The 144,179-nt window shown below is 40.9% G+C and overlaps 6 protein-coding genes across 8 annotated transcripts in view; 1 reads left to right on the top strand and 5 right to left on the bottom strand.

Moving 5' to 3' along the window:
- Nucleotides 1-6,874, bottom strand: part of LOC134875647 (cornifelin homolog B-like) — a 7,016-nt gene extending 142 nt beyond the window's left edge. The window contains exons 1-4 of one of the 2 annotated variants that reach the window (XM_063900232.1): nucleotides 6,534-6,874; nucleotides 5,076-5,188; nucleotides 4,784-4,938; nucleotides 1-481 (exon numbers count right to left, since the gene is read on the bottom strand). The exon at nucleotides 1-481 is cut by the window's left edge and continues 142 nt beyond it. In XM_063900232.1, coding sequence (XP_063756302.1) covers nucleotides 278-481; nucleotides 4,784-4,938; nucleotides 5,076-5,175 — 459 coding nt within the window. In that variant the 5' untranslated portion in view covers nucleotides 5,176-5,188; nucleotides 6,534-6,874 and the 3' untranslated portion in view covers nucleotides 1-277. Of the gene's footprint in view, nucleotides 482-4,783; nucleotides 4,939-5,075; nucleotides 5,189-5,535; nucleotides 6,457-6,533 lie in introns of those variants that run through there. The other variant, XM_063900233.1, reaches the window with a different exon arrangement.
- A 3,459-nt stretch (nucleotides 6,875-10,333) lies between these two features.
- On the top strand, nucleotides 10,334-13,886 carry si:dkey-112a7.4 (uncharacterized). 2 transcript variants are annotated; one of them, XM_063900509.1, is made up of 3 exons: nucleotides 10,334-10,653; nucleotides 10,965-11,307; nucleotides 12,394-13,886. In XM_063900509.1, the coding sequence occupies exons 2-3, from the start codon at nucleotides 11,127-11,129 to the stop codon at nucleotides 12,471-12,473; spliced, it is 261 nt and encodes an 86-aa protein (XP_063756579.1). In that variant the 5' UTR covers nucleotides 10,334-10,653; nucleotides 10,965-11,126; the 3' UTR covers nucleotides 12,474-13,886. The 2 variants fall into 2 exon arrangements, with proteins under 2 accessions (XP_063756579.1, XP_063756578.1); XM_063900508.1 differs by having other exon boundaries at nucleotides 10,337-10,648.
- An 806-nt stretch (nucleotides 13,887-14,692) lies between these two features.
- Nucleotides 14,693-20,472, bottom strand: cldn7a (claudin 7a). The gene is made up of 4 exons (XM_063900506.1): nucleotides 20,061-20,472; nucleotides 17,723-17,887; nucleotides 16,411-16,495; nucleotides 14,693-15,840 (listed from the first exon to the last, which is right to left on the bottom strand). Exons 1-4 carry the CDS (start codon nucleotides 20,281-20,283, stop codon nucleotides 15,672-15,674), a joined length of 642 nt encoding a protein of 213 aa, XP_063756576.1. The 5' UTR covers nucleotides 20,284-20,472; the 3' UTR covers nucleotides 14,693-15,671.
- A 4,700-nt stretch (nucleotides 20,473-25,172) lies between these two features.
- chrnb1l (cholinergic receptor, nicotinic, beta 1 (muscle) like) lies at nucleotides 25,173-42,519 on the bottom strand. Its single transcript, XM_063900205.1, has 11 exons — nucleotides 42,266-42,519; nucleotides 39,961-40,094; nucleotides 39,830-39,874; nucleotides 39,380-39,489; nucleotides 37,626-37,734; nucleotides 37,391-37,538; nucleotides 37,091-37,276; nucleotides 36,373-36,596; nucleotides 36,101-36,279; nucleotides 25,689-25,827; nucleotides 25,173-25,534 (listed from the first exon to the last, which is right to left on the bottom strand). Exons 1-11 carry the CDS (start codon nucleotides 42,354-42,356, stop codon nucleotides 25,394-25,396), a joined length of 1,506 nt encoding a protein of 501 aa, XP_063756275.1. The 5' UTR covers nucleotides 42,357-42,519; the 3' UTR covers nucleotides 25,173-25,393.
- A 2,699-nt stretch (nucleotides 42,520-45,218) lies between these two features.
- On the bottom strand, nucleotides 45,219-61,440 carry chrnb1 (cholinergic receptor, nicotinic, beta 1 (muscle)). The gene is made up of 11 exons (XM_063900706.1): nucleotides 61,208-61,440; nucleotides 58,963-59,096; nucleotides 56,918-56,962; nucleotides 56,428-56,537; nucleotides 53,272-53,380; nucleotides 53,047-53,191; nucleotides 52,515-52,700; nucleotides 51,053-51,276; nucleotides 48,678-48,853; nucleotides 45,856-46,003; nucleotides 45,219-45,640 (listed from the first exon to the last, which is right to left on the bottom strand). Exons 1-11 carry the CDS (start codon nucleotides 61,266-61,268, stop codon nucleotides 45,494-45,496), a joined length of 1,485 nt encoding a protein of 494 aa, XP_063756776.1. The 5' UTR covers nucleotides 61,269-61,440; the 3' UTR covers nucleotides 45,219-45,493.
- Nucleotides 61,441-70,320: 8,880 nt separating this feature from the next.
- fgf11a (fibroblast growth factor 11a) lies at nucleotides 70,321-143,313 on the bottom strand. The gene is made up of 5 exons (XM_063900760.1): nucleotides 143,121-143,313; nucleotides 108,728-108,838; nucleotides 95,430-95,533; nucleotides 72,265-72,463; nucleotides 70,321-70,536 (listed from the first exon to the last, which is right to left on the bottom strand). The coding sequence occupies exons 1-5, from the start codon at nucleotides 143,311-143,313 to the stop codon at nucleotides 70,394-70,396; spliced, it is 750 nt and encodes a 249-aa protein (XP_063756830.1). The 3' UTR covers nucleotides 70,321-70,393.
- Between the last annotated feature and the right edge of the window lie 866 nt (nucleotides 143,314-144,179).

Raw genomic sequence — 144,179 nt, 5'->3', positions numbered from 1 at the left:
TATAATAAGTGAGAAATAAAACAACATGATCAAGATAACAAATTACAATATATCACAAGTTGAATCTGCTTTCCAAAATAAAATGCAGCAATTACTTCTTCACACTAAAAAAAATAAAAAGGTTTTATTATCTTGGGAAATTCTAAACGTTCCTCTCTGCACGACAGATTGTGTCCCTGCTGAATTCTGTGAAGGTACCAGGGAGTGGCTGCAGATCAGGGGAAGTGTGATTAAATCTACTCCTGTACCCTGGAGACCAGGCTGTAGCTGAGAAAGTCTAGACCAAGTGCGCCCCCTGCAGGCAGCGCAGAGCACTGTATCTGGCTGAGGCGGAGGAGGAGGAGGAGGAGGAGGAGGAGGAGGAGGAGGAGGAGGAGGAGGAGGCGTGGGACGCTGCTCTTCTCTTCAGCTCTCTGGAGATCTGGAGCCAAGACAGCGGATAGCAGCAGCATCCGTATAGGCAGTCGCTCCACACACTCCCCTGTAAGACACACGGAGAGATGCCTGAACACAGGTGGGAGGCTCGGACAAAAGGTTAACATTAGCAATCAGGAGCAAGAATGACATTTTACTGATATATAACGCAGTGCCTGTTGTACTCTGGAATAGGCTTATACTCAATTTTATTGTAATTAAAACCATCACTCAAAGAATAATGTACAAATAACATTTGGCATAGTTTTACCACCTTTATTCTTGTTTTGCGAAAAGACCAAATTAGGTACTAAGCAGATATAAGGGATCAAATCTAATGATCTAACTGCTCTTAATCAATAGATGGCCATGTATTTGTCAGTGTAGCAGTAATAATCCTGCTCTTGTGTTTCATAGAATCCTCCCTCTGAGGACAGTGTGTTTCTTGCAGCCAATTCTTAGCTCTTAGCAACCAGAGCCGTGAGTAGAGTTGGAAATGTGGTGGGTGAGATTTGATAAATCAATAAAGTCTGAGAAACATCACGAAGGCAGATCCTATCATTCTATCGGCAGCATGTGCATCCTTTATGACACTGAGTCAGCACTTTTACGTAATGCCAGAACACAAGTTTATGTTTCTTTGATTCAATACTTTTACTTTTTTCATTTTTTCATGATCCTGGATTTTAGTTTATCGTTTCCTGTTTTATTTTGAAATGTCTCTGGCATGTCTGGTTTTACTTCCTGTCTTTGTTCTTCTGTGCTGCCTTTGATCCCCTACACACCTGCTCTGAATTAGCCTCGTTAGTATTCCCAGCCAATCAGCTCCTTTGCTGTTCCCAGAGTTTTCCCGCCTTTTTTGATTGGCCTCATTACTGTCACCTGTGACCCATTAGAGCTGCTGCCACCTGACCTCCTGCGCACCTGCACTTCATCCCCTCCTCTGAACAGTTTGTACGTAAGTCCTGCATTCCTGTTCAGTTGCGTTTGATCCCTGTGTGTGTTGGAACATGAATTTCTTTTTAGCCCTGCCTCGAACAAACCTGTTCTTTTAAATGTCCCTTTTGTCTTGCAGCGTTTGTGTCCACCAAGTCCACTTCCCTCGATCATTTCTACCACTGCAAATACACTCAACAGTTGCATTTCAAACTGTAAATGTAATCTTAAAGTAACAATACCGACAAATAATGAATCCAACCATAAGAATCCTTACAGATGTCAGGATCTGAATGCATCTTTTTACTTATACACATATAGAAGCCAAAATATATATGTATATAATGAAGATTTACACAGTTTTGCAGCCAACCTGGTTCTGTTCAGTAGCACAATTTCTCCAAGCTGCTCTGCCTCTACGTGTATTGAATGTGGGAGGGTGACATTTACAACCAAACTGATCGCTACGCACTTTACACATTCGTGGATACCGAGTATGCAAACACAACCATACCACACATAAACATGTTTATGTATCATCTTAACAAAAGTTTGGCTGAGGAAGGATTTGATGCCTTGATACTGTATGTCTTCACCCCCATCCTCTTCAAACTGCACTGGCTCCCTATACAAACGGATGCTCATAAACAAAGCCCTCCTCAACCTGGCCCCCACCCATCTGGCTGACCTCATTCAGGAGTACACCCCATCTGACTCTCACCACTCCTGGTCTGCGAACTCACCATCCCCACCCCAGGTCTTGTCACCATGGGGTCTCGGGCTTTTAGCTGCACTGCTCCCAGACTCTGGAACTCCCTCCCCCAACACATCCGACAGTCTGACACAATCACCATATTCAAATCCCTCCTGAAAACCCACCTGTTCAGATCAGCCTACTCACTGTAGTGACACATGTCCCCTGTTTCACTACATACTTTTGGGTTTCCTTGGGTGCTTTTAAAGGCGCACAATTAAAAACATTACTTCTTAGCATTGCAACAAATTGAATATTAACTGAAAAAGCTGTGAAAGCATAAACATGACAAACATAATTAGCAAGGGATAAAATAATTAAGTAAGTTTTGGAGTTAAAACAGCTACGCAGTGAGGCTGTGCTCGTTGCGCAGGTTTGATTGTGGTTGATGTGACAGTGATTTAGTTTTACTTTACCAAATGTCACTTTTCACTCAACACCAGCCTATAAACGTAAACCGGCACAAGTCCTTTGGGGAACATACATGTGATTATTGGGTAACTCATCTTGAGATATTTCAGTCCGTACCGAAGTGGTAGACCAACCAACACTGCCACCCCTGCATACATGCATGGCTACAAATACCAACATCAAGATCAAGAAATAAAGACTTAAAAAGAAGATCCATAACTTCTAATTCAAATGCAAATGATGGGCACAATCTACCGTTTTACTCTCATGATGCTCACTGTTACAGCATCGTGTCCTTTCACCCATGAGAGCGTTGTTGCCTACATGCTGGGACTTGTTTGCATAAGAACTTCTGGCACCTTCCTTGCTCTGCAGCATCGACAGCGATCCACGGCCCACTCCACCTCCAAAAAAGCCAACATTTCCAACCGCCCCCTTCTCTCCGATGGCATTGCTCCAGCTTCTGCCTGCTTGGCCTCCAACCACTCCCACCTTCCAGTCTTATCTCTCTTTCTCTGCACTGTCCCAGAAACCAACTGCTCCACTTATCCAACATCACAGTCCTAAGTTGGCCCCGGCATGTTGCTGTTTGCATGCCCAACATCTGTTTTGAATGTGCACTGATGTCTGTTGAGATCTGAGGTCATGCACGCGGTTTTGTGGCGTGTTAAGTGCGGACAAACAGCCGTGAAACCGTGTGGGCAGTGTGAGCAGCCTGCTCTATCTTAGAGGCACTAACAGTTAGTTGTTTATTCATTAGGTTTATTTATAACTCTAGTGCAGAGCTATTGATTTAGCAAACGTATCCTGATTTCACTGCATTCTCATCATATCTGGATGTCACGATATTGCTCGAAGCATTGTTTGGATTGCTAAAGTAATAACCCTTGTCATTAAGTGTTGTTGCAGATATTTCCCCGGAGTGCTGCTATTGTGTTTTATAACTTAAAAATCTCCATCTTCTCAGCAGCAAGCACAATTATTCCAAGCTCCAGCAGCTCAGGTGTAATTGAATTAGGGATATGGTGAGGTACGTGAGGCATCAGCTGCATTGTTCAAGTTGATCACAACATCCGAACCAGGAACATTCCCGTCAACGTAAATAATTCCAAGCTGGGGTAGACAGTTTATCTTGGCGTCAATGGGAAAATATTCCATAATAGCCTTTTAGCAGTTAGTCTGAGAGAAAACAAGATATCTGCAAAGAATTTGGGTATTTTTCCATTGGAAGCTTAATCCTGGTAAACCGTTTGGCTTTGTTGGTGCTGAAAGTTTGGGGGTTTTTGTGATATCTTAGTGCAGGAGGCTACTTTAGTTCTGGTTGGAAGTCAGTACATGCTAAAGTGGTAATATGCTGTGAGTGTCTGCAAGTGGTCAGTTAGGTCTGTAAGCTTTGGGAACATAAGCGCTGCAGCTCATGTCTTTGTTGGGAGAACTTTGCATTGTTCGGTTGCCTCGGTGCTGTGCGTCTTAGGACAACTTACTTGGCTAGTGAGCCGTTTGTTTCGGATGAATGTTTGGTTGTTGCTTCGGTTTGGCGCCTATGTTGAGTCTAGTTTATGGGAGCTGGAATGATGGTGGATGCAAGCTTTGTCTAGCTGTAGGTAATTTGTTGGATGCTGGTGAATGTTTATCTGTCATGTCTTTGTTTGTTGCACATTTTCACTCACCCATACATGCAAACATTACTGATAATTGACTTCCATGTTTGCTTAGGTTTGTTAAGTCCTTTGGTTTTGTTACATTTTAATAAATATGCTTTTCTGGCCTCCCATCTTTGTTGCAGCCTATGAGCCGGGCAGTAACAGCTCTTTTTAAATTTTCAGATTTAAAAAATGTAGTTTAGCCCGGCTCTAGCTACTTTGCCTTCTAAATTTCCTGTCAATCGAGAACTAATTGAATTGCAATATGCTTTAAGGTAGTTGAGCATTTTTTCCAAACAGTAAAGGCATGCACTAGCTGTATTTCAGTCAATTCTTCTTTATCTCAAAATTAAACTAAGCTATGAGTTTTCAAGATAGCTATCAGATGTTAGGTAGCTGTAATTACTGGATTGTTAAAATGATATAGGTTTACATTTTCAGTCTTTGTGTAAGCACCTGTTAAAATTCCCATTTAAAATTACCCATTGGAGTGTCTTAATGGCAATGTGACAATAATGGAAGTCAATGGGAGACAACTTAAATGAACAAAGACAATCAGGGGAAAATATATCAAAAGTATAGTAAATATTTATTAAATGATGTATTTCAAAGGTAAATCTATTACCTTTATGCCGTATCGTTGCCTGACAGATGCCCTCATGGCGAGAGAGGCAGGGGGGACGCAGCCGATACAGTCGAGCAGAGGCAGGCAGGCACAGGCGCCCACTGCTCTGGTCACCTTGCAGGTAAACACTGGGAGGCAGCACAGGGCAAAACAGCCTGCACACACACACATCAGAACAGTATACAAGGCATGATAGACATTCGTCATATCAGGATAGGTTTTTTGCTTCAAGAGTTGTCAGAAATGTCATAAAATTCTGAATCAGGGTATTTACTCATGTTTGGACACTTACAGTCTCCCACGTCTTTATGGCACTCACACAGGCCAGTACTCCATTGACCTTCCACATGAACCCTGCTCTCCGGCTGGACCTCGACCACCTGTCGATACATAGCTAGGCTGACCCTACAAAACCACAGAGGAGTCAGGGTTAAATTATGGTTGTAATGCTTTTAATATGGAACTAATAATTAAGATAGAAATCCTATTCCTCAGCTAACCAATAGTGCCTCCTTATAATTTCTACTTCCAATATAAAACAGTGCTCGCTTTAGACTGTAGAAAGACCTTACAAAATGAAGTATCAGCTCTAAATATGATACACTGCCACAGTTCTTCCTCTTTGACACCTGTCTGCCTGTGTTGTTTACTATTGTTCTGCTGTTTAGTACGAGTTTTGTATGCTTGGTGCAAGTTTTATCTTTTCTTGTTTCCTTTCCCCGGTTGACCTGTCTCTCCGTCTCACTACTCACCTAGCCTGAATCAGCAATCAGCAAACCTGCCTATCAATCAAGCCGGCCCTTCACTTCTTCAACCCAGCTCTAATGGCCATCTTTGCTGCCAGCATGCTTTATCTAACTCTTCAGGAAAACCAGAGCATCTCTGCATCCTTCCAGCCTTACATTCCTTTAACCCCACTTTCCCCCCATCACAGACACCAGTTTGCTGGGTTCCTCTAAAATAAAATAAAAAAGAATTCCGGTCCTGTTTCATACATTTAGTATTAAAGTGTGAGGATTCAGAGCATATTAAAACCTAGAGCTCAACTTAAAAATAAAGAGTTGTCTAAATCTCAAACAGCTCCTTTAATCATTTATATTCATTTTTATGAATACTTTTTTCTATTTGTGCTAATATATTAATTCTAATTTAAAGAAAAATAATGATGAAGGCTTTTTGTGTCATTTTACAACCTACTGTATATGGACTACATTAGCAAATATGTTTAGTCCGTAGTGGTGTACCCTTTATTGGGGTATATTGTATTGTGCTGCTGCAACACAAACATTTCTCAGTTTGGGATTAGTAAAGTAATTCTTATCTTATCTTAACAGCAACCATATTTCTACAGATATAAAGTAATGTAAAAACATATTGTGCTAGAAGTATAAAGTGGCATCTAATGAAACACTGCCTGTTCTGATCAGCTGTACACATTAACACCAGGCAGATAAGAGAATACAAAGCAGCAAACTTGGTATCCGTGACCTATAATCCTGGGTTTTAAACAACATCCACAGGTAGCTATTAACTCTTTCAAAGAATAAGCTCACCAGTGAGGAGCTGGCTCTGAACAGAGTCCACGCCCCTCACTCACTCAGGATTAAACCAACTGTCTCCTGACCTGAGTTACTCTTTAGCTCTGCTCCTCAGTGAACGGAGAGGAAGATTTCAGCAGTTTTCCAACTTTTGTTAAACAATGATTTACGTCCCTTTGACAAACAATGTGTAACCAAGCATAATGACTTACCTGTCTGAGTTTAGTTATCAAAAATCCCCGGACAGGAATGTACTGGCCACAGTTTTCTTATCTACTGAGAGACTTTTTCTCACAGTGAGTGCTCTTTGCTTCACTGCAGTGTTTTGGTGTAAACACCAAACTGCCAGATAAGGTGGGTAAACAAGTCCCCGTGTTCCCTATCTGCTGACCTGCATTCCAAAAAAATGTTATTTAGAGATAAGTTGAAGTTTATCTTCACGGTGGAAAAGAGTTACTCAGGACAAAAAGTCATCATAGAGCAAATTGAGAGTATTCGTTTTGTTATGATCTGGCTCAAAAGGCCCCATTAAAGGGGAGACACACCGTATCAATGGTAACAAAAGATGTTTGTTTAAGTCAGTCAAATCAACCAAATTAAAGAAATGCACAAGTTTTACTTTTTCTGAAGTGAGCTATGACGATTGTTAGAATTGAGCTTTTACAAAGATTCTGCTCAGCGAAAAACACATCAAATCAAACGGGATTATTCTCACAAGCAATGGGAAAATTAACATATTAAAATGCAACATATTTGCTGTACTGTTATATCTGATTTTACTGTCAGGAGTGAAACAGGAGTAAATCCTACCCCTATCAAGAAAAAACCTGTCCCCTCTTCCTTAAGGGTAGCAGCTGACACAGTTAATCACACACAGGTTTAAAGGTGACATTCATGGTGGGTAGAAAAGATCCATCCACATTTAGAACATGATCATTCAGAATCAAAACTGACCAGAAATGGAAGAAGTACTCAGATCTTGTACTTGAGTAAACGTAGAAGTACCAGAATGTAGGAATACTCCGTTACAGTAAAAGTAGAAAGGTATTAGCATCAAAACAAAAATAAAAGTACTTACTATGCAGATTGGTCCATTTCAGAATAATATCTCTGATATGTTTTATAATTATTGATCATTAAAGTGTTCTCAGAGCTGGTAAAGGTGCAGCTAGTTTGAATGGCTTTGTATACTGCAGGGTAGCTGCTGAATTTACTCCAGGTGAACTAAAGTCTGATTTAAGGGCTGATTATATTTACCATCATTAATCCAGATCTGTAAAGTCACTAAAGGGATTAAATACATGTAGTGGAGTAGAAGTACAAAGTAGCATAACATGGAAATACTCAAGTTAAGAACAAGTAACTCAAAATAAGTACAGTACTTTAATCTACTTTACTACAACCTATTTTATACAGCGAATTGAAAAGTAAAAGAATATTTGAATAATAAGGAAGGGATTTGGTTTAGGAAAACCATTGCCATTCCATGCTCATACCTGACACTGTTTTAAACTTTGTATAGGTGACATATCATTTAAATGTTCTTCTATTTTCGGCTTCCATTAGATCACGTTAAAAGATTCATTGTTAGAAAAAACACAATATCATTCTCACACTGTCTATTTGAATATACCTTTTTTTACCCTGTGCCTGAAACGCTCCGTTTTAGCGCCTGTCTTTTTAAGGCCCTCTTTCAAAACATTGCCCAGTCTCCTCTGATTAGTTTGCAATAAAAATAACGCAAAGGCGATAGGTAAACATTCCAGGGAATACATATTTGTGTGATCCATAGATCTTCTCATATAACGCTTAGCAAGAATGAGTAAGCATATTTCCCAAAATGTCAAACTATTGCTCTGCTCCACTTACACCGTACAAGCATGCACAAACAAAGAAGCAAAACAAAGTATCTTTATTTACAATTTATTAAAAATCACAGTTGAGTAGAGGAGGATGTGATAATGGTTAACACCAAGTGATTATAATGAGATCTTGAGTGCAATTTGATTGATCATGACTATCTCCGCGTAATTCCACTGATTCATATCATGGAGATTGGCAATCCGGGACGCCTTGTGGTGCAGGCTGCCTTTAAGTCTGGAAACTCTACAAATAAGGAGAAAAACATGGCAATAAATGAAACATCTTTACTGAATATTAGCACGGAAAAGAGAAATTCCTCTCACTCAATATTTCACACCCACATACAAAATCACTCACGGTGTTGTTGTTTTTTGCTGCAAAGGCATTTAGACAGATTCAGTTTTTCTCTGCGGTTTATTGGAAACAGTGGGCTGTGACACATTGTTTTTCCATTAGTTAAAACTGCAATGAAAACAAAGGTGTTCATCGAAAATGCACACCATAACAACTTAGGTCATAACCACTTAAAATGCTTTTTGGCTGCTTTACCTGCAGACTGCACTATTGTTTTTGCTGGAGACATTTGTAAAAAAATTCCATCTTTAAAGGCTATAGAAGACCCCGATGCAGTATCATGACAGCTAGCATGGTAAGGTACTTTTCTTTGCAGACTTTTAACAAATCTTTAACCAACATGTATGAAAGACCAATGCACACTCACCTCTGCACCTGCACTTGCGGATGTGACCTTTGGACACATGAAATCCTGCGTGTGAGGCTGCACACAGTGGAAAAATAAATCACTTATGTGGAACAATATTCCATTACCAAACGACCGTCTGCTGTCAAGATAAGATTGGTTATGCAGGAATAATTCAAATCCAATTTCATTTGAATTTACCTGTGCTGCTGAAGTTATCAGCCAGAATGATGAGCAGGAGCGTTACACCTATGATCCTGGACATGACGGCAGGGTGTTCGATCCGTTCCGAAACAGTGTTTCATTGTTCTAAAGGAGAAGAAAAAACTCTCAATTATATACCAACTACCCACCATGTACGTGTGCAACATTTGATCAGATCACAGTTGGCATGCCTAGCAAGGGGATTTTTGGTGGTGGGTAATCTCTCAACTGTGCCTGGATTCATTCCTACAATGCTATGATAATAGAGATTACACATCCAACATACAGGTAGAGAAACAAAAACACAAGCAATCAGTCAAACTTGTTCTTAAAACTCGTTTGGTGGTCATAGGGACAATAAAATGTACTCAAATAAGCCTTATCCAAATGTGTAATAGTATTCAGCTGTGTGTTTAAAACATCATAATATATAATGTTTATTTTTTATATATATCTTTTAATTAATACGTTTAAACATGCTTTTTTGGGGTTTTCTCTTTCCTGTAGTGTGTTTGTATAGGTTTTGGTGCATATAAATGGTCTGCAAAGGCCCCCTGTGTTCCTTCCAGAGGAAACTTCTCTCCCACCCCGTTTTTTTTAGTAGTATCACCTTTACCACATTTTCACAAAGTGTTATGCATTCAGGCAAAGTTTTACATTGTAATGTGTGTACATTTGCCCATCTATAACTTGGAATGTTTGGAATATTTGAAAGTGTTTGGATCTCTAATAAAAGTTTGAAAAATGTTAGGCCGCACAGTGGAGGTTTGTAGAGACAGCATGACTGGTGTTTTGATTTGGTTTAAGGACTTGCTATTATGGCTTCGACATGCTAAGTCATTCCAAAGTTGATGAATTGTGATAATTATGCATCATATTTATAACAATTCAAGCCAGAAACATTAGAAAACTGTTATTCATAACTAGGGATTATCCTTTGTGGGACAGGTCATGGTTATGTGATGCAGAGATTATTGGTAGGGCTGTTAGGTAAGAGTTAGACTGTAAGGGAAAACTCAAATCAATGTATAAACGGACTTTGACAAATATGTTAGGTCCATTCAACAAACTGCAGTTGAAATTAACAACCAAGCAAATAATACAGTCAATAAATCACTGACCAACGGAAACAGTTTGGAAATGTTGGACTATATAACTTCAGTTAAGTGAGTTAACTGCTGCCTCTGACATAACACAATAATGGGTTTACTGAGCAGCTCTGTTATTGGCTGGCGCCTGAGTCACTCTCACAACCGAAGGTGCGTAATTACGCACTGCACCCTCAAAACTTTGGCACACCTCCAACGTACAATCCGAAGAGTCAGCATTGTCGCTTCAATCAACCGCACGGCGTGACGTCCCCACGCCGCTATGAGTCAAGGCACAATACGAGGAAATCCCCAAGGCAGAGAAAAGGGAGAGAGGCCCCTTTAAATCGACGCTTCCTCCGTGTTATGCCAAGAGAGAGAGGGAGCGAGCTCTGATAAACAACAACAGTGTTCTCAGTTAGGAGCCGCTTTCACTGGATCCAGCTCATACTGCGGCCTCAGTGAACAAGAGGTGAGGTAATATCAATCATATTTACTAGTATTCCTAAAGGGTTGTGAGAGAGCTCTGTTTATTTCAGAAGCGGGCGGAAAAGCAATTTATAATAGCGAGTAGCTCAAACCGAACACACGTTATTGTGCTGTTCAGCTATTATTCGGACCAGGGAGGCATTTACTACACATGTTAGTTAAATAAGAGTGGAAACATGTTAGAAAAACATCGTTTATTTGAGTATAAACAGCGTAGAAGTGTTGCGCACTTGTCCAGAGCCGGCCGCTCTCTGACGCAGGAGATCTATTTTTGACAAACGTATGTATTTCTTTCACAGGCTACGAGGACTTTCCCTCTGTCATTTCCAGCATTCTGTCGGGCGTCGTTCATACATTCATTGTTGAATGCCATTGCGGAAGTGAGAAGCCTTTCGACACGACACAAAGCCTGGGCAGTGTGGACATCTAGCGGCCAATCAGGAGAAGGCGCACCCGGAGACATGTACGGAGCTTCAGGGATCCCGGAGCTCATCCCCCCCAGCGGGCCCCCACGGCAGCCAGGTCCGGCGGGCCAGTACAACCCGGGACACCCCCAGGTCAACGGGGACGGCGGGGGAGCCAACCCTCAGAGACTCGGACAGAGGGCCCCCAAACTCGGCCAGATTGGTCGAACTAAGAAAGGTGCGTGACTGCTGCTTTGCATAGATCAGAAACATGACCGTGACACGCACATCATACAATAGATTCAGTTAGACCACACAACGCATCTCACCATAAGAGCAAGAGAAGCAGTAAAGTGAAATGCACTGTATAGGAATAATATAACTATATAATTATGACTGAAAAAGAAGCTATAAACAGTATTATAGGTAAACACTATAGTATAAATATTAAATACACTACATAATAGACCAGTATATACATTCTTATAGATACTATGAATAAAAATGAGTATGTTATAGGAGATTTAACCACTTTGGACAGATCATTTAAAACATGACATGCAAAATAATGTTACTTTTATATAGCAACTTTCAAAACAAGGTTTAAAAGGTTGTATACCAATAATACAAAAATAATGCACTTGCACTCGACCCTCATAATAAAAAACATATGAAACAAAGGGAATTAAAGGCAGGAACTTCATTAAATGAGTTTTCAACAAGGTTGCAAGTTGAAGTCCAGATGAAGGACTGCTTGGATATATTTTTATTTTAGGATCTGATATACGTAAAGATATATAGAAGTAAGTCAACAGATGTATGCTGGGGCTATATTCTGCAGTGCTAGAACAAATGAGTGTGTCCTAAAAATCAATCCTGGGGTTAATTTGAAGCAAATGCAGGGAGGATAAATGAGGCTATGTGATCTCTTCTGAAAAGCTAGACACAGACAAACTGTAGGACATCAGAATAATTATGATTCTAAAGACTGCACTGCATAACTCATTGAATTCTCTTTTTCAGTAATATCTTCAAACTAAGAAACTCATGTCTTAAACGAGGGAATGAAATCCATTTTTCTTTTTTTAGAAGAGGCTTTATGTCGTTATGATATTTCTGAAGAAAAAGTGTAGTGAATACAGATCTGCTTTTATCGCATCATGCTGTTGTGTGCTTTAGTTTAAGAAAGCCTCTTCAGAGCAACCATGAAATATATTTTGGCAGGTGAAAACAATTGTAATAAATCATGCAGGCTGTTTTATTCACAGAAAATTAGAGTTTCTTGACCTTCCCACATTTCTGACCTTTGCCATTTCCTCCTCAGTGGACTTGGATGATGAAGACTTGGATGATATCATGAACAACAACGGCCAGTGTCCTGTAACCATGTCGCCTATCTCCTAAACTTCACCAAGAAGTGCCATGTGAAAAAATAATCTCTTAATCTCCCAGGATGCCAAATCTCAACGCGGGTGATTTTGGCCTTGATCTGTCGTGTGTCCTCCTGAAGCCCCCGATTGGCTCAGGCAAAAGGCACCAAAAACGGCTGATTTAGCGGCAGCTGAAGCCTAGGCCCTGATTGTACATAGTGTTTATTTAAGTCAGACTGTGAATGAATTGTATTGCATCGCTCTCTACTCTATCTACTCTAGGTGGTAGATTATCAGGAACGGTTTGGAGAAAGTGTCTATAATTTTCAGAGGTTCTTTAAGGAAAAAAAAAGGGCTACATTTCTAAAGTTGCACTGAGTTTCGAAGAGAAGCGGCTTCTCACCTGCCTGTTTTCCGGTGAGTTTGTCCGCGGTTTTGGTCGTGTGGCGGAACACTGTAACACACAGGTGAAATGTTAAGCTTTGGTTGTGCAATGACTATCACTCTGTCCTCTCACACTGATGCAAGCGGTGTCCTAATATCCGGTGGATGAACGCTTGTATTATACAGGAAAGAGAAAAAAAACTACTGCTAATTATTTATTGTTTGAAAACACATTGTTGTGTGGTTATGGCTTCTACATGTTTTTTACTCGTTTCTGAATGGAAATCGCTTCGGTCCTCTATTACTGAGATTTATTATGTTTTTCAAAATGGTGCACTTTTGTGGGAATGCCTGTTATGTACAGTGACATGTTCTATGCATGGAGTCTGTTGAAGAAGCATCAACACTGGTATCCTCTTGTTAAGGGCTATGTAGTTCAAACCACAGCGCTGTAATGCTCTTTAGATAATGCTGAGTCGACATTTTCCTAAGGTTGTTGTTGGCTGACTCAGCAGCAACATATCTGAAACAACGATTATTTATGGAGGTTTCGTTCCTTTTAAAGGCAGGGTTTTCCAAGACATGTACAGTTCTACTTATTTAAATTGCCAAATGATATTTATCAGATTGATTATTGGAAGGAATTGACATGTCAAACACTAACTTTGTATTCATATTTACAGCAGTACTCTGCTCGATGGCGTCAAAGTGTCTTACAGGTTCAGGTGAACTTTACAATTACAGTATGAGGTAACGAAAACACGCAGCACTCTATAGTTAGCTCTCACTGCTGAGACAATCTTAACACTGAGGTTTTTTGAGTTGTTTTTCTTAAAGATTGCAGTGGACCTTGAGATGACATGCTATTGTCTGTAGAGGCTCATGCTGATGTTACTTTGTTGGCTGTGAAATTGTTCCTAGATCACTTTTACTCTTTTGCCTCACTGCATTTCCGGGCACGGTCTTTGAGATTAGTGTTTGGGGTTGTGGCTTCTACCATTTGCATGGAAATGGTCGATTTTTCATAATGCATCTTTGGAAATAAAAGACAAATCTTTGTGGAGCCTGTTGTTTGGATGCATTTGTGCCTAACTTTTAACATTGGTGTATTTCATGCAGTTCTCTTAACTTAAATTGAACACATAGAAAGACTTAGCACTTTTTAAACAAAAGGTAAATATTGACTAATTCTTTAAAAAAAATAAGCTTTACTAAACATCTGACTCCAAAACCAGAATACTGTCATGTGAAAAGGGACTTTACTTTACTCTACATGCTGTATTACCCCTAAAATAACAGGACAATAGAACATGCATTAAGCTGTAGGTATGATGCAAATGAAAAGTGGGAAAAATAAGTTACGGAAAAGCTCCAAACACATCCAAAAACACCAATTGTCTTTTCTTCTGAGTTTTTCATCTAGTCGATTATGTCATCTTTAACTGTGATGTGATCACCACTGTCATGCCAAGGCTGGACTTATTACGTAAGGCTTTTTAAAGCTAAATAACAGTAGTGTGATCTGGCGTAATGCTAATTATAGGCATTGCGTAAGGTTACATATTGTGATTCTCAAAGATCTACTTCAGACCTTTATTTTTTATTTTTAAATAAGGTCTGAGAAAACAAGTGTCTTTATGGCTTTTAAAACTTGTTGAAATTGTATATTATTTCCACATTTAAGAATCTGGAAAAGGGACATGTTTTTCATTTCAAAAATCTACTACAATCCCTCTATGGGCTCAATGTTGTCTAGTTGTTAACAGCACATTTAATAGTATGTATAGTATTGTTATAAGAAAAACATGGTGTCAGTCTCATGTCAGGCTCTAACATGCATGTAAAGTAACAATAAGCCGAACACATATATGTTTGCTACTAAATCATCTGCTATGAGCACCACACAATTAACAATGTTGCAATATCTTTATTATTTAAGTACTGTTGGACATGTTAAAAATGTTCTTTCACTCATTTCTCAATATTTTCTAAATGAGCCAAGTGTATAAAACTATGCCATATAAAAAAAACAGGTGACACTGTTCAGAGCATAAAACATCATAATAAAAAAATGACTTCATAATATCCAAAAGCTAGGATCTACCTTTAGAAGGGCCACAACTTCATCCTACATTTGTCAAAAATAAATAGAGGCAGTTTATTGTCATCGTGGCTGATACGGAAGCTATTAAGAGTAAAGACAGCACGGTGACTAGATAATAAAATATTTCATACGTGAGCAGGGTTTGTAGCAGACTGGTATGAAGAGGCCTGTAGTGAGTGTTGTAGTAAAAGGCCTGTGTGTGAAGTCACACCCTGCTCATCATAATGTCTATTTTAAAACCATCAACAGTCAATATAAAACACTGTTTTGTCACCGCGGGTCTCTGTTGTACGGAGCCCCTGATTCGCAGCCTCGACACCAAACTTGAATTGATTACTTTCAATTACATGGCAAACGCTAATAGACGCTGGTGCTAACACTGAGATGCTATCGTTGGCTACAATCCACTCTTTAGGCTACAATTCAACAGGTTACACCCCCAGGTCCTGTCTATTAATCAGGGGGATCCAATTATAATGTGTTTGTGAAGGTCACTTGTAAACAATTGTCGAATGTGTCGACGGGGTGCGAGACATCATTCATGAAACAATTGAGTGCTGCATCATAATCAAGGGGTTATCAAAGGTCAGCCTGACAAAAAAGAAAAACAAAGTCAGTAATTCTTTGCCTCTATGTTTCACAACTTCCCGTACACCTTCAGTTTTCTTCGCTGGTGCTGCAGAAAAAGGAAGGAGGAGCTTCTTTGACAGCTTCTGTTGGAGTCCCAAGCTGTAGGGGGCGCTCTCACACATATTCTTTAGTGCTGCTCGGCGGACCGGTGCGGGAGCTGGCCATGGACGGGTACTTGGCCACTTGTTTCTTTTGCGTACAGGAAGCGGCCAACATGGCTCCGCCCAGGACGTCCAGCAGGGAGCCGCCCCAGGCGATGAAGATGGCCGCGCCAAACTCAAACCTGGGACACGAGAAATGGTATAAGTAATGATGCCACCATTATGAGTTTGGATTTCCAATGACCTCGCAAGGATTGGCAACATTTCCAACATGTCTCTTTCATCAGTGCAGTGTTAAAGAGGGTTTCTAAACCTTAAACACATTCAAACCTGCAGTGGTGAAGGATGAATATTGGTATTTGCAAAATAGTAATTTATTGAAACATACCACTGCTTTATTGGTCCATTACATATAAATTTACAGCCATTCACTAGTTAGCTTAGCATAAAAACTGGACTCATAGTGACAAGAAATAGTCCAGCACATTACTGTACCACAACAATGTTCTCGTAATTGTGTACGAGTAGTGAGCTTTAGAAGTATTGTAGGCATTTTAACCAATTACCTTTGGATGGAGCCAGGGTGATTTTTTCCCCCTGTTCCATTCTTCATGCTATGCTAAGCTAAGCTGTCTGTTTAGCCTGACTTTTCATATCTGAAGGGAATCAACTGTGTCTTTTCACTCTTGGAAAGAATAGGTGAATTATTCCTTTAAAATAACCTGAACACACTGTGTGGTTGGGTTGCTTACTTGGTGTTGACTGGAGTGTAGGGATTGTAGAAAGCCCGGATCACATTATGAGCAAACCAGGAGCACGCCACGATGGCACACAGCCCTGAGAGGACAGAAAGCCAACAACAAAGATCAATCAGTCCATCGGCACACCATCAAACCCTGAGAGGCGAGACATGGGTTCATAGTCACCAGGCGGTGAGCTATTGACTCCAGCACAATTAGCTTTTAGTGTTTCTGTTCTCTTCGGAGCCAGTTAGACCTCTTATGTCAGAATCAGTGCCAGGAGTAATGGACTTCATTCAGGGCTGCAGCGGAGGAGTGGGTGGAAAGCTGGACAATGGATCAAACATCCTCCTACTTATTGTTTGATGGACACAAGATCTAAGCAAATATGTGATAATGAGCTCTGCTTGGATGTAACATTATGAAACTGGGTCTGTGGTTATGCTCATAGTTTCAATAAAAAATTATATGGATTAGCTTAAGTCCCAATTCTATACTGTACAGTGGTGTGTATTCAGCAGAGAGTCAGCTGGTCTTCAGATTTGTTTGTGGAGTTGATTCACCAGAAACAACCAGCAGAAACATGTAGACTGAAAAATGACATGGTTGCCAGTTGCCACCCTTTTCTCATGTATTACATCACCATTCCAGCTGCTCATTTGTGAATATATTTAGTTGTATTTTACTTGGTGGAAGATTTATAAGCTTTTTAGCTACACTAGCAGTGCACTCCTAGGGATTGCCATATCAGATGGTCCAAACTGGAATACCACTTCAAAGAGAGGTTGGCTTAACATGGTATTTTGAAATATCTCCATTAGTTTTAAAAGTTGGATTGCCTAAACTTGTGAAATGATTGTATGTACCATAAAGTTTAAATGTGGTTGTCATTTATTTTGTGAATTTGTGAGACGTTCCTGGTAACACTTAGTCCCCCATTTTAGCATTTGCAAGCAGTACAGTACATAATATATACTGTGTAATAATATGGTGTTGTGCTCAAAATTATTTGATTAAGGAACCCTAACTAGAGATGCTATCATGGACTCGTAGTCTAGTTTAAAGGTTGGCAGTGTTTCAGACATGCAGACAAAATTAATGAATTGTGGTATAATTAAATATTTAGAAAAACATCACGTGATTCACATGCTGAAGCCCAGCCACATTCTCAACCCAATTGCAAATCTATACGAGATGTAGAGACATTTGTAGTTCCACACACAGAAGCAGTCCTCACAGCCAGTGCTGGAACAACACCTTCATGTTGTTTTTCCCTTTCATTTTCATCCATCTGCATGTAATCAAATCATTATGGCTTCCTCACCTCCCACTAGCAGGATGATGCCTCCTGTCATGGCAACGCGGGACTTGCGCAGTTTGTTGTTCCCTCCACAGGTGGTGCACTTCATTCCCATACAGGCCACACCTAGGCCTGCGATGGACACAATGATGCCAACTATCATCAGGGCACGAGTGGCCTGAAGCGAACCTGGGGCAGAGAGAGAGAAGGGGAATATGTTGGTTCCATTAGGGAAGGCAGGGAAGAGAGGGCTTTTAGATGATCGTGGGAGTGCACGGTATCTTGGAAATACATCATAAAAATAACAATTCAGATCTTAAAAAGTCACAAACTGGTCAATAATGAGGAATTAACAGACCTCAGCCTTTCAGTCTTTATGTGTGTGTCCAGGGGTTGTGAAATATGCTCACATTAGCCTGTCAGGACATCTGAATGTGAGCTGTTCCTGGAAGCGAAACCATGGGATACACATGGACGCACAAACAGAAAGAAAAAAACACATCCCACACTCTTTCTTCTCCCACTGTCTCTGCCCGTTTGTTGCCGTTTAATTAGAGGTGGAGGCCTGCTGAAACACTGTTGGACCCCTTATCTGTCAGTGCCCCTCCTCGGGCTATAAACCTATCACAGGGTGAGTCCCCCCTTTGTCTGTCCCCCTCGGTCCACCTCGAACCAGTCTGTGCCAGTCTAGGCCATCCCTGCCCAGCCCAAACAAACAAACCCCTCCACCAGAGAGGGAGGAGAGGGACACGGGGGAGGAGGATGCAAAGGAGAGGGGTAACTCTATGAAGTAGTGAGACATGGCGAACAATAGACTGGATTATATGGTAAATGCAGAGAGAGAGCAGGATGCGCAGTATCCTGGCTTGGAGCTGCAACACTGCCCTCATTATTGTTGCTGCACTGTCTATGGAAGCTCTGTAGTGTCCAAACAAATGTTGCACATCTGCTGCCATTCACCGAGAGAAAGAAACACCGAAGACACTAGATTGGTTTTGATTACTTCGTACATACAGTATTCACTGCTGGGTACCAAACATAAATACTTTGCATGCCTACAGTGACAAAAACAATTTATATTTATATATGATTTTATCTTACTAAACCGAGATTATATTAAAACAATATTATATAGGCTACTGTGGCTTTCCTCAAAATTAATACCATTAGGCCACAGCCCACTAGAAGGCCCCAGGAAAAAATAGGCTGTCTCTATTAGCGTGTAATTTGGTAAAACTCAAACTTATTCAGCAATCTGCACAACATATAGTTAAATTGACACTGTCAGACAAACCTTGATGTGTATATATATATATATATATATATATATATATATATACATGGATATTACTGTAGGTCCAGCTCCTTCCAAAACACATCTGCATATTATCACAGACTGATGGAAATATGGACTTTTGGGGGTCTCAGGTCCAATTCCTGACTAATCTAGCTCAGCATCAAGCTTGCTACAGGCAGTGCACACAATACAGTAGGTAGTGTGTGAATTACATGTGCAAACAAAAGAAAAAACATTCTATTAGATGTATCAGCAGAAAAAGCATCAGTTTGAAATCTAAATCTTCTAAAAAAGTAGCAAAGTGTTGAAATCTACAGCTCCCAGTTTTGGAATAGAGAAGAGTTTTTTATGGGTGATGTGCAGCAGATAGTTGTCATGCAGAAGTGCAGTTACCATGGTCACCCTTTCCATGAATGTTTGAAACTTATTGTTAAGTCCGCTTTTTTAGGAATAAGCAACAACTGTTGAGGTGTTTGCATTGTAGGTGAGAAAAGTGTCGACAAAGTTCTCAGATCATAGGCTAACCTGAGAAAACCACGCAGAAGCCTTTTATCTCTGGGGGTGACGAAAGAGAATCTTCATATATGCTCATGCAAACATCTGCATATTTTAAAGATAAATCACAGAATGAGCTCTTGAATCTGGATAAGGCTAGTGTGTATGTAAGTTAATAGAAATGCTAGCAGGTGAGGTGGGAGGGTCTCCCAGAATGTGTGGGAGAGTACTCAAAGGAATGCTTTCAGGAATAAAGATACATCTATCCTTCCAAACTTTCTTCTCATGGAATCGGTCACTTGCGAGGAAGACATTGTCCCCCTGTAGTGACAGATCACAGTGCACTGTTACTGCTGATAATAGTGTGGTTAGTAATGATGGAGTAGTGAGGAGGTGGTACCCTGAGGTGGTAAACTATATCAGAGATAACAGTGTGCTCCATTGAGGTCTTACTCAGGTGTGTTGCCATGGATAAGTCACTGTGTGAAGATCTACCACACAATCCAACCTGCTGCATTACAACCCATTGATTGACATGTTATAATGTGGACCCAAAGTCATATAACTTACTGTCGAGCTGCAGAATGGAGTCGTAGATTTTACACTGGAGCTGTCCGGTACTTTGGAACGCGCAGGACATCCACAGTCCCTGGTACATGGCCACCGCTGTGATGATGTTGTCCCCGATGTACGCAGACATCTTCCACTGCGGCAGGATAGTCCCGATGATCAGTCCGGCAATGCCAAGTAAAGACATGAAAAATCCCAACAGCTGGATACCGGAGTTTGCCATGGTTCGCAAAGAAAGTCCGCTTCTCTAAGATACACTTTTCAAGGACGCAGGATCCCTCTCCTGCAGGAAAGCTCCGGAAAAGTGTCTCGCAAAACGCAGCTGGTTTTACAGTCCGCAGAACTCCTGAGCTGGGGGTCTTCAGTCGGGGATGGGCACTCGAGATGTGGGTGATGGTGTAAAGTGGGTGTGTTGTTATCATGCTTGCTGATGCATGGAGTCGCAATGCTCTGTGGTCGCAGGGAGAATCTGCTGCTGGGAAATGTCCCCTCCGCTTCAAGCAAACAACAGGTTGCCTTTGCACTCAACACTTTCAAAACGCTTCAGTGGCTTCGTAATAACACTCAACTAAGTATCAAATATATATTGCTGTTAATATGTATCTTTAAACATGTATCTTGCCTGAATATTTCCCCAATTTACGCACGTGCCATATGAACAGTGTTGGAAGGAGTACCCTGATACTTTATTTAAGCAAAGGTACGAATAATTGGTCTTAAAATATTCCATTATAAGTCCAAAATGTGAATTAAAGATTCTACTTAAATAAAAGTAATTGCACCAAAGCATACTTGGAGTACAAAAAGTGAAAGTACTCATTCTGCACAATGGCAGTACACAAGTATGTTCAGATAAATGTACCTCAAGTACCATAAGCAGAATGATCTTCTCATAGTGTTTTATTATTATGGTTATTATGTTTTCCCAATTGTATACAAGAGTTTTTAGTATTGTAGTACACACTAAAATGTAGGTACTTGAAATACTTAAGGAGAAATTAAGGTCAATGATGCTTAGTCATATATTTTCCCTTCTACGCTGCCAGAAAAACAACAATGAATGTGAATCAAACTTTCTCAAGCAATACTCAATTCTGATTTTAAGTTATTTTTTCTGTTCTACCTAAGCCTAGAAAAGATTTGTGTGTGTGCAAAAAGAAAGTTAATACAGTCTACCTACTGACTGAGATGTATGCCACAACTCAGCTCTCTGTCAGTGTACCAGACTTAACTCCCAACCGTCAATTACTACAGATCACCAATCACTGGCTCAGAGCAGATTCATCACCTACTAATGTCTACAAAGACTCACTTTAAAAACTCAGCAACTCACAGATAAGTCACAGAAAACGTCAGTACGATGCTTTAGTTAATGTCTAGAAAGTGACCAGACAGATGTTTTTATAAAGCGAAATATAACCACCGTATCAGAAATATGCAGTATACATTTATGTTAAATTATTTGTATTCAAACAGCTCACATTGTTGGGTTGGATCTACGGTGGCCGACAGGTGCAAACAGCTACAATGGCCAAACACACTTCCAGAGGGAAAACGCGCTGCATACTTGTGGGGAAGTAGTAAGATGAGTAAGATGATGACGAAGAAGAAGAAAATCTGTTTCTTTCAATCATTATATTCCTACTGAAGATTGAGAGCTTGAGATCAATGCTATATGTGTCACAGTCTCTGCACTCTCCGCCCCTCACCTGATCTCTGACACGCCCCTCTCATCAGCCTGACTCACACACTTGTTCACACACCTGCATCACATCCAATTAGCCTGGTATTTAAGCTCCCGCCTCACCTCTTTGCCAGATCTGGCAAGCTTCTCGCTGCCTACATGCCAGACCTTCCAGCACTTGTTTCCAGACTGCTGTAAATAACGTGTAAAACTGCACATTTTCATAATAATAGATTTTAAAAATTGGGATTCCCAATTGAACGCCTTCTGTCCCTGACCTTCCAGCCCGTGTGTTTCCTGGTTCCTGTTTTACAAACTGGTATTCTGGTCTAGCGTGCTGCATTTGGGTTCTAACTACCCCGTTAGATTTGGGCCATTTGAAGCACTTTTAAACCTGTGGGCCATTGTATAGACTACATAAAAAGAGCAAGAAGAAGAAGTGGGTTGAGCCTGTATCACTTTGAGTTCTGGTTTTCAAAAGAAAAGTGCGCTTGTAAATAAAAGGTATTATTATAAGAACAAGAAGAGCTGCACTTTTCAATCATGATATCCCTACGAAAGATTGAGAGCAATGCTTTATGTGTGCTGACTTTTTGAAATCAATTAATTTATGTTTGAATTTTTTTTAAAATATGTTTTCCATTAGGTGCTAAATACGGAGACACAATAGCAAGCGTTGTCGATACCAGAGGTCAGGCTTTTGGCACTGCAGTGTTTTTGACTTCACACTGAGGCTGAACAATAGTAGCTTCAGCAATGGGAGAGGAAGTAATAACCCATAAGCCTGCAGGAAGTAATCCCACTGTAGGTTAATGGGAATGTGCTCACCTACTGGCTGGATTACCAATTTAAAAGGTAATGAGTCCTTGCTGTTATTCCTTTTTTTCCTCAGTACTTTCATTTTCACACATTCTTGCCCCCCCCCCCCCTTCACCCACGTTTTCTCCCACTATAACTCTTTCTCTTATACTGTATCCAGGCCGGGGTAATAAGCCTCAAGTCGTAGCTTTTGTAGCCAAACAAATGCCTCATTGTTGCCGGGGAGGAATGAACCCATAGCTCAAGGAATCACTTTGATACAGGCGGAGGAGGAAGAAGAGGAGGCGGGGGTGTTTTGGGTGATGGAGAGAGTTGAAAAAGATGAAGAAGGAAAAGTGTAAAGAAAAACATATGAAGGTAAGAAAGGTGAGCAGAAAGCGCTGGGTGAGCTGTGCAACAGGAAGAGGATCCCAGGCCTGCCAATGCTGTTGCTATGGGTTACCTGATTTATCTGATGTCCTCTTGGCTGCTTTTTCCATGCAGGACCTAGGTAGCTAAGAACAAAAGCAAGAACATTGCTCTTTCCCCCCCCCCCCCTTTCTGTTTAACTACTTTCCTTTTTCACAGTTGTCTTGCTTAATGTTGCTCAATGGAAACTGAAAAAGAAAACACCTAAATCAGCCCGAAGAAGGGCACATTCTCTCGGGGGCCTCTCCCTCCCATTCCTGAGGCCTCCTCTGGGTCTGAAGTGAACAAGTGGAGTGCAAGTGCAATGATTGAGGTCCTTTAAGTGCCCTTGGAAGTCACTGAGGCATTAGCAATAAAACACACCGGGCCCGCTGCTTTTCCCTGAAAAGCTCCCGAGAGCACAAATGAGGGGGATGGCGCCCCTCGCTACATGTCTCACGTCTTTATCACCTTCAGTCTTCTTATGCAACAAGACTTTGCCTTTGTGCAGCAGCAGCAGGACAGGGCCAATAGATTGTGTTCTTAGTGTTGTAGACACTCTTCTCCTCAGAGGATTGGCAAGTGCTACATGCAGGGTGGAGACATATTTGGAGACAATGGATACAATCACAGGCTCTGTGGCTTTGTGCTGCACCTCAGTGAGCGGGAACATGACTACAGTGTAGCAGGAATGCACTTTACTGTAAGACTAACTTAATAACAACACAGTATGCTTCTACTTCAAATCACTGAGTCAGGTTTTACCCAGTTTGGGTCAAGCAAGCGTTGATGCAATATCGGGTTTCGACCAGTTCTACAAACTTTAAATGGGAAGGTGAGATTAGGGCCAATACGTTAAGCTTCATTGTTTTTGGTAAAATACAAAAACACTGGCTTTTTAAACACTTATTGCGTTGCATTTGACTGGAGACTCATTTTGGACAGTCGAGCCAGTATTGCCTCAGTACACATGATTGATTCGGTACAACAACATTGCTGACCTCAAGGCGTCTACAATCATCTGATCAAATCACTATTTCTCAAACAGTCACAAGAATGCATGACAACGTGTATCTGAGGCCTCAAAGCATGACGAGTTTCCCTCACTGTGTCAGAAATGCTTGATTGTAGAAATACAGAGGTGAAAGAAGTACTCAGATCTTGTACTTGAGTAAAGTAGAAGTACTCAGATCTTGTTCTTGAGTAAAAGTAGAAGTACCAGAGTGTAGGAATACTCTGTCACAGTAAAAGTATTCTAAATGTTCCTCCAGTGAAAGTAGAAAGTACTCTCATCTAAATGTACTTAAAGTAGCGACAGTAAAAGTAGTCATTGTTTGATTGGTCCATTTCAGAATAATATCTCTGATATGTTTTATAATTATTGATCATTAAAGTGTTCTCAGAGCTGGTAAAGGTGCAGCTAGTTTGAATGGCTTTGTATACTGCAGGGTAGCTGCTGGATTTACTGCAGGTGAACTACAGTCTGATTTAAGGGCTGATTATATTTACCATCATTAATCCAGATCTGTAAAGTCACTAAAGGTATTAAATACATGTAGGTGTGGAAAAGTACCTCTGAATTGTAGTGGAGTAGAAATACAAAGCAGCATAACATGGAAATACTCAAGTAAAGTAGTAGTATCTCAAAATTGTACTCAAGTAAATGTACTTAGTTACTGTAGAAATATCAGTATTAAAAGACTCACCGTTAAAGTATTTAGTCACATACAGTACTTCTATTTTAATTTCTTCATGTATATTATGAGTTCCAACTTCCTGTAAAGCCTTTCAAAATGTTTGAATAGATATAAAAATAAATATTGTTCCACAGCATGTCAGTAAAGTATTAATTCTAAAGTTAGGCTAGTAACCTATAGCTGTCTAACTTTGTTATCTTTACATATTTTTAAAACCAATGTCTGAGAGGGGTTATATCGGTGAATGTAAGGGGTGGAACCTATATCGATATGAAATTGGAGACCATTCTCCTTATAATAACTGTAGAGATATGAACATTGTGCTGCCCTTTGAACTGCAGTGTTCTAAATGAACACCATGATACTGCCCTCTATTGGCCACAGGCGAACATAACGATCACTGTGTAAGTACAGAAGGAACAGACAATGTCCCTGTTGAGAAAAATGTATTGCAAGACTCAATTAACCATTGTGTTAAATACTTCATTTAGACAAAAAAAAGAAAAGAATGAAAAACCAGTGAGTGTTACTACAATTACCAATAAATCTACACAGAATCCTTAAACATGTCGGCTACTTTATGCAAATATGACATCTTCTCTAACAATTGACCTAACAAAATCTCTCAGGGTGACATCATAAATATGGAATAAGTATTAAGGTATTAATGGAAAGTCAGGTCTCAGAAATCACCAATAAAAAGAGGTGACATCCGAAAAATGTATCAAGCTTGTGTTTTTGGACTTCTATGGGAAGGGGTTGTCGGGGGTGTAGTTGAAACTGGCGTCCAAGAACATGGCCAGGGTTCCCAGCGTTGTGATGATCACAAACAGCCACAGGAAGAGGCGGTCCACCACGAGGGCGATGAACTGCCAGTCTCCTGTCATCTGCAGGGAACACACACTTACTGTAAGCAGTGACTCAGCATAGTGCTGTGTGCATGCAATGACACAGGAACATTTGTCTGTGGGACACAGTGTGTCCAGGAGCTGCAGACAGACTGAATAACAAGCTGCCTGACAGAGTGTGTGTTGCACTCACCGTGTCATCCGTGTCCTGCTTCTTTAGCTGCTCTGCCATGTATGTCACCGCAGCGATGGCCGACTTCAGGTGGGGAGGGAGGATCAGACAAAAGCTGTCAGTGTTCGGGAGCCGCTGGAGCTGCACCGGGCTCTCAGACCTTGGAAAGTAGGGAAAGAATATGCATTGAAACACATTTTTGGTCTCACTCCTTCCAAAACATCTATTCCAATATGTTTTCCACACTTGTGTCCTGTTGCTTTTACATACACTGTATAACATCTGTTGGTTTTATCTTGTTTTACAATGGTTTCTGTGCACTGATTTTGACGTTTGTATTTTCTATTTTGAGTTGTTTATATTTTATAATTGTTGATTTTCGAAACTTTTTTATTTCTAATTATGTTTGAGATTGGCAGAGAATATTTGGTACATTTTTCATGGGCGCAACCCACATACTCAGCTCTGCTGCTCATCCCACAAAGGCATCTTCCTCACAAATGTGGCACGATTTAAAAGAGAAATAAACAGGCTTTCCAACGGTATAAGATTTACTGCCAAGAAGCATTGTTACAACAAAGAAATAATCTACCAAACTCAAATTTCCCTACTTTTTGTGCTGTGTTTACTTTTATTCCTGTCCTCTGGTGGAGCTTCCCCCTTCACAAATGCTCAATAAGCTCAGATTTATGTGTGAGTGTCAGCAGCACAGCATGGTTCTGCGACAACAACCCATCAGTGACATTAGCTGCCAGGTGAAGGACGCTCAGATATACGTAGATGTCAGTGTTGTCGCTTCATAACGTACAGTATGTGCCCTTGTCTGCCCTCTGGCTGCTGACAAATCAACTGCTGCGGGCCCTTCATGTGGCTCCTTGAACGGTGAGTGACAGCAGCAGCACACTGACACAACGCTGGGTCAACATTTTTGTGATACCGTGACCTTTGACCTCCTTCATTCTTCCCTTTAAACAGCTGTTCCATAAACCAAAACATATGAGCTGTGAGGGAGTCTTACTGACAGTGTTTTTGTAGTGCCGTCATGCCTAGAAATTCAGCTCTGAATTCACTTTTGAAATGATTTCAGGCATTAGAAGAAAAAAAAACTACTTTGGATCAGCATTTCCCTTTGACATGATGATACACTATTTTATGTAATTACATATACGAATACAATTTGAAATATAACAATACATATTCAAATTAACGCTATAATAAAGATATTGTTAACAATGACAACAATAATAATAACAATTTAAATCAACAATAATAAGTTAAGGACTAACTTTGTTTATATATTTAATAAGTCAGTATTTTTGTTATTTTTGTATTCAATAAATGAATGTACTTTTATAATTCATGTTTTTTTCTTATTTTTCTTGTAATTCTTTTACATGAATTTGTTTTATTCAGATTTTTTTAAACTTTATTTTTAAGTTGATTTATTTTTCTTGTGCTTTCTGACATTGTGTTTTTGTTTAAATATGCTAAATTAAATGCATGATTGACCACATTAATTCATTTGAAATGGCAAGATTATACATGTAGATTCACACCCTCATTATTCATCCATTTATTCATGCATACTTGACCCAACATGTTTTTTTCACAGCAGGTGAGGTCACGGAGACACGTGTCCCACCACAGTCCCACAGGTTGGTGCGAACACTTAAAGAAGGCGCTAACTGTTTGTTGGAGATTCAAATCCTCCTGCTGCCCCGTGCTTCCCATCACCCCGTTCACCCTTCACCTCTTATAAGACTTAGATATCTTTAGCGATCCCTTATTGTTAGCTGAAACTCAACATCCTCTTTGATTTATTTTATTCAAGCTCCTTTAGTTTGTGTATTTAAAAATGAGTTAATGCAAACAGCCATTTCATTAAAGCTTCCTGATCACAATGAAACTAGATTGGATTCTGTTTGTTTGCAAGGAACCACATTGCTTCATCGCTTCGGGTTGGATCAACCCTATGTCAAGTATTTGAGTTAAGCTCATTGAGACCCTCAGACACCATATTTTAGCTGCAATCAGCAGCTTAATGTTGGTTGTTGTACACCATGGGTGTCCAAAAGGCCGGATACAGAAAAACAGGGCCCCTCATTAGAGGTCAGGTATATTGCCTTCATCACAGCTTTCCATAGGTTGTATTTATTGTGTTACAAAAAGTGTTGGCGGGTCATTCCTTAGAATGAGACAGAAGCCTCAGATTGCTTATACAGTAGTAAGGGGAAATAGGAAGGGTCTATTTCAAGCTTGTTATGTAAATAAGTAATGGGTTTTTCTTTTAAATCAGCTAAGATTTGTTAAAAAATGCTTTCAACTTTAATTGACTGAATTTGTTTGAAAAGTAAGCTTATTAACACATGTATAGTTAAGAACTACAATATAAGAAAAGCACAAGTTTCAGATGTATATGTATTCCATTATACATTTAGAATTATCTGAGGGCCAATTCAAAGTGGTTAATGGGCCGCAGCTGGCCCCCCGGGCCGTAGTTTGGACAGCCACTGCTTTTGCTCTTGGAAGCTAAAACTTTGTCATCAAATAATATTTCTCAAAAACTACTGATAAAAAAGTATTTATACATTATTTGATGACAAACATTGTTCATCTACCTTATTGTTCTTTATTGATTGTATTTATAATTAGTGTTTCAAATATATTCAATTTGTAAAACATGTTTATTTTTTGGAGGAAGGGACTTTTTTTCTCATGATGAAATATTGAATGTAGTGTATTCAATAGCCCACTCATTCAGTAAAAATGTAATTATACAAAAAAGGAAGCTTAAACTTTACATGAGAGTCCATATGAGGTTGTGTTTGTTTAAATGCATGGATAAATGTAAACGTGGACGCAGCTTTTACAAATTTACGGTTGTATTCTCTCAGGGTTAGTTGGCTTCTCTGTTAAGGATTACCTATTGGTCCCTGTTTTTGCAAAGGTTATTTAAACTTCCCGTGTTACCTGTCCCCTAGACACTGAGTTAAGGTCGTGCTGCACCTCCGGCAACAGAGAGGGGAAGGCGTCAGTGAGCGAGCGGGACAAGTTATCACAGTCCCAGAGAGACAGCGTGACAACAGATGGACTGCGGGACAATAAAAACGAGGGACCAAGAGATCCTGCAGGAATGGTGTTGTGTGTGTCTGTTTGGCCACAGCTCATGGCTGAGCGGCGCTGCTCTGCACGCTGCGTGCCATTCACATTCCACAGCTTCCCACTGCTGATGCATGGAGCCTCTCTCCCTGTGACACACACAAACACACCCTTACACAAGCACATGTACGGTGTTAGTTTCAGATCAGATACTTAGGTAAAAGTATAAGAATCTCTGTTACTGTAAAGTTTTACTCCAAGTAAAAGTAAAAAAGTATTGGCCTCTCCAGCGTGAAAATGATTCTCATAAATGTGTACAACAACCAGCCCTCTGACTGAATACAAAGATAAACCAAACAACACAGACGGGATGATTGGGGTCTGACCACCGTCTCCGCCACATCAAAAACGACAAAATCCGTCCCTCCCCCGATCACTCAACACCGGCTTTCCCTTCCACTCATCTATCCCTATCTATTCCTCGCAATCTCTCCACCTCCTTTCTGTGGGATTAACCCCTAATGTCCAACCTAAACAGAGGCTTAGAGGCTGGCGACTGTGGCCCCGGGTGTGGGGCTTAGACGGGAATGAATATGATGCCTTTGGAACGGGATGAGAGATGTCCAGCAAAGGGTCTGTTTCAGAGGGCTAGAGCTGTTTATAATGCCAATGTTGGTCTTAGGTGGCAAGGCTGAGCCCTACTGGTTGATTAGCCAGAGTGAAGACATTGGTACAGACGTGGACAAAATTGTTTGTACCCTCCCGTTAAAGAAAGAAAAACCCACAATGGTCACTGAGATAACTTGAAACTGACAAAAGCAATAATAAATAAAAATGTACTGAAAAATAATGAATAAAAATCAGACATTGCTTTTGAATTGTGGTTCAACAGAAGCATTTAAAAAACAAAATAATGAAACTGATGATGGTACCCCTAAAAAAGACTGAAAATAATTTGACCACAGTGTCATGTTAAACTAACAGCATCACAGGTGTCTTCAGACTTGTAATCAGTCAGTCTGTCTATTTAAAGGGTGAAAAGTAGTCACTGTGCTGTTTAGTATCATGGTGTGGACCACACTGAACATGGAGCACAGAAAGCTAAGGAGAGAGTTGTCTCGATATTAGAAAGAAAATTATAGACAAGCATGTTAAAGGTAAAGGCTATAAGACCATTTCCAAGCAGCTTGATGCTCCTGTGACTACAGTTGCTCATATTATTCAGAAGTTTAAGGTCCATGGGACTGTAGCCAACCTCCCTGGACGTGGCCGCAAGAGGAAAATTGATGACAAATTGAAGAGACGGATAATACGAATGGGAACCAAAACCCTGAACAAATTCCAAAGAGATTCGAGGTGAACTCCAAGGTCAAAGTACGTCAGTGTCAGATCGCACCATCGGCCACTGTTTGAGCCGAAGTGGACTTAATGGAAGATGACCGAGGAGGACACCACTGTTGAAAGCAAATCATAAAAAAGCAAGACTGGAATTTGCCACAATACATGTTGACAAGCCACAAAGCTTCTGGGAGAATGTCCTTTGGACAGATGAGACAAAACTGGAACTTTTTGGCAAGTCACATCAGCTCTATGTTTACAGACGCAAAAATGAAGCACGCAACGAAGAGAACACTATACCTACTGTGAAACATGGAGGAGGCTCGGTTATGTTCTGGGGCTGCTTTGCTGCATCTGGCACAGGGTGTGTTGAATCTGTGCAGGGTTTCATTCCGAAAGGTGCTGCCCAGTGTCAGAAAGCTTGGTCTTAGTCGCAGGTCATGGGTCCTCCCACAGGATAATGACCCAAAACACACAGCTAAAAACACCCAAGAATGGCTCAGAACAAAACGCTGGACTATGCTGAAGTGGCCTTCTATGAGCCCTGATCTAAACCTGCTGTCTGGAGAAGGCACCCTTCAAACCTGAGACAGCTGGAGCAGTTTGTTAACGAAGAGTGGGTCAAAATACCTGTCAACAGGTGCAGAAGTCTCATTAAGAGTTACAAAAATCGCTTGATTGCAGTGATTCACTCTAAAGGTTGTGCAACAAAATATTAACTTAAAGGTACCATCATTTTTGTCCAGTTTCATTATTTTGTTTTTTTAAATGATTCTGTTGAACCACAATTCAAAAGCAATGTCTGATTTTCATTCATTATTTTTATTTATTATTACTTTTGCTAGTTTCAAGTTATCTCAGTGACCATTGGGGGTTTTTCTTTGTTTAACGGGAGGGTACCAACAATTTTGTCCACGTCTGCATATAATGCATATACGGTATACCCTGAAAAAAAACTGAAGTATAACAATATTACATTCAGCTAACCTAAAGTGTCATTTGTTGACAAAATACATTTAATTAAAGACAAGAGTTTTTTTCTGTAAGGACTCATCCTATGCTCAGCTCGATCAAATGTCCAATGTTGTGATGATCCATTGGATTGTTGAGGCATTTCGCGCCCAACAGCAAATGTCAAAAGTTACAATCATTATTCATGGTAATCCATCTAATAGTTGAGATAACTCACTCTGGAACCAAGCTTCTGTCTCTTTACGTTACAGAGTGGCGTTTTTAAACAACATTTAAGCATCTACAAAATAAAATGTACAACGGGAACCTGGTACTGTCCAAATGACGATTGAGACCATCAACTCATGTGTTGATTATTTATCTTGGTAATAAATTCAGTGAGAAGTACAGTAATGTTCTGATAGACTTCTATACAATTGTCCTTTCTTTTAACCAGAGGGGTCCCCCCCTTGTTGGCTATTAAAAAAATGCATGTTTTAAAGGCTTTTGCAGACCTGGGGTACGGTCGAATAGTCTGTTTAGCTTAGGAAGGTTCCTAACGGAGCGAAATGACCCAGAAGTACCTCTGTGGCAGCCATGATAAGAGCTGTTCCAACTCTCTAGGTGCAGCACAGCAGACGCACATTAATAACGTCCGCTGGCGCATCTTAAATATGTGGGATAGTGTAAGCGCAGTCGGATTCTCAAAGCACCGCAGTCTCTTTTCCTAAATCCTTTTGAATTCTCCTATCCACTTTTCATTAACCCTGTGACGTTTCACACAAAGTTTAAGGAATAGTAGATAGGAATAGACGATAGGAGCTGATTTTTTGGCAGTTCCACCGTACCCCGGGAGGTTGCCGCTTGCTTCCTTCAAGACACAATAAAGCAAAATATCATAGTATACCAAATCATATTAATTATAACTGTAAATGCTAGTCTACTTCATTTGGTGATATGTATCTGACTCATTAATCTTTCCAATTGATCCAGGCTGAATAAAGGGCACACACTGTTACAGATTCTCTGAGCTGCTGTGGAGGAGGCTGTTATCCTGCCAAGTCTAGCACATGGCATCACATCCAACTTTCCCACTTTGGCACTTCCTTAAAAGAAGATTCATGACTGTACTTGGTTTTATTAACATTAATAGGAAGGTCTCTGTGCTGTACTGCCAGGATCAGCATATCATACCCTGGAAAAAGGATGTATTACACTGAGAGTGATTCCTTCAGGTCTGTGGTGTTTAACAGTCTTGACAGGTATTAGATGTTTGGCACTTTATTTCTTAAAAACTCAACCCCAGAAAGAGCTTGGTTTAGCTTTGGAGTCACAGCATTTGCACACAAGTAAGGGAAAATAATAAATAATAAATGCATTTTTTGCAGCCCAATACATTTTACCTCCATGTCACAACTCCACTGAGTTGATTAGAGGGTAATTCAGATCACCTGTTGCTCAGGGTGTGAGGACTGGCTCCTAATTAAGAATTGAGAACAGCTTGGTGCTTTTCCCTCTCAGCCAATCAGAGTGTTAGGATGCCTTTTGTTTAGGACTTTCGGCCCTGTTTACATGACAACGCTCGTGGGTGAAAAACAACTAAATATTTTAATCGGATGGGCCTTTCGTTTAGACAGCGACAGCGTTTTTGGGGCTTAAAAATGCAAAAAAGTGAAACCAACTCCGCGCTCCCGTCTGAAGGGTAAAGACGGAATACCCCTTGTTATTTGGTAATTGTCATTTCACTTTCCCCATTTATTTGAGCTGAATGTCACAGTTCCCCTGAGTTGATTGCAGTTCAATTGAGATCACCTGTCGAGCAGGGGGTGGGGACTGACTCCTACTTAAGAACTGGAAGCAGCTTAGCTTCATTGAAATTTGTTTTCACTTCGTCTCATGGTTCTTTCCAATTAGATGAAATATGTGGAATTGCCACTCTTCAGATAATGTGGTTTTTTTGTTGTCCACATTGAGAGTGATCCTCAGGAGATCTGTATCAGATTGTAGTTCAGTCAGTCCTACTACAGTATAACCCATTATATTATGGACCTGTTGGTTAAAAAAATGTGTTCCTTGTACATTGTCAAGAATAAGCAATAATCTAATCCAGTGATACTCACTATTTTTTTCTCAAGAGCCACATAGGAAGAAAAAAGACAGGAGGAGAGCCGCACATGTACATTAACATACCACGCCTTTGCAAATGTGCACAAACGTCCACAAAAAAGACAAAAGCAATATCATTTCAATTAAGATATTTATTACCTTAGTACTGGGATGAGCGGAACATTGCTTGCATGGCCTTGACCTTCTTGATGTTGTATTTGTAATTTGTTGTTGCAATCACAGTGAGACATTCAAGATGAGCATTTGTCAGTCGGTTTCTCTGTTTCCTCTTGATAATGTTCATAGTTGAAAATGTTGACTCGCAGGTGTATGTGCTCACAAAAAAAGACATCACTTTCTGCACAAGGGGTTTCAAAGTGGGAAAACTTTCTTCAGAAACCAAACTCCAGAAGTGACCAACACCTTCTTTGAGTTCAGCTTGGAGAATGGCATTTGTTTGCAGCTCAACTATTTCACACTCCAGAGCAGCACGATCACCAGGGCAGAGCTGAGTGATGGATGGAGTGAGAGAGGTTACATCCATGTTGAAGGGGTTCTCGATAAAATTGAAAATGTTCTGTTGCTCAATCACGTCACTGAACCTGGACTCAAACTCAAGCTTCAGTTCCTCCCAAACTTTAACAAATCCAGTATAGCTGAAATGCTGCAGCAGTGATGGGTCTCGTGTGGTTGTTTCTCTCAGTTTGGGGAAGTGAATGAGTACTCTGTCAGGTATCCACAGAGCAGTTATTTTGCTTTTGAATGCTATGACTGCTCTCAGCATGTCACTTGGGAGCTTGTCTCTTCCTTGGAGTTGCAGGTTGAGAGAATTCAGGTGACATGTAATGTCAGTAAGGAGGGCCAGCTGCACAATCCACTGTGGATCTTTCAACTCTAGCTGTTGCTTCCCCTTGCTGTCCAAGAAGGTGCTGATCTCAGGAAGGAGGCTCAGGAACCGCTCCAGCACTCTCCCACGAGACAGCCATCTCACTGCATTGTGCAACACTAAGTCGCTGTATTCTGTTTCATAGTCTTCGATTAATTGTCGGAACTGTCTGTGGTTTAGTGGTCTTGACACTATATAGTTGACCACATGCACAACAACTTGCATGACGTTTTGAAATGCATGGTTTCTCAGTTTTGACACCAAGGCCTCCTGGTGGATGATACAGTGGAAGCTGGTGAAATTTGGCATTTCATCCCTTTTTTTCATGAGGCCAACAAGACCCTTCTCTTTGCCTTGCATGCTTGGGGCACCATCAGTACAGACACTTGCGAGTTTGGACCAGCTGAGATTATTTTCCTCAAAAAATGCCAAAAGTGCATTCAGGACATCCTCGCCTCTTGTTTGGCCCTGGAGTGGTAGTAAACAGAGCATTTCTTCTCGAAAAGCGTTTTCTTTTGGGAACCTCACCCAAACGCACAGCTGAGCTATATCTGTGACGTCAGTGCTTTCGTCCACTGCGATGCTGAAAGAAGGTGCGGCGGGCAGATCAGCAAGCAGCTGGTCACGGATGTCCTTTCCTATATTTTCCATCCGCCTTATTATCGTGGAATCAGAGAGCTGTAGTGCTTTTAATCTTTTGATTATCTCTTGCTTGTTGGCGAAGTCTCTGAACACTATTTCAGCGGAAGCCAAGAAACAGTGTTTAACCGTTTCGGAGTCCGAGAAAGGTTTTTTGTCCCGGGCCAAAATCCACGCTATCTCAAAAGATGCCTCTGTTAGAAGCTCGGCAGCGGAGCTTGTCTTGTGGATAAGTCGTTGCTGCTCCCCAACTGAAGTAATGAGCTGTGTAATTTTATTCTTTCTTACTTCACTGCCAGGTGGATATTTTTCATTAAACTGTGGATGCGCTGTTCTGTAATGCCTCTCCAAGTTACTCCTTTTAAAGCAGGCACGAGTTTCATTGCACAATAAGCACAGCGGGGTGTTATTATGGAGAAGAAACAAAAACTCATCCGTCCATTTATCTTGAAATTTCCTGTGCTCATCTTTTATGCTTCGTACCTTCCTTTTTTTACACTGACTTTCCGTCTGGCTGCTTGTCCCCTCGTCGGGGTCTGCATGCTGATCCTCACACTCTCTCCCCTCTCTGTTTCTTGCATCTGTCTGTGTCTCTCGATCTCCTGCATCTATTCTTGCAACTCTTCCATCTCCTGCATCAGCTAATTTCGGTCCCTTCCTAATTAAAAAACGATCCATTTTGTGATCACTGATTTTTGCATATCACATCCGACGTAGCATTGGCACGTGCGAAGTTCAAACGTTTAAGTATCTATAAACAAATGTTTGGTGGGATGCGTTGCCAGGTACGGCGGCCCCTTTAGAACAAAAGTTAGTTCGGCTTTTTTTTGTTGCATAGGCTACTTATCGGAATGCAGATGATTATGTTGTAGCATTCACTATATGGTTCGGGAGCACATTTGAAAGGTTTTGTTTTTTTTTAAAATTATTATTAATATTTTTTAGGCTTGCGCGAGCCGCCAAGTAAAGCTTCACGAGCCGCATGTGGCTCGCGAGCCGCGCAATGAGTAACAGTGATCTAATCTATAAATTGCCACAAGGCCACATTTTGAAAAAGTTACAATGCTTATTTTTTTTAGGTTTCAAGTCAGTTTTTAAATACCAACACGGTTGAAACAAAAGAACAAACGCCCTCATGACAACTAGAGCTGGTAGAATTGACTAATGGTTTAGAACATGTGCAAGGAGAACCTCATCTGTTGTAGCCTGTTGTTGTTTGGACATCTTTCACATATTTTTAAGGTCTTTAAACAAAATTCTAGTTTTTTTGGCTACTTTCTTTGAATAACCAGATTCACTTTATTCCAGTTTGAGTTATTGGAAAACGCCCTACCTAATGAGCAAATTGCAAGTTTCCAGATTTATATGTACTTTTTCATTTGGAATAATTGGCATGATGTACATGTATCCTTACCTGCCTCTCCACGGCAGGACGAGATCAGGGTTGATCTTGCGAAAGAAGTACTCTCCTCCTGGCTGCCTACCATTGAAGCCTGGGTTGGGAGAGTCATCACTGGACTCTTCTTTCAACATAGGCTCCTCAGGGTTTGGCCTTGCCATGCCGATGTACTTAGGCAGGATGTGAATGAATACCTTGGCAATGAAAATAAATGAATCAGTGAGATCAGGGTTCTCAAAGGTATTAAAAGAGCCTAGATGGTTGCTCAAGAAATTTGTTAGCCTCACCTTTCGAACCCAGTTGGGCATAATGTGTGTGCTGGGCGTTCGGTGGTGTAAATTGAGTACAACAACACTGAGGATGACGGAGAAAGTAACCAGGATCATGGTGAACATGACATAGTTGACAATTATTGGGATTCCAAGGGAAGTCTCGGGGACCCTGTCAGCCAGCAAGAGCATGAAGACAGTCAGAGCGATGAGAACCGAAATGGAAAGAGTCATCTTCTCACCTGCAAACAACAGGCAGATAGATTTTAACAGCAAACCTAACGGCACGGTAAAATGACATTTTGCTGTGGAGAAACATGCACTCAATTAATCAGCTTCCTCTTTAAAGACGCTTGACAAAAGCAAGTGTTAACATCTGTTGTAAGGAGACAACTGCTCGAAAACTCGATGACCTAAATCAAGTTCATGCTAAAACTTGTCATCAATCCTTTAGCTTCCTGGTAAATCAATATTTTCCGCTATGTCAGTAAAACATCGCTTTGCAATCTGACTGTACAAGGCCAAAGATTGTCAAAGTACATTCCTGGCCAAGGTTACTTTCCTTCAATCTGTAATTTATCAACATATTCCTTCAAGGGTTTTTCTGCCTTCTGATATAGTATTGGACACATGCTTCTTGTCATCATGTAAGACACTGCATCAAGACTGAGTCTCCTTTCCAACATCCTGTCTTAGTGATGTGTAGTCACTGTCAAAACATGTCAGATGTTCTGACCTGCTCCAGGAGGCAGGTAGAAGACAAATATAGCCAACACGCTGGTGAGGATGCAGGGCATGATGATGTTGATGATGTAGAAAAGAGGCTTCCTCTCTATGATGAGGTAGAAAGTGATGTCCTCGTACAAGTCCTCCTTAACGTGCTTTCTGGAGGGTTTGTGACAGATGGCCCATTCTCCGTTTTCTGGAATGAAAGAGACGTACAAGGTGGAAGGAATATGTATAATAAAGTATATATGGAGTAAATATTATTGGTTCTCAAAGAATGGGTCTCTATGAAATCAACGTAGGCACCCACCAGTGAAAGCGTTCTCATCAATAACAATCTCCTGAATCTCTTTGTTTTCATCGTCCAGAAAGTACTGCAGTTCCACCTCAGAGGCGTCATAGGTGTACGAGCGGAAAATCATGCTGCAATTCTGCCAGTCAAATGGAAAGTAGGATACCTGTGGGAGTCGATTTAATTATCGTTATTTGTAAAAACACAAGGTATTGCTTTTTGAACAATAGTCAAATAGTTTGCGATGGAGTACCTCTATAGAGCAGGAGCTGCGGTAGATGGCTGGGGGAAGCCAGTTGACTGTCCCATCACTGTAAACCAAGACGTTGACGTACAGAGCCACGTCAAACTGGCCATCATTACTGGAGGGAGAAAAAATAGGGTCAGGGTTAGCAGCGCTTTGAGCTAAATGCTAACGTCAGCATGCTTACACTCTCACAATGACAACTTAAACATGATGATGTTTAGCCGGTTTGTGTACAGGTAACATGTAAGCTTTTTAGCATGCTAACAAGCAGAACAGAACATCTGCATATCTTCCGTCGTAAACTGAAAAAGCGTCTGTTTTGGTTTGCAATTTGATTCTTGGTTCATAACAGGAACTGATGCTGATAGGAATGTTATTGTGGGCATTTGAAGTTCACCAATTGTTTATATTTCATTAAAAACAATAATGTAATCTCATGGTGGCATTTGGAGAATCCTGTACGCACCATAACGTGTGCAAACAAAAAACCATAATGCAATAGTTGTTTGATTTTATCTGTCTTTACTAAAACAAGCGGTGGACCAAGAAGACCAACATAGCTACGTCGCTAATTTTTTTTTCAGTGTTGCCAAATCCTCTGTTAGTTACTGTATGGTGGATGATATAGATCAGCCTTTCTCAAACTTTTTTCAGGGCACCTTTCAAAAGTGCATAAAATCTCAAGGCACCCCAATGTAAAATATGATTAAAAACGACACTGCATAACTGCATAGCCTAAACATAAATGCAAATGTCCTGTTTATTTAGACGGGACAGTAAAGTGCAACACGAACTGTGAATAATAATAATGATAATAACAACTTTATAGGGACTTTATCTAGCAGCACCTTTAAAAACACAGAAGTGCTTCACAAAACAATAAACCAGTCACAAATGTCATAAAACCACAAGGAGTAGGCTAAGCAAGAACTCAACAACAAATTGAGACCAGGAGAACTCAAATGAAGTGCAGGATGCAGTTAAAATAAAATAAAGGGGGTAGACATGACAAAAAATAAATAAAATGAGATACAATGAATAAGATAAGAAAAAGATGCAGGTTTAAAAATGTCATCATAGTCCTTGTTTCCATCCGTGCCATCCGCGCACCTACACACACACACACACACACACACACACACACACACACACACACACACACACACACACACACACACACACACACACACACACAATAATCCACAATGAGAGAGGAAGAGAGAGAGAGGTCGACGTGCACGCAGAGCGCAGGCACGCTCTCACACTTACACAAACAAGCCATGATGCAGACTCAGGGCTGGTAGACGAAGGCTCGCATGCAGGCTGAGGCTCCATTTTACAGTCAATCTTGTGGGGCTTTTCTTTTTAAAAAACGATCCATGCTGTTGTTGCTTGTTCCTTGCTCTTTTTGAAATTAAATGTATTTTCGCAGTTAAATCAAACAATGCGCTGCGCTGGCATCTGACCCCGGTGGGCGGGTCCGCGAGTCAGATTTTTACATTTGAATTTTTTAAAATAAAAATTATATATATTATCAACATTAATTTACAATGTTAGTAATCCATTAGTAGGTAAAATAATGTATTTATGTATTCAAATTTAAATGTTTTTTTGGGGGGGGGATTTTTTTTTTTTATTATGTCAGAATACGTAATTTTTTTGGCGGCACCCATGACACAGTCAGGGGGCGCCCCAGTGTGCCGCGGCACCCACTTTGAGAAAGGCTGATATAGACATTTGCCTGAAGATGAGACACTCACTTGTTAATGAGGTAGATGTCAGGCCGCCACACCTTGTTCGGAGGAATCCTTAAAACTGTAATGTCGTCATATTCCTCTGGGTTCCATGACAACCTGTAGTCTGTCCATGCCTGGGAAGGAAGTAAGACCAAAAAGGAGAAAGTAGAAAGGGAGTTAATAACAGGGATAGTGGAGCAGACAGTAGATGTATCAGTCAGACTCTTGTGTCTTTTCGGGTAATTTCAATCTCACTGACCCAGACACACACTGTCACAAACACTCAAGCTGTTCGGAGTTCCAAAAAGAAAGGGCGAAGGACAGAAATGAAAGAGCGAGTCAGATAATAAGAGGGACAAAGCAAGAAATCATTTTTAGTTATAAGAAGTGACAAGTCCTTTTTAAGAAGTAGAGCAGTTGGAGAGGGAGAGCCGGCAGAGCATGGCTCAGTGATGATGATGAATGTTTTCATACCATATTCATGAACACGTTGGTCGTCATTTCTTCGTTCTTTTCGTTCTGAAAACGAAACACAAATAGTAAAAAAAAAAAGAAAAGAAGAATTCACACTAATTTGTTTGAATGTGTGTGTGTTTGTAATTTACCAAGCTGACAAGCTGGGACAGCGTCATTCCTACTCGAACCATCACCTTATCCTCCCAGTACCGAGCCGGTCTGACTTTCATGTTGTAATTCTTAAAGAGCTTCTGATGGAGCAACCTTTCTGTCTCCGAGGCTCCTGGAGGAAAGGGTGGATGCAAAGAGACAGAAAGCATTACGGGGAAAGCCATACCTAATGAATGAAGAGCCAAAACCACTGGGAACGAAGACACAGTAACAAAAGTCTTGGTTAAAGTATTGGAAGAATAGCGTCATATTTTTCATCGATTTAAAGTCCTTTGAGAAGAGGATTACTGGCTTGAAAAACCATAGGAGACTTAATAGTGCCACATGTAATGCAAAATTGACATGCTTTATATAGGAAGCATGAAACCAGGTACACTATGTCCAGAACCCGAGTGTATCTCATTACAGCCATTTGAACTGGTCGCTTGTCAGTTTTTAAATTTGAGTCTAAACTGGTTTCATACATTTATAAAGGACTATGTTGTTTTGCAAGAATCTGATATCTATAATATATTTGTTCTCTTAAAATTGTACTTTTGGTGTGGAAGAGTCACATTTGTTTGTCTGAATTATTTCCAATTGTTTTGTTATTGCTGTACAAAAATAACATTTGATGAAGAATATACAGGAGAAAAGCAGGGCTAAAGAGTAGATCAGTGAAGAAGACCACAGCTGTTGCTATTACACAGGGTACAATACAACCAAAGCACATGACTGCCCAAGACCACAGTGTGTTTGTTCTCAGTGGATCAGTGAGTCAGGGGTTAATTTCCCACAGGGATGACCCATGCTAAAAATATTGTATATGTTCAAGTATATTTACCATGTGGTGGGCTGTTTTCTGATTCAGATTGTAATAGTATTAATTAGCACATTATTACTCTTTGATCAGGAAATATATGCGGCACAGATATTGTGTGATCCTTGCAGAGGAATCTCAGCCATATAAATTAGGTTTAACTAATACCTTCATTGACTTCGAGGAAAGTTGGGACATTTAATGATGTGTTTTCACACTGATGATGGACTGACCTTCCTTCAAGATATGTAACAAAAGGTGTATTGACAAGACAGAAGGACAGAGAGGACATACAACAGAAGCAGGGCAGGTGCGGCTGCTGTACGATGGGTAGCAAAGGAGACTGAGCTAATGTAATTGATATGCAGCAGGGGGATGGAATCAAAGGGGTGTCTTGGATACCAGTTCCATCAGGGCCAAAAATAGACTGATTAACAAACAACGATGTGTTAATATGATTCATTAAACTTTCCAGCACAGGAACGGTATTGGGTTTTCTAGCTTTTCATGAACATCTGACCAGACACAAGTTCCTCTTTCGACTGTGATTTATCCTTTATGTGTTGTTTCTTTCTTTTGTTTACTCGCTGTTGGCCTTTCTCTTTGGGGAAATAAAATTGCCATAGGTGTAGGACTTGAGAGGGGAAAGGAACAATGCACCACAACCCCTTCGGAGGTCTAAAAGCATCTTTTTACTCTCTACTCCCATTGAGGGATCATAAGGTCAAATCCTTTCAGCTGGGCTCTGATAAGAACTAGGCATTGCTAGTTATGATTTTATCCACAAAAATAAGTGTTGGAGTGTTCTTCTTATTTGATGTAGCTTATCTGAGTAGAAAACTGCTTAACTTTTGAATGTGTTCACAAATGGAAGTGGAAAGGTCTATCTTCTAGGCTAGGGAACAAGTAAAAAGGTAGACCTGGTGTGTTGATGAGAAACAGAAATGGGACGACTGCACCACAGGATGCCAACAAACACAGGGCATGTGTTTGTTTTCCCATGCCTGATATTGGGTTAAAGGTCGAAGTCTGTGAAACATTTGTGTTTCTCTTTCGAACCTTTATCTACATCTGACCATGTTTCTGTACAGTTGTCCGTTAAACGTAACACACTCAATATTAAAGCCAACAAATGCTAAACCTCTTTTGTACAAAGATTCAGATTAAGGAACATACATTCAGTTTGATCAAATATAATGAAAACTAAATAATAAAAAAGATAATAAAACACAAGATAAAATGGACCATTATTGATCTCTTCTGTAAATTCAGGTCTAACAGCAGCAACATAATAAGAGAGAAACACTGACAGTAGATCTGACAACCCACAGGGATATTAGGATATAAAAACATAAAACAAATACAAAAATAAACAGGTATTAACAGGATGGAGGACAAAAATATCACGATTCAAACTCTGATCGGGTAATGTACAAACAGATATGACCGAACACTGCAACAAGCACTCCATAAAACGTCCTTACCGCTAAAAGTGAGACAAAGGCAGCCGCATGCGATGATAAACGCGTTCATCTTCGCAGGAATGATCCTCCTCATCTTCATTGGTCCAATCATGACATCTTACACATTTTATATGCAATCAAAGGCCCCAATATATAGGCTCTTTGACCCAACTGCGCCTTCCTCTTGAATCTGAATATAGCGTCCTGAAAAGACACACCTTTCCAGCTCTTAGCTTCATGCACACCTTCAGCTGGATTGCAACTCGTTTGCACCTTCAGCAGCACACACTGTCAGCTCTCTGTCTCCCTTCGTGTGTCATGGTGAAACCACGGCCTGATTGGGTGCGCACGCTGGGAGTGACAAGAGGGCGGAATGTGTTTGTACTGGGGCAGGCACCTGTTGGTGCTCGCCAATGTGTGGGTTTCACTGCTTGGGCGGCGGATGCGTGGAAGAGGAAGTGGAGGGGGTGGGATGGGGTAAAGGAATGGGTGTGGGTTATGACAAAGGAGATATTTTAGGGGGGGAGAACAAATGGGCATGGAGTTCATTGAGTGGTAGACTTTCTCTTTGGATGAAGAATGATTGTTAGTGGTTCGGAGCTGAAGTTGTTAATAGGTGGCATCCCTTTATAATTTCACTTTTATTTATTTAAGTCTCCCCTTCTCTTCTGTTAAATCACACTTTCGGGTCACAATGTGGAATCAAAGCTGTGCATTGTATCACATGGTGGAATTAGTTCTGAAAAATTCCATAGCTTTTTAAAAAAGAAATGTCAAAATGAATCAAATTGGTTGTTGGTTTTTATGACCTTTTCCAAAATCAATGTTTATCTTTTAACGTAAAATGGTCTAATCCACACAACGAATTAAAGCCATAATTTATAAAATGTTCTGCTTCCCAGCATTCAAACCCAAACCCTAACCATAACCCAATTGCACATAGATTCTAAATTGCTGTAATTTGCTTACTAAATAATTAATCAGTATTGAGATGAAACTTGGAATAACTGTTCAAAAAAGATTGTATCCACAACGTTTATATTACTGTAGTTATGATAGTTTGAAGAAAAGATGCAGGTAGTAGAGCAGAAAGGACATCAGCCAGCAACGCAAAGCGAACATAGGGTGATTAAATGTCTCTGAGCACAAAAAAGCAAATTTATAAACGGGATAAGGGAAGCTGAAAGGCTCAACTCTACTGATGCTGGGGAATGAAAAACCTGCAGGGCGAAGTAAAGGAAACAGATTCCAGAACTTCAAAACTTCTTGGCAGCAGCAGTGCAGTGTTGTTGAGAACAATGAGTTTGAGCAGAGAAAGAGCATCTCAGTCTTGCTGATATTGAGTGAGCAAGAAGCAAGAGCACATAAGCGTTTCCAATAATATGTAAAAATAGAGATAGACGTTGTTGCCATAGAGATGGTGAGGAGGAGAAGTGTCAGTGTTACGATCAATCAGGCGAAGGCTTGCAATGAACTCTTGGATCATTGTATGTCGTTTTTATCATGGTTATGTATTTCAAGGCTCGTAAAGTTGAAGTTAAAATCAATTACACATGATAGGAAAATCCTCACCTTCATCCCAGTACCTACTCTCTGTCTCTACTTTGTGTTACCTCCTCTGAGGTCATACAATCCTCCCTCCCACATGCTGGTCAGGGTTCCAGTGCAGGAGCACAAACAGGACATAAATCAGAGCCAGGTTGAGAAAATACCTCCAACTTGCCCTCCTGCATGCCGTCACTTAGTCAGAATAACCAATGTGTGTTTTTGTGCATCGGTTGAATTGCTTGCCACAGTTTTATGCAAGGTCAACGATTAGAAGCTGCAACTCAAATGTAACCAGCTCTGTAGTATTTAAGTTCTATCAGTACTCTTGACACAATGATGCTTCAAATATGACTGCAAATCCTACATCTCACACTGCATACGGTATATGCATGTCCACTAACCATTGCCAATGCGTGTGTGTGATTATAAATAGCACAGCAGGCAAGTGACAAGCGTTGGTCGCAAGTCTCACGGCAGCATTCTGACAACAGATGGAGCCTTTGATAACTTCCCTTTTGGATCTTTATTTTTTATTTTTTAAACCACAAGATTAAAACGAGAGGTTTGTTTATGTCACGTGAAAGAACAGGTATGTATGTAGCCTATTGTGTTTACTAGACATTGAGAGGCACAGGTCTTCTATATAATGGGAATTCCACAGGCTATTGGTGCAGCTGGTGACTTGAGTTGGCCGGCTGCTCCCGCACTCTGACATAGAAATAGTCTCCATGCACACATACACTAGCGCCGAAAATACAAAGCGGATTACTACGGTTGCATAAATATCCACGGAGCATGTGCCACACTCCAGCACATTCTGACACAGGCAAATGAAAGGCATAGAGCGTGCTCATTATAGCATCTGGTTTGTCCTGGTGTTTATGTGTGAACACCACGTATGAATATCCAACTTTGGATCCATTCCACACCCTTCACACCTTGAGTCCTAGAGCTAATACACCAAAAACACACTTTTATGCAGAGGTCATCGGTCCTGTAATATCAAAGCCCTTTAAATGATCTATTTTGAAAACATAATAGTTGTTGGCAGCAAGACAGTTCCCTCTGATAAAGGCTGAGAACTTGAACACTGTAGGTCATTCAGCCGTGGAAACTCCAGATGTTCATTTATTTGCGTTCACATGCAAGTAGAGGTTTACAATTGAGACAAAACCTTAAAGGTCCCCTATTATGCAAAATGCACTTTTTGCTGTCTTTTATACATAAATGTGTCCCCGGTGTGTAAGGAGACTCACAAAGTCTCAGAAAATACAACCCTCTCTCTTTTCCTCTTTACCCACATCTCTAAACACGGGGGTACACCCGAGCTGATTCAGATTTGACGTCATAACCAAACCCCCCCCCCTACGTAAAACCTTGCCTTCCCTATGGCCAAAAATAAAGATGATGTAGTAGAAATACCAAATTGTTTATATATGTAAGGGTTTAATTCAACATTTGACATAATTTCACTCTCTACACTAAAGGCAAATGAACATCTTGAGGTAATTTCTGATAGCAAGTCAAACGAAAGAAAGGAAATTGACAGTGCTTTGATGAGGTGTGGTTGCTAGTTCAGCTAGTTTCATGCACATGTACTTATGAGTGTCTAAATTGTTCGCAAACTTTATGACATTTGTTTCTTCTGTATTTGTTGAGGTGGTTAATCAGGAGCTCAAGAACACCAAATGTGCTGCAGCCTTATGGGGCTTTGAAGGGGTCAGTGGGCGTGCGGTTAAAGCTTGCGACAGCGAAGATAGCCAAAGTCCCAATGGTGGTGATGATGACGAAGATCCAGAGGAACATGCGGTCCACCACCATGGCCACGTACTGCCAGTCCTCCTTCAGCTGCACCAGGAGGAAGGATCGGTGAAATGGAGGACATACAAAAGAGGAGAAAAGAGTCAAATGGGAAATTCACGAGTGGATATGAGGTAGGAGAAGTGGAAGGTGTGCGGGAAAAGACATGGCTCTTTTGACATCCAACAAACAAAATGGTCTACAAACCAAAACAACAGTACGATTTTAAAAAATCATTAAAGAACTCAATCAGGGAAACTTACAGCTTCATAGTCCTTTTCCGCTTGCAGGGCCTCAGCGATATAAGTGATGGCGTCCATGGCCGTCTTGAGCTCCTCGGGTAGTGACAGGTAGGTACTGGGGCCATCAATGAACTTTCTCATATCTGTAACCATCCCCTCTGGATTATACCTTAACGACAACACACAGAACAACAACCATATCCATGAATCAGCATTTTATAGGTTGACATCTAAGAGAACAAAGGCACACAGGCTCGCAGAATGTAGCAATGTGCGAGCAGATGTCAGGCCAGACTAATTAAAAGCTGCAAAATAGTAAAGCGTTTACGAGGCGGGCTGCACGTCTCCTTCGCACTCCGCTGTTGTTCCGAGAGGAATAAAGAGAAGGTCAGAGGAGCTCCCTGGGCCTGCTGGGCCAGTGAGGGAGTCACCGCTCTGCATCTGCTGACTGTGCCGCTGTGGCTTGGAAACCCTCTGTGTGTGTGTGTGTGTGTGTGTGTGTGTGTGTGTGTGTGTGTGTGTGTGTGTGTGTGTGTGTGTGTGTGTGTGTGTGTGTGTACATGTTTCTGTGTTTACTCGTTGCCTTTAGTTACCAACCATCAGCTCCGATGGCATGCCAGCGGTTGCAGAGTGTCTCTTTATAACTCTGCTTGTCACTCATAACTTTTCACAGGACATCTCCAAGAGTTGGTCAAAGTTGTTTTTATTCACCAATTCTGGTCATACTATAGAAAAGTGAAATCCCTTTAATGTGTTGAACTTGGAAAGGGCGTTTGATTGCTTTTTAATTCAATTTTACATCATTTAAAAGACGGATTTACTTATTTAACATCTACAATTAACACACAGCTGCCCAAGAAACTCAAAGTGTTACTCATTAACCTTTTCTGCTCTGATTTTCCCTGCTGGATTTCAAAGTATAATAATTTTACAGAGTGTCCTTGAGCAATGACGCATGGATATCTATTGGCTGCTTCCAGTAGAGCGTCAGACTCGCAGCTTCTAATAGTCTCAAGTACGATACAGCACTACTCTCTCCGCAGGACGTCACAGATGGAGTGCATTGGTTGAGAAATGACATTCTAGCTTATTATGTATTTGTAGTTTAGTTTCACCATGTTTTCTCTATACTGTGATGGTTAAATGTTAAATGCAAAGTCACTGAAACTAATCAACTTTAAGCCCTTGCCAAGACCTACTCCAACACTCAAACAGATTAAATCCCCTTGCAGAACAGCTGCCATTTTCAAACATCTGTTTTCTTATGAAACACCTCAAATATTAAACACCCTTAATTATATTTGATCCTATGAAAAGATTGATCCCAGATATAATTAGTTGCAGGTCAGATAGCCAACCACCAGAGGGCAGTATGGCACTATAAGGAACATTAAAATGGAGTCTAACCTCACAGTCAGGTGAGAGTATAGAGCAGCTTTGTATTCAGTGCAGCAATTTTGGGGTTTACGATGCAGCGCTGCTCCTGCGAGCGTGGCAGGTGAAGAGGCTGCGACCTAGGAGAGGTGCAGCCTCATCACATAGAGAGCAAGAAATGAAAGAAGGAGGAAGAGAGAGCCAGGGAGACACAATTTGGCCTCCTAACCTCTCGTCCCTTTTCCCTCCAGCGTGACTCAAAGTAGCACTTCATCAGCGAGAAGTAAATGACTATTCAGGAGACTAATTCAACTAAAACTGACTGGTGCCAAGACACGCACTAAACCCAATTAAGAAGGCGTGTGTGAATGTGTGTGTAATACGGGTTCAAGAGAGATGCTGCTGTCTCATCAAATTGCTCTAATAGAGCCTCCCCCCCCTCTTCCCCTTCATTTTTGTCACCCGTTCTTTCACCTAGACACGCGGCGTCCCGCTCTAATGTGTCAGAGTCAATTTGTGCAGGTCATTATTATTTTAGTAACGATTCACCCGCCTCAAGACTTTCCCGCTTCACATATTTCAGATCTCACAGGAGGGGAAATATAAAAAGGAAGCGACAGACTGTGAGGCAGATTTTTGGTATTAATAGAGCGGCAGGGAGGCTGAATGGATGAGGATGTCACCTAGTAGCTAATTCCTTGCACGGGCAGTACCCAATTCACCTGAGCAAGGTCATCCAATACCTGTATACCAACTTCAAGACTGATAGAAAGGTTTGCCATGTATCAGTGTGCCCACAACAGCAAGCACTCATCAGTCTGGGTTTCAGAAGAAGTCTTTGTATTCTAACATCTAAATACATTTTTTGAAGGCAAGCACATCTGTCCATATTTAATTTTGAATATGGAGCACATGTGGCCAGGTGAAAATCACCTTAAAGTCTAGACTAAAGGTTAGAAAGTAAAGGGCTTAACAGCAAATGCAGTTTAAATCACAGGTATCTAAATATACTGTAAGTGATTGTTAAGACGTCCATGTGTGTTTGTGCAAAGTCTTTGTGCATCCTTAAACAAAAACATCTCATATTTACTCAATATACTCTATATGTTTTTGAATCCCTTGTGCTACATCAAGATTATATTACATACAACCCATGTTATAGAGAGTCAGATACGGATTAAGTGTGACATGTGGGTATACAAATGTGAAATCAAAGTGTTTATGTGCAATTGTCTTGCATATACTCTCGGATCTCTTTGCAAAAATAAGGAAAGAAAAAAACTGCAGTATGAAGCTTGTGTACATTCAAAATCTCATAACACCAACTTGCATCTCCCCATTTACTTTGTATGCATAACATCAGTCTGAAAATGTAAATGCACATTGAAAAAAATGCATACCCATGCAATATATTTAAACCTACATATCCCTGTACTACCAACCTATCACCAAAGCGGGTGTGGTCTCACCTGTGTGGTTTTGGGAACAAGATGGAGGAGTCGGGCTTGCGAATGAAGTATTCATCAGCCACCTTGCTGATGGTGACTATCCTTTTTTCTCGGCGTGGCATGGTCTTCAAGGACAGCGGGGTCTCTACTTTCGGTCGAAGCATGCACAGGACAGGAGGCAGTATGTGGATGAAGATCTAGGAGGAAAGGAAAGGTGAAACATGTTAGATTAACTCCAAATAAAATCAGTTTCTTAACATTTTGACTTAATCACAACAAACCCACTCATGTGTATACCTCTGACTCCAAACCACATTGGGAAACATACATTTATTTAGCTAATCTTTTAGCTTTCAGACGATAGCATGTTGGCTCTTCAAGACCTCTAAAATCCATTGTTTTCCCAGGTAATAAAAATCCATTTCTTTGGATTCCTGTTCCGTGATTTATGGGACAGCTGAAGTGTACTTGCCCTGTATTTGCCTATTAAGGCTGAGAAATGAGTCCAAATGTTGACTTAAGCTGCAAGATAACCTTTGAGAACAGTTGCTGCTGAATGACGTGGGCGGGGAAACCAAATGGGTAATGCTTTCCAATTCCTCATCGTCTACTCTCAAGGTGTCCTCGAACTAAGAACATCAACTCTGGATACTCCAGTGGTGCTCTTAAGTAAAGTTATACTGGGCTTATCTTACATGTGCTTAATTAAAACAGATACATGAAGATAAAACCCAGATACTGTCAAGGAGGTTTGACCTGAAGATAAAAAAGCTAGCCATTGGGCCAAATATCTCCAATAATATTATGAATGCTGTTTGGCTGTGTTGGATTGCCCCCCGAATGATCTTATTGTACTATAAATACAATGGAGAATGTAATGTGAGGTGAACAGCATGACTGGTGTTGTAGTTTCAGGGAAAAGGACGGTGATGGTGACCACTCAGAATCCAATATGTCCATGTTCCGTCCTTCCAGTTCCCGGTATACTGCAACACCTGCCATATTTCCCATAGACTCTATGGGAAATATAATATAGCAGAGCAGTGAGTCACACATAGTGACATGACCACAAGAACACAGCCAACGTACCACGTGATTTGCTCGGAACCATACTTGTTTTGGGGGCCCTATTTTTCCCTATCCGTTTGTTGTGCCTATTGTCTTTTGAAGCAATGCTGATCTGATCTGTAATAGAAGGTGGAGTTTAAACACTCTCATTTCATTGGTCAGAGAAAACTGTCACTTCCGAATGACGGGACATCCTGCACTAACCCATGGATGTATAATTAGAACTGCATACAGAGTTGGAGGCCGGACCTCGTTCATTCCTACGAGAGCTGCTAATTAGCTCATGAAGACAAAATGGCCGGAGATTCTCGAGAGCAAAACGTCACAAATTACCCATCATGCCCGATCTCCCACTTCAGCTCAGTACAATGATTGGAGAGAGAATATAAATCTGGATTCAGCTTTTAGCACATTTTACAACTTTAAGGACCTAATGTTTTCAATAAGGGCTATAACGGGGTTCATACTGGGTAGTTTATTTGGTTTAAAAAAATTATCCACCGATTTACAGATGTCTCTTTCCTAATGTAAGTCTATGGGAAAAAGTATTTCGGGGCTGGTTGACGTCACGGACTGATACGGATGTTGTAGTACCCGCTGTTTGGCTACCAGGAATATTTAGTACGGAGCACTTCCTGGGGGCTTGCACTAACCCTCCATTTTTAAATAGCTATCTGCAATGGAGACTTATCGACCCCCGCATGTTTCCTGTTAAAGAATGTTTCATAAAAATTACTGATTAAACATTGCTTGTGCTTGCTGGAGCACATTTTTGACGTTGGATTTCAAATGTACCTCAACATTAAGACTTTTTCTGACCTAAAGTATCAGGCTTATGTAAAGAGTAATTTGAAAAGTGCCCAGCTGTAAGTGGTGCCATCAAAGCTTAATAACTGTAATAAAAGTCAATTCTTCAGGTATCATTTGTGTAATACTCTATGGATGGATCTAATATTGTCAGTGATGCTTAAATTTACCTAGCAAGACATCATTTAAATGTTTAAAAAAGACACTCCATACACTGCTGAGCTGATTAATTAATAAAGGCCACCGTTTACTGCATTGACCGAGGCGTTGCTTCCTGCATAATGCATGTTGTCTTTCAATGACTTTAGAAATTTAGAAAATGGTCTTGATTTTTAATTTACACATGGTGACATCAATGGTTGAAATGTTGATGCATCTGCTTGCTCTTATTTACTAAAATTAGTTTAATTAGCTTGATTAGATTAATGTAGTAACTTCATATTTCTATTATTATGGCAGTATTGGTTAACAAAGCTTTAAACGTCTAATCGTCTATGGGGTAACCAAGTCTTGGACCTTACCATACGGACCCACATGGGCATCGAGTGGGTGTTGGGTGAGCGGTGGTGCAGGTTGAGGACGACCACACTGAGGATGACGGAAAATGTGACCAGGATCATAGTGAACATGATGTAGTTGACAATAATGGGGACACCCAGTGAAGTCTCAGGGATCTTATCAGCCAGCAGCAGCAGGAACACAGTGAGGGTGAGCAACACGTTGATGGACAGACCCATCTTCTCTCCTGTTCGGGGGAGCAAAAAGACAACGTGTTTAACAGAGGAGAAGATAGCAGTTTAGCATCAACTGCTCTGATCTGTTTAACAAGGTCAAGGTTTTTCCTCCTTCAGCTGATCTTTTAGCAGCAGCAGGCCATGTCACTAAACAGTAATGACTCTAATGGAAAATTAATCTACCGACTTAAGTGAAGCTGATTGACAAATAGATCAAGCTGTACTCAGTGGTCACCCACAAACTGTGTACCACAGCTTGTCTATAGTTGGTAGGTAATGAGAAATTGATGTGCATTAAAGCCGCGCACGCTCCCACAGTGAGTAAATGTCAAAGCAGTGGCATTTCAATCCCTTTCTTGAAGTGAATCACCGCACAGTTGAAAATGTCAAAGGTTTCGTCAGGTGATTTTCATGAAGAGCAGTGGAAAGAAAGTTTGCTTTCTCATGTCAAAGAAAAAAACTGCATCTGGTCTGTTTTTGTGAGTAACCACTAAAACAGAGTGTTATGATATAATACCTATACTCCCTAAATACTAAATATATAATATTTTAAATATTAAACCCCGCCCCCCCTTTATTTTGTCACATACACACAGTACAGCAAACACAGTGAAATTGGACCTCTGCATTTTACCCATCGTAGTACTAGGAGCAGTGGGCAGCTATTGTATATTGAATGTCATTTCCCATGTAATAAAGAACAATTCCCCATAGCTATAGTGTTTATATATGCCTACATGTAAATGAGCTTAATTAGTTAACAGTTCGCATTTACAAAATATATATATATATTGGACCTACACTCCAGGGTCAGGGTCAGGATCAAGTGGTTCAAGTAAGGATAAATAAAATTAAAGAAGAACCTTTTTTGGAATATATTTTGTTAACATTCTCCAAGTATAATTTAGTCCCCTGTACATTTTGTGAAACAAGTCAATAATACAAATCTTGTTTGAACCATGTAAGTGTTGTTTACGAAGTATATTCTGAGGCTGATTACTCTCCGTAGTTGTGGGGCTGATTTCTACTATTTAATTTGAGTGGTTATTGATTGCGCAGTGCTCCATGGGAAACTGATATCTAATCTGAAATGGAATCCCCTTGTGACAGTAATTGGAGAAGTGTGTGATTTACCAAGACCACAGAAACACAATTATAAAATGGCATTAGCAGCTTTAATCAAAGCGGAACATGTGTGTACTGCTGTTCAGATTATCTCATAGTTATTTATTCTGTATGGTTGCTATACCGGCATCAGGAGGCAGGTAGAAGTTGAAGATGGCGATGATAGTGATGAGGATGCAGGGGAGGATGATGTTCAACACGTAGTACAGAGGCTTCCTCTCGAGGATGAGGTAGAAGGTCATGTCCTCATATTGATCATCGTTCATGTTCTTCCTGCACTGCTTGTGTATGATTTGCCACTCGCCACCCTCTGGAAAAACATTTGGAGAATTAGCAAAGTGACATAAATCTGCACATAAGGGTCCATCTGCCACAATCTGTTTTATTTTGAAAAGTGTTCACCCCCTTTCTGCTTTTACTTCCTGTCTCCTGTTTGATCACGTAATTGTGTTCTTCTGATGCCCCTGTGTTTTGCCTTCCCTCCCCAGCTGGGTCTTGACCTTGTGATTAGTCTTGCATTTATATAAGTTTAGATGTTGTCAGACCCTTGTTTGTCATTAGTGGAAGTGTTCATTGTCCCAAGATATCCTGTGCGCATATACCCTTTCATTCTCTTTCCCTTCATCCATCCATTTTTCCTTCCACCAAATTCTTACCAGTGTAAGCTTCGTCAAGTTGGATCTCCCTGATCTCCTTCCCTTTCAAGTCCAGGGCATACTGCACCTCGATTTCTGTCGAGTCGTACGTGTAGGAGCGGAACTGCATGGTGCAGTTCTGCCAGTCAAAGGGGAAATATTTAACCTAGAGTAAGAGGGGTGGCAGGATTAGTACTCAATTTATGGTGTAGTAAATGCTGAGTTTGTGTTGGTTCTGCTGGTCACCTTAACTCCACAAGAGCTGCAGTACAGTGCAGGGGGGGTCCAGGTTACTCTGCCATTGTGATAAGCCTGGACATGGACATGCAGGGCCACTTGAAACACTCCATCATTACTGCAGACAGAGAGAATATGCTGCTTTTTTCTTGTCATCTACACAAATGTATTAATTTCCACTGTATGACCTCTTACTAACAACTGAGGAGACTTAGCAACCCTAACCCCAGCAAGCAAAAACTACTGTTTGTTGATCTGTTTTTTGTTTAACCACACAAAGACGTGTGTCTTAGTGGGGTGACTAGACGTCTTCTTATCAGGGGTCAGTGGTTCAATGCCGAGGCTTTGCGGTAAACATGTCAAAAAGAGTTCTTGGGCAAGGTACCACAATTGCTCTTGTACAGTATGGAATTTGATTTGGTTAAAAAGCGTCAGATAAATGAAATGCAATGTGATGATCTCGCTTAAAAGGATTACCAGATCAGAACCCCCATACTGTTTGTTGTTAAGACGTAGTACACAATACCTTAACTTCTCTTTTAGAGATAATTGGCTTAAATAACAAAACAAAATAAATCTGGACATTACGACATCCTGAAGTGGACACAAACAAAAATGTAATTGCAGTGCATCACATAGTAATAACCTTTGATGCTGCACATAATATGAAGTAGCAGCATCCCATGTTTGCATCTCGCCTTAGCCCCTTGTTTCACTGATCTATCAAATTTGATCTATAAAGCACTTTTCATACACACAACACATAACACAGAGTACTCGACAAACCAAAAAGGAAAAACAACAAACAGGTAATAAATACCAAGTAAAACAAACAATAGTGATTGAGAAAAACACTTAAAACCAAAAGTCATTAAGCACAGGACTGAAAAAACAATAATAGAATACAAATAATCATTAAATAAATAAATCAAGAAAGAAAAATACATAAATAAGGACGATCAATTTAAATTACATATAATTTAAAGGCCAAATAAAAAGGTGGGTCTGGCTTATAAACTACCTAAGGTACAAATACAGACAAGGTCAGTTCTAGTCAAAATACTGTTATAACTACATCTTGTATATTGGATTATTGCTGTGACACTGCCTCCTTCGGTTCTCTAACCACAGATACGGAGTACATCAACATTTGGCATCAGTCCCGTGCTGCAGGACCCCCCTAAAACATTTTAATTGGGTCGGATGAAATACAGAATACACTTTACAGGACTTATGTAAGTTGCACTAATATTGGATGTACACAGAACTCTGGCTGTAAGCTTATACTATTATACCCAACAAAGACATTAAGTCATTTAGATGCAGATTTAGCCGTCTGTCAGGGTGCAGTGTTTGGGGTTTTATGGCTGTAGTGATTCAACAATGAGAAGCTTTTGTCCTTAGAGCGATTCCTCCTGAAATCCTGTCCCTGTGAAGATGCTGCTGCTTAAATGACCCACATTGATCAAAGAAGGGTATACACACACTTTTGCATTTGAGTGTGCGTACAGATTTGTGTGCGGTTCCAAGTGAGCGCCTCCCGGGCTGAAGTAGCTGAATGGTGCCGTCAGCTCGGTTTTTAGGGAGCCATGCTGCTTAATTGCCTATAAAGCGTTGATGGATGGAGCAGTGTTTTTTTTTTACAGCAATGTTAATGGGAGTGTGTTTATGTGTGTGGGGATGTGAGAAAAGGACACTGCACTCGCTGTTTTAAGTATCTTAATTTACTAATTTAATGCTGTGACAAGAGTTTTTTCACTCTATAGGAACTGTACCTGGACTGGCTCTTTGACCTAATGTCCAGGTACCTGCTTATACCGTACCACTATGGTACACAGGACATTTTCTATCCATCTTTATACCAGGAAAAACTTTCTTCCTTTGAATGTAGCGTTTTAGGCTTTTTTTTACTTTATTCAACTAAAGATAGACAACTAAATAGAGGACGACATGCAGAAAATGAACACAGGTGGCATTCGAAGGCGACTGTTCGGACAGTACTTTGTCTTCTGTACAAGATCAGCTATCATCAAGCCTCTTGTATTTATTGAATAATGTATGTATAGAGGAAGAATTGTAGCATTCTTTTTTTAAACTGTGCTTGAGGAAGAATGACAAAGAAGAACTCAAATTACCACCTTGCAGATGTCTGCCTAGCCATATGGTCAAGTAGCCAAAAACGAGTTCCTAATGTTACATTTACGTTCAGCTTTGACAACCAAATTCTGATTAGGTGATTGATATTTGTGCCAAATTAGAAAAAATTGCCTCAACTAACAGGAACCGTCATAAGTATTCCTTTAATAGTTCAATCCCTGGTTTAAATGGCACTGTATCGGCAAAGTATTAGAGGAAAAATAAAAACCCCAAACGTCTTTGGTAGCATTTTCTTGCTGCTGTTTTTTGCAAAGGGCTGTCGAATACCACTATCTGCCATTTTGTAGGCTAGAGAAGTGTATCATTGATTCCCCACCAGAGTGCTTTGCATGAGCTGTCTAAAAAGATACTCCAGTAATGCCCCCGGGCAGACCCGGCATCAAGGGCGGGCCCCGTTGGGCCAGACCCGCCCATCCAGGATTTGGGCCCGCCCAGGAGTAATCAGCATGGCTACAGGCACATGCAGCAATAGTTCATTTCATTTCTAATATCTTTTTTAGCTCACATTTAACCCAATTCACAAAGGGTTAAGTATAGAAATGTATTTTCTTTTACATTGGGCCTGGCCACAGATGTATGTCTGCCCCCTGGTCTGCCAGTCGGTGAATTATTTCCGGCAGACCTAGCCTACAGCAACCATTGGTGTCATGGCAAGGATTAGAGCTTTCATACGAAATGCTAACTCGTTTTCTTTTTCACCTTCAATGGAGGGCGTCAGGAGCAAATGTAAAGTTGATTATATAACTAACTGAAAGAGTTAGCTAGCTGTTTGACTCTTGCCGTGCAATGAGCAGTGTGGATGTAACGACAGAATAAAACGAAGTCATGCCCAGTATTTTGATCATACAACATTTGGCGCTCTTAGTCACTAGATGCTACGTATGGCCAACGCAGAAACCATCCTTGACAGATAATGTGGAAAGTTTGGGAAGTGACCAAATAGTTTGTCCTCTCAACTCTCTGGAACTTATTAATTCATGCCAAAGGGAGTGCAGGGCGTTTGCTTACTTATTGAAGAGGACCATGTCAGGCAGCCAAACCTTCCCAGAGGGGATACGCATCACCTCAATCCCATCATGCTCCTCTGGTTTCCAGTGCAACCGATAATCAGTCCATTCCTGTTTCGAAAGTTAAGAGTTTGAGCGGGAATAAGAAGTACTTAAAAATGGCTGAAGCAACACACACACATGACAAAGGGGCAGAAACTCTACATTTACATATGTAACCAATTTGTCATTTCATCAGTACATTTTTCATCTTTCCCACTTCTGTAATTAGATTCCATCGGGAAGATTCCCTTTTGCATTTGACCTCGCATAACAAAACACCATTTGTATAATTTTTCGTTTTGCACATTATTAGGACTATTCCAAGTGTTCTCTGATCACTGATCTATACACAGAAAAAGGAGGTCTTATGTTGACGTGCTTATTATTACTAATCACTTTTAGTGCATAGTTGACTGTTGAAAGGCTCTTAAACAAACAGACACACTTACCAGATTCATGACAACAACTGTGCTCATTTCTTCATTCTTCATATTCTGGAATAAAAATAGTGTGTTACTGGTACATCTCCTAAGTAGGGTTGTGATGATTCAACATGAGTATTATCATCATGCATTTGGATATTATGCACTTACCATCAGAGAGAGCAGCATGAGAATCAGCTTTGCAATTTAATTTCAATGTTACAATTTCACACACTTGTTTTACTGCTTCTACTCTAACTGTTTGTTGTCTAAAAGCTCTTTCTCAAACATGACTTCTGTGTATAATCCATATATAATACATCTTGAAAAGGAATGAATGGCTCTGATCACTATTGAGAGACCAACGTTAGTGTAAGTACATATTTAATGTCAATTCCATTTTAATTTTAAAGTAAAATCTGCAAAATCCGAAATGTGCTCCAATACTGAATAAACCGCCTATTGGAGATTTATTTATTTACCATCATTTGTGTTATTATGGCCCTGTTGTTTTTTGTAGACTGATCTTATTTGAGAAGATCAATCTTCTCAACAACCTAAACTTGGCTCTTTCACATTGTTTCAAAGTATATTAAACTGATTTTATGCATTGAAGACAATTCATATGTAATATATTACTATGCTCTTAGGAGGTGGAACTACACCCACATTTTCCCTGCATTCCTAACCTTGTGCTTCTGACTGTTTTATATTAGTTTGACAGCATTAAGGTGAAAGAAATGATGGTAACGTACTGCTGTCATGAATGTTATGTAACCGTGGTGCTTAATCAGACATTATATGCTATACTGAGATTAATATCAAGGGGCTTATCCAACATGACCTTTGGGCTAAAATTAATGTATTTTTTTAATACCTAAACCATTCACTTTTGCCTATAATAAGGTGTTATCTGACCTTAATTCTGCCCAAATAAAACTGATAGTGTCAGGTGTTCGCATATAGGCTCCATGTCCACAACAGGAAATGTGTGTGTACACCTGTGTGCATGCCTTTGTCTGACCAGCCAGAAGGTGGAGCTTCCCTGAACAGGACCGGCTATTTAAAACGCACGAAGGAATGTCAGGGAGACAGCTGGGAGTGGGGGGGGGGGGGGGGGTTGACTTAAACCATCTCACCCTCTCACGGTCACAAACTCTCATCACTGACCTATCACTGACTGATACTTCCTGTAACTGTTTGAATTCACCTCAGGCTTACGTTGGGGGGAAATGTTAATAATAACACTGCGGTTATCCAGCTGACCAGTCATGGGGGGTGAGGGACAGAGCATCCAAGTGGGTCAGTTTTCAAGAACATTCCACTCCAGATCTTAGGTGTGACTTCCTCTCGTGAGTGAGACTGACCTTGAGAGGAGATGTAAGGAGCAGGCTCAATATCAATTATCAAAGTATCAAAACTTTAGGCCTTAGCTGCTAAGGCCTAATGTTGCTAAGGCTTAGCTTAGCTCAGATCGAAAGCCTGTAGTGTGTGTCCATCCGAGAGATCCTGACTAAGTCCTGATTAGAGCTAATAGCTCATCGAACTGGAAACTGGTCCGCCTCAAATAGCGCTTGCATCAGCAATTATCTAGGCACAGTTCCTGGTGAAGATTATGAAATAAAAGTTTGTTGGGATGTTGGATGGTGTTATGAACCAAGGCATTTGCTGTTCATACATTTCTAGGATTTCCCCAGCAGGTACAAAGCAATATAGGTGTAATATATTCCATAATTTACTGCGGACAGAAGCACTGTTGCTAGGAAAAATGGGACAATGTTGCAAGGACTTTAGGCCCCGCTTCATCAATGGCGAAACAATAAAATGACGCAACTATACCCAAATGTTATTGCAGTCAAAACTGTTCGCTTCGTGTCCGGTGTCCATTAGGGGACCGTCATTGGCATTTTTTTCATTAGTTTAAGCTCGTTAACTTTTGCTTTTGAGTTAATGGAAGTCATGGACAAATGTCAATGGTTTTGTCATGTTCTATCTACCTGCCACCGTTGTGTTATGTTCTGGTTGTGCATATGAGTATGTAAACAAATAAATGTTAGGGTCTTGGGCCTCACCAGTCCAACCAAGGAGGAGAGGACCAACCCCACTCGAACCACCACCCTATCTTCGGGTCTCAATGCTGGCCGAACTTTTAGGTTGTAGTTGGTAAAGAGCTTCACCATCAGAGACTTCTCCTCCTCCGACGCACCTGTGTCAAAAATATATGGAAGCTTCAATGATTCTGTTAATAATGGATTATATTTATAACCCCTTTAGCAAACAATAACAGTTAACGGGGCGACTATTGGGAACCGATTTCTATTTATATTCTCCATGCCTCAGCTTAAAATTCATAAAATGTACCCAAACACTTTTAACTAAAGTTTCTGCCAGGTGCAAAATCCAACATACTGGTGACAAGTGAGGGGGAAGCCTACTGATTGGCAGGTAATGTGTGTCGTGTACCCTATTGCATTGAGTGGATGCTTCCCAGAATTAGTTAGCACAGTAGGATGGGTATCCCAGCAGGAGAAAGCCAGGCTAGTTGTAGACATTCTAAGTTATGGGAGTCAATGAAACCAATGGGACATGCTCCCATATCCTCCCTAACTAGATAGAATCCCATCTACTGTCTCAACAGCAACTGACATTGAAAAAAACCCAAAAGGTACACAACTAAAATCACACATTTTGGGGACTTTGTAAAAGAGAAAGTTAAGCAGAGTTCACTTTTTGCAAAGGAGCAATGGTAAAGTTGATTTTCAAATAAAGTGCAATAGCTTCGGTATGTTCTTATGCTTGGTTTGTAAGCTTCCTGATCAATGGGAATTTGAAGGCTCTTTGATTTTTAGTTAGACATTTTCCTTGAAAAAATACAATTTGCCACCATTAAAACTGACAAATAAAATAAATATAAGATGTAAGAAATCAACATTTAACACAACTTCAACGTATACGATAACAAGCTATGGTCAAAATGGTGAAAATCCATGACTAAATATCCCTTTTATAGGAGTAACATTTATTGTGGAGTGCTATGCTCCTGTAAAGCTGTCTACCTAACAAAATGCAAACGCTTACAGCCCACACCATATTCATACATTATTCCTGCTTTATTTCCAACCATTTCCTCCTCCAGTTTTGGAAGGTTAGACACATTTATAATCAGCAGCTCTGGTGATGCAGCATTCATCACGTTTGTCATAGCTGTGGCCCCGGCAGGATCTGACCTGACAGGAATAAATGACAACGATCACCAGGCAAGGCAGCCCTATTAGCTAGGCGGAGAGAAGCATGGCTGCTGATGGGCGAGGCTGTGAGGTGGTTTTAAAGAGCTGAGATTGAGCTTTTTTACTCTTCGCCTGTGTTAAATGACTTGGTAATTAAACAAATTAAAGTACTATGGGGATGTAAGGCCAGTTTGAAGGGCAGTGTTGGGCCTGTGGAGGATGCTAGCAATGCATAACTGAAATAAATAACCAAGCAAACTTGAATTCATTGACAAAGGACAGAGTGTTGTGATAATGTTAATGCAAAAGTAAAAAGTAAGCATACTTATAAGTGCCCCAAGTTATTTAATATGGGCAGTGAGAGCAGTTCGATAGAAACCAAATCTCTCTTCTGAACGATTTGAATTCACTGTGCTTGTCCAAGAACAAGTTGATTAGTTATCAAATCAACAGCCTTTAACAATAAAGATAATTATTCTTTATGAAGAAATGGATGCAATATATCTAACCAATGATTTTTCTAACCTTCAATTAGCATGCTATAATAAAATGTCCAATATTACATGCAATATTGTAGCTCGTTAGCATCTCACATTGAGCATTAGCATGCTAATGTTTGCATTTACCCCAAAGCAATGCTACAGTACAGCCTCACAGAGCTGCTAATTTGTTATTATTTGTTTTTGTATGGATCTTCTGTGTTGAGATACCAGACTTATTTATATTTTGAAGAATGTGTTGTTGCTGTGACATTTAACTACTTATGGTTGCTTTAATTTAGTTTTGTCAATGAGGCCGAAAGGAAACGTTTTCATGAAAACTAAAGCAACATGAGCAAAAGGCAAAGAAAGCAAATTGAGCTTTGTAAATTACCTTTTTGCCCTTCTCATAGTCAAAATCTTTGCTGCCAAATAAAATGTAACTAGCGTACACATGTTTTATAAGAATGTTAACTGTGTCCCACAGACAGTGTTGCTAGTTACTCCCTGTTCAATGTTGCATTGTACATGTGATAGTAATGTATTGTCAATATAAAACATGTTGCTTGACTACTACAGCTACGTTACATTTGCATATTGGGTCAACTTACCTCCCAATGTGCTCAGGCAGCATAAACAACATGCCAGCAGGAGCAGATCCAGGCCTTTCATGGCGACCACCTTGAACCAAAGAGGTCTTCCCTCCGCAAAACAGATCCTTAGTCAATAATCCAAACCTTTTGGTCCCTCTTTTTCAATCCAGTGCGGCCAACTGGATATTTTCAGTGCGAGTTTTGGTTTGGTCGGTTTGTACTGTTGTTGTCTGTCAGTCAGGCCAGTCTGGCCAACTGCTGTCTCCTCCAATTACATGCTTGGGGAGCGGGGGCTGCGTGTCACTGTTCACCCCCTCAGTCAGTGTGGACCATGCACTCAAGCCCAATGGGAGCTTAAAGTACGTAAATACCACTGGCTCTCAGTGGTTCTTCATGTGACATTTCATTCTCTGCTTTCCTTTCTCTTCTCTCTTATTATAAGAACCAAAATGTTCACTATGAAGCTACAATGCACTCCATGGGTCACAACTTTTATACCTATCATTGATCTAGATTTGACACTTACTTTGTGCCTTCAAACTAAACTTTGATTCAATCTATCTTGCTTATTCCTCTGCGCAGTATTTCTAGGTTTAAATGGAATCTGGGCAATACAGGAAGAACTGTGGTGTGCTCTTTTTTTTGTCAAATGTAAAAGTAAACATGGGGAGCCCCTGTTTCCACATGTATCGTGTTTTCTGTTTAGAAAAAAAAAAAGTGTGTGTTTGTCACCTAGAGAACCATAAGCTACCATCACAGCTAAAAAGTTGGATCTTCTCTTTCCGGAACAGGCATTGACTTGTGAAGGTTTCTTAGCTATACTGTATGTAAAGCATAATGTATAAATATGGAGCACTGGATTTTCCATTAAGTGATGAATTGCTTGGACATTTCTAGCAATGCAATGAAATGTGATGCAAAGAAACCAATCGTTAGTCGCTTAAAGGCCTCTCTGCTCATTCAACATAAAAACAGAAAGCAAGGTTTGTCCCATCGTGTTTAGTCTCTGCTCTTGTATGCAGCAGTTGTGATACAAAAGGGCAAAAAGAAAAGAGCATTGTTCAGTCCCCCACTTACTGTACCATCCGCTTATTATGCCTACCGTATAGTTAAACAAAATATTTCACTGCCACGCTGCTGTATTTCCTGAAGGCCTATGCAGTAAAACATCTCTCCCTGTCTATATCCCTTTAGTTCATGCTACTGTGCGTTCACTCACATTCACAGGCCATCCACACCACCGTAATTTACGATCCACTATCACTGCCATTTGGCCTCCTGCCAGTTTAATTACCATAGAAGCTAACTATTAACAGCTAGCAGCTAGTGTCAAGTCACACATCAAATGTGTGGTCATGAGGGAGTGTATCTGAAGACGCTGTTGGCAGTGAGTCAGGGATCTCTCTCAGGGCAACCATAATATATCACTGTTTGATTTGGATGTAAGTAGTATAGTTTAATAAGATAGATTGCTTACCCATGATTGTTATTTTCATGGGTAATAACAAATGACATGCAACACAATGACATTAGTCGGATCACGTCAAAAAAAGTTCTGTCACTCTAAGAACAATTTAATTAGTTTGCTGTTCTTAACATTTCATTCCAGCAAGGTGTCAACTTTTCTCACTTGGATTATATTGAATATCCATGAGTGTAATCACTTCCTGTTTTGTTAAATTACCTTGCAGAGATAAACTTTGTCCTATCTGAGATTCCAAATTAAAAGTCTGCCAATTGATCTTTGTGTTCAGTTTACAATTAAAAGTAAAACAAGAATACTTCATTGGCAAAAAGGTCTGTGGACTCCTTAACAAAGCAATCTTGCACTGTTGAACATCTTACTCAGGTGTGGCTCTTTTTGTATGGGGTAGTCAACTAATTCCACCCCAAACTGGGAACACTATTTCTTATGAGAGCAACTTTCTACCATGTTTTACCTGATATGGACACAACGATAGAAGCACACCATTGTCTAAAATAGAATTACGACTTTGTGTGTTTGGAAGTGGAGGCTTACCTATTTGGTTTGGTGCATCTGGTTCAGTTAATTTGATATGGTTCAAAAGCCAGGTTTTAATGGCATTTGAGGTCCAGTGTGAGTCTTATCTTCATATATTTCTCTTCAAAGTCAGTGTCTTTGGGTCCACAACAATTAGGGTTAGGATTCACCTTTCGATGATTTGAATATCCTTAGTCCAAACCACCTGACCTACAGATGTGTAAACGTCCAAATGAACGCAGTCCAAACAATAAAAGATCATAGAAACATATTAGTTCAACTCATCTATGTTAGAAATGTACGTAAACTGTCTTGACATCAAAGAAAAAACACTCTCAGCAGACCAGCGATACAATCATACAAATATATTAGTTTGTTTTATTCAATTATATCCAATAATACGTATCCCCTTGACTTTGTGTAAGTTATCATAGAAATAAATACATATTGCAAATGCAGAGACAAGAGTTTGGGATAATACAGTGTTGGAGGATGAGGGGGCTTAAGGGGTTAAAGAGTAAATATTTGGGTAAAGACTGTTTCTTCAAAGGTGTCCAGTAAATGATTGGCGCATGCATGCTTGTAGTCCCACCTGCCTGTGATCCTCTACCTCAACCCAGGAGTTTCAAACTACAAGTCCCACATCTCTCTGTAGTCCTTTTTCAGACGTTTTCTCCAAGTGATCCATGGGTTCAGATGGCGTATAGTAGTTGTGTTATTCCACCTTGCCAGCAACAGGGGGAGTTACTGCACCCCAACCACGTTTGCATGGATATATTTATATATAGATATATTTTTTTGCCCCATTTGTATACAAAAATAGTGTCATTGTGGCTTTGGAAGACTGAAGCACTCTTTTTGCATTTGGAAGACAAGAAGGAAAGTAAGATTATGGTGATTTCCTTAATATTGTTTCTGGAAGACTTTGTCACAATAACTTGGATCGTCCATGCAGTACAAAGAAAAGAAAAAAGAAAATCCCTCAAGGATCGATCACACACACAAACACACAAGTGTGTTTGTGTGTGTTTGAGGGGAAGACAGACGGTGAACGAGCAGTCCACATGCTGCCGGTGAGCAAATTCAAATCCTGTTAGGGTATCAAAGATCAGAGGTCGGTCGGTCTTTGATCGACAGGTGAGTGCTGGAGGGTTGTGGCGGACTTGTCATACTTAAGTTTTCTCTCCTTGAGCTCTGCTGTCCAACATCCATAGGAGAAAAGACACGTTTAAACACACTTAAACCAACAAACAGACATGGACAGACCAACATCGTTCATAGCAATACTCAGAATTCCTAATTTCTTTATAGGTCACAGTACTTCCAATGATATACCCAAAACACATATTTTTTAACAAAACACTTTGGGGTAAATAAAGACATTTTAGCATAGTGTACAATCACAACTAAAATACTGTTGGTGCATCAGCTTGTGAGAGGTGGAGTCCCTCCATGTTTTTAAAGGTCACCCCAATTTGCCACATCTGCACTGGCTTGGTGCAGGGTGTATATGTGCAATGCAGATGTGTGCTGGGAGAAACACAGCCTGATTTTGATACCTAAAGTTAACGTGTTGGACAATATCATACAGGATGTGTCATTATATGCTCTGGATTTCAGTATAAAAGCACTTTTTATGAAAAGAGAGCAAGAGAGAAATATGTCCCGAGGACGGCGTCACTCGTTTTATCACGTGAGCCTCTCTCTTCCTCCCTCACTTTTTTGTGTTTTCTGCTGCATTGCAGATGTGGTGAAGGGACTCCACCTCGTAGTAATGCACACACACACACACACACACACACACACACACACACACACACACACACACACACACACACACACACACACACAGCAACCCAGCTCACAAAAGGGGAAAAGTGTTAGAAAAATAAAAGCTCTAATAACACACGCAGTTGGTTTCTATATCAATATCCATCTTTTTTTTTTCACTCGTTCCCAGATAATGTGGCTGCACCTTGTTAATGGAGTTTATTGCTTTCTGCCCAAGGACTCATACTCATTGATTTGGCCTCTGATTTATCCTCTACTGCCCCCCCCCCCCCCCCCACACACACACACACAACCGCAGTTCTCTTTATTCCCTCGCACATATTGGACATACAGAGATATTTAATCACGGTTACAAAACGATTACACACAAAGACCGAGGCTGATGAGCGAGATTGAGAAAACACGCATACACCAGCACACACACACACACACACACACACACACACACACACACACACACACACACACACACACACACACACACACACACACACACACACACACACACACACATGCCTCCAGGTTAAAGGGAAGTTGTGTTTGCAAAAAGGATCAGAGAGGAAGTGAATCTTCAGAAGGAGACTGTGAGGGCACAAGTTAGCTACAGTACATGTGACACACACCTCCCTCTCGCTCTCTATCTGAGTCTTTCACAACCCTGCATGACCCTGACTTAATTTGCTCAGTAAGCAGGGAGAGACCCGACTGTGTAAAAACGGAGTCCCCAGAGAGGTATGTGAATGGGTATGTGTGTGTGAGGGTTTGACATGTGAAGCGTGCAGCTGAATCAGATAGACTTCGTTTAACCCCCTCGTAGATCCACAGACACACACCTCTCCCACTTATTTTTCATTGAAAAAGAAACAGCGAGCCCAAAGGCCAATGTTTAACATTTAGAGCAGAAACCAAAGAGATCTATCAGTGAGTTAAAGGTTGTATATTAAGCAACGGAGGGGGTTCACTAATCAAACATGTGCACAGTTAGACGGCCTGCCGAGATAAATGGCATTTTTTTTTTTTATGAAGCCTGAAGGCTGGTGAACAGAGACGCTGATTTCAGGCTTCACAAGGGACTAACAGACAGAGAAATTAGTGTGCAACACACACACACACACACACACACACACACACAGGCAAACTTTCCACACGTAATAAATTACTTTTTTTTATCTACCTTTCTGCAAATTTGCAAAGTGAAATCACTGCAAAACAGAGTGGGATTTACATACCTCCTCTTTTACAATCTTTACCCCCATCTACATACCCATATATATCAATAATACTCCAACATCTAATAGGATTAATCTGATTAAAAACAATAGTATTAGTTACAGCCTCTGCATAATTTATAGTGATTACATTACAGAAGTTAATAACAATAAGGAGACTATTGGTCAGATTGATTAAAATAAAATCGTAAAAAAGCTAATCTTGCTGCAGGGAATAGATCCCCCATGACTGATAGCTTTAAGTGGCCAATGTTTAATTTGGATTGGATTGGATTTAATCACTGTGTCCACACACATTGTGAAATATTTCAGCAGATATGAATCCATAATTCATTAGACTTGAATTTTGTCTGACATTCAATCAAAACACCTGATGGCTTCATTTAATGCAATCCTGTAACTGAGGCAGGAAACAAGATGATTGTAGACCACCTGAATTCCTATGTGTTTTTTGCATCTGTACAGGCATATGCATCAACAGAAGAAAAGATGTGCATTGAAGTTTAGAGGGGCTCTTAATGAATATAGTATTGGACTTCCATAAGGGGAGGGGACTCTCCAAAGGCAGATTTAAAAAGAATGATGAAAGTTCAAAGAGCAGAGGCTGAGATATCCTGTATTTTTGTATCATGTTTGAGTCTAGCAATAGCTTATATTTCCCATCATGCAACTTAAGTGCCTCGTAAATGCTCACTTACTTTAAACCCCAGAGGCCTACCTAGTCAAATGCCGGCTTGTGTGCATGAATGGTGCATTGCTTATCATATTTATCTATGTAACAGCAAACGTTCTTTTTGTATGTATTATTTCCTCAGTCATTATGAGCTTGAACTAACATATTAGCCCTTACCTCTCCTTTAGAGCAATTTTCTTTTTGATACAACGTCTGAAAACAACAAACATGACATATACGTAAGAAAATATTGCAACATAGATTTCCCAGCCCTTAAAACATAGAAGTTGAAATAGAAGTCATGGCTTTTGCAGAATTCCTCCTTCCCTCTCTTCTGTCTGTATATCTCTATTAACTCCCACAAAGTCTTTTTTCCAATCTAGTTGGCAGGAGTTTTATTTAATTAAACATTTGTGTAATTACTTTGCGAATAATACTTGTGCTCTTGATTTAGCGATCCATAGGGGGAGAGTTGTCGGACACACTAGCCTGAGGGTCCACTTAACAGTTTAATTAAGGTCTTCAGTGAGTGAGGTTTTAAAAGTAGTTTGTGTTGAATACATGAAAAAAAATGATAGTAAGAACTCTAACTTTGCTCCTTACAAGTCCTTCTGATAGATTGTTTGTGGAATCATCGTTCTTTCTCCATCATACCGACTTACAGTACCTGTTTTTATTCTCCTTCTGTAATCTTCTCTGTTTCTTTTTACCTAAAGAAAGTGAGTCCAGAGAACGCTGTCCACGTAATTCCCTCTTTCTCTTCCCCTCATCACTACAGATTATTCCCCCTGAACATCTCTCTTTCTCTCCTTTCTTTGGGACCCACTCTCTGAGGCTTGATTGTGAATCTATTCCAGCCTCCTGAAAACTGAGAACTCCCTCTCTTCCCGCAATACATAAACATTAGGCAGAAAACAATTACCCTGCTGGGCATATTCCACCAACAAAATTTGATCTGAAAAATGATTGCTTTTCATGTTGAATGGAAAGAAAAGATGGAAACACTCCAGCAGGTATAGTGAAACTTTACCAAGTAACTATATTTTCATATAACTGTCCTCTACAGCAATCCATTTTAATAATTATATATGACTTTGGTTTCCTTTTTCATCCTAACCAAACAGTCACAGAAATCATCATTTATGAATTCAATCATAATCGTATGACTTGTAAAGAGGGCTTGAATTATTTAGTCTCCCTCTCGTTACAGCCCTCACATATTCCCCTGGTTATTAAATTGAACACATTTAAAAACAGATTTGAAAAAACTGGGTGACTCGTGTTAAGCATGATGTTATTACATGTCATGAGGTTTTCAATTGACTTCATGTGTAAATAAGGGTTTAAAGGACCACTGGTAGTGCAATTCCATGAAGTCAAAGGACTAGCAGAATCTGAATTTGAAAAAAGAATAGTCAAAATTGAAGCAGCAGAGGCCAACATATCATGTATATATGATGGCACTACGGGTCAAACTCCAAAATTGCTAAATCCTACACTCCCCTATAATGCAGAGTGTTTGTATCGGTCATTAGTTTACTGTTGTTTTACATGGAAAAGTGTGTTGCATAAAGCTTTGGGCTCGAGTTGGTTTATCATTTTCTGGACCGCATATGTAAAACGTTGTATAATACATTTTGGACCTCCAGAAAGAACTGTGTTAGATCTGACAAATTGCTCAAGTCAATAACAAGAGATCTAACTTGACCTTCTTCCAAAGCTCCTTGGCCTATAGTGGCTCAAGATTACATTAGCCGCTACTAGCATAACAGACCAGAACTTCCAACCAAACTTTTGGTAGCGGAATTGAATTGCTTGCAGTTCGCTGAAGCCCACGGGTGAAAAGATCCACTCATAATACTGAGTTGAGCAATTTTCAATAGAGGACTGCAAAGACACGAACAGAAACAGAAAAAACTGTGGACTTGATCTTCCAGACGTTGTTTGGAGGTTAAAAAAACAACAGCAAAAGATTACTCTCTCTAGTACTTTCTCTGAATTGAAAAAGTTCCCCCAGAGCCACAGCAGACACTACTGCGTTCATAGGCTAAAACGGGCTCTCTGTAACTTGTAAACGGACTTTAACATGTAAAATAGGTGGGGTGCCCATTTTAAAATACTTGAAAACCTTTATGTCATGGGGACAGTTTTGGGGGTTGCATGGAATCTGCTTTTTCATCAAAAAGGTGTTATTATTTTGGCAAGTATACCACGTTGAGTGAGAGGGTCCCCAGATAATATTCAGGCCTCAAGGGTTATGTGCAATGCATGGCCAGCCACAACGAGAAAAGATATCGCAGTGCAATCACAAGCTACACGGTCTGGCTCCATCACTACCTGCTGATATCCTCATCATGCCCCCCCAACCTGCACACACCCCCCCACCAAGTCAGCATGTGTGCATGTGTGTGTTAATGCATGTCGTGGTGTTAACAGTGTTAAGACTTGAGATAATTTGCTGAAGTCGTTGCTCATATCAGGACGCTTTAGTGTGTGCACAGAATACATGTGTGTAAATGCCAGTGTAGTAATGTGTGTGTGTGTGTGTGTGTGTGTGTGTGTGTGTGTGTGTGTGTGTGTGTGTGTGTGTGTGTGTGTGTGTGTGTGTGTGTGTGTGTGTGATTATGAAGTGTGTCGAGGGAGCTCTTGGCCCCTCGTTTAAGGGTCGAAAAGATTCTGATCAGCCCCAGACTCCATTAACAGAGCCAGGGAGGACGGGAGGGGTTTTCTTGTGCCGCCGAGTGGAAAATTGAGTCCATGTCACAAACTAATCAAATCGCGCTAAAGGTGAATGGTAGAACAAAGACACACACACACACACACACACACACACACACACACACACACACACACACACACACACACACACACACACACACACACCAAATGAGGTTGACAAGTATCCAGGCCATCTCACAAAGTCGCTGACACACACAGCAGAAGTGGACTGAGCAGATGGCTGCGGAACAAAAGTCTGCAAGGGTCTCCGTGACAGACTTGCATTAGCATGGCTCCGCGTCAAGCTAACATTAGCATGGAACCCTGTGGGGAAATGAAAACCCATTTGTGAAGTATGATGGACCGTTTTGACCGTTGCACCCGTTGTGGTCGAACCAGGAAGACTTTGTTCGGATATTTGGTTGACTGGAAGCATGTCGCCGATGAAGGCGGTGTGGGATTTTTCTTCCAGCAAGTTAAACACGCGGTGGTGGCATGCTATACGATGATGTTCACCTCTTCATGGAGTTATTGCTTTTATATCCCAGGCTTTGATAATAAGAAGGTGGAGGGCTGGTGTGGGTGGGGTCTGTGAAGGTAAAAGGGGCTCCCCATTTGCCACTCTCCCTAGACTTTTTTCTCCAACTTTACACAAGTGCATTGTGGTACGTAGAGTTCATGTGGGGTCAGTGTTGCACATTGGGAGTATCCCTAAAAACTCTGTTCAGGTGTCCGCTGGTGCCAAGTGCCCTGTATCCTCCACAACCTCCTCCAACCCGTGTCTTTAAGCGCTAGGAGGTGGAGGTTTTGGTTTTGGATTGAGGGTCCTTCTTGCCGTTCTGGAGCACTGGCGAGTCATTGGAGGTCTTAGGCGTTTTCCTGGGCGGACTCTGCTCTGCAACGTCGTGTAGAGAGGGCTCCCGGTACATGGCCACTGTGGAGGGAGAAGGTTGAAATAGGTAAGACAGGACAGAGACAAAGCCCCCAGGAAGAAAATCAGTGGATAATTTTTTTTTAAACCAAATTAACTACCCAGTATGAACCCCGTTATAGCCCTTATAAAAACATTATGTCCTTAAAGTTGAAAATGCACTAAAAGCTGAATCCAGATGTACTTTCTCTCTCCATTTATTGTACTGAGCCGAGAGTGGGAGATCGGGGACGGGGCTTAAGGGGAAACCCATCTGCGCATGCCCTATGCGCTTGACAGCTAGGCATGATGGGTAATTTGTGACATTTTACTCTCGAGAATCTCAGTCCATTTTGTCGTCATGCGCTAATGAGCAGCTCTCATAGGAATGAACGAGGTCCTGCCTCCAACGCTGTATCCAGTTTTTTCAGCTATAGTTATTTATATATATATATATATATATATATATATATAGCTGCAGAGTACATTTTTAGGTGGACCTGGAAATTAGCATCTCAAAAGCTCAAAACCCTAGACAAAAAGCCATGTCATTTTTCAATTGGACTTCTGACTTGTGATTTTGTGGCACAAATGGAATTGCCAGTTGTAAAAAGCTATCATTAGGCAATAAATGAGCTACATCCTGGTCAAATGTCATGAAGCTAAAGGTGGCTTTTACTCGATGGTCTTATTTAGTCTGATGCTTGTTCGCATCTGCTGTTTTACAACACATACGAGCTTCAGATGTTCAAGGGTGGGGCGATAAGTGATGTATTTGATGTCATAGAACACAATGAGAAAATCTCTTAAGTGGTGTTAACCACAAACCTTATTTCAGGCATCTTACATACAATGTTACAATGTTTAACAGGTTAAAAAAAACACTGCCTTTAAGACAAGGAAATTGGAAGAGGTCAAATGCCTATTCATTTCCTGGTCTTTTTTTTACAAGTTGTACATAGTAGTGGCTGACCGTGGACTATGGATACATATTACCTTATATATAAAAGTCAGCTCTATATAAATAAAGAAGGAGTGGGGGGGAAATTAAATAAGTGAAGAAAACAAATTACCTAAAACTATTTTAATTTCAGAATTTTTATTATGAATGTCCACAGATTTTAATATATTTAAATGAGCAATCAATCAAATAACTATGCGTAAAGTGGTAGTCGCTCACATGGAAGAAAGTATGTCTTCCCAATTACCTTAGCTGAATTTCAGAATTCCCCTGAGTTAGTTACAGGTCATTCAGATCACCTGCTGCACCAGGTGTGAGGCCTGGCTCCTAATTAAAGATTGAGAACAGCTAGGTGCATTTCCCCTTTCAGCCAATCAGAAGGTGAGAAAGTCCTTTCTTCAGGGCTTAAGAGAGGCAGAGAAACCAACACTCAGGACATTCTGTTCATGTCTCCACCTTATGCAGAGCTCATGTCAGCCAGTAACTCAGCTCTTTAGGCCATTAGGAGACTTCCTTGCTGTCTTAGGGTTTCTGATAGAGGGTTATTTTCAGTTTTCTGAAACCCTGCTAAACATAAGACAAATTCCTTTCCACTAGCTTGAAGTGGATGGTTTTAGAAACCCCTTCATTGGCCTTCCCTTACTTTCAATTGTCATTTTGAATCCACTAGTGAGCCTTGTTTGCCCAAATGTGCCACAATCCATTGTTTGACCAATCACTCTGGCAAATAAGAGCATTGAGAATATTTTAGGAAACTGAAACCTCTTATAAATGATGTTAATCTGTTTTACCTTCAATGAGTTTAGGCAGGAAGTGTGCAGCCCCCTTTGTCTTCTTGACACGGTTCCCTTTCATGACCTGTCCATCTCGGTTGATGCCGATGTACCACGCCCGTCCTGACTGGGTCTGTCTGTACAGAATGGATGAGTAGGTGACGTAGTAGTTCTCAAACACACTCTCCTTAAACTTACACTCCGGCGTGAAGTGTTCCTGAAAGACACACAGAAACCAAAGCTTCAGGTCAAAGGGAAACAATTTTGGATTGTCTGCCATCACTTCTATTATTTATATATCTATTCTGCAATTCCACTGAGCTCAGCTGGGAATGAGGGGAAATGGGCCCCACATTTCATCATGACAGGGTTACAGGAGCATCTGTAGTAGCATCAACAACACACACACCCCTACCCATCCCGACATGTGCAACACACCTATTTGCCACATGACTAGAGTGGTTTGTGAGCCGGGGTGCCATAACTCAGCCGATTTGGTTTACCTGTAACAAACAATCGACGGGATCCTTCACCCACCTCTGTAGTAAACTGTCGGCCTTCAGCACACACACACACACACACACACACACACACACACACACACAGACACACACACACACACACACACACACACACACACACACACACACACACACACACACACACACACACACAGCTCTGCATTACACAATACGTCAACCCCGGGACATCCCCCACCCTTATCCCTCTATCTCCCTCTCGTTACAGCCCTCAAATAATCCCTTTCTATCTCATATTCTGCACTTCATTCCCCCCATCCTTTCGTCATTTGGTAACCTTGTTGAAGGAACAAACCAATTTGCAGGATTGATTTGGAGCCTTGATGTGACGGGTGAGCCGAAAAGGCCTGAATAAGGACTTTGCTCTCTCTCTCACTCATTCATTCCTCACTCCTCCTCCTCTCTCCTTGCTCTTCTACCACTGCAGGACCCTATCGTCTCCCTATATCCATCGTACCGCACATAAACAAGCTAATTACATTGACTGTATCGCCCATTTCATAATTACACATCCATTCACTTAGGCAGCCATTCGTTTCCTCAGCTACCCATTAACTTAGCTCTAATAGCACAGAGCGAAATCGAAAGGTCTGGAGTCTCTTGGAAGGTGTAATTAGACACTATCATTAACCGTGTTTGCACTGCAGTGTGTTGCATCTCATCTTCTCTGCACTGATTTATTTTGGGTAACACCTGATCACCAGCACACGCACACAACCAAATACAGGCGTATGGTCATGATTTGATAATGACTTATAGTGAAATTAGTCATTTTCTAGGTGTGTGTCTAAATCATTACCAGTCCATTACCAAGCTAGTGCAAAAGAGGCCTTTCCGATTACCCATAATCATCTTGGGAGACCAAACGGAGGAATTTTCCTACCCCAGGTCAACGTTGACTTTGTGATTAAAGATAAAACTTTTGGAGACCATTTATGATGTTTCCTCTGAGAATAGTCCATATATTATCACAGTTTTGCTGTCTTTTTACAGCCTATAGAGGTCACATTTAAAGGATACATGCTGCAGCTGTAGGTAACTCAGTGCCCTACATATGACTGAAGTAAAATACTTAGGTCCTTTCCTTTTGAATGTCAGTTTCATGCTACTTTATACTTCTACTCAGTGGTGCTAAGTACTTAGATTTGTTACTGAAGTAAAAAGTAACAATACTACATTTTAAAAGTACTGATGATGCGTAATGTTCTATTTCAGAATTGTACATTTATTGGGTTAGTATTATGAATATTGATTATCCCAACTGGCAAATGTACAGCTAATTTGAATAACTTTATATACTGCTGCTAGATATCTTAACCTATGTTTATGTCAAAGTGTATTTACTAATGGATTTATATTATGAATTAGATTACATTCTAAACCTAAAGAGTAACAAGTTCTAAAGCTTTCAAATTAATGTAGTGGAGCAAAAAGTAAAATATTGGCTACTAAAACGTAGTGGAGTAGAAGTATATACAGTATGACCAAATGACCACTTGTTGTGATCTTGCAGTGTCACTTCACATGAACCTACATAAATGGGGCGAAGCCTGCGAGCTAGTTCTGTCAGTGAACTCGAGCACCAATGATACATTCGCACATAACGCCCCTCGTCACTCTTGCAACCGACCAAACATAGTCTCCTAATCTGGCGCTCTATTTAAGCTGTTGGATCCACCCACCTCTGCCTCGCTAATGCTGCTGCTGCTACTACTGCTGTTTCCACGCTGCCAATGTGGTCACCTCGCTGTTGCTGCTGCTGCTTTCACGTTGGCGATGCTCGCCTGCCCCACCACCACCCCAGCTTCCTCCCCAGCTTCCATCTGTAGGCTCGGGGAGAGTTATCTAATCATCACTCAATGTTCTATGTTAATATGTGGAGTGATGAGACCCGAGCCTACACGCCAAACTCAGACTATAAACTGTTTCTATTAAACATACTAATGAAACACGTGAGTTGTCTGACTGAATTATAGTAATCTGCGAGTGATGAAACTAATTCTAATGTATGTCCCCTTTAGAGTCTATACTGTCTTTAATGCTAGAGGTGTCAGATAAGTGTCAGCAATATGTGATATTTCCTTTTTTCCAAGTGTCACTATACAATGCTGTTGCCCTCCAAGTGAAAACATAAAACGATGGCTTAAGATTTCTTACTATGCATCACTTTTCATACTTTATAACTCCATTATATAATATGACCTCCTGTCATTAAACATCACAGGGCGAGCAGCATACATGGACAAAAATCTGTTTTGTTTGTAGTGAATCATACTTTTTTGATTTCCCCTTGAAAAATACACCTTTTAATATTTAATACATTTTTGACTCAGTGTAATGCTTAGCATGGCGCTACAGAGGCTGAGTCCCCATGCATGGAAACACAAATACTTCCCGGCTTACATGCATGAGCAAACTGTTTTGTCAGAAGGATGATCTAATTTTATTTTCATCTTGCAATATGTGAAACACTTTCTACTCTCTTGAAGTTTCCATCAGTTCACTTTTGCCCCGGCCAGAATCTAACCACATACTTGTCACACACACACTCGGGGTGCCATCGGCGATGCTGCTTTGTAGGATAACACACTATTAAACAGTCATTTAGCGAGACACATTATTCACCCAGCAGAGACACAGGGGACAAATGCACATCTGTCTGCAGAGTGTTTACTCTGACTGCACTTCAGGCTGATTTTACATTGTGATTTCCTCTTTCAAATGAACTGAGAAGAAAGCTTCCTAACATACTGTCACATAGATTATCTAAAAAGATACTGAGGTCCACTTAAAGATCCTCAATCATGCTATATTGGAACAATATTGTAGGGCCATATCTATACAAAACATATCTGTGAAGATCAGCCATTGTAGCATGCCTCATCCCCCTCTATTTCAGCCCTGCTCCTGAAGTACTGACTCTGACTGTCGCTTTAAATTTGAGCTGAGCTGAAGCTGGCCACGACCCTTTGCAGCGTCATGCAGCTCTCTCTGTGAAGAGAGTTGCTCTACCTGGAGAAACTGATACACGTCGTGCACTGTTTCTGATATAGCACATAGCTTGACATGTTCTTTCTTCAGTGTTTACCGCTAGATAAACACCATTATATGTGTTATATATGCAACAACTTTACTGTAAGTCCCTCCTGCAGACATCTTGCTGAATACACACACACACACAGAGGGGATTCAGCTCGCCGACTGTATATGGGGGAGGATAGGTTGGGACGTGTCACATGGGTGGGACGATTGTTGCCGTAGGTTCAATGTAAAGCCAGCCCACATTGTTCTTATTACGTCATAAGGACAGCAAATCTGGATCAGCTCGTTTGTTCCCCCCGTTTTTACAGATGTGCGTAAGGAGGAAAAGAGAGAGGGTTGTATTTTCTGACACTTTGTGAGTCTACTTACACATCGGGGACACAATTATGTATAAAGGACATCAAAAAGTGCATTTTGCATAATAGGGGACCTTAATAAAAACATTTAGAGCTAACTGAGTCAACTTTGTCCAATAACTTGTATTCCCCTCATTTTGAAGACAAATAACTGCTGCAGTTCTTCTTGTGTTCAGCAGGGGCTGCTCCAAACACACCACGGCTCCTGTCACACTTCCTGCTTGTGTTGATGCTCCAAAATTAACTTGTGTGTACTTGCAACTCCATAATGCTCAGCTCTACCCAAAGGGCCTCTTTTAGCTCGCTGAAAACCACTCGAGTCGCAGGTATACACAAGAATTCCTCTCTGCTATTTATGCACCAAACTCCATTTGTCCCTTTATACTTCTAGCAGGATAAATTGAAATGAGCCATCATGGTACATTACATGATTTAGGAAGGAAGAGACAAATTATGCTGGTTGATATCATTGCTTAGCAAAATTCCAGAGCCTAAAAATCTGCTTAAATGAATATCAAGGTGCTGATTTCACAACATTTATGGCCATGATTCAGAAATATTTGCCAGAATACATTAAAAACAAAGAAATAAGGAAAGAAATACAAAAACACACTTAATAATCAGATTAATTCAGTAAAAAGTATCCATGATCACACGCAACATTTTCTGAGATCCTCTGTTAGACACAGATCACATTAGAGGAGACAACTGCGTTGTGTGTGTGTGTGTACATCCACTCATGCGTGTCTGCTGTTGTGACAGCGGGACATGACGGATCCCTCTTACATCAGTGGGAGGCCACCCGGCGCCAGATGACATGCATACATACACTCACACACACGACATCAACAGTGACGGATGGACCGGTTGCCTCCCTCATCACTCAACCCCACAGAACAAAAGAGAGGGAACAGGAAAAGAGGGGACAAGATGAAACTATTACACGTGAGGAAGGGGACGGAGAAAGTGTCGTCGGATTATTCCCCAGTAATGACCCACCATCGTCTCATTTCCATCCGTTGACACCAAAGGACATTATTCCGCGGGTTCCCATTAACCAGTGAGCCTCTCGAGCACCATGGGGAATTGATTCACTGTAAGACCTCTGTGAAAAGTCAATAGGCATTAGTCCAGAAGAAAACCCGGATTAGGCTTTGATCGGACCCACAATGCGGCGACATAACCGAGCGTGAAGAACTTAAAACGATTTACAAGCGGCGATCGGGCAACGGCAGGTTAATCTGGGGGCTTTAAGTCGCAGACGCTTATCGACCGCATCCCAGAGGACGAATGTATTTCACGGCGCTGATAAAGCAGGCGTATGAGTTTGCTCACATGTGTGCACATGACAGGGAAAATATACGAGACGTGCTATATTTTTACAGCTTTCAGTAAATTATGATTGTGTGAACAACTGATCAATAACGGCCTATTCCTGTCACAGTTGTTACAGCCCCCAAATGAACACTGGGAGAATGGATGGCCACGTTCAATCGAAATGGGCTTTTGTTGGCTATTGTCAATGTTTATGATTGATCAGACTGATATAAATATCAGCCGACAAGGGCGGGACAATGTGAGTATTATGGAGTTCTAAGTCAAATCGCAATGTAGGACGCAGGAGTCCATTGTCAAGACCAACAAGTCAAGTTCAAGCAAGCTAATCTTTGTGATTCAAATCCAATGTATAATTATGAGTTAGGGTAAGGGTTAAGGATACATCTGAAAATAAGTGTACATTGACCAAAGTGGGTCATCAAAATGTCCAAGAGCTCTTTGGATGCTGACCTTGAAACCGTTACATCCTTGTACCTTTGTTGCAAATGTACACCAACATGCTCAGTTTGATCGGCTTATGTGGGATTGATTTAAAACCTGATAGGCTTAGGAAATAAATGAATTCAAAACGCTGAGATCAAGCATTCGAAATATAAACTGCAATGCACATTATATTTGAATATTTCATGCTATCCCAGTGTTAAATGTAAGTCAAATTTTTTAAAGCCAAATATATTTAAAGAAATGTTTTGAAGCTGTTTTATGCTGGCGGTGGCGGCAAAGTCCATAGGGACTTTGCTTAGGAACCAGAAGGTCACCGGTTCAAGTCCCGGAAAATACCAAGTGATATCAAGTTGGCCTGAGCAAGGCACCATTCTACACTGCCCCCTGGGCGCCGTACATAATGGCAGCACACTGCTCCTGACACTAGGATGGGTCAAATGCAGAATGTAAGTTTCCCCTCTGTGGGATGATTAAGGATATGTTGTTCTTCTTATGTCTGTGTTGCATGATAAAGGTCAAAAGGTAAAGTTGATTCAAAATCAATCAGTCAACATGTTCAGCCTCCCGGTCCCTGCTGTCTCCTCTTCTCAGTATCCCAAAAAAAAAAAACTGTCAGTAAATTTTCCGGTGGGGAAATTTCATGTACTGTAACAGCTTTCAACTTTTTTGGATTGATCTTCAATTTAGAGCTTTTTTTCCCCACAAAAGAGAACGTCTTTATAAAGACATGAAACGCGACTATCTTCTTAGCATCGACCGTATATTGGTCTAGCCCCGCCTTAGCATCAGGACAGAAAAGATCCTGGTGCTTTGAATGATGACCATGAAAGCGTAACATTCAGGGACCGTTGTTGCAAAAGGCCTAAACATTTGTTTTACTTTTGCCGCCAGCGTGCTCAATTTGATTGGCTGCTGTGGGCTTGTTTTAAAACCTGACTGGCTTGGGAAAGACACAAGGTCAAAATAGTAACATCAGGCTTAGGAAATGTAGGTCTCATACTTCTAAGTGTATCTTCGTTAAAAGTTGGTTACATTTATAATTCATTTATTGATCTAAAAGCATTTATAGTTCTGTGTCGCATGAGAATGAGGGTCATGATAGAGGTCAAAAGGTCAAGTTCAATTCACAACCAATCGCTCATCTGTCTGTCAGTTCAGATCTTCAGTCTCTCCTTTCTCTTCATCTCAGCATCCAATACAAAAAAAGAAACTGTCAGTAAAATATCCTAAAGGTGTTGTTTCTTCAAGGAATAGCTTTAGTACAGAATTTTAACATTAGTAATATAGTGAGCATTCCTATTGATAATGTTAAACCAATTTTTAGAATTGCGGAAATCAGTGCACTAGAGGTGGAGAACACCATAAACTCCTTAAGAAATTCAAAAGCTAAAGATGCCTATGGCCTTGATTCAACATTTTTTAAAACTCATATACAGCCATTAATTCAGCACCCACTTAATTAACTTATCAATAACACAAGGCATTTTTCCCAGTTCCTGGAAGACAGCTGTGGTAACCCCCATCTTCAAGGCTGGAGATCAAACACTGGTGGAGAACTACAGACCCATTAGTATCCTACCTGTGATCTCCAAGGTAGCCGAGAAATGGGTGGCGAAGCAGCTGACCACTCATCTTAGCAAAGGCCAAGCACCACTGCACCCAATGCAGTTTGGCTTTCGAAGTAACCACTCCACAGAAACAGCCAACTGCTTTCTCATTGAGAATATAGAAATGAAACTAGATAAAGGGGGCATTGTGGGTGCAGTATATTTAGACTTAAAGAAGGCCTTTGACACTGTCAATCATGAAGTTCTTTTGTCAAAACTTTCTTACTTTAATTTCTCTGGGGATGCCATCAAATGGATGAAATCATATTTAACTGACAGAAAGCAAAGTACATGCATCAATAACACTCGGTCTACATGCCTAAGCTGTAAAATAGGTGTCCCTCAAGGATCTATACTGGGCCCTCTTTTGTTCAGTCTATACATCAATGACCTGCCCACAGTCTGTCCATCAGTGCACATACAAATGTATGCAGATGACACTGTCCTCTATGTGCATGCTAAAAATAAACAACAAGCCGCACACCAACTGACTGAAGCCATGGGCCATGTATCCAACTGGCTAACCAATTCATGCTTACACCTGAACATAAGCAAAACTGTTTGTATGTGTTTTTCAAAACAATCTACTGTGTCTCATAACCCTGCTGTCCTAGTTAAACAAGAGAAGGTCAGAGTGGTGCCTGTCTTTAAATATTTAGGAATCATGCAAAAAAGGTGGCCAATACTGTCAAATTTAACCTGGCAAATTTTAGACACATAAGACCATACCTGCCAATGAAGGCTGCAAAGCTCTTCTTGCATGCAATGCTCTTCTCTCACTTTTCTTACCTCTTAACTAGCTGGTCGCAAGCCAATAAAACAACTCTGCAACCAGTTGAATCTCCCTATAAGCAAGCACTAAAAACACTGGACCGTAAGGCAAACAGTTATCACCATTGTCTTATAGTGAATAAGCATAATTTGTTTAACTTTGAGAACTTTATACAATTCTCTGATGCCTGTCTCATCTTTAAGGTACTTCATGGGCATGCTCCACCCCCACTGCACCAATTCATAAAACAGCAAGATAGTGTCAATAGAGTAACCAGATCAACCGCCAGAGGGGACTGCGTAGTGCAGTACAGACAAAGCAAGTTTGGACACACAGCCTTCTCAATTAGAGCCACCAATTATTGGAATAGTCTGCCCAATTAATTAAGGGAGTGTAACAGCCATACAACTTTCAAAAACAAACTCAAATTTTGGATTAGGGAACATCATATCTGTAACCACATACCAAATGCTTAAAGCCATGTAAAGTTATTCTTCTCTTTCTCTCCTTCTTTATTCATACTGTAACCTACTGTATGCTGTAACTTTTATGTGGAGGGTGTAGTGAGAGGCGTGCATTGTCTGTGTCTGTTTGAGGTTGTGTTTATGTCTTTTAATTATGGTTTTATTTGTTATCAGTTTATGTATTTTTATATCTTAGGGTGCCTTTTAAGATCTGGCTAGGGACAACAGATGGAAATTAGCATAGCAGCTAACTCTGGCTTATTTACAGCAATTTGTCTGTTAATCAATGAGCACTGTCCCTATCAACTAAATAAATAAATAAAAAATAGTAGTAAAACTATATTGGATTGATCAATAATTGGATGTTCCTTTAATAGCACTTCTCAGTAGGTTTTCTTTGAGGTACTGTAGGACAAAAGTAATTGCATCGAATGGTGGGCCCAAAAAGAGTTCAATTCAATTATATGTAGAGCACCTTCTATCATAACTATACATTGACAACATTGGAAGATATGAAATAACAAGAGTGGTTTGATGTTATGCCACAGATGCAAGTGTTATTTTGTGCGTACTCACAGGCTAATTAAGCTTTAAGCAGCATGTAAAGCAGGGGAATACAGAATTTTTGGCTGAGGATAACGGTGAAATAAAGTGGGACGTTGTTGTCCCTGTAGGAGGAACGATGAAATATTTACCTGCAGATGCAACTCTTGTAAGAAGGATACGAATCAGCACTAAAAGCGCACAGGGCAAGGTTAGCCTTACAAAAGCTTGTTTACCAGCCACGCTGATTACTATCTGGAGCGAATGAGCAGGAAAAAAAACAACTTTAATTGAGGACAAACAGCTGAGGAAGCATCACAGCAGCTAGCAGAATAATTGTCCAAAGATAGGAGTAATTATCATTTATTAATTTATGCACAACATGTAGCCCCGCTGGCATTATCTGGAGTGTTATCATCAGCACTGCTATTTGAAATGCTTTGTAGAATCCATCACTCAGCACTTAGAGAAGAAAACTTTAACAGTCTGTTCACTTGAGTTTGAAAAGTGAATGTTTTCTGCTTGACTTGTACTACAACTTGTAAGCAGTGCTGCTGGAGCAAATGCTTCGGTCTGAAAAAAAAAAAGCGATGTGTCATCCTCCTGGTAGGCGTGTGAGTCTGCTGTATCGCTGTGAGACAGCCTGATGTACAAGAAGTGCAAAAGATTGCAAAGAAGCTGCTTATTCCTCCACAATGTTCACAAGATAATTACTAATTAGAGCACAATTTGGGTTTTTTTTGCTGAAAAACAGCTGCTTGCTTCTGAAACTGAGGCTGATGAGAGCAATGATTGAACCAAAACCTTAAATATAAGGGTTATAAAACTAAAACTGTGCTGAGAGACACAAAAAAGGATCGGGTGGTCATTTTCTTTATTAGTTCCTCACTGTTACAGAACCCTTTCTCTTGCGCAAAACCATTTGTTCAATAGTTAGCAAATATTGATAGACTGCTCAAAATGTATGAAAAAATGCTTTTTATACATTTAGAGCTGACTGGACTCCATCTGCTGATATTGAAGGGGAGCTTGAGCGAACCAAATTATTAAATAAAAGGGTTATACATTTGAAAATAATGAGCTTAAAAGCCCTAAAATAGTGACTGCAGAGTTGGGTGGCAAATGTTCAATAGGTTAACCACAGTGAGAGCCATTTAATCCATTTGAAATACAGAAATATTGATTAATGCTGCTCTAAATGTTTATTAAAACAATGAAAGTATGATCATAAAAGGATGAGCAAACTCTATCTACTTCAATAATCATGTGAAATGATAAAACAGCTACTCCTTTCATAGACGGGTTGTTTTGTATACTACTGTGTCCAAGGTTAAGTAGCTCCTTAATCACTCTACGTGATTTGTGTAGAATAGTGCAGTTAGCGTGACAGGTAATAGCTAGCCGAGAAAGTGTTATAAAGTAAAACTCAAACTTAAAGTCGAAATACTTTGTTTTCTCTAAACACAGGATCTGTCATTCTGTCATGGTTGGAAAAGTAAGACAGCATGATCCCAATTTGACTTTTAAAAATGCTCCATTCCTCCTCTTCCTCCGAGCAGGGATTTTAGAATGATCTGACAGCTCTCCCAGCTAACCATGAATCAAACAGACCTCACAACAACCCAACAACTGGCTTTTAAAGGTTGTTTCTCTGTCTGTGTTCAGACCCCCCCCCCCCACCAGTGTAAACTCTCATGAGTGTCTATGAGTTGCTGACCGAGAGAGGAGAGAACAAAGTTTTAGCAGTTCAGAGGGAGAGGGGTCCTCGTCTGTGCCAAGATTCTGGCATTTACAGGGACGCCCTGAGGAGCGCTGGAGCAGGGCAGAAACAAACACGGGCAGTGGTGGAAAAGTATTCAGATAACTTACCTGAAGTACTAATAATACACTGTAAAAATTCTACTTTTCAAGTAAAAATACTGCATCCAGAATGGCACTTAAGTATAATTAGGAAAATATACTTTAGTAATAGGAGTCAAAGTACTCAAAACCCAAGAAATACTTAAAAGAAAAGGCGTCAAATCTTCCCTTTAAGAAGCTGGAACAAAACATGTAATTGCAAAATTGCTGCTAATTAATTGTCTGTGACACCAAACCCAATGGTATGGTTATTAAAATATAGTGTTGGTTTAATCCAGGGGTGTCCAAACTAAGGCCCGGGGACCAACTGTGACCCGTTGTACACTTTGTATTGGCCCTCAGCAAATTCTGAAAATACAATGGAATACTGCCCACACCTCAAACCTGTGGTTGTCTTAAATTGTACTTCTAAAATACATACTTAAAAATATATTACACAGCAGTATTCATGTGTTAAGAAGTCCACTTCTCGTAGGTTTTTCTGTATGTGGCCCTCAGCCGAGAAATACTATTTTTAAAGTTGTTCCTAGGGGTTGTGTCAATGTATGAATTTTTAAAATAACTAGTAAATGTATCTGTAATGAGTAAAAAGTACAATGTTTGCCTCCAAAATGTAGTAAAGTAGAAGTATTGAGTAGTATAAAATCTAAATGCTCCAGTAAAGTACAAGTACATTTAGTACAGTACTTGAGTAACTGTATCTAGTTACTTTCCACCTCCTCAGATGGGAAAAGATGAACATCCACATACAAACACGTTCATATGGCTGCATTAAAGGGCAAATAAACAAGATGCATGCATGAGACAAGCCTCTGACTCACACGCAGTAGAATCAGTGAAGGCGAAAACACACACAGTAATGGGAACAGCTGGAGAGGGTGCAGGCTGGTGCACAAGGGGGGAAGGAGCAGAGAGGGAGGGAGGTGGGGCGGGGATGTCCTCTGCTTCTCACCTTGACTGCCAGACCCTTGCAAGTGCGTTTGGGGATTTTCCAAAGGGAACCAGAGATAGCCTGCATTACTTACACTGCATTTTATCATCTCTCTTTCTGTACTAGCTTTTCCTCATCCCGCATCCTCTTCATCTTCCTCAACCTTTCACATTTCCTGTCACCCCCTTCCTCAAGTGTCTGCATGTCACATCAGAGGAGGTGTGGTGTGGTGGTGTGTGTGTGTGTGTGTGTGTGTGTGTGTGTGTGTGTGTGTGTGTGTGTGTGTGTGTGTGTGTGTGTGTGTGTGTGTGTGATGTGGGGGTAGAGGGGGGGGGGGTCAATCAGAGTGCAAAAGAGGGAGAGAAAGAAAGGAGAGGAAAGGAAACAAGAGTGCTGACTCAAAGAAAAAAGAGACAAGCGGATTCGATGGGCGGGTGAGGGAAGGTCAGAGTAGGGGAGTCGGATGCAAGAGGTGTGTGTATGTGTGTGTGTGTGTGTGTGTGTGTGTGTGTGTGTGTGTGTGGCTCGGTCCCCTCAGGTCATACTGTAAGACTTGATGAAAGCTTTGTTGAGGGAACAGACTAATTGCAAGTTTGCTACCTGTCAGGTGAGTGTGTGTGTGTGTGTGTGTGTGTGTGTGTGTGTGTGTTTTAGGAAAGAGGGATTCATCTTGATTAATTTTTTCGCTAGCTAACAGCGAAGTAAACTTTTAAAAGTATATCCTCAGCCCTGGATATAACATCTCGTGACCTACTCTTCCCACAATAGTTCTGCAGGAGAACTCATGAACTACATATCGTGAAGAGAACATCCCCACCCACACACTTACTGCCTCACACACACACAGCTTCCCTCAGCCAGTCTCCACAGAGAAAGGAACTGCTCGCTGTTATAGAACACAGCGTAATGATGGATGTGGTAACTCTCTACATCACCCAAAACCATTCATCCCAAATAGCTGGCTTTGTAAGAAATGGCAGCAAAACGGCACAGCATGAAAGTATAAAGAAGGAAGATATGTGTAGAAGTGCGGTACACTTTATACTGTTTGATATCCCATAAATCTTCACAAAAAATGTATTTATGCATGAACGTGTGTGTGTGTGTGTGTGTGTTTATGGATTATTGGTACTGATCAGAATGCTGAACAGGGCTCTACCATCTCAGCTTATTGGAAAAGTTCTAGCTCTACTGTCAACACACAGTTCATTGTTGATATGAAATCCAGTCCCATTAGTCACTTCCTCCACCTTTTGTCAACCCTCCCTCATACTGTATATGCCTTCCCTTGTTTCCGCCCCAAATCTCCCCCTTCCCTCCGAGGTTGGTCATGAGATGTGAGCTGTTCTATATGTAGCCCATCCAGTGAAATATGAGAAGGAAAAACAATGGTCAACAAGAAAATGAGACCAAGATATGGAATATGCTGAATATGGAGGACATTTTTGGGATGTGGGGACTTCCTGCACATTATAAGCTGTTAGTTGACTACCATACTGCTTTTTATTTGAGGTTAACCCAGAAGTTAGCATCTCCCTGGTTGCCTGGACCAAAAAGCCAATTGGATTTTTCCATTGGTTATTGGATTCTGTTTACCACACACTTTATTTCAGGCACCTCACAAAAAAACGTTCAAAAACCCATTGACTTTAATTCAATGGAAACTGATGGGCAAAAATGCTCCTTTCCTGTTTAAAGAGTCATTCCTATAGCATTCTTAAGCAGGCAACCAGGACATTGAGTCATTGTTCAGTCACAACAGCTTCCTGTGCTTCGTTCTACTTTCTCTGCCATCAAGTCTTACTCCCTCCTGACATTTTGCTCCTGTTCTTTGACATTGTACATCAATTCCTCCAATAAATTGTTTTATTCAAGGGGACAAAAAGCTGTCTCGACCAACAGGCTTGTTATGGTATTGGCCCTGATGCTAATGGCACAATAAGTTCACACAGTTTATTTAAATGTCGTTTAGTCCCATCAACGGCTGTCTCATAACTGTCTGCATAAACCTTTACTCTTAAAGAAGCCGTTTATAGTCTGACAGGAAGTTTAAACACAGTGGATGGAGCAACACAGTTAATATCCTTCAATGGCAATTCAGGAAATGGTTTTGGCGTGCTGAATTTTGAGCTCCTAATTTCTACTATTATGTGTGTGTTTGTCAATCCTAACCCTAACCCCAGGCATGTGCAGAGGATGTCAATGGGGCAGGGCCCAGATTCATAAAAGGGCACTAATTATAAAAACAACCCAAATAGAATGACTACATTTGTGATGATGTTAAAGAGATATTTAAATGTGAGTATTTAAAACAAACCCATGACCGAAGTTGGTTTTAAAACACTTATTAATTACAGTTAATGAATGATCAATACGTGTCTTCTAGCCGACATGTAACCCGGGTCAAGAAGGGTTAACCACACAGAAGTGTCTAAACCAATCAGAATGCATGTCCCGCAGCACGTTAGCTGGGTTGGACTACACAGGCTTGTCGGATGTGTGGTTAAAATAAAAGGATAATTCGAAATTCAGCACTTATTTAATAGGAGGGCAAAAGGGCAGGTGCTCGAGCCCCCTTTGAGGTCTGTCTGTGCAAATGCCTGCCTAACCCTAGTCCACCCTTTTAAAACCCAAATCCTGATCTTTCCCTAAACCTAACCCATCATGTCTTTATCATTTAGTTTGAAGAAAGCTTTCCCACCCAAAAAGTAAAGCACAGGTTGAATGGAAGTGTCTCCTTAGGTATCCCAACATTCTACCAACACACTTTCTGTATCTATATTTGTCTCTCCTGTGTGAAAAGCGGTAGAAAGTGGCTTTTATTACTGCTTCTCAGTATTGGTGGAGATTAAGGCGAGATGCTTGTTTATCCTCCGAGTGCATCCACAATGTCATCCGCCAGAGTAAAGTTTTTACTTTGCCCAAGTTTCCCCCGTTAAATGGGTAGAGCTGGCCGGAGCTTGTCCTGGGTATCAGAGTCCGGCCCAATTATGTCTCTCTGCCGCTGTCAGATTGTTTATACCTGGCTGCACATTTGTGTTTGTTGGGATGTGGAGGGTGGCTAAATTGCACTGGGGAGTGTGTGTGTGTGTGTGTGTGTGTGTGTGTGTGTGTGTGTGTGTGTGTGTGTGTGTGTGTGTGTGTGTGTGTAAAATACCAAGCTGACCCCCCCCCCCCCCTCCTACCATCCACCCATCACTCCTACCTCCCTCTCCGCTGCCATCTCTCTACCCAGGAGGCTTTTCCACGGCTAATAAAGTGGGGCAGGTCCGCGGTTGAGCACTATTTTTATCAGAAAGCAATTTTCAGGATATGCCCACAGGTAAGCAGGTCCCAGCGCTTCAGACAATGGAGCCATGACAAGGAGTTTCCCAGTGCCATTAACCTTTGCCGAGCATCGGAGTGCCCCGGTGCAGGAGGAGCATTCAACAGCCATTGCATGGAACCGGTCTCTGTATTAATATCAAGACCTCAAAAGCCATTCCTTGTGTCCGATTTTCTGGAGACACATGACCACAAATGATAGTTATCTGCCCTTTAGTGATTTGAGATTCGGAGGTCGTTAGACATGATTGGAATTTGAAATAATGTAGTACAGATAAAATCCTTCAATGGCAATTTTGTTTTAACGTCCTCAATTTTGAGTTCATAATTTCTAGAAAGGCCAGCCCTGCCAAAACAGCTTGCTATTGTTCAGCTGCATGATGTTTGTTCAACATTAATATTTATTGGGAGAGATTTGGAGAACAGTAAAAAAAAAGTGACTCGAAACCATTTACTAACAAGTGATGAAGCCTTGTAACTTAACTACCTTTACATTGTGTGTCCATGCTGAGCAATTTCTTATCATTTTACCCTAAAAAACAATGTTTTTCTAACATTAACAGTATGTGTCGTTGTCAACCCTGACTACCAACTAATCATGTCTTGTCATTTAATATAGAGACAGCTTTCCAAAAAAACTGGGTAAAGCACAGTCTGATTGGAAGTGTGTTGCATGTATCATTGGTAGTGTCTCCTTAGGTATCCCAACATAACATCAATACACTTTCTGCAGCTATATTTGTCTCTCCTACATGAAAAGCAGCAGAAAATGGCTTGTGTTTCTGCCTCCCTTCCATCCCACCATTTAAAAGTTAAAATAATGTACAGGGATCGGATGAACAAAGGTACTGCAGAGGTGAAGAGAGGGAAAGATGAAGAGGTGTGTACTGTTAGGGACGTGTAAAGACAGATGGATACACACAGCCCATCTGGCCTCCTACAGCTGGGCTATCCAGATCTGCACTGAAAAAACATTAGTTGATAAGTGTTATCACCACAGAGGAAGGCTGCAGTTATTGCTGTGTGTTATCATCACTGAACTGCGGCAAAGTGAAATGTTAAGTGAATGGATGTAGGTCACCCAGAAGGACTGTTAAGAAAGGAGGCTTGGTCTTTTCTCTTTTACTCTACAGCTGTCCCAGATCAGTAACTCTGGATATAAAACTTTCAACTCGAGATGAAGTCATACTTTTGGGGATTTGACAGAAAAAAGATCATTAGGTTTCACTTTGAACCAAAGACTACTACTGTACACACCATTGGCAATGCCTACGGGAAACATTTGGGGTCCAGTATTTTGTTCAATGAAACTATGGTAAAATGACTCCAGGGGCTGGAGATCTAACTATACCAACCCCTGATTGGGGAGCCACTTAATCCCTTATCCAGAGTTGCCCCAGATCAACTCTTCACTCGTATCCCCATCGTCTTCCATCTATCTCATCTTTTTATTCAGTGATTGAGTCTTGTACCTGGAGCTGTGCCACAAAATGTTATCCAAAAGCATGCTATCGACATGTGTCATGGACTTGCTTCATTATGCCCTAACAATTAACATTCACCTAGGACAGCTGTTTCTCTTCTGGCACCTAGGGGGTTTTGCTGAGCAAGCAACAATATGGAAGACATCATCCAACAAGACTTGATTTGTTGACATTGGGGGAAATGCTTCATATATATGAAAAATATCAAGGAACAAGCTGTAACAGGAATGTATCCACATGTTTTCTTTACATTAGTGTCAGTTCATATTAGTTTACAGATGGAACCCCAAAGAAAGTGGATTGGTCTTATTCCGTGTATAGACGGGTGCAGTTAAAAGAATAAAAACGGGAGCAGAGAGAGCTGACAGTGAAGGCTTCAGGGCCTGGGGGCTGAGGACAAATGGAGAAAGGCGAAAAGGGAAAGGAGAAGTAAAGGACAGAGCCGGGACAAGGACAGCAGATAAGGGACACATCAAGACAGGGATATATATTCTGAATAAAATAGGTTTGCGGGAATGACCAAAAGCAAGGGAGGTTGTATTAGTGATGGAGGAGAGGCGAACCCACAAGAGAGGCCAACAGACACAAATGTCCAGACAGGGAGCAAGACAGACTGACAGGCGAGTAAAAGCTGTACAAGTGAGACAGTGTGGTGCGTGGGGGTGAGCTGGGCTGAGGTTGTTGCTCCCAGCGGAGACGTTATGTTCGTACGAGTCCGGGCCTGTCAGACCATCGCTCTCTCTCCTCACCCCTTCTCTATTTCCATCTTCCTCCTCTCAAGACAGCGACTACAATCAGCCCTGTTTGTTATTACTAGTGGTAAGACCCAGCCTGTCCTGTCAATCAAATTGCCCTGCCACCCCTCTCATCCTCAAGGAGTTTGAGAAACCCCGGCCGTGAATACAGATTCATATTTGTGTACTGTATGGATATGAAGGCAGTGTGATTGAATGTATGGGAAGGTCACGAATGTTACTCCGAGGCCAATTTGGTTCTTTACATTCTAATGCAAATGCAGAAAAACTGACGCTCTGCAGTGACTCACTCTCCTGTTCTACGTCTCCCCTGTACCATCATATTTGATCCTCCTGAAAAAAGAGGCTTATGTAAGGACAAAAGGACAGTCAGGGTTTTGTCCAAACTGGGTAACAACAACTCTTACTTGCCAGTGATGCAAGAAAACAATATTTCTGTTTGTCAAAAACTGTATAATTATTCCAAAATATTTAAATTGTTTCAAATAAACGGCAGCTGGCTGAAACTGTGATTTCTGAATTAAATTGTTTGTTTTACTGTCCTTTTTTATGTAGAGGAAGTAACACAACCGTAACTCGGATTTATTTGTTGTTTGAGGTGCAATATATGACTCAGCAGCTTTAAGACATGAAGAATCCATTATTATTCACTGGAAAGTGGGTGGGTGCTCACACTATATTTTTCTAGATGAACCCTGACAGTCATGCTATCATTTATCCATTTCTCAAATACTGTAAGCACCAAACATTGCGTGATCCCTCAATATCTGTGGATGCTTAACGCTAATGTTTTGGCTGCCATCTTCTCAAAAGAGGGAAACAGTTCATTCCTCTTCAGCAAAGTAATTCCTGTTTACTTGTCCTGTCAGGAGCTGTTGAGATGCGTGTGTCATCTCGTTACCCGTAGCCCAACAGGGGACCTGAGGATATACCCTGCCTGCATGTGATCAATAATTCATGCTGTGTGTTTGCAGGGGAAACACCACCGTGCAACCCAAAGCAATCAAACATAATGTACGCACAGGAGGTATTTATTGTGCATTCGGCATTTTTTTGATGGACGTTTCCCTTTAGCAAGAGTTTATTTCCCCCACCTAGAAGAGGTGCCTTTTGACGCGACGTTTTAATATGATGTTGAAGCTGAAAAAAGGTGATACAAGGCTTTCCCCACTTTTTCAACAAGTCGGCATAGTATTAGCTATAAACTGTTGGCAATTTAGGACTCTCCCTTACACCATTCAGCATTTTGCAGGCTTCACGTCCCTTCCTAATGCTATTACTCCCTCTATTCCCTCTAGATATTACTTTTCTTCGTAGTTTAAAAATACATTTCTACAAATGGACCCTGGTTTAAATCTTGCTTTTTCATTAAATAGGAAGCAAACATTTTTGGATGGTTGATCCAGAAGTTCTCCTATAAGCCAATCCTTCCCCCTAAAAATTGACATCTCTGTATTTGATAAAGGGGGGATAAAGTCTTAATGTACATAAGTGACCTAGACCAAAATCCTTGTGGGACTTCTATTGCTTATTTTTTTCATTTTATGAAAAGTTAACATAAATCAACAAGAATAAACTGCAAAAGAAAAGTGGAACAAGTATCGAGAGTATTTATAACAGGTTGTATGATTAAATTACAGTAGGTGATTAGATGGAATTTCAGTGATCCTCGTGGGAGAAATGAGTTGTGGCGGCAAGCAGCAGATCATATAAATGCGAACATAGAAAACAGAAACTACTGGAGATAATACAAGAAGAAAATAACACCTAAGATCTTTAAATGAAAATGATGCAGCTAATAAAGATAAATGAATGCTTAAGCAGGCCAAGTTGGAAAACTAATGTATCTTCCCTCTGAGCCACTACTGGCAAATGTACAGCTGGGAGAGCGTACTTCATTTTCAAATCCGTTAAATAAGTGTTGTAATTGTCTGCTTGGGTGTGTGTTTGCGTGTGGCTGCAGAAGGACAACCACAGACACACACACACGCCTACCACAGAAGCCCATGAAAGATTAATGCTGAGTAGCCACTGGAACACTGCCGCAGCCGAGGTGAGCCTTTGTTATTGCAACAAAAAGGTACAGGAAACTCCTCTCCAGCTCGCTTATGGGTTTTTTTTCTTCTCATGATGCCGGAGAAAACCCCTTGGTTCGAGCCTGAGAAAGTGAATAAGGTTGTAATTGCCAGACTTGTCATAGAAATAACTTCCTATTACTGCTTTATTTTGTTTTCCATCAAGATGATCAGGAAACATTATAAATAAATGTTGAGTTAAGGTTCGGGAAAGAAGTAAATACCAAACCAGGGATTTGAAGCACAACACTCTGTACTTTTATTAGCTAAATGTAAAACTACATAGTAGATTAATGTCGGTCACTTAAAACATGTAAGTATATTAATTTTATTTCTAGACAGTATTGTTACTTTGGACTTTCTTTGTGGACCACTAGAGGGCAGCAGAAACAAGCATTGTAAGCAAAAAATTGCTTATTTACAAATTAAACATACATTAAAGTTTGACATTCTTTTCGGTTAACCTATTCTCCTGAATTAAATATCTTCCTCTCAAACTGCTTATACTCTGCTAGCTAGTTAGTTACTTTCTTTATCTGTCATTCGGTGCGTAACAAGGCCGTATTTCAAATAGGACAAGGTGTGAAACGTGTATGCATGAGTTGGTGAATGTAGAGATCTCGTTGTGTTTTTTGGAAGGATGAAAGAGTTAGTTAGTAGATGTTGGAATGCATGGTATGTGAGAGAAATGGAATGGAAGGAGTTGTGGCTGTTTGGTGTGAACGGGAACATGAATGATTGCAATGTGAACCTGCTTAACTTTTTTTTGAGCCACACTAGGCATTCGGTCAAGATAAGGATGAACAGTGCCCATTACGAGGGGAGTATGCCTGCAGTGTGGAGTGTCTTTAAAATAACAGTTGTAAGAGACATTGGCCTGGTATTTGGGCACATAAACATTGAGCTGTTCTTGAAAGACTTTGTTGAGGGAATTACCTTAATTTCCATGGACAATGAAAAACTGGAATTCCATTTTTGGAGGAGATGGGTTTATTCGATTTGTTGTTTTTTCTCAATGGAGTATTGGACATATATTTTTGAAAGCAAAGGATTTGCTTTATTTTTGTTTTGTAAGAAAAAGGACATTGTATTTTCTGAAGTGATTTACTTAATTTCTTTGATTTCTGTATGCCTTTTGGTTTTACATTTTGGTTTTGGCAGAGGTGTTTTTTTATGAATATGTGTAACCTAAAATAAATATGTCCTCAATGGATATTGCTTTATTAAACATATGTATTGTGTAAATAAAATGTAAAACTGCTATTTTTCATTATAAAAGATGAAAACAAAAAACAGTATCAAGGCTGTCAACAAAAGCCACGATATATGATAACTCAACATGTATAGGTGTCTCTAAAACGTATTCCAGTTCTGCCTACTTTCAGAAACATGCAATTTGATCCATGGTCGATATGAAAACATTGATTAGAGCATATTTACTAGCAATACTTTGCTTTCCTCTCTGTCCCTGCAATGCAGAACAAACAAGCACCCACAAACTAACAGCCATTATCTCCAAAATCTCCTCCTTCATAAATCTTTAAAGAAAGCACACATTAGAAATTAAACAACAACAAAAGAGAGTCCCCATCTCCCACAATCCCACAAAGCAGTTTCCACTACAAGAAGTGACCTAAACTGGCACCAACATATTTAGAGAAATGTCTGTATGTTCAAATTGATGTTATTTCTTCAACTGCATGCTAAAAATCCCCTTACCCTTCAGGGGTTGGCGCAGGGACCTTGTTTCCTGCACATGCTAACGGTTGCATAACAGGGTGTTAAGGCTCTGCACTGCCTCTCCCCGGACCCTGAGGGCGACCAGAGCAAAACATGCCCTCATCCTCTATTTCTGTTCCCCGGTCTTCTTCCCTCTCTCTCTCTGCTGCTCAGAACAATAGCAGAGCAGGTAGTTTAAGGTGTCCTCCTTCCTTTCTTATCTCAGAGGGATTTTCTCGTACATTTTTCGCTCTATCTCTCTTTCCCCGTGGTTATTCCCCTTAGTAAAAATGGGTCACCTTTCTTTCGTCAGGAGAACGGCTGGGAAAGTATAACCTCTATATCCTGTGTGTGTGTGCATGCAAGGTTTTTAATGTCTAGGGGGGTTCCAAGCTCTGAAAAAAAGTCATGTGCAAGGACCATTTTCTGGGTCTCATTAGGGGAAAAGTTTCTTTTTATGGGATGGCGTTACAGTAGGGTGGAGTTAGGGTAATATATGGATTGGGGCTACTTCTGACTTTTTAGCAAGTTAAAACTACATTACTCAGGACTGTTTGAGATAGAAAGACAATGGAAATGCCGTCATTTTAAATAAATCACCTAGGGACAAAATGATGAATGCAACCCAGCTAAATAGTTGTAGGATGTTAGCCGATGATTCTCAAAACTGCATTTCAGCCAATGATTTTGACCTCTTTGGCTTTCCACATGGACTATCTTTGCCGGCATCGACCAAATCCAGCTCTTACGTGATTGGTCAATAGTACAGGACCAAAAACGGAAAGCCTTCCAAGACCCAAATCTTGTCCCGTTGCCTACAGCAAGCGATCAACTTAGTCTTTGATGTAGACTCAGAGACAACATCTTGGAGAATGATAAAATGTGGGTTTATTTGGAAAGCTTTAGCTTTTTGCCATTGTATGTGTTTCCCGAGACACTATCACATTAGCAATTAGCAGTTACCCTTATTGAAAAAATGCTTTATTTTATCTTTCAATACAACATGAGGCACAGAGATTTTATATTCATGAAGTAACACACGTTACATAAAACTCAAGAACTCTTGCCAACTACTTAAAGACATGTTTTAGGATTTGTTGACCAGAAAGGGATTGGACTTTAAAGACTTGTGTTAAGTCTGACTGCAAGTCGTTGCTGGCAAAGGTAGAAGCTGCTATAATTAAAGAGAGACATTAGGTAACATGCATGTTTCAACTGAATGATGTTCCCATACTGTACGTGCAGCAGCAGACTTTTCTCACTGTATGTGTGTTCTCTCCAGGCAGAGTTTCCATTGTTCCTCTTCATAGAAACCCTGTATCTGCTCGATTTCTGGCAGTATGCATGCAGGCAGCTTTTGATCGACTTTGAAGTGAGCACACCGATGCACTTCAAACAAGATCTCACACAGTTTGCCTGTGTGCCAAGAGGAAAAAGGCAAAAAAAAAAGGCGCTTTTCTCTGCATCCTGATAGAGTGCTCTCTGATCCTCGTTCTGTCTCTATGTCTGTTCCTCCATCTCACTCTCAAAACTCTGCAACTCTCTGCACATCAATGAGAAACAACTCTCTGGAAGCACCGTATGAGCTGTTCCACAAGTTGTAGCATACAAAAGCTGAAAGTGTTTCATGCACAGAGGCAGACATTACCCACAGTTTCAGATGCCAGCACCTCAGCCTACCACTGTGTCCGTCAAAAGGAACCAAGTTGGGATAAAAAGAATCAGTCTCAGATGACAGTTTTAAAATACAATATAAAATACTGAGCATGCTAGGGAAAATATGTTTAACTTGACTGTAATTATGAACTATAACTGGATTTGAAGTAAATGCAAATATGGAAGGGTGTCAGTTTTTCAATCAAGACTGGTGTATTAAAATCACGATCTCTAAAGGCTTACTGAGTTACTCTACTGTGTGTGTTGAGCGTACCGAAGTGTAGAGGTAGCCCTCGCTGTTCATGGCGACGTACAGCCCTGTCTTGGTGCTCTGGATGGCCACTATCCTGAGCCCCACAGGAATCAAGTTGAACTGCACTGCAAGAAAAAGAAGAAAGAAAACAGAGAAAGGATGAGTGGTGTTAGAGCAATCATTCTCCCTCTTAAACGCTCACAGTGCTTCCTCGATGCGTAAAAAGACAATTGCTTCCCAGCTGTCTCCTATTTCATCCTCCCTGTAGTACAGTATTTCTGTCAGAGGAGGGAACGTGGGGAAAACAGAGAGAGTCAGAGGCAGGGAAGGATTAGGAGCGGGAGATTTAGGAGGAATAAAGTCTGCTTGCTAATACACCGCAGGTCAGACAAAGCCGGGAGTGAGAAATCCCCTGCTGGAGAGATAGATAAAGAGAGCTTTAGGAACACAGTACATTAGAAAGTGACAACTCCTGAGCCTGCTTTCAATTCATTTCCTGCCGACACAGTAAACAGCACTTTGTAATGCTGTTTACCGAATCCCTGTCTGATGGAACCTTGGATTTTATATGTGCATAGCTCTCCATATAAACTAACTTCAAATTCAGCCACTGGAGCCGCATACACTGATGTTTGTGAATGTGTTACCTACATGCAATATGTTAGGGGCGTTTTTCAATACATTACTGTACTCGGCCGTGTGTGTGCACGCGTGTGTATATCCCTCTTAGATTGCTGGAGTGTGTGCCATAAAACAGTGCCTTATAAGATGTGACACGATGAGCTGAGTGATACTGACAAAACGGCCTCTGGCTTCCAGCTGCTCTGTGGTCACGTTGTCATGATGAACATTACCATGAAAGTCCCTGATGCATTTTGATTGGGGAAGAAAAAGACAACCAAAACAGACCAGGAGATGCAACGGCCATTATTACATTATACAGAGCGGCAATAAACTCCTTCTTTACTTTAACTCTGGCACAAAGTTTGGAAATATGCTGTGTAATATTTGTGTACTTATATGTTGTAACTATTTATTTCTGCCCTCATATATCAGGAAGCTGTTGCAGTTAGTAACTTCACGTAAAACCACAACCATTTCTGATACTGTATGAACGATATGTCTTATTTTAGTGAGTAAAATATACTACCGCTGCCCGTTTCAATGCTTTATGCTCAGCTTATTGACAGACGTGCTCTATCTCTACAATTTCCTTTAAAGGACTGTTGAACCTTTATCATGTTGGGCAAGGTTACGCATTATTAATAATCTTTGAGCTTTATAAACCTACTATATGTTATGTTGAGCCTGCTAAGTGAAAGTGTTTTTTGAAAACTCCAAAAACAAATGCTAGACAGAAATGCTAAGAGGCAAGCCATCTTTATAAAAGTCATAACACATTTGAGCTGTCATGGCATCAATTTTAGTTTGAACTCTGGTTAGAAATACCAAAACCTGCATTATTGTGACGCCGCATAAGGTTGATTTGTTTTCTTTGACAAATGACATGAATGCATTCTTAAAATGACGGCATGTTTGTCAAGATGACGGATGTCTTATACAGATGAAAAATTAAATCTCAGGGGCAAGTTTTAGATTCTTGGGGCCATCAGCTGCTATTGAACAAATCAATTTCAAATCAAAAGTTCTGCCAACATAATGGATGGAAGTAAAGTCATCAGATGGAGATAGAAAGTCAATGCTGGCCATGGTGACAAATACTAACACACATAAATTACCCCCCTTTAAATGTAACCATCACCCTAGCCTTGAGTTTTAGAGGGAACTATTTAATGTAATGCAATACTAAGAAACAACTTTGTGTCCAATTTTCATGGAAGATTCTAACGTTTTTCCACATGCTAGCTAAACGAGCAGATATGTGTGAATTGGAATGGTTATCGCTAATCCCACCTGCCGTACAGCATACAAGAAGCGCAGTGCAAACAGTGACGTGTGTCCAGTGCGTAAATGCAGATGTTGGTAATGAAAACCCCACCTGCTTCTCTCCCCTTCTCCCTCTGTATCCTCAGGGCCCTGCTTCTTATTTGCTCCATCGATCCCTGCATCTCAAACACTCGCTTTCGCAAATGAACAAGGTGTCACCAAAGACCACGGGCGGGATGACAAATAGAGCAGGGCACGCTCCCGTCGCCTCCCTCCCTCCTCCCGCTTTCCCTTCACTCTTGTTCCCTCACTCTGCTTGGTATTGAAGACCCCACATAACCCGCCGCACACACTTTTAATATATGTCGGCTCAAGAGAATCATTTCAACCGAGCTAACGGCGGCTTAATTAGCTAGTTAGTTCAGATCTTCTGCTGCCCCCGTCATTATAAACTATGTTCTAAGAATGCAAAGCTTGGCAGGCGTAGCAACAGTAACAGGGCCTAGCAGAATGTCAATTACTTCCTACTTCTCTCTCTGTTGTCATTTATGTCTCTCTATCTCTCTTTATTTCCCCTTCCAGGAAACAGCATGCCTTTTTCCTCAATCAAAAGGAGCTTCTCTTATCGAATGGATCACACAACTTTCTGCCTCGGATAATAGAGGCGTCCCATCTCTCCTCTGTTTTTCCCCTGTTCCGTCCTTTCTGTTTGAGTCGCTTTCTTCTCACAGAGGAGGTCGCCGGATTAATCAGAAGTCTTTTGAGGGAGAGACAGAGGGAGGGAAATGAAGGGGAGGGAGGAGGGTGTTGCCAAATCAATCCCGCAAGTCAATTTGAGGCCTGCGATCATCTACACAGTAAATAAACAAGGAGAAAGTGGAGGTGGTGCTGAGATAGAGGAGGGGTGGGGGGGGACAGCGGCAGGACACAGAGTTAAGCTGTGCAGAGGGCATCTGCAGGCCTGCACACTGTCTGCAGCGCTGTCGGATGCATTGTGTGGCCCAGTTGGTCTCTACTGGAAAGAGAAGAGGATTACAGTCGTCTGTGAGAATCACGCAGAGTTGAACTTCTGTTAAGAGCTGACTAGATAAAAGCATTGTGGCCTCATGGAAACTTACTGTACTGTGCTTTTTGGAATAATGTCCGCTCCGAAATTGGTTGATGCCTTTCTGAATCTATCATATAGTGTCATTAAGTTATCTTTGTCTCTATAAACTGTTTTTTTGGCCAAACAGTGACTGACCCTAGCCCCCAGGAAGAGTGTAGCAAAACATTTCAGGTGGCTAAAGATTGGTACTAGATTTCTGTTCTACTCCTTACGCTATAAGTGAATCAACTTCCCAGTACAAACACTTGAAAAGCCCTTGATCTTATCATTAGAGCCTAAATGTTTGTTTTAACTAAAAGCCAAATTTAGTGTTGTTTTCCCTTTCCCTTTCTTCTGACTCAGCTGAGCAAAAGTGAATCGGAGGCGGGGCTTAAGAAAAACCCAGGTGCGCATTCTCTATGGGCCCAAGTCCCCACATGATGAGGATACTTTTCCATTTTCAATCAACCAATTGTTTGGCTTCCTGCGCAAACTGAACAAGTTCGGAATGCACAAGGACCCGCTTCTAAACATTTCAATTCTCTTAATACATCCAAGGGAGAACCGAGGGTTTTGATCAGAGATCAGGGTGCCAGTGGCAGATGGATAACGTCTCTTGTCACTTGTTTCAATTTGATGGACAGAAATGTTTACCTGCCTTTTTATGTAGACATAACTTGGGATTGTGTATACTCATGTTCAGATACCTATAACACGTGGGTACAGGATATGTGTCCTTCGGCTGTAACTTATATCACAAAAATACTTTTGTTCTAATTATATATTTGCCAATTTCTTACCAGAACGTGATTCATTTTGAGTTCCACTAACAATGATGCTGTTATGCGTTCTGTGAAAGCTCAGAGGAAATTGACATCAATAGGAATGAATATATGATGCTCTTTCATCGTGAAAAAATAACTATCGAAAATATATTGACGTGTCAAGATCAGTCTGTGCTTTCCTGTTTTATTCTGAAAAGTGTTCACCCCCCCTATGTTTGTTTTACTTCCTGTCTCTGTGTTTCCCTCCTGCTTGTTTACCTGATTGCGTTCACCTGATGCCTCTGTGTTTTAGTTCCCTACACATGTGTCCTGTCCTTGTGATTAGTCTTGCATAGATTCAAGTTTTTTGTTGTTTGGAGAGTTCTGTTTAAGTCTTGCCTTTCTATGCCAACAACTGAACATTAAGGGGTCTTTTTGTGTATACCCTGCATTTGGGTCCATCCTTCATTCCTCTCGCGTGACATCGAATTACATCTACATCTTGAAACAATGCTCTCGGATCAGTTAAGTGAACTGATAAATACAAGCTGATTTGCATTGGCAACAACGGTAACCGCCTCTATCCATTCACACACTGTCATTGGTGTTGTAAAAAATGAGCTTTAAAGACACAACAGTAGATTAAATAACTTGTAGAGCAACTTCTCGGCTGATTTCCCTCGCGGTCGATGACGCAGATGACAAGACAACTACCTCTCCTCTCCTGTTATTTAACTTCTACCCTCTTCCCGAGGCACTCCTCTCCATACCTCTGAGCCTTTTATCTGTCTGCCTTTCAGTCCATCTGTCTTCTGTCTCTTCTTCTCTCTTCCCCTGGTGCTTTCTGTCTTTTCACCCTGCCTTTTCATGAATTAACCACCCTTTTTCTTATCTAACTGTGTTTTTGTTACCCGTCTCTTCATTTTTCTTCCCTATTTGTTCCCTTTCAATTCCCTCAACGCCTGCTGTCGTTCTCCTCGTCCCGTGAAACCAATACTTTTCCATCGGCGTCCATTCATCTTTGTCCTATTTTACCCTGCAGCCTTCTCTGCGGGTCTCTTCATCACTCTCTCCTGTTGTCTTGGCTTCCTCACTTCTCCAGGTTTGGTATTCTTCATGCTCTCCGTTTCATCCTAACTAAACCTGGTAGTCTTTCACCTTTCCTCCTCATCTGGCATCTGCTCTGGATGTTCACATTTCTGCTGCTTTCAAGTTTTTCTCTCCCTCTGCCCTCTTTGAAGGATTGTTTTCGAGCACTGGAGAAAGTCAGACAGAAAGAGCAGGCTTGATTTCTCTCCAACAGTGGGAGATCGTAATTAAAGTGGATAAAAGTCAAGCTTTTCCTTATGGCTTTCCAATGTAGAGTCGATAGCTTTCATCTCGTTCTGTCTCCTCTTCTTTCTTCTTCTCACTCAACTCGTCTGTCTTCCTGTCTCATTCTGGGTTTTTCTCTCTTCTCCAAGAAACGGAATTTGAAAGAAATCCTGTGACAATCACACCAGCAGCTCCATTACTTAAATAATTCTCTCTGTGCTTACTTGTTTGTATTTCTTAATCTTCCTTCAGCTCTATGATCTATGTTTTCTTCCCTGTTTGTCACTTAATCTATATGGTTAGTGAGTGAATCCTCCAAACACCAATTCAGTCCTTGCCTTGCCGCTGTTGTCACTGTGTCTGTGGTTTGAACCAGTTGTGGATTGTATAACTCATTCACAATCAATCAAAACTCCCAATAAGTAAGGGTATTTTTTCCAATTCTTAACAATTGTTCGTTGTTTTTGTGGTCTTGAATATTTCAGTTTTCAGGGCCTTAAAAAAAAAAAGAGTTGGACTCCAAGAGCTTCTTATACAAATATGACAGGTCAAAGGCAAATAAAAAAAAGTTTGCTACACAACAATAACTACAACCTATGTTACTGAATTTCTTTAATATTTAAAGAAAATCGTTCTTTGGGTCCTCGAGTACTCAAATCTTTTCTATATTTTTAAAATATGAAATAGAAAATGTAAAATAACCATGTTTAAGATTATTGGAACATTTTGCACATCATAATGCACTATTCTGGTTTTGTAAGGCACATTTTTCCTTTTTAAACTATGTTTCCACTCAAGTAAATGAGTCCCTAAAGTCAGAAACTAATTAAATGACAGCATAGTGTGCAACGTTTTAACCATAACATTACTAACAACTTTACAACTTTGCAATTACAATAAACTTTAGACTTGGGTGAGTTTCATTTCAAATAGACACTAGATGCACGTTACCCTTTAATTTGGTTTAGGGTTAGAAAAGCTGCATTCCATAATGGACTGAAATGAATGGAAACTTATGGCTGCTTAGAACAGTACTTAGGGAAATGGTTGGCGAACTGTAAAGAAAGAGTGTTTCATTATAAAGGGGCTAAATTAACAGCACCTTATGGCCTAATAAATAGATAATACATCTCCTTCAGCATGCTCGTCTCTGCTGCCTTCAATCCTCTTCCAGCTTTATTACATAACAGCGAGGAAGAGCCAAGAGCAGAGAAGGAGAGAGGAGCAGGGCGGGGGGGGCAACTCCTCTGACCTCCCACCAGAGGGGGGAGACATAGTGATGGAGGAGCCATCACCTGTGTGCCAGCTGCTCCTATTGCGCCCCATCGCTCCCTCTCTTTCCTCTCTGTCATCCTCATGTTCCTACCCTCCCTCTCACTTCTCTCTCTTCCTCTGCCAACCCACCGTGTCTCGCTGGCTCGGTTCTCTCTGGCGTATTCCGCCGTGCCCTCTTTTTGTTTCTCTGATCCTCTTTGCCTTTTCTTTTGTAGCTTCGATATGCTATCACTTCCAGCTTTGTGACAACTTTCTCTATCGCCTAGTTCTCGAAGCCCTGAGGGAACTTAGCGAAAAGGAAGTGATAAAAGTATTGCTAGGCCTTAAGTCTGTCACATTTTGTTCTGCTACATCCCCTCAGGGCTTCCATACTTCCTTCCGCCCCTATATCCACCATTCCCTTGTTTCGGCCCCATGACAAGGTTCTAGGTCGGGAGGACCTGAAGTCCAGGAAGAGAAGGGACAGGAGGGGGTCAGAGGTAGTCGCCATGTGTGTCTAATGCTCACTTGCAGGTCATTGGTGTGGTGTCTTAACATTGTGGGTCGAAAGAGAAGTCAGGGTCAAAATGGAAAAGGGTTGATGGGGAAGGAGAGGGAGAGAAGGGACTGCCCTTTTATGGAAGAGGTCTCTTTAAAGGCAAATATTTTTGTGTTTAAAAGTTTAACTAGACAAGCACATGTCTGAAAAGGTCATATTAGAAGGACGCACTGCCAATTCTTTGAGCAAATCAGTCAGTATTACTGTTGGCCAAGGACTCGGATATGAATCAGTGTTGCTCCCTTAATTATTTATCCCATTTGCTGCTGATTTGGCCCTTTTTTGGTCTTCTCAGGGTTCACCACAGTGGGTTGCATAATTACTTCACTTACATTTTGAGGAGATGAAGTGGAGTGGAAGGTGACATCTTGCATTAAGGTTGCACGCTTGAGGTTTAGAATTTGTTTTACATGTTGATCAGATACATCTTTTGTCATTGACATTACCAAATTAAGTACAGGGGTGTAAGGGCTTATTGAACCTAGCAAACAGCGATTTCTAACCAAAAGTGTTAATACATGAGGTATACTGCAAATGAGACAAATACAAGCATCCATCAAGGATTCTAAGGACTACAGAACGTAAACACTATAAACACCTTGAATACACGCCTTAGAAGTGAGTTTACTAGTGTGAATAGACACTATGTGGCATTTTCCTTTACCTCCTAATAAAGTGATCTACACAAACTGTTAACTCATGTCAGTATCTCCTCAGTGTAATGGCCCCTTTGTCCCAAGCCCCCAAGAAGTGCTACGGACTTTGAGAAATATTCGTAGTGGCCAAACAGCAGGTACTACAACTCCCTTATCAGTCCGTGACGTCACCTGGCCCAGAAAGACTTTTTCCCATTGACTTACATTGGGAAAGAGAAGTCTGTAATTGTTACTAAAAAAACTAGCCAGTATGAACCCTGGTATAGCCCTTATTAAAAACATTAGGTCCTTAAAGTTGTAAAATGCACTAAAAGCTCAATCCTAGTGAGCCGAGAGTGGGAGATCGGGGGAGGGGCTCAAGGGGAAACTGCGCATGCTCTAGGCCAGGGGTATTCAATTAAAATTCAAAGAGGTCCAGTTACTAAAGTTTCCTCCCAGCAGAGGTCCAAATATTATATTGTCACTCGAAATAGTGTACTCTGATGTAAATAAAATTAACAACGTACGTACATTTCTATATCATTCATTGTCAAATTTCAAGTGTTTTCAAAGTAATATACTTTTAACATACCGATAAGTCTGAACTTGTATGGCACTTGAATGGAAAACACAGCTTTGAGCAGCCTGAACTTATTTCAAGTAATGTAAAAACATTCAGAATCTTTTGAATAAAATAAAAGTGCAGAGCTTTGAGCATCTCTTTTTCTCCTCTCTCCTTTCCTCCTGTCCTTCCTCCCTTTCCAACTTCCTTTCATATTGAGAGAAATGGGCATGCCAGCAGTTTGAATCTTGGCTTGAATGGGGTTAGTGCCATTCTCATTCTCATGTGGAGATGCTCATTGGTGAGCCTGGAACGGTACTTTGTTTTAATAATGCTCATCGTAGAGAAAGCTGTCTCACAGATGTAAGTTGATCCAAACACGGTTAAGGTGTGTAGTGCTACTTTGGTTAGACCAGGGAACATCGTTTCAGGCACAATCTGTAACCAGAAAATAGCAGTGTCAGTTGTTTCAAAATGCTCTCTCAGAGCAAAATCTGCTTGCAGATCAGTGAGCTCTAACTGTAAAGATCCAGGATGTGCCCACTTGAAGGTCTGTGTCACCTCCTTTGAAAATTCTCTGATTTCTCTGATAAGGAATGGATTCTCGATTAGCAGGAGGAGCTGTCGTCCAAGGTTGAAGCTGTCAAATCGTTGACAGAAGTTTCCAATCAGCTTGTCTATGAATCGGACATAAGGGGAAATATTTCTCTCACCCTGAATTTTTTCCTGCATATGTTTTAAGTGCTCACACTCTCCTTGAGATATTTTTTGAAAATGTCCAGCTTCATCTGGAAGGAGCGGACAGTTTTCATCGTTTCCTTTGCTCCTAATTATTTCCTATGATCGATTCCTTTGCTCTTGCACTTTGTTGTTATTTCATTCACTTGTGGCCCTATTTATTGTAGTGTATTTGTATCTTGTATGTTGATGACGTGTGCTGCTGCCTTCTTGGCCAGGTCACCTTTGAAAATGAGATCACGATCTCAATGCGTCTTTTACCTGGTTAAATAAAGGTTAAATAAAAAATAAATCGAGTCACACACAGCATTTTTCTGACCCTGCAGCTTTAAATTGAGCTCATTAAGGTGTCCTGTGATGTCCACCAAAAAAGCCACCACATCCATCTTGTGCTTATCTTGCAAAAAGTTTGCAAACGGTGTTACTTTTTGACTGTTGAGCTGCTGTAAGAAAGCAGCTATTTCCTTTCGGATGGACCAGAAGCATCCCAGTGCATTCCCTTTGCTCAGCCATTTCACGTTGTTGTGGAGTAGTAGGTCATTTGCATCTGCCTCCATTTCTTTCAGAAATTCTCTCAGCAGTCGATGCTGATGGGATGAGGATGCCCTGAGGAAGTTGATGAGTTTCATCATGGTATTCATTACATTACGAGATCAGGGTTGTCTTGTTTCATCCGTGCCACAGCCCCCTTCTCTCTCCCAACCATGGCAGGTGCACCATCTGTGGTGACTGAGACTACTTGCTTCAGATTATTCTTTCTTTTTTGAGCATCTCCTTTATCCCCTCATATACAGTATATCCTCTCCTCTTGTGTGTGTCTCAAGTGGCATTAAACCCAACAGGTCCTCACACATCTCTTCCTTCTCTTTGTGAAGAAATCTCACATACACCAAAAGCTGAGCATTATCTGTTACATCTGTGGACTCATCAATGGCTAAGGATATGCATACTGCGTTCTGAACAGCTGCATCAAGCTGTGCCAGTACATCCTCTGCTAATAGATTTTCTGGTTGTTGTTGAAGCTGACAATGGGATTTGCTTCATTTTTTCACACGTCGTCTTTTTGTTTACCGTCAAGTCTCTGCAGCCGCATTTAAGCAATCCTTCACAACTGTCCCATCGCTGAATGCTTTCTTGTGTTGCGCCAAAATCCACGCAATCTTTAATGAACACTCATTTGCACGTTCCTGGCCTGTAAATGCATGCGTGAGGACACGGGTAGACCTGTCACACTGTACTTTCAGTTCGATAATTTTACTCGCCCTCACTGCGGACTTCTGCGAGTACCTTTCCTCAAACGACCCGTGTTTGGTCTCATAGTGACGCTTAACGTTGCCAATTGTTATTAACGCCACAGTTTCACAGCATATGAGACACAAAGGTTTAGAACTGGCTCCAGGCAGAACGAACATGTATTGGTCCGTCCATTCATCTTTAGAAGTTCAGTTTTCTCCATCTACTTTTCTCACTTTTGAGCAAGGCATTTTCTCTCATCTCCTCTCTCTCGCTATTCTCTGGTGCTGAAAGGTAAACAATCGATTTGATTGGCTTGCTATTGATGACGCTCCTGTCGTACTAACTAGATTAGCTGCACATGCATATATCTTTTTATTAATATTAGAATTTTAACGGGTCGGGCAGAACCGTCACTGGGTCCGGACCTGAACCGCGGTCCGCCATTTGGTGATGCCTGCTCTAGGCTCTCGACAGCCAGGCATGATGGGTAATTTGTGATGTTTGCTCTTGAAAAACTCAGGCCATTTCGTCTTCATGCACCAATGAGCAGCTCTCATAGGAATGAACGAGGTCCCGCCTCCAACGCTGTATCCAGTTCTTCTTATACATCCATGCTTTGTCTACACAATACATTTGATGAACTACAAAAGATAAACGAAGATGTGATGAATATTTTTTTTTAAATCCTAATATAACAAAGGTACAAGGCTGGGGAAAAGGGAAACTGCCCCAGGGCCCGAGATCAGTTCACTGCGTGGTCATTCATGGTTTATGGTACAATGATTAATCATAACATTATATGGGTATACCATAAAACCACCACGTAACCATGATAAGGGCGTGACATAAGACCCCAGTGTCACTATTAAGTTGTCAGACCTACATGTAAACTTATATTTGAGTGGTTTTAAATTCCTCAATCAACTTGAGTTTAATCTAATTTCACATGTGGCAATTGGGGCCATGATTCATGCACTGAACAGATGGGAACATACTGAAGGTCCTGACAATATCAACACTTTGTTCACCCAGTTTGGACACTGCATGATTTCTATTGGCTGTAAAGGGCAAACAGAGAGGGATTCTGTGGGGGAATCGAAATGGTCGAAAACTGAAAGTGATCTGGTTACAGGCCAGTTTGAATTATAATGAAAGGAAGACTGCTGAAGATAAGCCTGACAGTCAGTGTGTTACAGTATATGCTCACACAGCTGTTTCCAGCCTTTCAATATTCTATGCAGTCAGGTAGATGATTGTGCTGCTGATTGATACTCAGTTACAATGATGTCAATCACTCAAGGATACCTGCATGAATGAATAAATAACTTGGAAAAAAAGTGCTCAATTTATGAGTGTTGCGGGACTGGCCTGTCACGCCGTCTCCTGAGAACGCTAAGAGCCCAGGACTGCATTAAACCTAATCTCAGGTTTTGATGGAATTATAGTTGTTATAAAATGAACTATAAGTCAATCCCACGCAAACACTTTGCAGGGTGACCTCCACTGTCTGATGTTAAATACCCCCTAACAAGGATGCGTTATGCAACAGCAGCATTTACAGCCCTCTTGAAATGGGTCCCATTTGCCTTTGGACGTGCCCTACGGTATTATGTGATGAATATTTCAGATCGAACGAGAATGTTTAAAGTTCACAGTGCAGCGATGTTTGCCTCAGTGTAGGTGTGCTGTTACATAAGAAAGGAAGGTGCAAGCAGGTCTAATCAGTTACTGCGGAGCTTTCTGGAGGTGTTGCGGCGTCATTTATCCAAACAAATGTTAAAGGGCTCTTACAAGTTTTCCCAATACGTTTTTTAAGGATCTTGTCCTTAAGAGAAATGTCTTGAAATGTTGTACCCGTCCAAATCTAAATGAACACCTTCGAATCAGCAAACATAATCCTGGCAATGTCAAAGTCACATAAAACATGCTGTTAAACTTTTTCTGCGTGGACAAGCACCAAGGGAAAAACTCCCAATATTTGCCTCACGGTTAAATCCATTAAAAATGTCATTTACTCTTGGCAACACTGCTGTTGTTAAAGCTGAACTTCACAGAGGGAACCACACAAGACATTTTTTACTCCCTCCTTGTGAAGACTGTAAATCCAAAATTGTGCAAGCATCATGTTTTCCCTCCAAACTGGTGTTTAGACAGAAAAAATGCTGTGTTGCCACATCAGGGATATCCTATAATACAATATTGATCTCTTTGGGAGGGTTGGATCGAGTCCAGGGGATATGATGTTTTGGGCAGTAATCACCTAGCTGATGATTAGCCTGCAGAGGGAGGAGTGTGTTAACATGGTTGTGATGTTGGTGTGTGTGTGTTCATCACCAGTGGATCTCAGCAGGTTTTTGCAATAATGGGCTTAAACGTAAAGTCTTCATTCAGATACTCAGAGAACTCTCCGCTTAAGTGACTTAAAAAAACACTGCGTTTACAAGCTGAGGGCATGTAGACATCGGAAAATAGTGTGATATAAATGTGAGGAATGGTGGACAGAACATTTTGAAACTGTGGAGGGCCCTCACACTCTGCCAAGGTATTCACATTCTCCACCAACCGTCCCATAATCCCTAACCCTAACCCTAGTTCAGAAGTTGTTCCTCTAGCTTTGGTGAAATATGGAAACAAATCGGAGACTACAATGAAGATGTGTTTAATATTGTATTGTATTGAAAACCATATATGATATTTTTCCAATTGGTTGTTGCTCTGGCACTCACTTGATTTTAAGGGGACAAGTTTTTATGAATATTCCGACACCACATGAACAAAGCAGGAAACTCCTGTCTTGCAAAGTAAAGAAAGCTGAAGCTCGATTGTGTATCTGCTCCATATTTCAGAACCCCTCTCAAATATAGTAGTATAGCAGTACTAATATAGTACATGAATAGTTTGCAAAGTGATTTCAGTGTGTGAGTTAAATTAAAGCACTATCTTGAAAACATTATCTAGGATGTAACAACGTCCCGTGTGACTCCCCAAGCCTGAACCTACATTCAGCAGGGGTTCTGCTGTTACAGGTATATACAGTATTTAAAGCAAATGCCTTTTAGCTGGCATTCACACACTGCCCTTGCCAAGTGTGCATACATGGCAGTGTTGTCTGCATGCATGTGCTGTAAAAAATGTGAGATGTACGACCATCCTGTTAGGAAGTCCCTTTCAAAATGTCCTTTGGCATACAAGCAGGGGAAACTCCTTGTTGTATATTACAGAGCTTTGAAATACACACCCTCATCAAACTGTGTGCTCTGTGTGTTTGTGATCGTTCACTTACAGAAGGAGCTGCTTTCGTCCTTTGTGCCTTCCATGGTGCCACCCGGCAGCATCTGGAGGTAGAAACCGTGTCTGCAGTAAAGCCGCGTGACGATGCCCTTCAGCTGGGGCTCTGCAGAGCAAACACAGGGTTAAACACACGTTAGCATTCACGAGACACACACACACACACACACACAAACACTTGTCAGCGCACGTGTATTAATGCACACGCCCACCTGTGAGCATGCACATTGACTAAAAAAGAGGCTTGATATTTACACTTTGGAATAGTCAAACAATGAAGTGTGTGCACTTGCATGTGTGTGTGACTCTGGCCTTCAGCAGGATTGATGGGTTCTGGCTGTTTGCTTAAAAGAAGCATCCTTCCCGGGTTCAAGTGAGGCAAGCCAGGTGTTTTATTCATGTGTGTGTGCTTGCTATTAGCAGACTCCATCGCTCTACAATGGGGTGAGGGTTTACATGAGTGTAAACCAAATTTCAGTTCATAAGACTTCTGTTATTGCTGAAATTTAAAGGACATGGACATTTTTTTGTTAGCATTTATTTATTCTTTATGTTATTATTTGCCAGTTTCTAATTTGAATTTGCAAAATGTTAATTTATTGTTCTTCTACTTTGCTTTAATTAGTGAAATGAATTGCTGTTTATAGTTGTACCTATCTCTACAGGTATATAAGGGGTTTTAAATCTTAAACCAAGCTTTGACAGCACTATTTAGATGTTCCTTTAGGGTAGTTTTGTTTGTTTTTGCAGGTTGTGGTCATTACACAGAGAACTCTATTTTCTGCACGTAAGATGGCAAAAACTCAGGAAACAAACAAGAACAACTTAACCGTCATACTGAATGTTTAATGAAGCATCTCCTATCGTCTGTTTACCCTGCTCTAAAATACCAACTGTCATAATTTACTCAGTGCACTTGGAGGCATCAGACTGCTGGTTTCAAATCAGGCATTTTCATCAGAGATAAGTTAGCGTGTCTTCCTTAAAACTTGTGTTTGTGTTACGTTTCTTTTTCTCCGGTCGCACACGCATGACCGAGGGGGCTGTCTCACTCGGAAGTGCTGAGGGTGACTAAATAGTGGATCAGAAGAAATGTCAGAATGCTGAAGTGTTTCCACAATCAAGTTTTAATGAGACACATTAAATATGGATGAGGACAGAGAAGTACGTGGGCAGCTGGCAGTTGGCCCTCGGTTGACAGCAGGGGTGTGAGACAGAGATAGAGAGCGCAGTAGAGAGAGACATGCACTGCAAACGGTATCGTTCCCAAAATGTACACTCTATTTAGTAAACAGTAAATGTTCCCTGAAGTGTATGGGAAACAAATACTTCAGTATACAGTCCCGGAAAAAAATTGAGAGACCACAATCTTTATCTCGACATGTATGGCAACCATTCCAGTGTCAGTTGATTTCAAACACAGATAAATGTTGTCAGCAGTTTACAGAAATATGACCATACATACCTATAAATAGTCAAACCGGAGAAACTGATAATGCTGCAGTGGTCTCTTACTTTTTTTCCGGAGCTGTATGTTCCTGTGCTAGGGCCTTAAAGAACGATAAAGAGGAGAACAAAAAAAATGTTTCTGAAGTGAATGAAATAAAAGAAGTTGAAATGTAACGTTACTTCTATTGGTGATAGAATTGATTTAAAAGCCAGTAATAATGATTGAGAAGTAAATTTGCCTTGTCTTTGTTCTAGCAAAAAACTACAGCCGCAAGAGAGACCCATTCTCTGAACAAATCTATGGCGGTGGTGTTTATAGCGTTTCTGAACTGCCTCACTCAAAGGCGGGGTGGAAACCGTGACAGAGATAATAAGTGCACAATTTGGTACAATCCTGAACTGCCGTATACTGACACCTTAGTAGACCCTCCCTGTCTATATACCGTACAACAGCAAAAACAAAGTTACTTTTCATGAAGAATACATTGAACTTCATATGTAAAAATGTTGAAGTAAACCTTTTGAAGTCTTAGAATATATTCTTCATCAATGGGATTTAGTTGTGTAATCATGTGTTCAAACAGATTCATGAATCATCTCATTGATTTGACATTTAAAATAAGCAAATATTCAACTTTTTGTCATTGCAACCCGAACCCATCTCCCAGCAAACTTCAAGGAGTTGCTGAATGGAAGCTCATTAGGGTTTGAGTTAAGCCTTGATGTCCGTGAATGACTCAATGAAATGCTGGTGTGTAATTCCCCCCCCCTATTTCGAGCTGACAGTGTGACACAACATGTTTGGAAGCTTTTCATCAGAGGCTCTGGCCTTGAGTCGATGTAACTACTCAAAGATAAAAGCTCATCCATCCATCGCTGGCTGACGAGACACGGAGGGGTCAAACGTGGAATGTTGTAATCTGTAATATCCTGAGAGTTAATCCCAAATTAAGCCTCGGACCACACACCAGGACATGTGGTGCCCAACACAAGTGCAGAGCGGAGCAACAAACACACAGAACAGGCAGATGTTGACCTTTAGCGCCACACTTTTTCGGTGACTATGCTGTAATCCAGAACATCAAACATGCAGGACTACTTGTGCATGTAAAGAGCCTTGACAAAGCTAACACACAGAATGTGGAAGCATCGGCTAAAAGCAGAAGAAATGGCCTTGAGTGTATCCTGAGGCAGTATAATAGTAAATCTGATTTTAAATTGGTGGTTTGAATCCACAAACACACAGTCATTGGCACTGGTGGTGAAAACTGCCTGAAAAGACCATTGTTTATACTTATGAAGCAAAAACACTGTATAATAGTTTTTCTCATCATCTCCATAGCTGACTGAAGACAAGGGATCTATATTTATTTAGGTCGTACATCTACTGTACTTCAGCCTATTCCATGACCGCTTGTTAAACAAGACTTTCAAAGTGACGGATGCATTGTCCTCGACACACTGAGCTCAGATTCTGTCCTAACAATGTCAACGCAGCATGAAACCTGTCTGAGTTTAAGGAGTGAGTTCCCTGGACCTACAGGCTCAGTGGGTCCAAAATAAAATGTTTGTTTTTTTTGACAAATTGAAGCATTAAATTGGTGTTTGATGATACAGTGTTATACCTAACCACATCACTGGAAGAGTGATGACCTTGGCCACTGATTCAGCAGTCTCCATGGCTTTTTGGTAAACTTTAGATGGTATATTTGCTGAGCTCTAAGGGCGAGGATGTGCATAATGTATGCAGAAGTCAAACTTGATTAGGGCAAGATGTGAAAAGTTGTATCCCATATGCATACTGGGGTGGCCTGCTGGGGTTAGGTTTGAATAAGAAGCCAGGTTTCCATCCAAATACAGCCAAAATGTTAATTTCGAGAAAACCAAACATGCAAATGCTTTCTTGTTTCCATGAACATATTGCTTTGGTTGCTGCATGTATTTATCTAGATATAGTTACAGCCGGTTAATGCCTGAATTCAACCCAAGGGTTTAACTGAAAGGTCCCTTTGAAACTCTTAATGACATTTTGGGATTAAAGCAGCCGATTTTTAAAACAAATTGTCCAAATTGAAAACAGTTCCCCTTACAGTTTTATTTTTGGCAGGATCAAAAGGCCTCTGAATTGGCATTGTAAACATGGGACTAAAACAAAATCCCGCAGTCACATTGGAATGTATCCTGGGAATATCATAGCACTAGTGGACAGACAAGAGGTTTGGTATCAGAGTTCATCATACTGGATGTTGTGTGTGTGTGTGTGTGTGTGTGTGTGTGTGTGTGTGTGTGTGTGTGTGTGTGTGTGTGTGTGTGTGTGTGTGTGTGTGTGTGTGTGTGTGTGTGTGTGTGTGTGTGTGTGTGTGTGCAAGAGAAAGATGTGTGACTATAATCCCACAGACATTCAATGCCAATTATAGTGACCTTAATAAAGAGCGGGATTTATTTGACTTATTAAGAATTTCAACCATTAGTCACCCTGAACCCTCCGGCTGCTCGATGCCTCAAGGCAGATGACAAGAGGGCAGTGTTATTTTCACCCCCCTGACACACTCCAATTCTCAATGTGTGTTGGACACCTCCAATGGGCTTGGCTGAAGAAACAAAGACAGTGTGCCAAATAAACTGTCTGTCTGTCCTTATACATCTTTCTTACTTTCTCCTCAAGGGTTTTGTTGAAGGACTTAAATATTAAACAATTTGGGTATGGCACAGTTTACCAGTGCCAACATCTAAGAGGGGTCTGGGTAGTAAACAGGTCCCTCTTTCATTATTTTACCCTCCGCTAAGCTTGATAACTAGCAACATGGGAACTTGTCCTTGACCCACAGCCCCTAAGTTTACCAAATGTCAAATGTAATTTTAGTCTGTTAGTTTAGTTAGTATCTCATTCCAAAGATGCATATCCAATCAGCACAGAAGTCCTTTTGCTCTTTTTAAAGCGTGGAAAAGGATTTAGGATGATACAGTGAAGAGGGTGAAGCACAGTAGTGTCAATAAATGTCACTTGTCAGCAACGGAAACTCTGCTGACTGACAAGAAAAGGAGGTGGGAACGAGGCAAAACTAATTGAAATATTGTGGATAAGATAAAACAAAAAGACTAAATCTCTTCACCTTTGTTTCTCACATGTAGTCACTGTACTTCAGCCTCACTGGGACACACTGACGACTTCTATCGATGTCTCCTTTAGCGATCACAGTAATTCATATTTTTTGGAGACACTTAAGTTTGTCAAGCCACTTGAAACTGATGGCACTGCGAAACGGCTTATTATTATATGTCCATCTGTTTGTCGAGGTGTCATCTTAAAGGCTCTCTGTTTGGTCTGTGTCAGCACCGACGCATTCAGACTCCGGGGGGAACAGATGTGCTACTTCACTGACGCATCGCTGATATATTATGGTCATTGTAGTTCACTTACTGTTTCAGCGTTTGCTACATTAAAGCTTGAAAACTTAATCGGAGAGAATCAGCAGCTCTATGCATCACAGCACCCCAAATGAATCACCACAAACAAAGCAGACTGGCTGCTGGTAAAGTAGATGAGGTAACACTGTATAAAAGTGATTCTTTAACAGTTAGTCATCGTTGGGAGAGAGCTGAGATGTGTACCTTTACAGAGATACTGCTACAGGTAGTGTTTCCCAAAAGTTGACACCTTGTTTCTTTAGCTTTGTCCCAATTATGTGTGTGTGGGGGGGTCTTGTTTACCTATCAAATAGGGGACCACAGCATTGTCACACATCCACTCACAGGGGACCTTCTTGAAATAGTGAACATTGTTAGGCCCCCTGGTACACATGCTTCATATCAGGTTAAAATCATGTAAAAAATCAAGTAGTATTCAATTTTTCTAATTGTAGCCATGCGGGGACTTGCTTAAGGTTTGTAAGTTCTTACTCATCACTTCTCCTGCTGGCTGGTCTTAGCTATGTTGAACTTACAGGCCGATGAATCGCTGCCAAAGTAATATACTATGAAAATGAGTTTATATTACAGTACGTACGGCAAGTGGTATGACATTCAGACAGACTTTCTTCCAGTTGCAATACAGATGATGTAACAGTGAGCCTATACATTGCTGTGGAGTGGTTCTTCCCCTTTGGAATTACTGAAGATCAACGTGTTTGTAGTGATTCTTTCATCACCTTTCACATGTTCAACATGAAGGACCTCTCACTGCTTTGACTCTACCCACTGCCCTGTTTGTCTTCCAAATATTCACACAAACTTTTCTCCACTGCCAAAACAAGTCAAAATATATATACATATATATATATATATATATATATATATGTATGTTACTTGTATATAATAGTCAAAAAAACTTAACCATTAAATCCAATTATGACATTTCTTTTGTTATTCAATTTAATAAGTATAGTTTCAATGCAAAGCCTTTTTCAGCGACTTCATACTACTTTGGAATCATACCCTCTGGTTAAGCACAATGTTTACTAGCCCGAAGAATGCATCTTGTTGACATGTGATGTTTGAAGTTATATACATTGAAAAATCATGCAGAAACCACTACTACACGACTAAACTTAACACAAGTCTAGAGGCTGCTTCCTTCCATTCTGTAGCTATCAAGAAAAAATTGAATAGGCATATTGTAAACAAAACTCTCAGTCAACTGGCTGACAGATTGTGCTTTGTGCCGCCTGACAGGTGGCAACAAAGCACAGTTGAATTTTTCAAATAATTACTCCTTGAGGCCAGCGACAGAGCGACAACAACTTACAGCTGCATGCTACTCCTGCAGTAAAGGACTTAAGTCTTTCTGGTCTTTGCCTGCATTGTTGTAACTTTATAACACATTACACTTACTTACATTACAATCAGCTTATGTGCATTTCCTTTGTGCAAATAATGCCTAAAATTCAACATCAAGCTTACATCATATTTGTCCCTTCACAGCCTTTGGAAAAAGGTCATTTCAATATAATTCTCTTTTATCGAATACAGCACTGAAGCCAAATTCTTGCTTGGTTGCTGCTACTTAACATGCCATGCCTCTGCACACTGGTCCTAGAAACACTTCTCAGCTTTCTCCGGAGTTAATAAGCTTGTTACTCCCCACTGACTCTAATATTGTCTTTCTCACCACTAGCATGAGAGCCTGAAGCTATTAATCCATGGACATATGGATTTTACAACTGCCAGTATTTCATCTCCCAGCATTTCTGCATTCACTGGTAAATGCTTGACAGCAGCCACAAACATATCTTGTATTGATATGAGAGCAAGTGGAGTTTATGTAGATTTTGTTTTTCATATTACATTTTTTTGCCCTATAGAGCAAGACTCAGGATGAGGAGGCGCCATACGTGTTCTCATATTTTCATATTTCACCATTCACATTGAGTGCACAGCTAAATTGCATAAAATTAGGGGCTCACAGTGCCCCGGTTGACAATGAATAATGAGTATAAAGGCGGGGAGAGCCTACATTGTAATGGCCATATTTACAAGGACCATCAATCATCTCCAAACCACCAGCAGCCTCATCCCTCATAGGACGGAGGGAGAGAAAGGGGCGGGACACCTACAAAACAAACTGCTTCTCCCTCTTCTCTCTCTGTATCCCTCTCTCTCACTGCAGTCCAACTTTACATTTTAGGAAAATCAATAGTGACGAAAGTGATGAAATGCAACACGATTAAGCAGACTCCTAGATCAGACATGTTCTTTGGTTGTAGTTAAAAGTGTTTAGGTTTATATAAATTACACAAAATAACATGAGCATTTTGATTGGCTTATTACATTTCCTGACTTTTCAGAATCAGCTAATGTGGAGAAGTAAAATGAGTGATAAGTAACGAAGGAATAAGTTGTCATTTGGGATTACATTATAAAACTTGAGGCCCTGATCCCTACTACCTGCTATTGCATTACATTCCACAATTTTAACTAACTTTGAACCCATGATAGACAGCATGCTTTCATTTCACAGAAAGCAAGGCCTTATTTGAAATACTTCCAGCAGATGTAGTTCAGCAATGATGTAAACGCTTCATATCCCATAACATTGAAGATTCGACCACATCATTGATTTGAGACAGAAGATTTTGTCATTTTTTCCAAAATCTTATTTTGGAAAATAGTGGAACGAAAACATCAAAAGTAACAATTTAAGTAGCAGTGTTTAATTATCTTTCTGTATCTGTTTGCAATTCAGGACTTTTCTTAAATTCAACAAACAAATCACTGTTTCTTGCAAAATTGATGGACCTTTACAATATTTATATCCTCAAAATATCTTTAAAGGCTGTTTTATCAAAATGCCACAAATATACACACACAAAAACTTCCCACTGACATTGCTATCTATATTTTTAAAGTTTTTTTTATGATCGGTTTGTTCATATGCCATTTAATCCCTAAAACATTGAGACAATAGATTTTCAATGGCTATTTTTGGAGTGCATACAGATATGATATCTAAGTCCTTAGAGCTGACATGATGTAAACCACCCTACGGTTTAGGTAGAACTACTAAAACCACCACCAAAAAGCTTGGAAAAGGTGTTGGAAACAAGAAACCACTTGAACATGAAGTGACACACACACGTGTAAGTCAGGGAAAGTGAGACGTTGTGGATTAATTAGGAAGGCAACGGGTGAACTTTTCAGACTGTGCTTTATAGCTTAATGATTTAAAGCTTAAATGAATGGTCTAATGATTTACTCAGAGAGGGCGAGAAACAAAAGCAGCTGTCTCAGAAGTGAGACAGAATGTATATAGAGGAGGAAGATAAGGCAAGGGGATAAAGAACAAATTGAAAATGGGATGAAAAGGAGAAACAGTAAGACAATAATGGTGGGCATGAATCAAGAAAGCAGACGACACTTTAGAAAAAAGCTGAAAGAAGGATACAGGACCCAGGGGGATTGCAGTGTTTGTAAGAGGAATAGAGATGTGAAGACGAAGAGGGAGAAGAACTAAAGCAATGGCTAAAAAAGAAAAAGAGGTGCCCAGTGAGACAGCCATAACCTGGACCAGAGAGGAAAAAGAGGGTAAGGGAACCGACAGAGTAAAACAATGCTTTAGATCAGAGACAGAGAGACAGCTTTGTAATAAGCATCAAAGTGAAATCTGGATGTATGGGTCCTGCTGAACAAGTAAAAAAAAATCCAGCGATAACTTACTGTCACTTTGCCAACAAGATGTTAAAGCTGAACAGAAAAACCGGTTGTTTGGCACAACCTTTCAAAATCCTATTGGCTCTTTGGGATCATGGTCAGTATCTTTCAAAAACCTTAACAAATCAAACCTTGCTTAAATGCTAGCTCATGGTTAAGGCATAAAAAACCCTTGTGATTATGGTTTAAAATATTTGGTTTTTTACATTTTATAGCAATGTCCATCCCTATAGCCATTGTTGCATTTATTTTTGTTTCATCAAATCTTCTGTTTAGCTCTACTGGCTCCTTTAGGGTTAGGGTTGGGCGTGCACCACTAAAGCACTGTCAGATAAATTGAAGGGCCAGAATGCACATTTTTCATTTTTACCTGTGCCAAAATCTAGTTTTAAATAACTTGTATTTGAGTTTTGTGATAATATGTTGCCTATTCCAAATTCATAAGGTAAGGTTTTGGGCTTAACGGCGGCAGTTCATTTTTCCCCCAGGGCCCACAACTAATTTAAGTACAGTTCATATTGGATCAATCTAAACTGGCTAGTTTCCCTCCCATAGAGGTAAACTGTGCTCCAGCTTTACACTTAGCTTATTTTGCACCAATACAATGCAGAGGACTGATCAAAGTAATTCAAGTCAAACAGAGAGAGCTGAGTGAGTCAGAGGTTTTCAGTATCCCAGGACTCTTTTTTCCTGATGTTAATTACAGTAACGATTAGCTGTGAGACCCCGCCCACCAAGTGTAAATCCGGGCCAGGACCCGATATCACCTGAGGGGGAGGGAGCAAGGACAAAGAGACATAGAGCGAGAGAAAGGACTGGATGAACGTGGAGGGGAGGCATAAGAAAGTGGATTTAAAGGGGAGGGTACAAAAAAGGAGAGGGAATATGGCAAAGAGAGGAAGGAAGGAAGGATAGAGATCAACTTTGTGAAAATATTTGCAGAGGGAGGAGAAGAAAGCAAGTGAAGTAATATGAGAGGAAGAGAGAAGGGTGGGAGGCAAAGCGACAGTTCAATCACCAATGGCCCTGGTGTTGTAACATTGAAAAGAGTCAATGGCCAGGAACCAAACTTTCCACCCACACAAATTTTCTTTTCATCCCCAGTATCACTCTATTTCTCTTGAAAAACCCTCCCATCTTTATTCTCCTCAGTTAATCGCCCTCTTCTTACATCTCCGTTAAAGACGCCTCACATCATTTTAACACCATACTATATTTCTCCTAGTCCTGGTAAGTGCTGACCTATACAGAGATAAATAGGAATATTCCCTTAAGAGCCATTAGAGGCAAATACAGGCCAATTTCCTGTCTATAGACGCTCTCCGGATGACACTTACAGCATATTATGCCATAACTCAGAGCATCACACAAGTGGAGGGAGTAAATGTCGGGCATGAGAGTGGGAAAGAAGTACAAGAAAAGATACAAATGGGCCAAATGCTCAACTTTAAAACTCTGATGGTATTAAATGATTGAATGTGAAGAATGTGCAAATTGGCTGAGCTTTTAGTCCTTACACGTTAGCATTATTGTGCCAGCAGTGCATGTCTACTGTAGAACTATGTGAATAGGTCTGTGTCCGATCCATAGATTGCTAAAAACCTGTGAACCCAAATTGAGAAGGCCCGTTAGAGAACCATTTTTTTTCAATTAGTTTTTATCCTTATCTTTGGCCTTGAAATAAAATAACAGAACAATCATGAAAGCCAGAAAACAGAAATAGATCAAAAAACCTTTTCATTGGACATTTTGAGATTAATAGAACTGTGTGTGTGTGTGTGTGTGTGTGTGTGTGTGTGTGTGTGTGTGTGTGTGTGTGTGTGTGTGTGTGTGTGTGTGTGTGTGTGTGTGTGTGTGTGTGTGTGTGTGTGTGTGTGGGTGTGTGTGTGGGTGGGTGTTCTAACATGAAATTCAGTGTTGACCGGGCCAAACTTGAAATGTGTGTGCAGCTAAAGATCCTTTTAATCCTCAGATGACAAACATCCATAAGTGCACACACACACACACACACACACACACACACACATAGTTCATGACACTTGCTGCTGTCATTCTCTTTGTCAATCGTCTCCCATGCGATTGCAAACGAAATGCGAATGTGAAAGAGACACCAGATGCTTTGAAGTTGCCCCATCTGTGTTTGTGATCGTAGGCAATGCGTGCAAACGTGTGCATGTTTGGAGTGCATGCAACCACTGAGAACATGTACATATGTGTCTCTATTTATCCCTGTGTGTGTGTGGTTGTGTGTTCTTGGCTGAGATTCTGACAGAGATGGATGAGGCAGAGTCGGCCCTGCGAAGGACTTGTGTGCTTTTGCGTCAGAGACTTCTAACCTCGGCGAGCCCGGCAGCGGTGGACACGCTCTCCCACCGTGCATTAGTTAATGGCCAATTGCTGTCTCTATCCAACACACACACTCACACACAGGTGGTTTTGTCATCCTCAAGAAGAGACGTGTGTATGTGTGTGCATGTGTGTGCATGTGTGTGTGTGTTTTGGAGCAGATGGGTAATGGGCTGGAGGGGAGGGTGAATCGACAATGACTTCACGAATTTAAACAACCCAGAAGGACTCTCGGCTCAATTCTTCACTTGGATCACATCCAAAGTCGCTGATATAAAGAGGACAAATCAATTTGCTTTCACATTATTATCAGAAACACTTCACAGCTCTACGTGTGTTGGTTTTAAACATCAGGACATCACTGGAGAATTAATTGTAATATATTGGTGGCAAGGCTCAGACTTGACAGTATTTCAGGCTGGCAATGGCTTTTAGATACAAATCTGATATCATGTCATGTTCTATTAAAGGTCTTATGATGTTTTGCAATCTTTTTCTTTCTTTTATATACTACTTTCCCATGTAGGGCTGGTTTGTCTTTCCCATAGACCTCCATATTTGTCCCAAAAATAAATGTTTCCTAATGGTTGATTGCATTGATTGCAAGTTGCTTTAGATAAGTGTCAGCTGAATGTATTGAAATGTAACCAATAAGTGGGCTTTTATTTGTTATATTCCAAGCACATCTTACTGAAAACACTTGTATAGGTCTACTTAAGTCACATTTTATATTCAGGACTACTTTTACTTGTAGTGGAGTAGTCTGAAAATAACGTATTGGTACTTTTGCTCAATTAACGCGTCAGAATACTTCTTCCACCTGTGTCGTTTTCCTTTAAATAACCCAAACGATACCCTCAGGTAAAGAGGAGAATATATGGTTAACGTTATATGCTGTAGAAACATCAACACATATTAAATTAAAATATTTTTGATTTTTGGAAACTGAGAGTACACTTTACCTTCTATTATCCTCATTCATCTCTAAACATATGGAGTGAACACCTCTCACCTCCTTCCTCCTCTCTTCTTCTCCTTCTTTCCTGTGGCACAGTGCTGAGCAAGCACTCCAGCCTCCTTCACCCCTCTCATTCTCCCTCGTCCTCTCCCTCTCCACAGCAGTGGAACATGGGGTAAAATGCTAATCAGGCTCTCGCGCCGTATGTACCCATTCCTCTCTCTCATTCACTCACACACACACACACACACACGTACGCAGGAGATGGGAAACCTCGTCTAACGGGTGTCAGGAGTCGTAAAAGGAAACAAACTTTGCCTCGCCTTTTTTATGCTCTGACTATTCCTCCTCTTGCTCAACCCATTCCTCTGTCTCTCTTTTATGGGTTTATGTCAGCATCAGCTCCCAAATGAGAATTCAACCCGCACTGTAGAAGTACTGTCTTTTTTTTTTTCTTCAGGTCATATCCCTAGGACTTTGGAAATGGAAATATCACAGTGTGCAGTTTCCCCAAAGTGGCAGTAGACACATTTTTAGCTTTAACTTTATTATGAAGTAAATGTTGATTGCACAGTGTAATGACTTAAAAACAATGACACCTTGCGAATGAAGCTTACCTTTCACTATGCAAATCTAATTGCCACTGGGTAGGATCTTCTGGGAAAATGAAGGCTCCATTATAGTATTAAGTAATGAGTTAACCTTTGCACAACCAAAGACTGTCAATGTCTTTGCAGTTAATATCCCCAGTGAACTCTGAGATTCCCTTGGAATGAAGAGTGCATTACAAATTAAATATATTATTATTATTATTATTAAATTGTGGAAAACAAAATGGAGTGTCTCCAATACAGGTTCAGCAACTCTTTTCGGTGGACTGCCATTACTCATAGGCATTGACATGGTGTTGTTTGGATCAATTGGTCAACTTGTGCATGTGTATGATGGTTGGGGAAAAAAGAGCACCAATACAATGGGAGTAAAGCAAGCCATTGTTGAGTTCCTTAAAATTGGGAAATATGCTGCTTCCTTTCCCAGAGTTAGATGGGTGGGATCCATACCAATCTCATGCCTGTATGATACATAAGAAGCTCCAACAATAAGCTGTGTAAGGATTAACTATGGATTGTAAAGATTACCCAACAAGATATTAAAGCTTTAGCGAGCTTTGCTGGTGGGTAGATTCAGTTCCTTTTGACAGAACAGCCTAGTTGCTTCCAGTCTTTAGGCTAAGCTATGCTAACTGGTTGTTGGCTACAACCTCACATCTACCTTAGAGCAAAAGCTTTCAAACTGCAGCTATAATTCACAGGAACTTTGATTCAGGGGTGAACAATGCCTATTTGTGAGAAATGTTGACAGTAAAAAATATTTGGAGTATAGGTCAAATCTTTCTTAGTAGGGTTGAAAGGGTTTTCAAGAATCAAAGGTTAAGCAAACAAATCTCAAAGCTTGATTCGAGTATTTCTGAGTGTTATTCACAGCTTATTTGACACTAATCTAAACTGGCTGCTGGTACATTTCAGTCTGACACTCCACACGCTAGACAGCAGTAATTGTGAACCCAATTTCAAGGATTCTAAATGACCCGAATGTAAACCGGCCATGCAGTAAATGCTCTTTATTTTATGACACTAAAAGAGGCGCCTGTGGTCTGAGAGTCTTTGTCCTCAGAGAGTGCAACTGATTCAATATCCTCATGAAGGACATGGGACGTACAGTAATGTGTGTGTGTGTGTGTGTGTGTGTGTGTGTGTGTGTATGTGTGTGTGTGTGTGTGTGTGTGTGTGTGTGTGTGTGTGTGTGTGTGGGTGTGTGTGTGTATGTCCTGCAGCAGTTGTGTTGTATCTTGTCACCAGATTCTGTACGACACTACTAATTAGGCTCTCAGAGACAGACAGTGCGCACTGCCATGGATGTTTCGCCATCACACAGAGAAACGCACGCATACTGCCTGACTCAAGGGGTACTACATTGTCATGACAGGAAACACCCTGGGTGGCATGGCAACCTATAAGCACCATGGGACCAGCATGCCGTGCATCACCGCAGGCAACAAATACCTCAAGTGTCTGCCGCGACGTGGTTGTGTTTTCTCCCAGATCCATTGGCATCATTCACTTTCTCTCCCCCTCTTATTCTATCTCCAACCTGGGTCCCTCTCACTGTGTAATCATATCCTTTACACCATAGGCTCCCAATCTAATCTCATGCATCGGTACTCTTTAATTAAACTGATTTGCGGAGACTCTCTCTTCCAGTCTGTCCTCAATTCATTCATGCCCCCGTACCAAAACACGCACACACACTCAAGCAGTACATCCTCATCCCGCTACATTCTCCGTTGGCAGCTCTGCAATCAACTCAAATGCCACGCAGTTCACGAAAATGTTACTCATAATTATTTCCTGATCTCATTGAAGCAGCTGTTCCACATCCAGCACAATCAGTCTTTGATTGGCGGCACCAAACAGCGCCGAGTCGACAATAAAACAACCAAGTAGAATGTCCCGAAGTCAAATTGTCACTCGCCGTTTTTCTGTGCAGTTCATTTGTCAGCCCAAATTGAACCGAGCGAGATGTGGTTATCCTCGCAGAGCAGCAGCTTTCGTTTCTTTAACCTGCTGCAGCTAATCACAGCAAACAAGAGGAAACACGCATACACACCGTTTGTACTGTAGCGCCTGTGAGTCTAATTTGCCACGCAGAGATAGAAAAAGCAAAGCTAGAGAACTCTCCTTCCTGCTCTTTATAATTTCCTATTTGTTCACCTGCTTATCTACCTTATTTTTCTCTCGCCATTCTCACCCTGGTTCTGAGGAATTCCAATTCCCTCCAGCTATTAAAGTGCACTGTAATTATATATGCTGCTTTATTGAACAGGATGGGGATAATTCCCTTTATGCGTACGGAGACGGGCCCCCGTTAAAACCCATCCGGGCAACCCCATCATCCCCAGCCGGCCCGGTGATCTCCTACCTACATTTATCCATCTGTCACTTCTCCCCGTTGTCCCTTTAGTACCTCTCTTTTTTCTCTTCTGTCGGCGGGTCAGCTTCTCTGGCTCACTGTGAGGGATTCTATTTATTGCTGTTGTGTATCTTTATTATGCCGCAGCGGTGGGTACAAAACTCTGATAACACTCAGCAAGGAGAGGTTAAATAAGGTTGAGGGGAAGCTATTCCATTATCCAAGAAAGTAAAATACGTTGGTGTGTTTGTGTGATTGATTTACTTGGATGTGAAGGAGCAGAAAAAGATTTAGCCATGCTTTTACAAAAGTAAAACTATGTGCTCTTAGATCCCAGCCGAACCTGTTTCCATAAATAAATAATAATGTGTGTATCCCCCCATGATCTGGAGAGTCTATGCATTTTATTGGTTCTTCTTTGGTGTACTCTACACCCATCGACCATCTTTCATGAAAATTGGAGAAGTAATTATTCTGAAATTTTGCAAATAAGTGGACAAACACAACAAAACCTTCTTTTGTTGAGGTAAAAATAAAAATCATTCAAGCATGCACATTGCTTCACTGAAGGGAAATCTGACAATTAGCTGGACTCCCCATCAACATTACTTTACATAATGTCTTATTCAGGTCCTAAAAATGTTCTGATAGCCCAGTTTAACCAAAGGTCTCAGCTACAGAAGGTGTTTAGTTGCCATGGAGGAGGTAAATACTTTATCAAAAGGCAGTAATAAGGACGCTTGTAATGTTAAATGCTTCATAATGCCCTTACAGTATGTACATGTTTAATGTTTCAGCTTTTGCAAAAGAGAGGGCTTCAATGATGTGTATCCTTGGGCAAGATACTTAACCCTGAGTTTCTCCCGATGGCCAACGGTGTGTGAGTGTGTATGAGTGTTAGCTTCCCTAGAGCAAGTGGTACAGTACTGCTTTGTATGAATGAGCTGTGAACAGATGAATGACACGTAGTATGTAAAGTGCTTTGAGGGGTCGTAAAGACCTGATAAAGCACTATATAAGTACATTCCATTTACCTTCTAAACAATAATTACTAACAAAAATGACTATGACTAAACTCCAACTATTTCATTGAGCTTACTTAAAAATAATCCTACTCCACAGCCCACAGTCAGAGGTTAAGTTCACCTACAGAGAGGATCATGGGTTAGGCAGCATGTTTCTGTCTTTTTGAAGGTCACTTGAGAAGAGCAGATGCTTCCAAACAAGGTGGCTCAACTGGAGCTTACTCACGATCATCCTTAAAATCCTCCAAGAGCCAGGAATTCTATAGTGGATGACTTAATCGCTGCTTAAGGAGGAGTATGCAAAGGACTTGGCAACCAACTCCAACATGTAAAGCCATAATGACTATCGTCAGGCCGATCATTACGGCTATGCAACAGGAAGGCAAAACAGGACTAATTGTTTCCTTCTACGGTCCTGGGAGATTTACTATGTACATAAATGATGGCTTGTGGAGGGTTAGACAGGAGACAGCGAGGAGGGTGGGAAGTAGAGGCAGGTTTGCAATACGGTGATCAGCTTTCCCATGTTGCCTAGCTCTTTCTCATTTTCTGTCTCTCTGGTTTAATCGGCGGGAATGTGAGGTGGTGGTGGAGGAGGAGTTCCTCTGCCATTTTGTCTTCTATTTGCTGTTGGAGTGGGAGTATGCTTTTTGTAATTACAGTTAAGTCAATGCACCTTTAGGCTGCAGAAGGATTGAGTGCAGAGAGGCTGAGAATAATGAAATGGAATGAATGTCAAAAGCTTGAATTTAAAAGCTCAAAAACCACCTAGGAAACATCTGATGGTCATTAAGGTACAGAGCTTGATTTACACAAAAATGGCAAAAACGTTAAGGATAACTATAATAATGTCAAACTGAAATTGATGGGTGTGAATTAGTTCCAAATTTCTTCTAGAAAAAACTGCTGTAGCTTCAGCCAAAGTAGTAACATTAAAAGAAATGTAGCTGTTATCTGGCTAGCTTACCAAAATGCTAATGTACCTTAGCAGGCATTTAGCAACAGGCTTGGCTAATTTAGAAACCGAGATGGAAATATGGTTGTCAAAATATCAAAATGATGACAATACCTGCCTAATATTTCAATAGCAAAAAAGGTGATACTCATGCTGAAAGTTCCCCCGAGTTGAACTACATGCTTTGCGAATATGCAATTTTGTGACGCTACCAGCAGTTCTTTGCCCACAAAGAAAACACAAATTAACAGAAAGCAAAAGTACATTCAAACCATAGAACTAAATTAACCTTAACATGGCTGTAATTTGGCTACCTAGCCAACATGCTAACATAGCAAACACTCAGCAACAGACTTGACTATATATATATATTTATATATACACTGCCCGGCCCGAAAAAAAGGTCACACACTCTAATATTCGTTGGACCGCCTTTAGCTTTGATTACGGCACGCATTCGCTGTGGCATCGTTTCCACAAGCTTCTGCAATGTCACAACCTTTATTTCTGTCTTGCATCTATTTTTCGCCAAGACATTGTATTGATGACGGGAGATTCGGACTACTGCGCAAAGTCTTCTTCAGCACATCCCAAAGATTCTCAATCGGGTTCAGGTCTGGACTCTGTGGTGGCCAATCCATGTGTGGAAATGATGTCTCATGCTCCCTGAACCACTCTTCCACTCTTTGAACCCGATGGATCCTGGCATTGTCATCTTGGAACATGCCCGTGCCATCAGGGAAGAAGAAATCCATTGATGGAATAACCTGGTCAGTCAGCTGACTTCATTCTTTGGGCACATAACGTTGCTGACCCTTGACCAGACCAACTGCAGCAACCCCAGATCATAGCACTGCCCCCACAGGCTTGTGACCTTTTTTATGGCCGGGCAGTGTATATATACTTAAGGGACGTTAAGGTTGAGTTGCAAAGACTCTTTAAGTGTTATCATTGTATATTTCATTCAACTGTCTGGCAGGAGGACTCTGGGCGTTGTTGAATGAGAATCACTCCTGCTCTTTGGACCGATTACAATAGCACAGCAGAAAGCCTGTCTGGATGTATACATTCCGACAGACATTGTATGAGTCCACAAAGTCGTTGTCAGTGGACAACCTCCAGGCTGTACATCATGTTGACATTCCAGATTACAGTATGGGCGCTGTTGCTTTAGGCTTCTAGAGAGTAGTTTCTTGAGTGTCAAAGCTCATAAATTAAACCTGTGAGCTTTTCTTAAATTGAATGCCAATCCCTTCGAAATGCATTCCACCAAAGAAAACATGATGTCAGTGTGAAAATCCATTTCTGCAACAAGTTTTTAGTCAAACATTTAAGTCCACAAAACTGAAGGTCATTTTAGAACACTATGATTGAAGGCAGCTGGGGTGTAAGTAGCGGAGTAAAAAGGAGCATCGCTAGGATCCATCTCTCTCCATGCAGGGAGAATAAATTCACAGCAGTAAACTCTCCTCTTCTTTACTGCCCAGTCAGGGTTTCCCCAGGTGACTCACTGCACGCAACCCCCCTTCCCAGCACTTCACTTACTGAACTTCACACATGCTCAAATGTAAACTGCAATCAGCACACACACGCTTCAACTTCCCATGTCACATCCTTCTTTGACATAAGCACTCCCAAGCTCCCTGACAGACATGAATCCAACATTTATACTTCCGCTGAAAGCCTCACAACACGACCCTCAGGCTGGGTGTGTGTGTGTGTGTGTGTGTGTGTGTGTGTAGGTTTGAGCTGGTTAATATTTGAAACTGCTGTGTCTAAGGCTTGAGTGTTCACTTTACCCTGACATGTAGTAGGCGGAGGAGTGCTCTATATGTAAGTTAAACCCAGCTTATCCAGATCTGTAATAGGTAAACTTTAAGGTGGCTTAATTTTAAGTGATGCATCTTATTAAGCTCCAGCTTGCAGGTAATGCTCTTTTTCTGTAAGGACAGTTATCTAATATATATATATTTATATTTATAAAGATTCCCCAGGTTCATATGCAATATATAAGCTCTGACCTTGGAAATCTTGGCTTTTAAAAATAGTTTATTCTTTCACTAGCTAATTTAAACACTTGAGCACTGACATTTAAAAAAAAGAGACACATTTAACTTAGTATTTTTAACAGAGAAGATCACTCTTGCCAGTTGTGTGAAACTTCAAAATAAGTCCCTTAAAACAAGTTTTACTCACACATGGGGCAAAAGGCACCCACTATAGTTTCTATAAAGGAGAACAGGCTTTGGTGGACAAACCAATTATGTTAAAATGATCAATTATTTTGTGTTTTATTTCATTTGTATTCATTTAAAATCCCGGATATACTAAAGTTCTGTTGGATCTTTGGTTTTATTATCCGTGGGATCCAGCATTAGGAAAACTATTCATTAAACAAATGATTAAATATTAGATTCAACTCAACGTCTGAGCTTAAAAAGCAGCATTATCTTGACATTGAAAAATAAACCAAGTAGTGAGGATGACGCTTTCTGTCTTCTTTCTTTTAACAATATAGCAAATAAAACTAGGAAAGAAGGAAGGTGTAATGCCTTCAAAAGGTTCAGAATATTTGAATACAGATAAACAGTGTATTATATTGGTATATATTTGTTTAATTTTGCATGTTTAACTTCTTGTAATGAAGTTAATCCTTTCATTAAACCATAACTGTGAGTTCACCTATTATGCATGTGGGGCATGCCTGTGTTAGTATTCCAAAATGTGTGTGTGTGTGTGCCTTCATTGACTTATGCAGAGATACTGTCATTGAGGGTACAAGGGCATCGCTAAAAGCCCTCTTTATGCAAATGGGGCGGAGATGACAGTGAGTGTGTGTCACAGGCAGGACATATCTCATAATGATAACTTATCTCAGGCTGCAGATACGCCTGATATGAGAGGGACACACACCAAGTCCTGTCTCTGCTTCACACACATGCAGGCATGATCTCCCTCCCATTTTTCTCTCTTACGCTTCTCTCCGTTACATGGAGTGCTCATTAACAAATTTATTAATGGCCTCTTAATTATGTCTGCTTATCTTCTTCCAAAGCACTGGCACTGCCCCCAGACTCAAATTCCAGTTTAGCTACACACACACACTATGTCCATATTTACATAAAACCCTTCACACAAACACCCTATATACATAACTTCTATATGTGTGTGTCCAACCAAGCGTGGAAATCTTCATTACATACTACTGGCAGACTAAATTATCTTATGGAGGCTCCTGTGAGAGTCATGAATTCACTTTTCCTCACCCCCCGCCCCCTTTTCTGATATAATTGAGCACTACTGGTAGCTTCATCTGTCCCAGACCTATCTCTCGCCCCTCCATCGCTCATTACTTTGTATTTTTTTCTCAATTATCTTCCTCCCTCCATCTTTCTTTTCCTTCCTCCTTCCCTTATCAGCCCATCTCTCTCCGACCCTCTTACATTCCTCCCTGCCCACCTACCTACCTCCTCTCCTCTTTATCCCTCCATCTCTCTATCACGTTCATCTCTCCCTCGCCATTTTAGAGCTGCTCTTTAGTTCTCTACCCCCTATCTGTCCATCTCTCTCTGGCTCTCCAAGATATACGTGTGCTCCTTCCTTCTTCATTTCCTTACCTCCTTACCTCTCTTGAGCCTGATTCATCACCTCCTGCTGAGCTGAACCTCTCCTTATATAAGATTTGATTAAATCCTCTTAGAAGTAAAAAAAAAAAAACATTATCATTTCCTTCTTTCTGTTTTTTCTCTTGATAATCTGGCTATAAAATGTATATTTTATAGTTTGCTGCAAATCAACGTTCAACCATTTGAAAGCCATTTAACTAATTCTTAACAAACTGAAATTTCAATACATGTGTTTAAAATAAATGTATTTGTACAAACTATGCAAAAACTCCCTTTTTAAACATTTCTGAATAATCACAGCCACCTTTTCAGCAGTGATATATACCCATGATGGCCTCTGCTTCTGGGTAATCATTTTCAGTGACATAATGCAAGAAGCATCCTTTTGACGTTGTGTAATTACCTATACTACTATGTAAAAATAAACTAATGAACATTGGGACCAAACCCTCTCCAGACATCTCCGATAACAATATACTGTACACTCTGGGTATGCTTTAGGTCTCTAAACCTAAATAGAGACATCCCGATATCACAGCTATTTAAAGTTTAAACCCTCTAAAACTCTCTGGTTCAACAAGAGCTGACAAAAAGTCAATACTCTCCATGCTCACACTTTGAGAAACAGACAACTGCAAAATCCAGACAAGGCAGACTTTCATCTGACCGCTGAAACACTCCAAACTGTCCAATTCACGCTCAGGGAACATCCTTTAAAGGTATACACATGCACGTTATACGTTAATATCACTTGCCTACGTCTTTGTGGCATCTCGCTTATTCCTCTCTTCATCTCCATTCTCCTCCTCCTTCCCCTTGGTTACCGCTAGTTAGAGGTCGCCCTTCACTCTGTCCTTGTCTGCTCTAATCACACCATCTCCCAATTCACTTCTAGTCCCAGAGAAATAGAGGGGGGTCTGGATGCTTCACTTCCCTATACACATTTATTCCCACCCAAAAAAAATAATCCTATTTGAATTATTTAGATTACAATATTTATTTAGATTAAAACCAGTGATTTATTCTTCTTCTGATGGCAAGAAAGAAACATCTGTACAGCTGTGTCAGTGTCCTCCACACTTGTCTGTATTGCTGGGGTATTGTTGTTTTAATGGATGAAGCAGTAACTATTTATCTGTACAGAAAGCAAGCTTTGTCAATGGCTTGTTAATAACTAATGGCTAAACAAATGGCAATTCCACAGGGTGTTGAGGCTAAAGCACTTGTGTCTCGCCTATAGCCTAATATTTGTGTAGTGTTGGCTCATCTTACAAACATGTATTGCTAGGTAAACCATTTATTTGATTGTTGTTGTAGCCATTAGAGCTTGGGATTTAATATCACGTTACACTGCACTCAAGTTTGTCTTGTGTACCCCTTGAGCTGGTTGCCAATTTATAAGTACCCCCTTACTCATCTGTCATCATACGTCTACATAGAATGGCACAGGGATGACGTATTTTTGAAGTCCGACCGGAAGCTGCGCATGGGTTCCCTCGATAAAAAAACAATGTGATTTCTCCATAGGCTTTTGGAATATTGTACAAAATACGATCTGTGGGAAACGAACCCTACTTTTATCATTTCGAATCATAAATCTAATCGCCAGAAGCAACATGCTAACGTTCTGCTATAAACAAACTTCAGACGAGTACAGCAGGGTCGCACAACTTCAACGTTTTCCAAAATCCTGCGGAGAAATCCCATTGACTCTGAGACGAGGGAGCCGGAAGTGGTAAAATACAAACTTACTTCCGGGTTTTAGGATTTGTTCCTGCACCACTCTATTTCTTCTTGTGTTAATCCCATTGTAATCGTATTTAAACCAACTGCTACTAAATTGGGTCATTCAACGGGGAGACGAGCCACCCCTATTTTCTGTATTCATGTAAGAGAAAAGGTATTTATTTATTTAGCGATGACGCTCAGCGACCAGGCACCCGCGTACCCCCTGTGATCCCCTCACTTACCCCTAGGGGTCCCCCTACCCCGGTGGGGAACCACTGATCCAGGGACTAATCAGACACACATTTATCAGTCTGCTCTGATTGGTTAGTTGGCTGGCTCTGTTGAGGTTGGTTAACGGCTTAGAGATGTGTTGGATATGACCAACCCATAAACATATCACTTACATTATGTTGGAGTACCAGCCAATAGAAGCTTGAATGTTACTCAATAATGTAATTATGTTATTTAAAGGAAACAAAGAAGTCCAGTAGAGGCGTTCAGGCAGGGGGGGGGGGGGAGTGTGTGGGAGAGAAACTCAGGGATTGTAGCCTTTGCAGACCATTGTATGCAAATCCCCGAAAAGCCCAGTAGGGCCACTATAAGGGAAAGATGTTTGCTTAAGACAAGTTCCTTGTTAAGGTAAGAGGACCTCTATCGACATGGTTGGATGAAACATGAAACAACTGTTGTCTTCTTGTTATCGTGTAATATGTTGTGACAATCGTATACTACCTCTTTATTAAGCTTGGCATGAAAAGAGTTGTTTCTGATGCCGGGGCAAATAGTGCAAGAAACGTTTTAATTAAAGCAATTTAGACTTGCATACAAGCCAACGCAAGCAATAGATCTGTCTCTCTTTAGCTCACTCTCTAACTCTCAGCGCTGGGGTGTTAAGATGGCGTCCTGCCACAAAGTCTGTGTTCTCTGGAGCGAACAGCTGAAGCTTTAGCAGAGTCCATCCGAAGTCTAGTCCATCCCAGGCCAGGCATATGAGGAGGATGATGAGCCGTGAACGCACAAGAATCACACGTATCAAACACTTTACAGTACTGACTGGTTTAATTGTGATTCAGCTCAGTATACTCAGTTTGTTTTGCCACATATCCTTTCCAATAGTGAGTATCACTAAGTAATTTAACTGCCAACTTCCAACTAGCAACTATAAAGAGGCCATCGTCAACATATGATAACTACTTCTATAAAATATGTCAGTATGTAAGATGGGTTTCACTTAAATATTCCGCACTATACAGATGTAAATGTCTTAAGGTTAAAATGAAATCTTGTGCAATATGACATGATGAAATGATGAGCCTTGATTTAAGAGTGACGTGAATTTGTGATGGAAATTGAGTTAAATAAGTAATAGCCCCTGGTTTTATTATAAGGATTTAATGCTTCTGCCTTTCCATCCCAGCATGTCCTTATATGGATTACACAAAAAACCCAGTGAACATGACTACATGTGTTAATGTATCTATTTATGCATGGGACATGAATTAAAGCAGAGCGCCATATATGTTCTGTAGATGAGAGTCATCATGGTTAGACGGCATCATGGCTTTGAATCTGTCATGTGACCTTTGTGAATGTCAGCGCCCGAACGCCGCTCTATCCCGTCACTTACCACTTCAAAACGTCTAATAAAGCGGGAATGGTTTAAAAATAATGATGATAAATATCTGTGAATGGCTGTCCTTCATGGCCCGACGGCCTCGAGGCGCTTAAACTTGCAAAGATTTCAAGAGGGACTCCACCTCCGCCTCCATCCCTCTTCTGCCCTTTAGCTGCCTGCTGCTGGAGCCATTCACATATTCAGCGTGAATCCAGCAGCTTTACAATTTGACATAAATGGATGGAAATTATTTTAACTGACTCCCCGCCAATCTACGGGACTTTTATCTTGAGGATAAGCAGCGGAGTTAACACGAGTCAAGTGCTGCGCAGCAAGAGAAACACATGAATAACTATACCAATATGAACGTTTTGAAACAAATGTTCACAGTTCTCTGGCATTTTATAGACTGTACATATTGATTTAACTGAGGACATAATAAGTCTCAAATTACAATATGATTAAGTTGAAGCCCAAATTTTGATCATAAACAACCTTATATTACCCCGCAGTACTGCATCATTTGTACAAACTGTTTAATTGATATTAAAAGGATTCAAAGTTACGTTTATGCCCCAGAGCTGTACAGAAAACATGCATCTAATACCCAGAAATTATTGTACAAAAACATAATTTCTGCAACTTTTGATGACGGTGTTTGCCTGTTTAACAGCAAATCCATCTGGCCATAAGGGGGCCCTATTGTGTGTTTTGGGGTTTTCCCTTTCCTGCAGTGTGTTATAGGTTTAAGTGTGTGTAAATGGTCAGCAAAGGCTAAAATCTGAAAGTTATTATACATAATGAAATGATGTTACACTCGTGCTTGATAAGCGCTAATGTACGTGATTGGTTAAGGGGTGGTACATCACACAACAGAGCAGGCCAGCTAACCAATCAGAGCAGACTGGGCTCTGGTTTCAGACGGAGGGTGAAAAGAGGTGCTGCAGCACAAAAATAAAAGAGCTTTTTGAACATTCAAGCGAGGAGGACACAAAAATACAAACATGAATTATTTAATAAGTAATGAAATTACCATAAACTGTTCTTTTTTAAGGGATAGCCAGTTGAACTTTTTTTAAAAGAAGGCGTAGATGTACTGTAAGTTCATATTTTGTTTCCCCATAATTGTGGTTACATTTCATTTCTGCAGTGACATAACAAAAGAGAAAACAGAATTGATTATGGCAGGTTGATTTGTGGTCCATTTGTACTGAGTTTTACCTATATACTTTTACCCAGACTTAATGCATGGCTCTGTCTCTTCCTTTATCTCGCTCCCTCTCTGCACGGTCTAATTGCATGATGGATAATTTAATAGCAGCGGAAAAGCCCCACTTTGAGGGGAAGTTCTCCTCTCATCTGTATGCAAAAATCTCCTATTAGAGTACAGCTTTATGTATACATAAATGTATGGCCATGTGTGTGTGTGTGTGTGTGTGTGTGTATGTGTGTGAGCAGTGGGCTGGGGAGGTTGCAGTCTGGCTTGTCTCCAGCTACAGATTGATGGCACATTAAAGTGAAGGACGCGTCACGCACCTGTGCTTGTGTACCACAGGGGAACAACACACAGGTAGACAGGGTGCTGCAATCAGCAAGATGCCCCACACACACACACACACACAAACACACACTTGGGAATTTACAGTGTATCTGACTTGTGTGATGTATATTTTCAAAGGGAGCAAACACATGCCAAATCCTCACACAAAGAACATATGTATCAGCAGCAGGGCCCAGAGTCCACGTACACACACATGCTTTTTGAAAACACACCATGCCTAGAGGCGGTTGATAGATCTGTGTGTGCACCGTGTCCCCTTTTATCATCTGTGTGTCCCTTTGTGTGGGTGCGAACGTAAAGTGCACGCCTGTCTGTGCTACTTTTCTCTTTAAAACAACACCACGGCGTTTGTAGACACAGATTTTTGCGCCCGCACATTATGTGAATGCCTGTAATGTTCTATACAGCAACATAATGACTTATCTCTATAGGGTCGCCGCGCTCGCCTCTGCTGTCTGTCTATAGAAACAGGCAGGCGGGTTACATTATTCAGTGTTATTCATGTACCAATGTGGTAAGAGCACTTTATGTACAGTAAATGCAGGATGTAAGATGGAGAGGGAAAGTGGAGGAATGGTAGGGAGAGGACAAAGACACAAGATGGACTGATAAAGAGAACAGGAAAGTACGTTGAAAGAAAAATAGTCAAAGTGGAAAGTATCCCAAACCCAAGTTGAATTACTTTTTTTTCTCAGAGAATGTCTGAGTTTCTTCTTGTGGATTTAACACTTTGACTTTTTCCTGTAAATAATATTATTTTATCTAAATAATCTAAAAAAAGGAAGTTTTTTCCCACAACTTAAAGTGTTGAGAAGGAGGTCCAGACTCTTCAACTGGCCAAGATCTCTTCCAACATCTCCTTAACAAGTGTAGCCAGTTTAGACTCATTCAAACTAACAAACCATGGACTTTTACAACTGCCAGAAGCTAAAGAGTTTCAATTACTTCCCATACTAAATAACTTGATATTTTTTGTCAAATATCTGCTTTACTGGTCTTCTTCATCAATACAAAGTAAAGCTAATGTAATATAAATGTATTGACAATTTCAGAGTCCTGCCTCGCCTGTGCTGCTGATCTGTTTGTCCACACAGCACCTGTCAGTAAACCCTACACCACCCTTTGGTGCCACAGTCTCCGTGATCAAAGTAAATGGACACGTAATCAGATATAGACACAAGCAGGAAAGCATGCACACAGGCTTTTTTTTTTCAATTGAGGGGCGTTTTATTCTCGCTGTCACTCGCCATCAGGCTTGAAGTGTTTTTGGGTGGTGTGTGTGTGGGATTGAGAGGTAAACACACACACACACACACACACACACACACACACACACAGATGTGAATAAAATGACACATGATTTAATGAGCTTACTTTAGACAGTGTCACTTTGGTCAGGGACACTGTGGTTGGCGAAGGGTTGAAAGTTGTGTGTTTGTGTGCATGTGTGTCCTGTATCCCTAAACTGCCATCTCCATGTGACACACGTCGGCACTGCACACAAACCATGCGGCAAATTGATTGCATACGAAAAATGCTAATGCTGGCTTTCCTGTCCTCGGCATGTTAATATTGCAATTTAACTATGGGCATTGATTAAAGGGACGGTGCGCACTTTTCCGTAGGGTTTTTTGACATTGAGGAAAGCAAGGTTGTGTTGATGGTGAGAGTTGCTGACTCAACGCTTGCTGGTCATTTGTTACTTTGGCTCTTAAGATGGCGAATCCCAGAGGAGTGGAAATTGTCCGATGCAAAATAAGATGTTGAGTGCTGCTGTAGATAAACGCGAGCAGATTTGCAAGCATTCAGACATGCTTCACCATGTGGGTCTCCGCTGGAGGTCATTTGAAGAGCAAAGCATCCAGATCTTAAACCCCCAGGCATCATTGTCCTGCTCTCATTACAAGTGCTGTGCCGTGCTGTGCCAGGAACGTGCCATATTGAGTTCAAGCAGCTCACCTCATTCCTACCAGGGCACAGCGTAGCCTTCATTAAACCCACATATCCTCAACAGCACACACACACTTGAATTTATGAAACACACACTAAGCCCATATTGAAAAACACACACAAATGTGCAAGAAATATTCTATTTTCTCAGTTACCGCTGATTGATCCCCATCAAAAAGTCGCTCCGCGTCGATACAAATGGTGGTCCGCACCATAAATCAATAGGTTGGGAGGGGCGGCAGTGAAAGTCCACATTGATCATCGCACAGCCCAAGTGTTAGCATCCCAAAATCATTTATTCAGGGCACCATATCACACCCAACATCTGGCACACGGGCAAAACAACAGAGGCCTGCTGGTTATGCATCCTTTAAAGCATGTGGCGATTTGTCGTTTTGCTGATGGATGGGGGGCGGTTGGATGTCTGTGGCTAATGAGCAAAGGCAGTAAGATCACGCACAACAAAAAGTTATTTCATGAGACAAAGGTATGATTTCCATGGAATATAAGCTAAGATTGTCTTGGAAAAATGTCCATATACACGATGTTTGTTATCTGTGAATGCCTCAGAATGTTTGGCAATAAAGGGATGGTGCAGGGTCAATGTGGGAGCATAGCAAAGGTGTAACATGATAAATTCTAGACATCTTTATGTGCTGTCTGGCGGACCTTAACACTGAGAATATTGTAAAAATCCTTTCATGAGCATCCTTTCGGAAACAACGATGTAATGAAGCAATTTTAAATGCCCACCGGCTTGTAGCAGCTTTATTTACTGTGTTTTACTGTACAGCTGCTCACTTCTGCATCACCACTGCACTGAGTCAAAGGAAGGAGTATCTTTGCATCACCACTGCACTGAGTCAAAGGAAGGAGTATCTTATAGCACTTTGAACTGATTCTGCTTTGTTTTCATTCCTTGTTCCTATAGGATTATTGCAGTGACTACATTTTTCCCGTAGCTGGCAATTGTGAGGGGGACTGTACACGGTCATGGACAGGTTGAGGGCGAAATTATTTTTTCCCCAGAATTCTCATCATGCTTTAAGGAAGAAGATGTTACATGACAGGGATCATTGTGTGCCATTTAGCTCAATTTCTTGGCCTGAAATTGAAAAATAAAGATATATATTTGCAGAAATGTGCATGATAGTCATGATAGTCATGATGTGCATGTTTTATTTCTCTTGTACATAGAACCCTTATTGGTTCCGTCTGTTGAAAACCACAAACCTTAAGAAAATGTTGACAAAAAAGGAAAAGGTGGCAATGCTTTGCGCAAAACGACCGTGAACAAAATGTTTTGAAAAGAAAAAGAAAATCAGGAAGCTAGAGCCACAGAATGTAAAGCATGGGGATAGCGGATCATTTAGGAAATTCATCAGGCATCACCTCCTTTCAAACTGAGCATCAAAAGACAATCAATCTGCTAGAATTTTGACCCAATTCCCCCCAAAAATCGATTTCAAATCAGGTCAGTCTCAATAGTTACCCCATGATTTAAGCTGCTAATGTTAGCCTAATGATTGACAGACTATTAAGGAAACATAATGAGTTAATTGTTATATTTAGCAAGCAAACCTACACCCTCCATATATCTGCATCACGTATACCAAGAGGGGAGGATAACAATAGCCAACAAATACTTTCCGTACATTAGACGTGCATCATGCTTCAGTCCTGATCCATTAACAAAAGAACCGGGGTTACGCAACATGGCAGCACAATACCTCCAGTATCTCTGCCATTGTAGCATCCAGTGACTAACGGACTGGCCCAGAGACAACATGATTAGACACAGTGGGGAAATACGGCGAGTGAAGAGCGAGACACTGAGGGAGAGACAGTTATAAGAAAGCCAGATGTCCTTGAGAAGATAAGTGGGTGATGTGGCGGGTGGACTGGGGCCACGGGAGAAAGGGAGGAGGGGAAAACAGGACGCTAAGAGAGGGAGAAAGCTGATAAAGAGACGCAAACAGAGTGGGAGAAATATAGTCCTCTCTGGTGTAGCTTGTCTAGAGTGTCCGGTCTACGAGGCAGTAAATCGCCCCAGTTCAATGTGTGCTCTCCAAACGCTGCCGCACATTATTGATAAATCATTGTGTGTTAATGAGAGGAGCTGATGTGGCCTGATGAATCACGGCACAACAATGAGCCACACACACACAGACACAGACACACACACACACACACAGATTCAGGGCTGATGTGTGTGTGATGATTTCCGTCATTTGCCGTATTTTCTCACAAAGCAATTTGCAGTGGCTGGATGAACACTTGGCCCCAGCGCTGCAGTAACAACTCTGAGTGTTATTCTATCCTGTTAACAGAACAGAGGAAGCTGGAGACACAACATTTAAAATAAAAGTGAAATTGGGTGTAAATAGCAAACAGTGCTTTTTGCACCCAGGTGTCTACAGCAAAGAATGCTGTATAAACCCGGCGTGTGAATAGTCTATATGTTTGGGGCACATTGGTCAATTTAAGGGGCTCAGTATGAACGTCTTTATGTTTAAGAAAATGTATAAAGAATTCAGACAGTATGAAGAAGACTTTTGATCGTTTTCTGGTTTTATGTTTCTGTAAGTATTTGTAAGCAACTTTGATTGACAGAATATATAGATTTTATTTTACTTTTGTCATTGTTTTTTCTTTTGTTTTTTAAGAAGGGGCAGCTTAAGTAAGTGTTATATTATATTCACCTCCCAGAAAACACTGTTACTGCAAAATATTTGAAGACGGACCAAGCAAAACTGCTAAAAGTGAAAGATGGCTGACCAAAATTCCTATTGTGTGGTTACAAGATAATTGATCATTTAGGCAATTAATCCGGTGCTACCACCCCTTTCAAAGCATCAAAAGACAATCAATCTGGCAGAAATTTGACCCAACTCCCCTCAAAATTTGATTTAAAATCTGTCATTTGTCGACACGCGTATTTTCTCACAAACCAATTTGCAGTGGCTGGATGAACACTTGGCCCCCGCGCTGCAGTAACAACTCAGAGTGTTATTCTATCCTGTTAACAGAACAGAGGAGGGCTTCCACAGCCGCTCAGAGGACAACACAAGCTATTTTGGTTTTTGCTTTGATATCCAATAGGCGGCTTAACATCCTCATTAGATCATATCAGTGGCGAACACACACACGCAGAAGACCCAGGGCCAAATTATCTTTCACCCACTCTGGCTGCTTAAATTATCACCAAATCTCATCATTCGTTTGTGTTGATTTATTAGTTCTTCTGTGCGTCGGTGTGTTTTTATGTGTGAGTAATTAAAGGTGCTCTTCCATATATCCGCACTGTGTGTGTGTGTGTGTGTGTGTGTGTGTGTGTGTGTGTGTGTGTGTGTGTGTGTGTGTGTGTGTGTGTGTGTGTGTGTGTGTGTGTGTGTGCAGGGGCAAGCTGACCTTGTTATAAGCTGAGTGGGCTGTAGTGCATCATTAGTATGGGTTAGGTGAGGGTTAGAGGGCGCGTGTGTGTAGAGGTGAGGGGTGACGGAGTGGGGAGAGATGTGGTTTGACACCATAACAGAGGAAGTAAGTAAAGGGATAGGGGGAAGGTATTTGGGTCAGGTCAGGACACACAAACACACGTCACACCTCTCCATTCATCACTTAAGAAGCAGGTATCACATTTTTGAGGACACACACACGCACACCGTCTAGGTATTCGATTTTAAGAACAACTCCTACAGTGGCCTTAATTGACCTTCAGTGGTACAAAGGGAGCTGCTCACAATGTAGTGTCGCATAAGAAGACACACACACACACCCCTACACACACAGACACACACACAGCATGTTTGAGGTTTAATTAACTTCTTGATGAAATGTATCACAACAGACTGGACTTCAAATACGGAAAACAAATAGGTGAAATATGTTGGTGAGTCTGGAAAGATGGGATAAAAATAGACTAATTCAACTTCAGACTCCAACATTTCCATAAAAATGTGGTTTCCTTGGTTATTGGTGAAACATCTATTCATACAAAGATGATTGCCAAAAACCTACAGGAAATGTAATTCAAAGATGATAGAAAAATGTAGTTTTCAGCTTCTCCAATATGATTTTCCTTGTTTCGAAATCACATAAAAACTGAATATTTTGTATTTAAAAAGACAGGACATTTAGTCCCTTTGAAGTTTTAGCAACTGGGATGGACATTTCTTGCTAGAACAGGTCATATTATACGACAACATGTCCACACAGAATTTGCTTATTCACTTTCAGCTGAAACTTTCCATAAGACTTCCTCCTGATGGGGATCATGGTTGCTCTGGTGACTGTTTTCTGCCTGCCTGGGAACATTAGAAAACAATTATTGACTTGGGCGTGACTATATGTCGTCGTAATGTCATTTGACATTCAAGCTAGCTGCAAACATAATAATGAACGTTAATGGCTGCATCCATAATATTGACACGCTCACCCTGTGCGTCACAGTAAAAAAATGTGTTGATCATCTTGGGTTATAAATTACATCCTGTATAAGTGCTGATACTGTAATATGTCAAATTGTTCTCTCTAGTAAATTGTGGGGTACTGGAACATCATCATCTCTGCTGTTTATTGTCAAGTATGTTAAATAAAAATTGGTGGCATCTAACGGGGAATTGGGGGAATCAATAGGAACGGCTTTACAATGAAAAAGATTGTGGTGGTTGGTGAGGGTTAACGTAAAACAATGGCTTACGAGATTTAATAGAAATCAGTCACTGTGGGCTCTGCATGGGAATGATTTGAACCATGTGTGTGTAATGTGTCAATAAAACCAGTCAAACAAGGACAGCGTATTCCATCATTGTCCATTGCTCATACCAGATCAAGTGAGCAGAATATGGGTTGGCGGATGTTAATATAGCTGGGCTGCCCATCCAAGTAAAGTCAAAGTTTGGGAAACACTGGTTTGATAAAAGTCAATAGAAGCCAAGACAAGGCAACAGAGTCAATAGCAAACCAATGGGACAATCGAAACCATCAGAGAACAATGGGAACCAACCAAAATACAAGACAATGCAAGCAACTATAAGCCACAGGGTGCAGAATAAGCCAATATCATCCAAATAATGCCAGCAAAAACAATGGAAGCCAAAGTGAATGCAAGCTGTAAACAGGCAGCTCTGAAGGGATGCCAAGATGAGGAAGAGGAGGAGGAGGCGAGGCGAGGCTACGGCTCAGGAATATAGTCGTTTATTTCTGGCCAGGGGTCGACTGTAGCCTCGGGCTGAAGCTCAGAGAAGGAAACTCACACAGAACACACACTAACATACACCAGCTATACACACTCATGGCCAGGGGTCAGTAGTGTCCTTTCTACAATGACCACACATATATAGAGATTATACACACTGCTACACATTGTACTTAACAGAGTTGTAAATCACAACCTAAAATGGTTACGCTGGTAATGCGTCTTTAACCAAAGCCTCCATACCTCGTCCATGCGATGACTATAATAAACCCATCAGAGTGTGAGAAACACTGAACCCAATGGGATGGAAATGGTTTCCAACGATGGACACGGCGCACGCATTGGTCTTTTCCCAAAGAGTTGGCACTGCCACGACCCGTCCGACATACTTTACTACCGTAATTACAATATAGAGAGCAGCCGCCTCTATGGCAGATGCTGCTTCTGTTAGAGGTTCCCCACGTAATTACAATGATGAACTTGGCACACTGAGGGAATAAATATCACAGAACACACAAGCACACTGGCACAGTGCAGAGAAGGACACACACTTTCTCTGCATGGACGTGCAGGAAGGTAGATGTGAGGAAAGGAAAACACAAACATGCAGATTGGTGAGGTGAGCACTTTAAGGGAAAAAACACGTGAAGATGAACACATATTCATGGAGTTATTCAAGATGTAAAAGAAAGAAAAATGTTGAACCTTTTCTATTTGAACTAATGTATAAAAAACAAAAAACAAATAAAAGGGAGGTCATTTATAAATACCCCCCCCCCCAAAAAAAAGAGAAAATAAGGCTTTTTAAAGTTGAATTGCTTTGAAAAAATACAAATAAAAAAGTAACTTCCTCCAAATAAAACGTAAAAAAATGCATCCCAAGACAAAAAATGAAACTTTGGATTATTTACCTTTCAGCTTTTGATAAAGACAAGTGATTCAACTATCTTGCTAAGGATACAAATCTAAGCCAACCTTGGCACCAAGGTGGTCTGACCTACAAAAGTACATTTTGTCCATGGACAAATTGCCAAATGTACATTGGACAGTGTGAGTGTTAAGTCCTGCCTTTCCTTATATACATTTTGAAGTGTATTGCAGAATAGATCAAAACGGTTTCGACAAAACCAGAGAAAGTGTGAAGAACCAAGGAATCAGCATTTTCAAATCATTTGGATAGGGATTTTTAACACTTTATCTTTGCCTCGCAATGTCAAAAACCTTCGCCATATGTAGCACATATGTCACTGTCTCATTTAGCTTCATTGAATAATTTTGCAATAACATTTAACATGCAAACACACAAGACAAATTAGGCCGCACTGTGCTCCACTTGCCTTGGGGGAACAACAGGGAGAGTAATGGCCCCCAGAATTGCAAATGAGACGCCTCCTGACATTTTTATATCACAGTAAATCACCCTATGTATGAGCCAAGTTTGTTGTGTGCTCGCAGATTAGCAGCGTGTGGTGGATGTGTTGACATGAACAGAGTCATCACAACATTCACAACATGGCCTAGGTTACGCCATTGGTCCGTGGTCTAAATCTGTGTGCATTAAGCTGGATTTGACTCTGTCCAATTGCTTTACAACCATAAATACAGGACATGATGTGTTCAGCTACCAGTAAAATGGGCTGGGATGTTTCCCAGATTCAGATTAAGTCCTGCACTGGAAATTACAGGCTGTGGGTGATCTCAATTGAAGCTTTACAGTTGAGGATTAATCAGTAGTCTGGCAAGTCAACCATCAAAATCCAGTTATCCAGTACAGGCAGAAAATGGAGCAAAGAAGAAGAGAAGTTTAGAGGAAGAAAGTGGAAAGCAGGAGAGTTTGATAGGAAGGCCTGTTGGGAACTCACCTGGTCTTTTTTCCATTTTTCTTCCTCGACTGCCACATAGTCGAACTTTCGATATTAATATGAGGATTTGCTTCTGGCAGAGCGACTTGTTGCTCTTTGGGCAGGGCTTGCGCTTGCTGGCGATCTGCCGGTTCGCCTGGGGGTCCTTGACCTCCCTTCGCTGGCGAATTAGGGAACTGGCGAGAGCGGCCATCTTCCCAGTGCTGACCCTGCACCCGCCTCACCAGCCTCTGACGGCTCGGTGGCGCCCAAGTGTCGGGGGGTACCGTGGGCCACCCCCCTGCCCGCTCACCCAGGGCGACGGAGCACCGCTGAGGGAGCGGTGTAGATCGGTTGAGTGGGCTTCTGAGGAAGGACCGTATCACGGGGAGAAGGGCACAAAAAGAGGAGATGGGGGAAATAGGGGTGGATACCACAAAGGCCCACCCAAAACTGAAAATGGGTGCTTGCTGAGGTTGGATTGATAGACGTTTCCCTTCTAGTCTTTCTAGTTTGTTTTAGCAAGTGAAGATCAAGTGAAGCTTATTACACATCACTGTACTTCTTTTGGGACCAGTCATGTCATCCACCCAAATCCATTGGACTGTAGCCCACCAATATGCCCTTGTCCAATCGACCCTCCTGGAGATCCAATCAAGTTCAACTTAACCCCGTCCGATAGGATTCATCAACAGAACCATTCTCTGTGTGAAGAAAGCAGAAAAAATTCCCCAAAAAATCACATTAAGTCCTCTTAACCTGATCAGTCCTGCAGTTAAGACGCCTGCACCTATTCGGTGGGACACCCGGATGTCAACGATCAAAATAACAAGAGTGACAGTGCTCCTTTTCCTTCTCCTGTCCCCAAACCTGTAAAATGTCTCCAAGCGAAACAATGTCAGAGCACGAGAAGTAGAAGAGGAAGAAGTAGAGACTGTCCGACCTGAGGTATCAGCCTTTCGAGCTGGGACGAGGAGGAAGGGGTGCGGATGGACGCCGCTGGACGAAGTGCATCTTGTTTCCGCGTTGTCTCTCAAGCTCTCCTGGCATCACCCTTGCGTTCACTCGCACCCTGAGAAA

The sequence above is a fragment of the Eleginops maclovinus genome, chromosome 14, assembly GCF_036324505.1.
Source record: "Eleginops maclovinus isolate JMC-PN-2008 ecotype Puerto Natales chromosome 14, JC_Emac_rtc_rv5, whole genome shotgun sequence".
Lineage (NCBI taxonomy): Eukaryota > Metazoa > Chordata > Actinopteri > Perciformes > Eleginopidae > Eleginops > Eleginops maclovinus.
This window is presented reverse-complemented; position numbering and strand designations above follow the sequence as displayed.

Excerpts from the sequence above, each read along its gene's own strand:
- fgf11a (XM_063900760.1), bottom strand. The coding sequence starts at position 143,313 with ATGGCCGCTCTCGCCAGTTCCCTAATTCGCCAGCGAAGGGAGGTCAAG. Across the intron at positions 95,534-108,727 it reads GGACGAAAGCAGCTCCTTCT|TGCAGTTCAACTTGATTCCT; the intron begins GTAAGTGAACGA and ends TTTTTCTTGCAG. Across the intron at positions 70,537-72,264 it reads CCTGCCTAAACTCATTGAAG|TGGCCATGTACCGGGAGCCC; the intron begins GTAAAACAGATT and ends CTCCCTCCACAG.
- si:dkey-112a7.4 (XM_063900509.1), top strand. The coding sequence starts at position 11,127 with ATGTACGGAGCTTCAGGGATCCCGGAGCTCATCCCCCCCAGCGGGCCC. Across the intron at positions 11,308-12,393 it reads GATTGGTCGAACTAAGAAAG|TGGACTTGGATGATGAAGAC; the intron begins GTGCGTGACTGC and ends TTTCCTCCTCAG.
- chrnb1 (XM_063900706.1), bottom strand. The coding sequence starts at position 61,268 with ATGAAAGGCCTGGATCTGCTCCTGCTGGCATGTTGTTTATGCTGCCTG. Across the intron at positions 53,192-53,271 it reads GCAGCTCTTGTGGAGTTAAG|GTTAAATATTTCCCCTTTGA; the intron begins GTGACCAGCAGA and ends CTCTTACTCTAG. Across the intron at positions 46,004-48,677 it reads TTGTTCCCAAAACCACACAG|GTATAATCCAGAGGGGATGG; the intron begins GTGAGACCACAC and ends GTTGTCGTTAAG.
- cldn7a (XM_063900506.1), bottom strand. The coding sequence starts at position 20,283 with ATGGCAAACTCCGGTATCCAGCTGTTGGGATTTTTCATGTCTTTACTT. Across the intron at positions 16,496-17,722 it reads CATCATCCTGCTAGTGGGAG|GGCTGTGTGCCATCGTGGCG; the intron begins GTGAGGAAGCCA and ends CTGTCCTCTCAG. Across the intron at positions 15,841-16,410 it reads TACACTCCAGTCAACACCAA|GTTTGAGTTTGGCGCGGCCA; the intron begins GTAAGCAACCCA and ends CTCGTGTCCCAG.
- chrnb1l (XM_063900205.1), bottom strand. The coding sequence starts at position 42,356 with ATGATTGGACCAATGAAGATGAGGAGGATCATTCCTGCGAAGATGAAC. Across the intron at positions 40,095-42,265 it reads CCTTTGTCTCACTTTTAGCG|GAGCCTCGGAGACAGAAAGG; the intron begins GTAAGGACGTTT and ends CCTTTCCTCCAG. Across the intron at positions 36,280-36,372 it reads TGCCCAACTGGGTTCGAAAG|GTATTCATTCACATCCTGCC; the intron begins GTGAGGCTAACA and ends TTCATTGCCAAG.